A 122,841-nucleotide genomic window follows, 5' to 3' on the forward strand; every position below is an offset into this window, starting at 1 on the left:
TAATAAATAATAAAACATATTAAAAATAAAATAGAATTTAAAAAAAAGCACAAACACTGAAAGTCCACGACACAACATAACACAGTGGCACCAAGGTGAGGAAGGCACCATAGTCCAGCCAGCCTCCCCTCCGTTCTTCCCAGATGTTCACTTGTGGTCGAGGCCTTCCTAGCACCCGCAGTCGCCGCCCTGGGTGGCCCGATGTTCAGGCCCTCTCGCCGGGCTGGTGGAACGCCGACGCCGAACCCCGACGGTGAACATCCTCCTCCTCAGTGGCCCGGACCTCCTGATCAGCCGCCTCCCGCAGCTCCCGCGAGTACGCTTCTCCCGCGAGTCCGCAGCTCCCGCGAGTCCGCAGCTCCCGCGAGTCCGCAGCTCCCGCGAGTCCGCAGCTCCCGCGAGTCCGCAGCTCCCGCGAGTCCGCAGCTCCCGCGAGTCCGCAGCTCCCGAGCCGGGCAGAGTCGCAGGACCCCGCGCTGTCCATCAGCGCCGCCCGCGTAGGGAGCTCCGCAAACCGCAGCTCCAGGATGTCGGTGCCGCAGGTCCAGCACTCCGGGCTCCAGACGGCGATCCCCGGTAAGGCATCGCCAGCCCCGCGATGTTACAGCGCTGTCCCGCCGCTGCTGGAGCTCTGGTCGATCCCGGCAGGAAAGGCCGCGCCAATCCAGCAGGTAGGCCGCTGGGGGGGGGGGCGAGGACGCGACTCGAATAATAGTCGCGTCTTCACCAGGAAGCGGCTGAAGGACGGTATCCCCCGCACCGTACCCTCTTCCCCCACATCAAAACACAAAAAAACCACAAGAAAACACACTTTTACATAACTAAATAAACAAATAAACAAAAAGATACCGGACTGTAGGTGGAGGCTGCTGGCACCAGCACCACCGGAAGTACAACACAACACTGGATAGAAGGAATGGGTGATATTTTGGGTCGAGACCCTTCTTCAGACTGAGACTCGGGAGACACAGAGATAAGGAATGATGAGGTGTGAAAACGAGACATTGAAGGAGATATGGAATAAGGAAAATGTTGAATAGATCATTGTTAGCTAGGAGAAGGTGACAACGAAACATACAGAGATAAAATTTAATCGGGACAGTTAGACTGGTCGGCGAAGTAGGAAGGGAGAGAGAGAAAGCAAAGGTTACTTGTCGTTAGAGAAGTCAATATTCATACCGCTGCCCAAGTGAAATATGAGGTGCTGTTCCTCCAATTTTCACTGGGCCTCACTCTGACAGCGGAGGATGCCCAGGAAAGAAAGGTCAGTATGGGAATGAGAGGTGGAGTTAAAGTGTTTAGCAACCGGGAGATCAGGTAGATTTAGGCGGACTGAGCAGAGGTGTTCAGCGAAAAGACCGCCGAGCATGCGCTTGGCCTCGCCGATATTTAGGAGTCCACACCTGGAACAGCGGATACAGTAGATGAGGTTCGAGAAAGTGCAAGTGAACCTCTGCCTCACCCGAAAAGACTGTCGGGATCCTTGGATTGGAATCGAGAGAAGAGATATAGGGACATGTTTAGTTTTAGTTTAGTTTAGAGGTACCGTACGGAAACAGGCCCTTCCGCCCACAAGTCCACATCGACCAGAGATCCCCGAACATTAACACTATCCTACACACTTAGGGACAATTTATACCAAGCCAGTTCACCTACAAAGCTGTACATCTCTGGAGTGTGGGAGGAAACCAAACATCTTGGATAAAACCCACGCGGTCACGGGAAGAACATACAAAGTATGTACAGACAACACCCATGGTCAGGATCAGACCCTAGTCTCTGGCGCTGTAAGGCAGCAACTCTACCGCTGTGCCACAGTGCCGCCCTGTTACACGTGCAGGTTGCAGGTGCTGCATCGCCTGCAGTTGCAAACTTTGTCCATTCCCTCCACAGATGCTACCTGACCTGCTGAGTTCCTCCAGCGCTTTGTATTTTACACACAGTTTTAATTATAGAATGTAGAACAGTACAGCACAAGAACAGTCCCTTCAGCCCATAATGATTGTGCCAAACATGATGCCAAGATTAATTCTTATCTGCATGCACATTATTCAAATCCCTCCATTCGCTGAATATCCATACGCCATAATATCCTAAAGTCTCTTAAATATCACAATAGTATCTGCCTCAACCACCAGCCCCAGCTGCACGCTCCAGCCACTCACCATTCTTTGTGCAAACAAAAACTTGCCTGCACTCCTTTAAACTTTGCCCCTCACACCCTAAAGCTATGCCCTCTAGTATTTGCTTTTTCCATCCTAGTAAAAGGTTCTGACTGTCTATCCAATCTATGCCTCGCATAATTTTATATACTTCTATATCACGTCTCCATCGTTCTAAGGCAAGCCATCCAAGTCTGTCCAACCTCTCCCTGTAGCTAATACCTCCTAATCCAGATATCATTCTGGTGAACCTTCTCTGCACCCTTTAGTGAGTCTCCACATCCCTCCTGTTATGGGGCAACCAGAAGTTGTCTTACCTTGAGGTACAAAGATTCAGCAAGTTCTCCGTGCTCAATAAGCTGTACAGATCAATATCTTTAACATTTGTATCCACAATCCACATTTGCTTTCACAATCCACCAACCTATTTATTTTAAAGCTATGTTATTTTATTGGATAGTATTAGTTTATTGTCACATGTAGCAGGATACAGAGTGGAAACATCATTTGCTAACTTTTTGTAACTCATTCTTTTTTTAATATCTGATTTGTTTTTTGCTTCATAATTGGTCTGTTTACTGATTTACTTCTCTTTTACTTTCAGCTGATGCAGCAAGGTATTGAAGAGGAAACTAAAGAATTTCTGCAGAAATTCGGTCACCTGTTTTACGCTAAGGTTATCTGGGACATGTACACGGGGAATCTGACTCCACAATTGACAGCAGTCATGCAGCGATACCATCCGGCAGAGAGGGATTCATGCACTAGGTACCAGGGTTTGCAACTTGAGGCACAAATAAGAGCTAGAACTCTTATTCTAGGACATTATTCTTATTCCTTCAGTTAGCTAATCAGATCTCTGCTTTCTTTTCAAAGTATACTTTTGATGTTTTTTTGAAAATACGAGTCTTTTCATCTTTTCAGTTCATTATATTGTGGGAATGCAATGGAGAATTGAATCGAATGTCTCAATATAACTTTAACATTTTTACTTACATTAGTGCTGCTTCCTGTGCACAATTGCCATAGTTGCACTTATATGACTGAAATATGAATGTAAAGTTGGCTAAAGGAGTGTTGGACCGTGTAAATATATAGAATACTAGACCAAGTGCAGACCCGTTGGGTCTGCTCCCCTAACGCAGCCGTTCCCTACCTGTAGCCCCGACGGGAGATGTGGTCCTCCAACTCAAGCCATTCCCGAATATAAGATTCCAGCAGTCAGCAGTGCGGCTGTTTTTAAATGGCGTCTTTGAGGCGAGAGGCGAGCGCCAGCAGCTGTTATGGTCGCTGGCCAGCAGGAGGCGACAAAATGAGTGAGTGGGGGGGGGGGGGAGAGAAGGATTTTATTAAAAATGTGTACATAAAGACGACAAAATTTAATGAGGAGTGGATACTTGGAATGAAAAGTGAAATCTCTACCGAAATGGAAAAAATCTCGGCGTTTCTGGGTCTGGTGTTGGCGTAGCAACGAATCAAAGGCTGGCACCCACAAGTCAGGCAGAAACACACACACACACACAGCCAGCCAGCCAGCCACAGAGTTTTAATATTATATAGATAGATGTGACAATGATTGTTGCTCTTAAACTGTCACCATTAGGATTGTCTTGTGGCGAAGTGGTTCGGTATTGTGACAATAATTGTAGAATTTCCAGGAGGAAATCTGAAGAGCCCTCGAATATGCAATACACGAGTTTCTCATAGGTCGATACATTCTGGAGTGAATATGGAGGTTAACAGCAATAGGTAACAAAACAATGTTTACATTATAAAGCAAAGCAAAGGTTATGAGCAAGGGGTAGCAAAGAATCACGGCCATTAAGGATGAAGAAGTCAAAGGAGAAACTGACAACATGTTTGCTTTGGCAGGTGTGACTATGAACCTCGATTAATTTTGGTCAATCTGAGTTGCAGACTTGAACATGAAGAAAATAAATTATAAAGATAGTGCATGCAAAATTGAAGGCAGATCAAAAGAAATTATCGAGGTCATTTGTAAAATGTTGTATTGAAAATATCAATAGTTATATAAAGTGTAATAACTCTTTATTTCATACATTAAAAGGACGGAAATGATTTTTCTTTGGGCAGTTAAGATTGAAATAGAGGGAAGAGTGCTTTTTTTTGTGATCAATACCATATTGAATGCAAGAAGATAATTTTACTGAAGTTCTGTTAGATACTTGAGGCTTCTGATTTGTATTCAGTTTTGCATGCACTACCTTTTATTTATTTTCTTCATGTTTACATTTACACCTCATGTTTGCACTGATGTACAGAGGGAGATTAAGGTCGAAGTCCATAGATTCTTGAGAGTGGCAACACATGTGGATAGACTGGTAAAAAAAGCATGTGGTGAAGAAGGGTCTTAACCAGAAACATCACCTAGTCCTTTTCTCCAGACATGCTCTGTATGTGGTATGCTAGCCTTCATCAGTCTGGGCATTGAGTTTAAGAGTCAGGAGGTAATGTGGCAGCTTTATAAAACTTTGTTTGGACTACATTTGGAGTATTGCGTATAGTTTCCCCATTACAGGAAAGATGTGGAAGCTTTGGAGGTAGTGCAGAAGAGATATTAGCTATAAGAAAAAACTGGACAAACTTTGATTGTCCCCTGTAGAATATTGAAGTCTGAGGGGAAAACCGATAGAAGTATATAAAATAATGAGGGGTCATAGAAAGAGTAGGCAGAACCTTTTTCATAGGATGGATATGTAAAGACCTGAGGACATAGCATTGAGGTGAGAGGACCAAAGATTAAAGGAGAGGAGGTTGCAATTTTCTTTACGCAGAATAGTCGGTGAATGGAACATGCTGCAAGTGGTTGTGGTGGAGGATGCAGACATGATCATGGCTTTTATGAGGTTTTTAGTTAGGCACATGTTTGTGCAGGGAATGGAGGGATATGAATCACATGCAGTCAGAGGAGATTAATTTAATGGAAAGATGATCTGAATTGTATTTATTTTAATGTAAGGAGAATAAATTGTACAATAGTTGAGTATAGAGCCTGGATTAGTACATGGGATTGCATTATTTTAACCATTACAGAATTTTGGTGAGAGCAGAGCATATCAATATAACAGGGTACAAAACATAGAGCATAGTAAAGTACAGATAAGGGGCTATAGGCCAACGTTGTCTGTGCCAAACATAATGCTGAGGTAAAGTCATCTTATCTGCCTGCACATACCTCTCCTTTCCGTGCATACCTAGATGCTTCGAAAAGCCTCTTAAATACCACTTTTGTATTGCCTCCACCACCATATCCTTCCTGTAATGGCGACCAGAACTGCACACATTACGGAGGAACAGCACCTCATATTCCGCTTGGGGAGCCTGCATCTGGCGGGCATGAACATTGAATTCTCCCAATTTTGTTAATCCTTGCGGTCTCCTCCCCTTCCTTAGCCCTCGAGCTGTCTCCTCCCATCCCCCAGCCCTCGGGCACCTCCTCCTTTTTTCCCTTCCTTCTCCCTGCCACCCCCTATCAGTCTGAAGAAGGGTTTCGGCCCGAAACGTTATCTATTTCCTTCACTCCATAGATACTGCTGCACCCGCTGAGTTTCTCCAGCATTTTTTTGTGTACCGACATTACTCCAAATGCAGCCTAACCAAAGTCCTCTAAATGTGTAACGTGACTTCCTGAATTTTATTCACAATGCCCCAGCCGATGAAGGCAAACATACCATACGCCTTCCTTGCATCTTTAAGGGGGTATTGTATTTGGACCCTTTGGGTTAGGGTTATTATTGTCATGTGTACTGCAGTAAATTGAAAAGCTTTGTTTAGCCGGTTATACAAACAGATCACTTACAATTAAAACATAAAGTACGTGCAATAAGATAATGTAAGCGCCAACCAATTAAACCATACCCAAAGCCAAAGTAATATCCAAACTGCTTATACACACATGCTAAAGACAATAACTAATTCCAAATGCAATAATAAACTACCTACGTGTTAACAAGCACATAAAACCGATCATGTAGATGCAAGTATATAATTGGGGTTATCAAATGGGGATTTGTTTCATTGAGTTAGGCCCACGACACCTCAAAGGGGCTCAACAGTTAGTTCTGGCATCCCAAAACAACCCCCCTCAATACCTGCTCTCACCACCTATGCTACCAGTATCTATTAAAGGAAACTACAGACGATTAATTCACACAAACAAATGCTAAACACTCACATCTTGTCTTCCATGCATCCTAACCCATCATTAAACAGTCATATCAAACACAAATATCAACCTCGCATAAAACTAGGATACACTTACACAGAATACACTTACAAAAAAATACACATACTACATGTTATACATTTCTTGACTCTCCCCAACTTCACTATTTCTTTTCCTCATAATCAATCTCTTAATTTCTCTCGTCTAGATCTAACCACCTATAGAACCTGCAACTTCTATTTCTCAATAACTCCAAATCTGTTTGCACCATATTGATAAATAATCTCTCCCATTTTACCTAACGTTTTCCACTGTCACTTTCAAACTCTTTAACAACTTTACCAAATCTATATTAACTGTTTCCCATTTCTTCCTTTCACCTGCCATAGGCCATTTAGGTTTCTCTAGGTTTCAGCCCACCGCTCTTCTCCCTGACTCACCACCACCTACATCCCCCTCTACAATGCTTGTTCCCTCCTCCTTAGTGACAGGGATAATGATATCCCACAAACTGTTGTTTTCTACCCATCGCTGGACTTCACTCGACTGACTTCTCAAGAAATACTGCTCAATGCGATTTCCCTGCACTCCCTGTAACAAGCATTTCCTTCCCTGATGTATTCTGAGGCCCTTTGCAGTTGTTACTTTCTGCCAACCACAAGAACAGACCTGGAGCTTCTTTCCCTCTACCACTGAGCCCCTGTCCTTCATTAATCCTACTCAAAATCTTTTCCGCTCCGTGGTCTGTAACCGGGTAATCCACCTGTGTGCACCCAGCTCTCACACACTCCAGGGGTATTTTTCTATTATTTTTCGTAGCTTTTTAGAGGTGCAGCAAAACAGTTTACAATCTATGCCACTGCTGCAATGAGGTATATAACTGCCCCAGCGGGGTCTATTCCCTCCTGTCAGCTGTCTTTCAAGCTGTCACATGGACTTTCCCTAATTGTCAGCTACTCTATTCACAGCAGTCACTGATCTGGATCTTAAATTACAATTAAAACACAAAGTACGTGTGCTACAAAACCAGGTTAAGTAGTCAACCAAGAAAACCAAGCCCAAAGCCAAAGTAGTATCTAAACTGCTTATACTCACTGTGCTATACTGTACATAAATACAATGAAGTGAAACTGAAGTATAGTAGAAAAAAGCAAAGAGGAAGATACAAAGTACAGAATATAATTTGCAGCATTGTAGTGCATCTGTTCCATAGACAAAGTCTAATGTCCGCAATGGGGTTTATGTGAATTGGACAGCACCCTAGCTTATGGAAGGACCTGATAACAGGCAGAAGCCATTCCTGAGACTGATGATGTGTGCCTTCAAGCTTCTGCATGCAGAGTTGACCACTTTGATTCCAGATGGGAGCAGGAAGATAAAGAGTAGCAATGTTACAACATTTTGAGATTTAAAAAATCAAGTCTGCAATTTATCCCATCAGATAAAGTATAAAAAGAAGTTTAATTTGATACCTAATTCACTTTCATATCTTCAGTATTAAAAAAGTTATGGCCATTTTCATACTCGGAAATTAGCATCTTGTTCCCTATTGCTTTTCCATTAACACAAAAGCTGTGATCGAGGACAGTCAAAAGCCCATAACTTTCTTAAAAATATAGAGAACGGAATGAAATGTTCAGTTATTATAGATTGAAGCATTCTCAAACAAATATAAAACATCTTACTTGGATGACCTGAAATTAAACCATATAATTAGTTAATTACCTAATTGTAGTTAATTACAAAATTGACCGTTGTGACGGAAATAGTAATAAACACCCAGACAGCCTTGAAAATTCAAAAATGTGATACTCAAGATCAGAACTTTAATATTATTGTATTATATGCTGTAAATCCGTAACATATAGGTAAATAAATTACAATTTCTAGCAATAGACCAAGTCTTTATGGAGAAGATCAGTTGCTAGCTGGTACATTGGCATATCATAATCAGTAGCATCATCATACTCCTCAGATTGTAACAAATAAGCAACTCTGTACACCTTGTTTTTCCTCAACTTTTCAATTTTGCCATTGTAAACTACAAGTTTTTGCTCTTCAAACCACGCATGACATGCCTTTCTGCCCACTACTTTCCCATTAACAATGTCCTGTAGATTCAATTTCTAAAGAAAAGGATATTTTTTTAAAATAGCCTAAGTATCCAAATAACAAACTAATCCCATTCACACAAGAATTCACAATATAGCATGATTTTTAAATCTCAGTCATGAATTTATATGCCAGATGGAAGGAATTTAATGTTTAATTCCCATAAATTAATCTAGAAACATTCACTCAATATAATTACAAATTTTTTTTTTTTGCACAATACATGGGACTAAAACTGATATTTAGTCTAAAAATATTGACTATGGGTAGACAATAACACAAAATATAGACGATTTAGATGCTCTTATGACATGATTGTCCAAAAAAAAGAGCATTTAAACCATCTTGTGAGTGGGTTTTTCTGGAACGCGATCGATTGGAACATTGCATTTGCAGTGAATTTGAACCGCATATCGGCAGGAAAAACACTGTCGGTTTGTATGGGGCCCAAATCACATTTTCGCAAATGAAAATTAGATTAAAGCCATCCCGAGAAACAAGTTTATATGTAAAATATACGACTTACATTATGTTTTGTCCTCTTTGTACGATCCGTCCCGTTGTAGGCATTGAGGGCGTTAGAAATCGCTTTTTATTTTAATGTAATTATTGAATTGTCTCGCGATTAAATAAATTTAAAAATCGGGAACGGAAGTCCGAATGATTGTTCTTCAGCGGCTTAGCAGCCCGACAAAAGCCGCCTCCAATAACCAGGAGAAAACGGCATTTTAATCCCGCCCCCCCCCCCTCAAAGGCGCCAAAGTCGAGCACACGGCCATTGGCAGAACTGCAGCGCCGCTGAAGGTAAGTATTGTAACATCGCTATAAAGAGTGACCAGGCTAGGATGTCTCTGATTATAGAGTCATACAGTGTGGAAACAGGCCCTTTGGCCCAATTTGCCCACACCGATCAACATGTCTCATCTACACTAGACCCACCTGCCTGCACTTGGCCCATATCCCTCTAAACCTGTCCTATCCATGTACCTGTCTAAATGTAATTTAAACATTGCGATAGTATCTGCCTCAACTATCTCCTTCGTCAGCTCATTTCATACACCCACCACCCTTTGTGTGAAAAAGGTACCCCTCAGATTCCTATTAAATCTTTTCCCCCCTCATCTTAAACCTGTCCAAAAAACAACCTTCCACCTCACCCTCTGCTTCCTTCCATGAAGCCAATTTTCTATCCATTCAGCTCACTCATTGGATGCCAAGGGATCTATCCTTCCAGAGCAACCTCCTAATGTCCTTGAATTTTTTGAAGAGGTTACTATGGAAATTGATGAGGGTAAAGCAGTGGATGTTGTCTATATGGACTTCAGTAAGGCTTTTGACAATATTTCACATGGAAGGTTGGTTAAGAAGGTTCAATTGTTGGGTATTAATAGTGAAGTAGCAAGATGGATTGAACAGTGGCTGAATGGGAGATACCAGAGAGTAATGGTTTGTCAGGTTGGAGGCCGATGACTAGTGGGGTGCCTCGGGGATCTGTGTTGGGTCCACTGTTGTTTGTCATATACATCAATGATCTGGATGATGGTGTGGTAAATTGGATTAGTAAGTATGCAGATGATACTAAGATAGGTGGTGGTGTGGATAATTAAGTAGATTTTCAAAGTCTACAGAGAGATTTAGGCCATTAGGAAGAGTGGGCTGAAAGATGGCAGATGATAAGTGTGCTGATAAGTGTGAGGTGCTACATCTTGGAAGGACAAATCAAAATAGGACATACATGGTAAATGGTAGCGAATTGAGGAATGCAGTTGAACAGAGAGATCTAGGAATAACTGCATGGAAGATGGAATCTCATGTAGATAGGGTGGTAAAGAAAGCTTTTGGTGCGCTGGCCTATATAAATCAGAACATTAAGTATAGAAGTTGGGGTGTTAAAATTGTACAAGGCATTGGTGAGGTCAATTCTGGAATATGGTGTACAATTCTGGTCGCCAAATTATAGGAAAGATGTTAACAAAATAGAGAGAGTACAGAGGAGATTTACTAGAATGTTGCCTGGGTTTCAGCACCTAAGTTACAGAGAAAGGTTGAACAAGATAGGTCTTTATTCTTTGGAGCGCAGAAGGTTAAGGGGGGACTTGATAGAGGTCTTTAAAATTATGAGAGGGATAGACAGAGTTGACGTTGATAAACTTTTTCCATTGAGAGTAGGGAAGATTCAAACAGGAGAACATGACTTGAGAATAAGGGACAAAAGTTTAGGGGCAACATGAGGGGGAACTTCTTTACTCAGAGAGTTGTAGCTGTGTGGAATGAGCTTCCAGTGGAAGTGGTGGAGGCAGGTTCGTTTTTATCATTTAAAAATAAATTGGATAGGTATATGGACGGGAAAGGAATGGAGGGTTATGGTCTGAGTGCAGGTAGATGGGACTAGGTGAGAGTAAGTGTTCGGCACAGACTAGAAGGGCCGAGATGGCCTGTTTCCGTGCTGTAATTGTTAAATGGTTACTATGTGGAACCTTGGTGAATGCCTTTCAGAAATCCATATCTATATTACTAAAACTATGTTCTTGACCGGTTTTGGCTTTCTGTGCTGCGGTTTCCGAGAGTACGCCGCCATCTACGGCCGTCATTTTTGGCCACCTCGCTCAGAGTCCCCCTCCGCCGCATGTGTGCCGAGGATTTTTCCCGTTGATGAAAATTGACAGAGATATTAATGTTTTTACAATATTCCCCATTCTCTCTGCTGCCCCTGCTGGAGGGGAGGGGCGGGACTATAAAACCAGGAAGTGGTGTGCCTCAATCAGTCTCTGCAAGTGGTGTGCCTCAATCAGTCTCTGCAAGTGATGTGCCTCAATCAGAGCTTTGAATAACACTGACTAATGTCTACAGCACTGTGAGTACCCTTAATTTGGTTTGAAAATGAAAATATGGTTAGAGGTAAAAAAGCACTGCCTGCAAATGGTTGTTTGGGTTTGGGTTGAAGTAAAAAGGCACTCTCTCTCCCCCCCCTCCCTCTCCTCTCCCCCCCCCCCACCCCTCCTCCATCTCCTCTCCCCCCCCCCCTTCCCTCTCCTCTCCCCCCTCCTCCTCTCCTCTCCCCCCCCTCTCCTCTCTCCCCCTCTCCTCTCCCCTCCTCTCCTCCCCCCCTCTCCTCCCCCCCCTCTCCTCCCCCCCCTCTCCTCTCCCCCTCCATATCCTCTCCCCCCCTCTCCTCTCCCCCTCCCTCCTCTCCCCCTCCCTCCTCTCCCCCTCCCTCCTCTCCTCATCTCCTCTCCCCCCCTCTCCTCTCCCCCTCTCCTCTCTCCCCCTCTCCTCTCCCCCCTCTCCTCTCCCCCCTCTCCTCTCCCCCCTCTCCTCTCCCCCCTCTCCTCTCCCCCCCTCTCCTCCCCCCCTCTTCTCCTCCACTCCCCCGCTCTCCTCCAATCCCCCCTCTCCTCCTCCCCCCCTCTCCTCCTCCCTCCATCCCCTCCCCCACCGTCCCTCCCCTAAACCCCCCTCCCCTCCACACACCCCTAACCCTGCTCCCCACCTCTCCCCCGCCCCTCATCTCACCCCCCTCTCTCTCCCCCCTCTCGCTCCCCCCTCTCTCCTCCCCCCCCTCTCTCTCTCTCTCTCTCCCCCCTCCTCCCCTCCATTAGCGTGAGTGCGGGAGTGGGGGGTAGTTAGTGTGTGATGCTGCATGCCGCCTCCCCCCCCCCACAACCGCACGTTGGGGGAACAGACCCAACGGGTCTGCACTTGGTCTAGTATATGTCTATAGTCTTCATCAACCTTTTTAGTCATATCATCAAAAAACTCAGTTGTGAGACACAACTTCCCACGTACAAAACTATGCTGGCTAACCCTAATCAGCCTTGTTCATCTAAATGCTTATTAGGGATAGGACCTTGCCCATCTCCTGTGGCTCCATGCAGGCTTTGATTCATGACAGGTCCCATCTTTTTTCCTTTATGTACATAAAATCTCTTGGGATTGTCCTTAATGCCATCTGCCAGAACTATCTCTTGTCCCCTTATTGCACTTCTAATTTCCTTTTTTAGTTTGTTCCTTAGTTCCCAAAGCTCCTCAAGGGATATACTTGATCCCAGCTGCCTTTACTTGCCCCATTTCATCATCTTACCTATGGCTAATGCCTCTTTTTTTTTCGTTATCCATTATTCCTTATGTTTGCCTGCCTTTCCCCTCACTTTAACAGAGACGTGTCTGTCCTGAACTCTTGTGAACACCCTTTAAAAACATCTCACTTTTCAGATGTTCCTTTTCCTTCAAACTCCAATCAATTTGAGCGAGTTCCTGTATCTTACCCTCAAAGTTGGCCCTGTCCCAATTTAGCATTTTAACTTGTGGGCCTTAACTTGTATCCCTATCCATAACTATCTTACATAGAAACATAGAAAATGGGTGCAGGGCCATTTGGCCCTTCGAGCCTGTACCGCCATTCAATATGATCATGGCTGATCATCCAACTCAGTATCCTGTACCTGCCTTCTCTCCATACCCCCTGATCCCAGCCATCCCAGGAATCAGTCTGGTGAACCTTCTCTGTGCTCCCTCTATGGCAACAATGTTTTTCCTCAGATTAGGAGACCAAAACTGTACACAAAACTCCAGGTGTGGTCTCACCAAGGCCCTGTACAACTGCAGTAGAACCTCCCTGCTCCTATACTCAAATCCTTTTGCTATGAATGCTAACATACCATTCGCTTTCTTCACTACCTGCTGAACCTGCATGCCTACTTTCAATGACTGGTGTACCATGACCCCCAGGTCTCGTTGCATCTCCCCTTTTCCTAATCGGCCATCATTCAGGTAATAGTCTACTTTCCTGTTCTTGCCACCAAAGTGGATAACCTCACATTTATCCACATTATACTGCATCTGACATGCATTTGCCCACTCACCCAACCTATCCAAGTCACCTTGCAGCCTCCTAACATCTTCCTCACAGCTAACACTGCCCCCCAGCTTCGTGCCATCCGCAAACTTGGAGATGTTGCATTCAATTCCCTCGTCCAAATCGTTAATATATATTGTAAATAGCTGGGGTCCCAGCACTGAGCCTTGCGGTACCCCACTAGTCACTGCCTGCCATTGTGAAAAGGACCCGTTTACTCCTACTCTTTGCTTCCTGTTTGCCAGCCAGTTCTCTATCCACATCAATACTGAACCCCCAATACCGTGTGCTTTAAGTTCGCATACTAATCTCTTATGTGGGACCTTGTCGAAAGCCTTCTGAAAGTCCAGATATAACACATCCACTGATTCTCCCTTATCCACTCTACTAGTTACATCCTCGAAAAATTCTATAAGATTCGTCAGACATGATTTACCTTTCATAAATCCATGCTGACTTTGTCCAATGATTTCACCACTTTCCAAATGTGCTGCTATCCCATCTTTAATAACTGACTCTAGCATTTTCCCCACTACCGATGTTAGACTAACTGGTCTGTAATTCCCTGTTTTCTCTCTCCCTCCCTTTTTAAAAAGTGGGGTTACATTAGCTACCTTCCAATCCTCAGGAACTGCTCCAGAATCTAAAGAGTTTTGAAAAATTATCACTAATGCTTCCACTATTTCTGGGGCTACTTCCTTAAGTACTCTGGGAAGCAGCCTATCTGGCCCTGGGGATTTATCGGCTTTTAATCCATTCACCTAATAGAACAGTGGTTGCTTGTCCCAAGAGGCTCATCCACGATCCCCAACAAGGTGATCATCCCTTTCTTGATCCTCAGCTCCACCCACATAGCCTCACTAGACAAACCGTCCATAATGTCCCCTCTGATCACAGCTGTGACATCCTCCTTAACCAAAAACGCAACTTCCCCTCCATTTTACCCTCACCTCTGTCTCTCCTGAAGCACCTAAGTTCATCTGCCATACCCATCAGGCCTCTTGTATTAAAATGTGCAAATTAAACCAACAGTCCTTGCACACTCCCTGCCTTTCTCCTGCCTATTCTGTCCTCTATACTTTCTTTATTCACCCTCCATACCAACTTTCTAACCTTTCACCTATCTTGGTCCGGTATAAGATCCCACAGCCCCTGCCAATCTAGTTTAAACCCACCCGTGTAGCACCAGCGAACCTGCCTGCCGGTATATTGGTCACCCTCCAGTTAAGGTGCATCCCATACCTCTTGTATAGGTCACCTCTGCCCCAGAAGAGATTGCAGTGGTCTAGAAATCTGAATCCCTGCCCCATGCACCAACTACTCAGCCACACATTAATCTCCCCAATCTTCTTGGTTTTACCCTCACTAGCATGTGGCACAGGAAGTAATCCTGAGATCACTACCCTGGAGGTCCTGTTTCTCAACTCCCTATATTTAGGAATGTTACAAAATAGTAAGATTAAACGAGAACTTACCAGTTTGAAGTTTGATCTGTATTTTATGAGGAGTTACGATGAGGGATTACGTGAAGAGCCCGCTCAGCACGCATGCGCGACATACTTCAAAGCAGCGGTGTGGAATCACAGATAGACACAGTTATTGAAATAAACATAGTAAAGAAAAGGAGACATCAGTTATCAGTTTGACCCATATTATTGAGGGTGGGAGCGGAGGGCACGTAATCCCTCATCGTAACTCCTCATAAAATACAGATCAAACTTCAAACTGGTAAGTTCTCGTTTAATCTTACTATTTTACTTCGGAGTCACGTGAGTGACTACGTGAAGATTTTAAAGCTCTGTGATTTCAAACCGTGTAACAGTTATTACTTCACTCACTGCCGAAGTCCTTGAGGGAGGAAGTGTGTTATCGTAATCAACCAATGAATCTGTTTGTAGAAAAACACAATGGTATTTTTTAACAATAACAACAAAGAAATTAAATTGCTCCCCTGGGCTTAAATTAAATATTTGCAGTCTGTAAAAAAAATTCTGCAAATAAAGCAGGTTTTGTCAACGGCTTATTATAAAAAGTTCTGAACGTTCTTTCCCCCGACCATCCTGCTGTAGCCAGGATGTGGTCTATAGGCACGTCCATTCTTTTGACCGTCGACGTGGATGCTGCCCTGGTTGAGTGAGATTTGTACATGTTAGTGTTTATCCCAGCAGCTTTTAGCACCTGCTTGAGCCATCTCGAAATGGTTTGGCTCGTCACCCGACCATAAGGTTTTTTATGACTGACCCATAAGGCTTTTTCACTCCCTCGAATAATTTTGGTTGTGTCTATGTAGGTGGGTCATGGCACATAACCGTGGTTCTGGCGGGTAAGCCCGGAATTCCACGACTGGATTAGGTGTTCCGGGTCTGCTCTGTTTGATCAGTCCCTGGATAATGAAAGAGATCTGGTCTGGAGCTGTGATCATGTTGTCCAGTCGCAATAGGTGTAGTGACTGGACCCTCTGTGCAGATACAAGTGCCATCAACATGAGTGTTTTGAGCGTAGATTGTTCCAGGTTGAGGGATCTGGCTGGTGGCCATCCCCTGAGGTATGTCAGGACCACACTGTCATCCCATATGGTCCCATTGGTCTAGGGGGGTTAGAGTTGTAAATACCCTTCATTAGTTTGACCGCCAGCGGGTGGGACCCCATGGCCTGTTGTCCTGGAGCTTGTTTTAAATAGACAGACAGGGCACTTCTAGCTGTGTTGATGGCTCTGTAGCTGAGTCCTTCATCGTGGTGAAGGTTCGCCAGGAATTCCAGTACGTTAGTAACTGTAGCGGTTGAGTAGGTGGTCCCTGTATCCAAGCAGTATTTCTCCCACTTTTTGATGCTGGACAAGTACTGTTTTCTTGTGGATGTTCGGAGGGATGTCGTGGAGTAATGGGAACCATGGCTGTGTAGGCCAGTCGGGTACTATCAAAATACTTGAAGCAGAGTCCATTTGTATTTTGCGTAGTACACGGCTGATGAGGCAGAAGGGAGGAAATGCATAGAAGAAGAAATTTCCCCAATCCAGCGCGAACGCATCTACCGCTGCTGCCTCAGGGTCTGGTTCCCAAGCGACATACATAGGTACCTGGTGATTTAGCCTTGATGCAAATAAGTCGATATCTGGCGTGCCATATTGCTTAATAATCTTTGCAAACACTTTGGGGTTTAACATCCATTCGGTGTTGTCATTAAATTTGCGTGACCTGGTGTCTGCCACTGTATTTAGCTTACCTGGCAGGTAAGTTGCTGATAGCCAAATATGTCTTCCGACACACCATTGCCAAATTGTGTTGACCAATTTGTTGCATGATATCGATTTTATGCCGCCCATATGGTTAATGTAGGCCACCACCGTAGTATTGTCTATTTGTAACCGTACATTCAAGTGATGCATATTGGATGCATATGCTTTTAAACCATAAAAGGCACCCAACATCTCTAGATAGTTAATGCCCAGTGTAAGTAGTAATGATGACTCTAGGTTAGTCCATCTACCACCTGTGCTGGATATGGAGTTAGTCGCTCCCCAGCCTTGAGCACTGGCATCTGTTTGGATAACTAAAGTAGGGTTAATGATGATGATAGGGCTGAAACTATGCCAAACGTTTTCTGCCCACCACTGTAGTTCAGATATTGCTTCAGTGGGTAATTTCATGATACGATAATAATGACCTGCATGTCGTTTTAGTGCCTGTACCGTTGCTCTTTGTAAGTTTTGATAGTGCAAAGGTCCAAATTTTGTAGCCGGAAATGCTGCTACCATTTCCCCAATTACTCCTACTTGTCGAATAGTTGGTCGCTCGTTGACCATTAAATTGTTGCATGATTGTGCCAATTCAGTTGTTTTGTCTTTTGGCAAAGTTACAGACATGTGGGCTGAGTTAATTGTGAAGCCCAAGTAGTCCATGGTTGTGGATGGCTTCAACTTAGATTTATCTGGATGTAAGACAAATCCCAAGGTTTCGAACAACTGTTTGGTAGCTGACACAGCTGATATGCCAATTCCATGGTCTTGCCTACTATTAAGATATCATCAAGATATGCCATGACCATATGTTTTTGTCTTCTTAATATTGCCAGGGCTGGTTTTAGTATCTTGGTGAATAATCTTGGGGCTGATGTTAACTCATCGGGTAATGCTTTAAACTGCCATACTGCCCCATCCAGGTAAATTTCAGGTATCTGCGATGATCCTTGTGAATGGGGACTGAATAGTAAGCATCTTTGAGGTCAATGCTTGCCATGAAGTATCCTTCGGAAATCAGTTGTTTGGCAGTAACAAACGTTTCCATTTTGAAATGTACATACTTAACAAACATATTTAGTGAAGTTAAGTCAATGATGATGCGACACCCACCATCTTTTTTAGTTTTATTGAATATATTTGACACAAATTCCAAGGGTTCATGTTTTGTTTTTTCCCATGATACCCTTAGTGATTAGTCTCACCAGTTCAGCTTGTCCCTCTCGTTTCTCTTTAACTGAGAGGGAAAAGACCCTCTGGGGTGAATGTTTAACTGGTGGCAATTTTTCTAGTCTAAATTGTATTTTGTATCCACTAATGCTATTGAGTATATACTTGTCACTCGTGATAGACTCCCATGCTTCCTAAAACAGGTGTAAATTCCCCCCTGTTAGTATTGCGCCCCTACATTCTATATGCTGGTAGGAACCAGACCCACCTACCTCCATGGTTATGGGTGTTTCTTCTGTCTTCCCAGACCAGCGAGTCTTGCGCGTTGTCTGACGTGGCGGTGATGTTTGGGGGTGGCGCATTTTCCATGGGGTCCGCTCTGGGCCTTGGTCTAAAAACGACTTCAGGTGGTGATATGCGGACCCCGAGCTTTCACCAGTCCCATAGGGTAGACGTCGACTGGTGGACGCGATGGGGTGTTGCCGCTTGGGTATTGTTGTTTTGGGTTTGCTTGTCCCGGGGCCTGCCCTCATGAGACCGAAAGTTTTTTAGAGGCCTCTTCCATATCCTTTACTTTTTTCGTGAGGTCTTTGCCAAAGAGCAGTGTGTCTGGCTCAGTGGCTGGGGTTTTGCACAACCCCGCGAATTTTGGATTTAGGGCAGGTCTTATAATTTCTTTACGGAGGTTATTTATCTCGAGCTGCGTGTTGCACAACAGCGCGAGAGTTGGTTTGTGGTCATCTCCGTATTGTCCACAGAAAACGAGCAAATGATGTGATGGCTGACGTCAGGAGCCTGAGGATCCGCTGCAGTTTCAGCTCCTGGTTCCGAATATTTGTCCCGACGTGCCCCCAGATTTGGCTGTTGACAGCCGGCACTTTGAGAGACTCACAATTTTCTGGAGCTGTGTACAATTCTAAGGCCTCATTAACCACCTGCTCCTGTAGGGGCCTGTTGGAGAGGTGGTTAATGCTGGTCGCTAGTTTAGGCTCTAATGGCTTTCCTGCACGTGGGGCTGCCACGTAGCGGTCCACCACACCCAGCAGCTCTTCCTGGCCCTTGCATACTCCCGACTTCTTCAGCCAGCGTCCCCTCTTCCTGACCAGCCCAGTCCTGGTCGCCAAAGCTGCCCTCGGGTGAGGAGGAAGCGATGGCCAGTGCACAAGGCACTGTGGAGGGAGTGCCTGAACTCCCCCTGCGAGACTGCCCCTCACGCAGCGAGTCTCGCTGGAGCACCTGCTCCAGGAGCCGCTCCATGCGGCTCAGGTGGCTGTCTCTCCCCCGAACGGGTGGTGAGACGTTCCCGTCCGATGAGTCGGAAACCAACGGCCGGAAGCTCTTTCTGGTGGCTATACTCAGGCGCTAGCGGGACTGGGCTCGGCCCGGTGTCGGGGATTGCGGAGCGCCGGGTAAGCGGTCCTACCGCCTGCTGCCCCCCACAGATGGAACGCTCCTCCGTCGGAGTCGAGCGGGGGACAGATTTCTTAGAGAGCCTTTTCTTAATGCCTGAAAAGCAAATCAGAAGGCTCTCCTTGCAAAAGAAAAGCCGACCTCAGAGTAACTTACCTAACGGTCCATCTTTTAAACTGCAGCGGGAGCGCCTGACTCCCGCTGCGGCCACTGTTGCACTGCTGAACGCAATGCCGCGCATGCGTGCTGAGCGGGCTCTTCACGTAGTCACTCACGTGACTCCGAAGTAAAATTTTGAGATTAAAAAAATCAAGCCTGTAATTTATCCCATCAGATAAAGCATAAAATAAACCATATTATCATATAACCATATATTAATTACAGCACGGAAACAGGTCATCTCGGCCCTTCTAGTCCGTGCCGAACACTTATTCTCACCTAGTCCCATCTACCTGCACTCAGACCATAACCCTCCATTCCTTTCCCGTCCATATACCGATCCAATTTATTTTTAAATGATAAAATCGAACCTGCCTCCACCACTTCCACTGGAAGCTCATTCCACACAGCTCCCACTCTCTGAGTAAAGAAGTTCCCCCTCATGTTACCCCTAAACTTCTGTCCCTTAATTCTCAAATCATGTCTTCTTGTTTGAATCTTCCCCACTCTCAATGGAAAAAGCTTATCCACATCGACTCTGTCTATCCCTCGCATCATTTTAAAGACCTCTATCAAGTCCCCCCTTAACCATCTGCGCTCCACAGAATAAAGACCTAACTTGTTCAACCTTTCTCTGTACCTTAGTTGCTGAAACCTTTAATATTTACCTAATTCACATTCATATCTTCAGTATTAAAAAAGTTATGGTCATTTTCATACTAGGAAATTAGCATCTTGTTCCATATTGTTTTTCTATTGACTTAACTCAAAAGCTGTGATCGAGGACAAGGGCCGTTTTACACAGACATACATACAGATCGAAAATAGAGATCATGGATAGATAATTACACAATACGGATAATGATCATGGTGCCGATATCAGGGCCTAATTAACTTATTTCGCATCATCAGAAAATTAAATTACACCAAACACTAGATAAGATGTTACATAAACGTCCTACGTACCTTTTGTTTTGTCCTGAACATGCGATCTGTGATTTTGAAGGCCTTGAATTTGAGCCCCGACTTTGAAACCCAGCCATTCAATAGACCAGCAACGTGTAGAAAGAAAACGCGAACGGATGACAGAACGGGATTTCCTCTACGTCATAAGCTTGTTGTACGAGGAAATCCCTCCTCGACAACAATGAAAAACCTGCAGTTTACTCACCTCCCCCCCCCCCCCCCCCACAACCTCTCGAGTCCCGCGCACAGCCGTCGGCAGATCTGGAGCACCACTGATGGTAGGGATTGTAACAACGCTGGACCCTGGCACCAGGGAGGCAGCACAACCAGCCTAGAATCTCAACGGCTGCCACAGAATCTCCTGTCTGCACCCCTAACCTTCTTTAGAGCATGCACAATCATATAGCACGGAAACAGGCCTTCAGCCCAACTTGGCCATGTTGACCATGATGCCCAATCTACTCAAGTCTCACCTGTCCGCGATTGACCAGTACCCCTCTACACCATCCTGTGCATGTATCTGCCCTTTAAATATTGTTCACGTCCATGCCTCAACTACCACCTCTTGTTCCATATACCTCCCACGCAGAGGAGAGGGTGAAAGCTGCTTCTCAGTTTTCTATTAAACCTTTCCTTAAGCCTGTGTTCTCTGGTTCTTGATTCCCCTGCCCTGGTTAAAAGACTGAGCATTCACCCTATCTATTCATCTCATGATTTTATAAATCTCTACAAGATCAACCCTCAGCCTCCTGTGCTCCAAGGAATAAACTAGCCCCTAACTCTTAAATGCATCTATTGTACCTGCTTCCACCACCAACCCTGGCATCGCATTGCAGGCACCCAGATTTCTCACTGTAAAAACAAAAGTTGTCCTACACATCTCCTTTAACCGTTGCCCATCTCACAATAAAGCTATGCTGACAACATTCTGATAAACCTCATCTGCATTCTCTCCAAAACCTCCCCATCCTTCCTGTAGTGTGGCGACCAGAACTGCACACAATACCCCAAAGTCCTATTAAGCTGCAACATACTAACTTCCTGACTTGATACTCAATGCCCTAACCAAGGAAGGCAAACATACAAAACACCTTTTCTACCACTCTATCTACGTGTGTAGCCACCAAAGATCTTAGAGCAGAGCTATAAGATCTTTGGTAGCCACTGTTATGGAGCTATGGACTTGGAGAATTTCACTGTACCTTAATTGGTACGTGACAATAAACTGACCTTTGAATCTTTGACCACAGGACCCCTCTGTACCAAAGATCTTATAGCAGAGATATAAAATCTTTGCTCTGTACATCGATGCTGTTAATGGTTTTGCCATCAACTGTGTACTCTTCTCTTGTATTCGACCTCCCAAAGTTCAACACCTCATAATTGCTCAGATTAAACCCCATCTGCATTTCTCCACCCAATTCAACAGCTGATCTATATCCTGTTTATTTGACACTCTCCTTAAAGTTAGGTATCATCCAAACAATTTAGGAAACATCTGTAAATTTACAAACAATTCCATCTACATTCATGTCCAAGTCATTTACATATATCACAACAGAGACCCCAGCAATGATCCCTGTGGGACTCCACTGGTCACAGACCTCCAGCCAGAATAATACCCATTTATATATATATCACAGCAGAGGCCCTTGCATAGATCCCGTGAAGGCTCCACTGCTCACAGACCTCTAATCAGAATAATACCCTTCCATGACTAAGCTGGTTCTGAATTCAAATGACCATGCATTTTAATCTTCTGTATCAGCCTACCATGAGAGATTTTACAAAATTTCATGTAGATACCAGTCACAACCCTACCCCTATCAATCATCATCGCAACCTTCTCATAATCACTCAATCAGACCTTCTGCGTCATCAGCCAATTCAGTTCACGTAATATCAAGATGAGAGCATTGGATACAGCCGTGGTTGTGAATTTGTGGAATTCCCTGCCACAGAGCCAAATCACTGGATGGATTTAAGAGAGAGTTAGATAGAGCTCTAGGGGCTAGTGGAATCAAGGGATATGGGGAGAAGGCAGACATGGGTTATTGATAGGGGACGATCAGTCATGATCACAATGAATGGCGGTGCTGACTCAAAGGGCCGAATGGCCTCCTCCTGCACCTATTTTCTATGTTTCTAAGCAAGACCCTTCACAAAGCCATGCTGACTTAGGCCTATTTTATTGTGAACTTCTAAGTACTCAATAACCTCATCCTTTATAATGGATTCTAAATTCTTACCAACCGCCGAAGTCAGACTAACTGGCCTATAGTTCCCACTATTTTGCTTTGTGATGTTCTATGTTCAATGTTTTATGGTAGAAAGAGGGAAGGAGAAAGGAAGAGAGTGGCACGATAGCGCAGCGGTAAAGTTGCTATCTCACAGCTCCAGAGACCCGGGTTCAATCTCGACTACTGCTGTTTATCTTTACGGAGTTTGTACGTCCTCCCCGTGACCTGTGTGGGTTTTTCCCGATAACTCTTGTTTCCTCCCACACTCCAAAGACATACAGGTTTGTAGGTTTGGTAAAATTGTAAATTGTCCCTAGTGTGTGTAGAATAGTATTAATGTGCGGGGATCGCTGGTCGGAGCAGACTCAGTGGGCTGAAGGACCTGTTTTTGCCTTGTATCTCTGAACTAAACTAAGCTATTGAGGGAGGAAGAGAAGAAGGGGGGGAGGATAAGAGGGAGTGAGGAAAGGAGGGTGATATTAGATCAGATTTGTATGTTCCATGTAGAATGAATCAGCTCCGCCAGACGTCAGGGAGCCCTTTGATTTAGAGATTGATTAACATTCAGCAATGTTATCCTGACTCATATATCACACCCTCAGAGCAACAGCAGCCCAGAACTTTGTCCACTTCCCTTTCCTGTCCCCATGTTCACAAACTAGTTTCAATTAAACCTTTCGAAATTTCCATTAATTATGTTTGAGATCATCACCCCAGAGCACAAGGGTTAGATTATTTCGGTTCTTACCTTTTCCCACTGAAACTGTTGCATCTTTTATTAAAATAGTCACAAAATGCTGGAGTTTCTCTTCGGTGTAGACCATCATCTGCAGTTCCTCTCTACCTATATTTCACACATATATATATATATACAATGTATATGTACATAATACTATATATATATATATATATATATATATCTTGGTTTCTTGGTCCTCCAAAATATTCCAAATGGAATTTAAACTGGAGGTGGTACCTCATGGTGGTACCCCATCTCCCCCCTCCCCCACACCTCTCTCCCCTCCCCTCTCTCCTCCCCTCCCCCACCCCTCTCTCTTCCCCCTCTCCATCTCCCTCTCCTCCCCCTCCTCCTCCCACCCCTATCCCTCTCTCCCCCACCCCCCTTCCCTCTCTACCCCACCCCCTTCCCTCTCTCCCTCCGCCCCCTTCCCCCCTACCCCTCTGTCCCTCTTCCACCTCTTCCCCTCTCCCCCTACCCCTCCCTCCCACTCTCACCCCCTCCCTCCACACTCTTCCCCCTCCCTCCCCTATCCCATCTCCCTCCTCCCCTCCCTCCCCCATCCCTCCCCCCCTCCCCCACACCTCTCTCCCCCATCCCTCTCTCTTCCCGTACCCCACCCCTCCCCCTCTCCATCTCCCTCTCCTCACCCCTCTCCCTGCCTGCAGTCATACACAATAATAATAAATAACAAAACATACAATAAACACAAATTAACACCACCACAGTGAGTTCACCAAGCACCTCCTCACTGTGATGGAGGCAAAGGTCTTAGTCTCTGTCTCTTCCCTCCTTGTTCTCCCTCTGCGCTGAGGCGATCCAGGCCGAAGATGCCGCCCTCCAGTCCAGCAGACCTCCGAAGTGATGTCGCCGCCGCCTCAGCTCTGATTCGGGCCGCTGCCGAAAGCCGGAATGCCATCTCCGCTCCGAGTCGGGCCGCCACAGCCTCAGCTCCGAGTCGGGCCACTGCCGAAAGCTGGAACCTCGGCGAGTCGGGCCTCAGCTCCGAGTCCCGCTGCATCAGCTCCGAGTCGGGCCGCCGCCGGAACGCAGCCTCAGCTCCGAGTCCCGCTGCCTCAGCTCCGAGTCGGGCCGCCGCCGCCTCAGCCCCGAAGTCGGCCAGCCTCGCGTTGTAAGTCCTGGCTGGCTCTGCCTCCGGAGCCTCGAGGTCGGTCGCAGTTGGAGACCGCCAGCTGCGCCATTAGGCCTCAGCACAGATGGAGGCAGGGAAGGGGGATACGACAAGAAAAAGTCGCATTCCCTCGAAGGAAGAGACAAAAAAACATTTCACCCCCCCCCTCACATAACACAGCCTATATATATATATATATACATAATATGTGATATATATATATATTACATATGATATGATTATATGTGTGTGTGTGTGTATATACACATATATACACACACACAAACATGCATACATATACATATATATACACATACACACAAAATGCTGGAGTAACTCAGCATCAAGCAGCATCTCGAGAGAAAAAATGGGTGACGTTCCGTGTTGAGACCCTTCTTCAGAAAAGAGTCGGGAGAGGGAGACAGAGATATGGAAGTGTAAGGTGTGAAAACACAGATCAAAGCAGATGATGATAACAAAATGTAGGCAGCATCTGTGGAGAAAAGGAATGGGTGATGGTTTGGGTCGAGACCCTTCTTCAGACTGGTTAGGGATAAGGGAAACGAGAGATAAAGAACAATGAATGAAAGATCAAGGTGGGAAGCTCAGACGTGGTTGGTTGGAGTGTGGGTGGGGGTGGATGTGAGTGAAACAAATGGGACTGCTGGAGGGACAGGGGTTTCCTCTGATTGATGTGTCCAGACCCAGGGAGTGGTCATTCTGCCCCTCTGTTTCTCGAGGAGCTGTAAGTGTTTGGGTTCTCCTGGTGGCCGGGACAGGTCTCATTACCGTCTGAGAGCGATGGGGAAACTGCAAACCGCTGGAGGAACTCAGCCCAGTCAGGCAGCATCCATAGAGGTAAATGGGCAGGCGACGTTTCAGGTTGGGAACCTTCTTCAGGTTGATAGGCTTGGCGACACAGAGTAGGTCAGGCATCTAGTCTATGGCAGATTGACAGTGATCTTACTGAGCGCCAAAGCAGACCCGAGGAGAGAGAAACTCACCCTGTTCCAGTTCCTTATATGTGTTTATATGTAAAAGGTTGCCCCTCAGGTTCCTATTTAATCTTTCCCCTCTCACCTTAAACCTGCACCCACTGGTTCAGGTAAGATTAAACCCAGCCTATCCAATATCTATTTATAGGTAAAGTCCTCCAATCATGGAAACATCCTGGTGGGCCTCTTTGGCACTCTACTATAATCACATTCTTCCTGTAGTGTGACGACCTGAACACTACACAATACTCCAGTTACAGCCTGATGTATTTTCTTGTACATCAATACTCCCAAGGTAGAAACAAAGATCTGCAGCTGCTGGTTTATACCAATGATAGACACAAAGTGTTGAAGTAACTCAGCGGGTCAGGCAGTATCACTGGAGACAAAGGATAGGCGACATTTTGGGTTGGGACCTTCTTCAGACGGAGAACTTCAGTCAGTGTGAAGAAGGTTTCCGATCTGAAATGTCACCCATCCCTTGTCTCCAGAGATGCTGCCTGACCCGCTGAGTTACTCCAGCACTTTGTGTCTATCTTTGGCATAATCCTGAAGTCTCTGCCATTAATGGTATGGGGGGTTGCACGTAAGGTCATCGGGTCAAAGGGCATGATGCATGGAGCAGCTCAATCCTTCTGGAGTACAGTAATTCAATCCCTTCTGGAGTGATTCATCCCACCGACACAGACACCGGGGTGATTCATCCCCCGTCCTCCACCACCACACGGGATGATTCACCCCCCAGACCCCCGGACCCCGATCCACATACCGGGGTGATTCACCCCCCGGATCCCCACCACCACACGGGGTGATTCACCCCCGACCCCCACACGGGGGGACAGATGGCCCGGGGTCCAAGAGTGTGGAACCAGTCAGCGTGGAGTCCGGATGCTGGGGCATAAGTCGGGCCTGCTGCACTGGAAGCCATAGTAAGTGCTTACCTGACGTTCACCGCTTGTACTCCAGAAGGCGTTGCATGGCAATAGTACGGGTCATGGATCGTGACCTCGACTGCCGTGCAATCTCCCTATACATCCTATTAGTATTTGATATCTCAATATCCATTACCTTACACTCCCTGGATTGAATTCTATCTGATATTTGCTGACGATGCCAACATTGGAGGAGTTGCAGACCGTCAGAAGATACAGCTTCCGGATCAGCTGCAGAAAAGGGTGGTAAAATGGCAGGTGGAGTTTAACCCGAGCAAGTGTGTGGTGTGTTGCACTTTGGGAGTTTGAATGTAAATGGAATGTATACAGTTAATGGCAAGATCCTTAACGGCGCTGATGTGCAAAGGGATCTTGGAGTCACAGCTCACTGAAGGTGTCATAACAGAGGACAGGGTGGTGAAGGCGCCGTTTGGTTTGCTTGTCTTCCTTGCTAGGAGCATTGAAAATAAGTCAGAAAGTCATGCACCTCTATAGGACACATTTAGGCCACATTTGGAGTATTGCATGCAGTTCAGGTCACCCCATTACTGGAAAGATGTGGAGGATTTAGAGTGGATGCTTACCAGAATGCTGTCTGAATTAGAGGGTTTCAGGTACAGTAGAGGTTGGATAGACTTGGATTATTTTCTCTGGATGGTAGATGAACCTTTCTCGCAGGGTCGAAATGCCTAACACTAGAGGCCATAGCTATAAGGTGAGAGGGGAAAGTTGTAATGGAGATGAGCTGGGAAAGTTATTTTCTACAGAGAGTAGTGAGGGCCTGGAACACATTGCCAGGGGTAGTGGCGGAGGCAGATACGAGAATGGCGTTTAAGAGGCTTTTGGATAGGCGGCATAGAGGGATATGGATCATGTTCAGGCAGATGAGATTAGTTTAACTTGGTATCATGTTCAGCATTAACATTGTGGGGCGAGGGGCCTGTTCCTGTGCTGTTCAGTTCTATTGATTTATCCAACTTTTCAACTGATCTGTGTCTCTCTATATGTTTTCACAACCTTCTTCACTGATGATTCTGTGTTTCACACCTATTCTGCTTGATGATTATTCTGTGCTGTCAGCAAACTTGCTTATCAGTAATTATTGTAAATATATATACATATGTCTATATACAACGTGATCTCTGCAGTACACCGCTGGTTATAGATTTCCAATCAGAACAACAACCCTTTGCCTGCTACCTTCTGCCCCTTATCACCAAGCCTATTTTGCATCCAGTCTGTGAAGACACGTTGGATCCCATGTGCCTGTCAAACCGTCAGCAAACCAATGGATGATGTCAATAATAGTGCTATCAGTTGGTACTAACTCAACATTAACCTGTTTAGCAAAGCCCAGGACTACTTTGGTCCAGACATTACATAGAAACATAGAAAATAGGTGCAGGAGTAGGCCATTCGGCCCTTCGAGCCTGCACCGCCATTCAATATGATCATGGCTGATCATCCAACTCAGTATCCTGTACCTGCCTTCTCTCCATACCCCCTGATCCCTTTAGCCACCAGGGCCACATCTAACTCCCTCTTAAATATAGCCAATGAACTGGCCTCAATTACCTTCTGTGGCAGAGAATTCCAGAGATTCACCACTCTCTGTGTAAAAAATGTTTTCCTCATCTCGGTCCTAAAAGATTTCCCCCTTATCCTTAAACTGTGACCCCTTGTTCTGGACTTCCCCAGCATCGGGAACAATCTTCCTGCATCTAGCCTGTCCAACCCCTTAAGAATTTTGTAAGTTTCTATAACATTATCACAGCCTTCGTCCAAACATGGAATATCAATGTCTGCGCCAATGAGTGATCACCCATTTGCACTAGTTCTATGTTATTCCACTTTTTCAACCACACCTTACATACTACGGTAATTGCTAGCTGCCAACTTATCCCACAAACCAGCACATCTTTGGGATGTGGGAAGAAACCCATGCAGTCACAGCGAGCCATTCAAACTGCATATTTCACTTCGGAGTCATGTGAGTGACTACGTGACGAAGGCCGTCAACTCACATGCGCGTCAATACGTCCACGCATGGCGCCACGACTTGTTGACAGGTGCGTTGCTCCTGCCACCCGTAAGTTAAAAGACCCGCAGGTAAGTTCTAAAGCTTATTCTGGGGTCGTTTTGTCGTTCAAACTTGTTTGCAGGATCACTGCAAGTTCCTGAACGAAATGTATGGACAAAATGAAGACGAGAACCGGAGCGAGACCCGCTACAGAAGACGGGTAGCGGGGGACCGCCAACTTCACCACCCCAGTCGCTGACGCTAATACCAGCGACTGCAGACTTGGTGACTCTGCAGAGCACCGTGGCTACCCCAAGGGTGGGGAAAGCCAAGCAGAAGTCTGCAAGGCCTATAGACTCAGATGAGTCAGGCCAGGAGGGTGCATCTCCCACTACGGGTAGCGTCGGCGGACGCCTAGCCCGGATGGAACACTTCATGGAGAGGATGCTACACCATGACACACTCCTTAGATCGGAGTTATATCAGAGCGGGTCTCTGAGTGAGCCCGCGGCAACACCTGGTACAGGGTTGCTAGATGTCTCCCTCTCTGAGGAGGGGGGAGCATCCATAGTCAGTTGTGGGCTGGCTCAGAATTCGCCGGTATATCCGGTGAACATACAATGATGCACGGGCAAGAAACGGATATACTAGCCATAGCATCAAAATTTGCGATGCCACCGCAAATTGGGGAGCCGCTCGAAGAAGAGCTTGCGGCAAATACCAATTACTTGGCTTCGCACCAGCTCCAAGACAAAATAATGATGGACACAGCCAGGAGGCACCACACACCCATCAATTGTCCATCTTTAAATGTACCAGCTGTCAACAGCTCGATATGGAACCATCTGGGTGGAACCATCAGAAACCAGGAGGTAAAACTCCAAAAAATCCTGGGCCTACTGCCCTCAGGTATCACAGCCTTTGCAAGGACTGTGGATAAAGTTCCTTTATCGGAGAACTAACAAGATGCGCTATGCAACGCGCACTTCGAAATTAATTGTTATCGGAAAAATGCCATCAGGCCCAGCCTAATCCTAAATTTGCGGGATTGTGTAAATCAAGCAACGTACAGCAGCCTAACTACCTATTTGGGGAAAACCTACCCAAACAGGTTAAAGACCTCGATGACGAGACGAAAGCCTTGGGATTAATCCGGGCTTTACCAACCAGCAGAGCCACGGTCTTCCGGCGGCAACATCCCTACGCCTCTACCAGCAGCACTCATTTTTCTGAAGCTTGTAGCAGCATGAGGCCCGACCTCTATGAGCCAAAATCTTTTTTAGAGCATGGCCAAGGCCGGCCCTCCTCCAAGATGCGCACCTGGAACACCCCAGCAGTTCCACCTCCCAGAGCTCGGGGACGGAAATTCATGCCACAAAGCCACCGTTAACCATAAAGGTAGATGGATATGGGGTTTAGAACATAAGGGTGTGCATCACTCACAGGTTAGGGCAAATTATCACAAGGCTTTGGTATGTGAGCCAAAATTCAGTAATATAACTGAATCTTTCTTGGCACCACTCAAATCTGTTGTGCGGTATAGAATTTCAATATAGCCAATTCTGAAAAAAATCACATCTGCTGTGGTGACTAAAATAAGATGCATCACCAGTTCTTTTAGTAACCATATAACCATATAACAATTACAGCACGGAAACAGGCCATCTCGACCCTTCTAGTCCGTGCCGAACACGTATTCTCCCCTAGTCCCATACACTTGCGTTCAGACCATAACCCTCCATTCCTTTCCCGTCCATATAACTACACTCAGCACGTTATGAGTTAAGCACTTATTGCGGGAAGATGCATGTTCAGCTTAATTTAGGATTACCACATCGATGGTATGTTATCACTTGGGGAAATCTAGGCCATATTCTATATTGTTGGCTATTTTTTAAATTTCACTGGTATGACAGACACGATATGGTCTGTCTGTGGTGTTGTGTTGGACGCCGGGTTATGGTAATTCAGTAATGCACAGAATAAAATGTAAAATACATGTTCTATGAACATCATGAACACCGGATATCGCCTCGTCTGCGTGCAGACAAAATCATCAATTATCTAAGTACGTCACGTGTACAAGGCCCACATACAGTAGCGGTGGATGTATGCTCGCTACATTGGGCAAGGATGTGTTTTATGCTTTCCCTCATACCGCCTCAACTATCTATGCTCGCTAGATCAAGCGAGACCCTGTTGCTAGCCTCCTGGTGCTACCAGATTGGCCGACACAGCCATGGGCTATACTGGGAATGATCAGCCTTTTATGGCCATCCCTAAAGGCAGTAGTCTGCTTCCACCTTGTAAACATCCTCTCCATGACCAAATTAATTATTGATTTACAGAGTCTGAGAAGACCTTTTCTGGGGCTCGGATTGACTGAACGCACGTTGGATGTACTCACTGCATCCTGGAGAGACAGTACGAAGATACAATATATAACATATATAACATATAACAATTACAGCACGGAAACAGGCCATCTCGGCCCTACAAGTCCGTGCCGAACAACTTTTTTTCCCTTAGTCCCACCTGCCTGCACTCATACCATAACCCTCCATTCCCTTCTCATCCATATGCCTATCCAATTTATTTTTAAATGATACCAACGAACCTGCCTCCACCACTTCCACTGGAAGCTCATTCCACACCGCTACCACTCTGAGTAAAGAAGTTCCCCCTCATGTTACCCCTAAACTTCTGTCCCTTAATTCTGAAGTCATATTAGGAAATGGGAAAAGTACTGCTCACTATCCAATATATCTTATGACTCAGCACACATAACCGATGTGTTGGAGTTTCTCTCTAAATTGTTCTTTAAAGAAAAGTTGAGTTATAGTGCTATTAACTGTGCCAGAACTATCGGCATATTTGGGACCACGATCAGAACACCAATCTGTGGGGTCACACCCGCTAGTGTCTAGGTTCATGAAGGGCGTCTTCAACATGAAACCCCCTAGGCCCAGATATACGGAAATTTGGGATGTAGGCATAGTATTAACTCGGCTTCGCCGGTGGGCACCGGCAACATCCTTATCCCTAACCCAGCTCACGTATAAAGTAGTAATGCTCATGGCTCTGGTGTCAGCTCAGCGGGCCCAGTCATTACACAAGCTGCGACTGGATAGTATGGTCATGTCTGCCAACAGTATCACGTTTTATGTGTATGACCTAATTAAACAAAGCAGACTGGGTACTTCCGGCCTCAAGCTTCTTTTTGCAGCTTACCCCTCGGACATCCTGCTCTGTGTGGTAACACACCTACGACTATATATTAAGGTCACTAAGAGCCTCAGGGGTTCGGAACAAGCATTGTTTATTAGTTTTAAGAAACCTCATTGCAAGGTTTCGGTTCAGACCATTTCCAGGTGGCTGAAACAGGTGCTGACATACGCAGGAGTTGATACTGACTATTTTAAATCTCACTCCACCAGGGCAGCATCTACGACAGTAATGGACGTCCCGCTAGACCAGATCCAATATATCTTATATGGATGCAATATATCTTATATGACCGCAGGATGGTCAGGAGAACGCACTTTTCAGGCGTTCTATCATAGTCACCAGACGAAGGGTCTTTGCCGAGACCGTTTTAAGTTCTGTTTAGTAATTTCCCTGGATAAGAGAATCTGTTTTTATTATGATTTGTCCATTAAAAGCTTCAGCATGTTCTCAAAAATTGTCGTGTCTGAATGCATTTACCTCTTATCCTTGGTCAACCTATACAGTGCGTGGCTTGGACTTGAGTCCACGGCATGAAATCACAGAGCTTCAAAGTCTTCACGTAGTCACTCACGTGACTCCGAAGTGAAATAGTAAGATTAAACGAGAACTTACCAGTTTGAAGTTTGATCTTTATTTTATGAGGAGTTACGATGAGGGATTACGTGCCCTCCGCTCCCAAACCCTCATAAAAAATCACCTGGTATTTCTAGCCTCTCGTATCTTACTAGTTTTCAGTTCAACAACTGTAACCTGCTTTCACACCGCTGCTTTAAAGGTTGATGCGCATGCGGGTTGACGGCCTTCTTCACGTAATCCCTCATCGTAACTCCTCATAAAATAAAGATCAAACTTCAAACTGGTAAGTTCTCGTTTAATCTTACTATTGTCAGCACCTGAGACCAGGATCGAGTGCAGGTCTCTGGTGCTGTGAGGCTGCAGCTTACCAGCTGTGTCACTGGCACTCTTAAAAGTCCATAAAATCAAATATAGATTGTTGCAGACCCCCACTGCCCTGAAAATTCTGTGACGGATGTATCAGTCCCTGACAATATTGGCAGCAGTTAATACCTCACAGTTCTTGTTGAGACAAAGTCCTGGCTACATTTTTCTGTGTGGCAGTAGGATCATGCTAAATGAGTTAAACTTGCAACAGATTTGGCCACATAGCTGGATATCCATAAGACACAGCGGATCTGCAGCAGCTGAAATACCATTTTTATGAAGTTGCGACACTGGTGCACATGTGTGCTAAATAACAAAAACATCATTGAGTAGATAAAATTATCTGATCCCATAACCAACAGTTAATTTCAAATAGTTATTGCAGTTCTGCAGTGTCTAATACTGAATGGTGATGGCCTGGTTGAAGTTGAGAATATTTTAGCCCTCAATGATAGCTGAGCCCAAGGCTGAAGGATTTGCAACAATGTTTGGAAGTGTCAAGTGCCATCTGAACATTGTCCTTAATCAACACCATCATAGTCTTCAGCCAAGGTGATTCATTGCAAGATATCAAGACATGACTCAGAGAATTAGACACAGCTGATATGATCAGACAGTGCCACAGCACATTGTAGACTCAATTCAAGCAAGAACCAAAAGAGCTGAATTACTGGGATGAGAGCAATGATAATCAATGCAGCATTTGACTGTGGCTTCGCAAAGTCCTGGTAAAATAACTCAGTGGGCAGCAAGATAAAAGCATTCCAATGGCTGTTGGAGGTTAGTTACTGTATAGTCATAATATAGGATATTGTTGCAGGAGTTCCTCAGGGAAGCATCAAATTCAGTTGCTTCTTTGTTGGTTCTCCTTCCATCCAAAAGTCTAAACAGCATTGTTCCGTGTGATTGCACATTATTCAATTCTGTTCACAGTGAACAGTTCTTGCCAGCCTTTAGCACTCGCTGAGCAACATTAAATTATTAACAAATAAGACGTACTACAAAAGTATCAGGGAATAGTTATTACCAACTGAAGGGAGTTGCCACCCACCTTTGGTATTTATCTACATTAGCATAATCATATCAACATTGTGGGAGGCGCTTACTCAAATACTCAACTGGGACCAGTCACATAAATACAGAGACTCCAAGAGCAGGTCAGATGCTAAAGGGCCTGTCCCACTTACGTGTCCTTGGCACGCAAATTTCGCGACCTTGTGGTCGCATTGAGGCGCATGGGCATCGTATGGCCGCCCCGGGACTGGTCCCACTTAGAAGCGCGGAGGGGTATGTAGTTGTGCGTGACATCGCGCGGGGCTCCGAAATCTTTGTAGTGAACGAAATCTTTGCGCGCCAATGGCCTGTCGAGGACTGACGGCCAAAGTGGGACAGGCCCAAGACCCTGGTGCGACGCAACGTCTCACCTCCAACAGCAGCAGAAGCAGGCAAAGGATCGCCGAACGCCTGGGGCTCACAGCCGTTGCGGTGCTGATCCGCCTCCACTTCTACTCCCAGAGCGGGGCCAAGAAAATTGAAGATAGACACAAAATGCAGTCAGCAGGACTGGCAGCATCTCTGGAGAGAAGCAATGGGTGACATCTCGGGTCAAGACCCTTCTTTTCAGACTTTAGAGAGTCGCGACACAAAACGTCACCCATTGCTTCTCTCCAGAGATGCTGCCTGTCACCGCTGATTTACTTCAGCTTTGTGTCCATCTTCAAATCTTAAGGGCCAGTCCCAAGGACACGTAAGTGGGACTGGCCCTTAAGTATGCTGTGTTGATTGACTTACCTGAGACTGCATCTATAAGATAAGTTAGAATGCCGGCCTCTTGCTAAGGATGATTGCAGTTCCAACAGCAGGCTTGGCACCATTCGGGATTAAGCAGCCTAATTAATTGCTATCCCATCCACATTTCTATAAATTCCTTTCCTCATCCACCAGAACACACCAGCTGCAGGGTGTAACATCTAAAACAATGCAGTAGTTATTCATCTTGGCTACTCGGACAACACCTCTCAAACCAGTAACCTTTAACACAAAAAGGACCAGGCAGCAGATACATGGCATACAACCACCTACATTTTCCCTTTGTTGCATACTATTCTTATTTGGAAATGTGTTATCCTTCATCATTCCTGGTTTCAAACTTTGAAAATCCCTATCTAATGACTTTGTAGGATCATCTCCAGAATGACTACAGCAGTTCAAAAGAACCCGCCATCACCTTCTCAGGGACCTTTAGGCCTCTCATTTGTGTTTATTGTATGTTTTGTTTTTATTGGTTCTGTGTATGACTGCAGGCAACATAATTTCGTTCAGACCGAAAGGTCTGAATGACAATAAAGGAATCTAATTCTAATTCTAATTCTAATAAACAAGAAATGTTGGCCCAGCTAGCAGTGCCCACTTACCAAAATATAAAAAATAAATAAAAGTGAAGATTGAACAGGAGGTGTCATGTCAGGTGACAATAGAGAAAGTCAAAGGTACACAAAAAAGCTGGAGAAACTCAGCAGGTGCAGCAGCATCTATGGAGCGAAGGAAAAGGGCAACGTTTCGGGCCGAAACCCTTCTTCAGACTGATCGGGGGTGGGGGGGCGGGAAGAAGAAATGAAAAAGGAGGAACCCGAAGGCTGGGGGATGGGAGGAGACAGCAGGAGGACTGAGGAAGGGGAGGAGCCAGTAAGGACTAACAAAATTGGGAGAATTCAATGTTCATGCCCCCAGGATGCAGACTCCCCAAGCGGAATATGAGGTGCTGTTCCTCCAATTTCCGGTGTTGCTCGCTCTGGCCATGGAGGAGACCCAGGACAGAGAGGTCGGATACGGAGTGGGAGGGGGAGTTGAAGTGCTGAGCCACCGGGAGGTCAGGTTGGTTATTGTGGACTGAGCGGAGGTGTTCGGCAAAACGATCGCCCAATCTCCGCTTTGTCTCACCGATATAGATCTGCTGACATCTAGAGCAGCGGATGCAATAGATAAGGTTGGAGGAGATGCAGGTAAACCTCTGTCGCACCTGGAACGACTGCTTGGGTCCTTGAATTGAGTTGAGGGGGGAGGTAAAGGGACAAGTGTTGCATCTCTTGCGGTTGCAAGGGAAAGTGCCCGGGGAGGGGGTGGTACGGGAGGGAAGGGAAGAATTGACAAGGGAGTTATGGAGGGAGTGGTCTTTGCGGAAGGCAGACATGGCAGGAGATGGGAAGATGTGGCGAGTGGCGGGGTCACGTTGGAGGTGGCGAAACTGACGGAGGATTACTTGTATGTGACGGCTGGTGGGGTGAAAGGTGAGGACTAGGGGGACTCTGCCCTTGTTGCGAGTGGGGGGATGGGGAGAGAGAGCAGTGTTGCAGGGTATGGAAGAGACCCTGGTGCGAGCCTCATCTATGGTGGAGGAGGGGAACCCCCGTTCCCTGAAGAATGAGGACATTTCAGATGCCCTGGTGTGGAACGCCTCATCCTGGGAGCAGATGCGGCGTAGACGGAGGAATTGGGAGTAGGGGATAGAGTCCTTACAGGAAGCAGGGTGGGAAGAAGTGTAGTCCAGATAGCCATGGGAGTTAGTAGGTTTATATTGGATGTCGGTCAGAAGTCTATCACCTGCAATGGAGATAGTGAGGTCAAGGAATGGTAGGGAAGTGTTGGAAATGGTCCAGGTGTATTTGAGTGCCGGATGGAAGTTAGTGGTGAAGTGGATGAAGTCAGTCAGTTGTGTGCGGGTGCAGGAGGTGGCACCAAAGCAGTCGTCGATGTAGCGGAGGTAGAGGTCGGGGATGGTGCCCTGGTACATATTGAACAAGGATTGCTCGACGTACCCGACAAAGAGGCAGGCGTAGCTGTGGCCCATGCGTGTGCCCATAGCTACGCCTTGTATTTGGAGGAAATGGGAGGAGTCAAACGTGAAGTTATTGAGGGTAAGGACCAGCTCCGCTAGGCGAAAGAGAGTGTCAGTGGCCGGGTATAGGTTGCTTCTCTGGTCGAGGAAGAACCGGAGGGCTTTGAGACCATCCTGGTGGGGGATGGAGGTGTAGAGTGACTGGACGTCCATGGTGAAGATGAGGGGGTGAGGGCCTAGAGAATGGAATGCGCGGAGACGACGGAGAGTGTCTGAGGTGTCTTGAACATAGGTAGGGAGGGATTTAACCAAGGGGGATAGGATGGAGTCAAGGTATTTGGAAATTTGGAGTTCAGTGGGGCACGAACAGGCAGAGACAATGGGTCTACCGGGATAGTCAGGTTTGTGGATTTTGGGGAGAAGGTAAAATCAGGCCGTGCAGGGCTGGGGAACGATGAGGTTGGAGGCTCGGTCGGGTAGGGCGTGGGAGTTGATGAAGTCAATTTGTTATAAAAAGCACAGATAAATGCAGTACAGCAATAGGCCATTTGGCTCACAAAGTCATGCCAAACGTGAAGGAAAGCTAAATTAATCTCATCTGCCTATACATGATCCATATCCCTCTATTCCCTGCAGATCCATGTGCCCATATAAAAGCCTCTTAAACGCCACAATTGTATCCACCTCCACCACCCACCCCTGGCAATGTGTCCCAGGCACTCACCACATTCTGCAAAAAAACAACCACCACCCACCCCCCCTCCCCTCACATCTTTAAGGGTGGCAGATAGAATTCAGGGAATTATAGACCAGTTAGCCTGGGGTAGATGCTGGAGTCAATGATAAAAGATGAAATAGCGGCACATTTGGATAGCAGTAGCAGGATCGGTCTGTGCCAGCATGGATTTACTAAGGGGATATCATGCTTGACTAATCTTCTGGAAATGTTTGAGGATGTAACCAGGATAATGGACAAGGGAGAGCCAGTGGATGTAGTGTACTTGGACTTTCAGAAAGCATTTGATAAGGTCCCACATAGGAGATTAGTGGGCAAAATTAGAGCACATAGTATTGGGGTAGGGTGCTGACATGGATAGAAAATTGGTTGGCAGACAGGAAACAAAGGACAGGAATTAACGGGTCCCTTTCAGAATGGCAGGCAGTGGCTAGTGAGGTACCGCAAGGCTCAGTGCTGGGGCCGCAGCAATTTACAATATATATTAATGATTTGGATGAAGGGATTAAAAGTTACATTAGCAAATTTGCAGATGACACAAAGCTGGGTGGCAGTGTGAACTGTGAGGAGGATGCTATGAGGATGCAGGGTGACTTGGACAGGCTAGGTGAGTGGGCAGATGCATGGCAGATGCAGTTTAATGTGGATAAATGTGAGGTTATCCACTTTGGTGGCAAAAACAGGAAGGCAGATGATTATCTAAATGGTGTCAGGTTGGGAAAAGGGGAAGTACAACGGGATCTGGGGGTCCTTGTTCATCAGTCACTGAAAGTAAGCATGCAGGTGCAGCAGGCAGTGAAGAAAGCAAATGGCATGTTGGCCTTCATAACAATAGGAGTTGAGTATAGGAGCAAAGAGTGCAGCGTAGGTTCTGGAGGTTAATTCCCGGGATGGCGGGACTGTCATATGCTGAGAGAATGGAGCGACTGGGCTTGTACACTCCGGAATTTAAGATGAGAGGGAATCTTTTTGAAACATAAAAGATTATTAAGGGTTTTGACACGCTAGAGGCAGGAAACATGTTCCCAATGTTGGGGGATACCAGAACCAGGGGCCATACTTTAACAATATGGGGTAAGCCATTTAGAACGAGATTAGGAAAAACAATTTCACACAGAGAATTGTGAGTGTATGGAATTCTCTGCCTTAGAGGGCAGTGGAGGCTGGTTCTCTGGATGCTTTCAAGAGAGAGTTAAATAGAGCTATTAGGGGTAGCGGAGTTAAGGGGTATGGAGAGAAGGCAGGAATGGGGTACTGATGTGGATGATCAGCCACGATCACATTGAATGGCCGTGCTGGCTCGAAGGACCGAATGGCCTACTCCTGTACCTATTGTCTATAAACATTGCTTCTCTCACCCTTAAGCTATGCACACCAGCCTGACATTTCCACACTGGGGGGAAAAGGTTGACTGGTTATCCATCCATGCCTCGCATACATTTATGTACTTCTATAAGGTCTTCCCTTAGCCTCCTATGCTCCAGAAAATATGTCCAAACTCTTCTTACAGCTAATTCCCTCTAATCCAGTCAACAATCTGGTAATCCTCCTTTGTACTCTCTCCAAAGCCTCAACATCCTTTCTGCAATGGGGTGACCAGCACTGTATGCAATACACCTTAGCTTGCTGATAATAAACTGAAAAAAGCTTGTTCTTTTAGAGTATATATTCTGTTTGACTTTCAGAAGTTGTATTATAAAATATAATGAAGATTCCATGGCTGAGTGTATGAAACCTGGACTACATCTTAGACATGTAGGGGAAGAACTGAAGGTCGTACCAGGGGCAGCACACAGGGTGAGAACGTAATGTTTATATATTTCCTTGTGTATCTGGAACTTGCTATGTTTTGCATCTCCAGTTTGAACCATACCATTCCAGTATTGTTTTTACATTTTCCTTCCCCATCTTTGTCCTTCTATTTATATCTCCTTTAGGCCGATCACCTTCTTTCCCACCGTTTCACCCAGCCTTGCAACCACTTCTGTCATTCAATCTCCCTAGGTGTCCATAGGAACACAGGATTTCCATTGGTCTCTCCACCCTTCCCTCTTTGCTACAATTTCAAATGTGTTTGATCACCTACTTTATTCAGTCTGAGAAGAGGTTATAGGCCGAGAACATTGACACTACTCTGTCCACAGATGCTACATGTCATGCTAAATATTTACAGATGTTTTCAGCTTTTTTCTTCTAAATCACCCCTCCCATTATTCAGCTGGGTGGGACTCAAGGTTCCATTCCCACAATCTGGTCATAACCAGATAATCGACACAAAATTCTGGATTAGCTCAGTGGGACAGGTAGCATCTCTGGAGCGAAGTAATGGGTAACGTTTCTTCTTCAGTCTCGACCCGAAACTTCACCCATTCCCTCTTTCCAGTGGTGTGACTAATGGTGTGCCTCATGGTTTGGTACTGAGCCCATTCCTATTTGTCATCTATATCAATGATTTGGATAGGAACCCGAGGGGTAACTTTTTTACACAAAAGGTGGTGGGTGTATACAATGAGCACCTGGAGGAGGAAGTTGAGGCAAGTACTATCGCAACATTTAGGAAACATTTAGACAGGTACATGGATATGATAGGTTTAGTGGGATATGGGCCAAACACAGGCAGGTGGGACTAATGTAGATGAAACGTGTTGGTTGAGCAGGTTGGGCCCAAGGAACTTTTTTTCTCGCTGCATGACTATGTTTGGTGTGAACAGGTCGGTTTGGACTCAGTGGGGTTGCCTGTTTCCATGTGGTATCTTTCAATCAATTCAATCAACCTTTCCAGTAATATGTTTAAGAAAGAACTGCAGATGCTGGAAAAAATTGAAGTTAGACAAAAATGCTGGTGAAACTCAGCGGGTGAGGCAGCATCTATGGAGTGAAGGAATAGGTGACGTTTCGGGTCGAGACCCTTCAGTCTCGACCCGAAACATCACCTATTCCTTCGCTCCGTAGATGCTGCTGCACCCGCTGAATTTCTCCAGCATTTTTGTCTACTTTCCAGTAATATGAATCTCTTGTCTGCGCTGAAATTCTTATCCATATGCTCCTTATCTCATAACTGATCTCTTAACCTCTTTGTATTTTTTCTCAAAAGTTCTTCTGCCTGAAGCCTAATTGAGCAAGTCATCTTTATCCATCACTCTGCTTGCACTACCTACTTTAACCAAAAATAATTTAATCAATTATTAACAATAATATTTACAGTACAAAATAAAACAAAACATTTTGACATCAGTGGTGGGCAAATTAATGGAAAGGATAGAGATAATATATATAATCATCTGGATAAACAGGGTCTGATTAGGAACAGTCAACATGGATTTGTGCCTGGAAGGTCATGTTTGACTGATCTTCTTGAATTTTTTGAAGAGGTTACTAGGGAAATTGATGAGGGTAAAGCAGTGGATGTTGTCTATATGGACTTCAGTAAAGCCTTTGACAAGGTTCCACGTGGAAGGTTGGTTAAGAAGGTTCAATTATTGGGTAATTCACTATCAATAGTGGAGTAACAAGATGGATTCAACAGTGGCTGAATGGGAGATACCATGGTGGATAACTGTTTGTCAGGTTGGAGGCCAGTGACTAGTGGGGTGCCACAGGGATCTGTGTTGGGTCCACTGTTGTTTGCCATATACATCAATGATCTGGATGATGGTGTGGTAAATTGGATTAGTAAGTATGCAGATGATACTAAGATAGGTGGGGTTGTGGATAATGAAGTAGATTTTCAAAGTCTACAGAGAGATTTAGGCCATTTAGAAGAGTGGGCTGAAAGATGGCAGATGAAATTTAATGCTGATAAGTGTGAGGTGCTACATCTTGGCAGGACAAATCAAAATAGGACGTACATGGTAAATGGTAGCGAATTGAGGAATGCAGTTGAACAGAGGGATCTAGGAATAACTGTGCATAGTTCCCTGAAGGTGGAATCTCATGTAGATAGGGTGGTAAAGAAAGCTTTTGGTGTGGTGGCCTTTATAAATCAGAGCATTGAGTATAGAAGTTGGGATGTAATGTTAAAATTGTAGAGGGCATTCTGGAGTATGGTGTACAATTTTGGTCGCCAAATTATAGGAAAGATGTCAACAAAATAGAGAGAGTACAGAGGAGATTTGCTAGAATGTTGCCTGGGTTTCAGCACCTAAGTTACAGAGAAAGGTTGAACAAGTTAGGTCTTTATTCTCTGGAGCGCAGAAGGTTAAGAAGGGACTTGATAGAGGTCTTTAAAATGATGAAAGGGATAGACAGAGTTGACGTGGATAAGCTTTTTCCATTGAGAGTAGGGAAGCTTCAAACAAGAGGACATGATTTGAGAATTAGGGGACAAAAGTTTAGGGGTAACTTGAGGGGGAACCTCTTTACTCAGAGAGTGGTAGCTGTGTGGAATGAGCTTCCAGTGGAAGTGGTGGAGGCAGGTTCGATTTTATCATTTAAAAATAAATTGGATAGGTATATGGACGGGAAAGGAATGGAGGGTTGTGGTCTGAGTGCAGGTAGATGGGACTAGGTCAGAGTAAGTGTTCAGCATGGACTAGAAGGGCCGTTTCCGTGCTGTAATTGTTATATGGTTAAAACCCACCACCATAATACGTCAAAAAAATATACTAAATAAATTCCTATGCAACGATATCACCATCCTTATTGAGGATGATGCACTACCTTCGTTGGCTGATGGTCTAGTAACAGCTCAGCACCAAGTGTCAGAAAGCTATACAATGCATAAAATAAGCCCTTGGGTACACCTGAAAGTGCCTCGACATATTATTGTCCAAATTATTTTCTGAAAATATTAATAATTATGAAAATCCAGTCGGAGCTGCATTTGTAATAATTTTGTTGTTTGCTAGCGCTAATCTACTAGTTTACTTCATGTTTGTTCTTGCTGCAGCTTGAGCTTGGCTTGTCTCCAGCGCTTTACATTCAGAGAGAGGATAATACAAGATATGCAACTCGTGCAGAGACTCTGCAAGTTCAGATAACTTGTCAGGGTATGAATGACAACATAGGTGAGCAACAAAGTACGTGCAGTGAAAATAGCTCATTAAGAATAATTGAAATAGTTATTAAACAATCTCTGACTGAAATTCAGAAGGACCCCAATGTGATAATAACTTTTGCCTCATTCAGCTGGAAACTCACTTTCTGTACAGTTGTAACATTTTTTTACATTGGAAAAATGGCACATCTGAGATGAATGGATGATGTGAATTTCCAAATCAGACCTTTTAATGTATTTTCTGGAGATGAGATGTTGTCAGAGGTCATGCTCCTGCCACTGAATCAGAAGGTTATGGGAAACATGCCATGATTTAAACTGACAATATTTAGGGAAGGTCACCTATTCATGTTCTCCAGACCTGCTGCTGAGTTACTCTAGCACTTGGTGTATTTTTTTGGTAAATCAGCATCTGCAGTTCCTTGCATCCCAATATTTAGCTGTGCTGCTTTTGGATGAAATAACAAACTGTTAACATGGAACACAGAACTGTACAGCAGCAGAACTGGGCCCTGGCCCCACAATGTCTGTGCTGCACATGTTAAACTGTTCTCATCTGCCAGTACATGATCCATATCCCTTTATTCCTTGCACTTCCATGTACCTATCCAAACGCCACAATCGTATTTGTCTCCACCACCATCTTTGGCAATGCAATCCAGGCCCTCACTACTTTTGTGTAAAAATAACTTACCCTGACCATCTCCATTACATTTCCCCATCTCACTTTATCACTATGCCCCTCCAGTATTGAACATTTCAACACTGGGAAAAGGGCTCTGACTGTCTATCCTATCTATGCCTCATAATTTCACATACTACTATCAAGTCTCCCCTCTACCTTTGCAGAGAAAATAATCCCAGTATTTCCAACCTTGCTGAATCTGAACCAATATGTATCTGAAACCCTCTAATCCAGCCAGCATTCTGGTAAACCTCCGCTGCACCCTCTTCAAAGCCACATGTAATGAGGTGACCAGACTGCACACAATGCTCCAAATGTGGCCTATGCTAAATCCGATAGTGCTGCATCATAACTTCCTAGCCTAATCGAAGCCCCTAGCAATGAAGGCAATCATACCATATGCCTTCTTTACCACCCTATTTACTTGTGCTGCCACCTTAAGTGAGCTATGAACTTAGACTCCAAGATCCCTCTGCACATCATCGTTGTTAAGGGTCATGCTATTAATGTATACGCTCTCCTTACATTCAGCCTCCCAAAGTGCAACACATCACACCTGTTCAGGTTAAACCCAATCTGCCATTTCTCTTTCCATTTCTACAGTTGATCTGTATCATCTGACAGCATTTCTCACTATCTGCCACTCCTCCAGTGTTAGTATCACCAGCAAACCTACTCACCCAATTAGCTATTTATGTCCAGGTAATTTAACTATCTATCATATCTTATCTTATCTTATCTTATCTTATCTTATCTTATCTTATCTTATCATCTTATCATCTTATCATCTTTCTATCTTTCTTTCTTTCTTTCTTTCTTTCTTTCTTTCTGTCTTTCTGTCTTTCTGTCTGTCTGTCTGTCTGTCTGTCTGTCTGTCTGTCTGTCTGTCTGTCTGTCTGTCTGTCTGTCTGTCTGTCTGTCTGTCTATCTCAAAAGTGTGTGTGTGTGTGTGTCCGCCTGACTTGTGGCTGCCAGCCTTTGATTCGTTGCTACGCCAACACCAGACGCAGAATCGCCGAGATTTTTTCAATTTCGGTAGAGATTTCACTTTTCATTCTAAGTATCCACTCCTGATTAAATTTTGTCGTGTTTATGTACACATTTTTAATAAAATCCTTCTACCCCCGCCCGCCCCCAAATTTCAAAAGAAAACAGCTTCTCACCCATAACGTTCCATCGTGTGATGTCACAATGCCCAATGCTCACAGATGTCCAATCGGAATGGATCCATTTGCATATGCCTTTGCACCAGCCCCAGACCCTCCCCCCACCCCCGCAGCCTGTGTCGAAGCGCGTCATCACGTGTGTGGGAATAGAGAAAGAGGATTGGGGGTGATAGGGAATGGGGAACAGGTGGACTGTCCCTACCCCTCCCCCTTCCACTCTCCCTCCCCACTATTTCCCCTCTCTCCCCCCACCCCTCTCCCCCTCCCTCCACACTCTTCCCCCTCCCTCCCCTACCCCATCTCCATCCTCCCTCCTCCCCCTCCCCCACCTCTCTCCCCCTCCCCCATCCCTATCTCCCCCTCCCCATCCCTCTCTCCGCCTCTCCCATCCCTCTCTCCTCCCCTTTTCCATCTCCCTCTCCTCACCCCTCTACCTCTCCTCCTCCCACCCCATCCCTCTCTCCCCCACCCCCCTTCCCTCTATCCATCCCTCCCCACCCCCTTTCCTCTCTCCCCCACCCCCTTCCCCCTCCCCACTCTTCCCCCTCCATCCACACTCTTCCCCCTCCATCCACACTCTTCCCCCTCTACCCCCTACCCCATCTCCCTCCTCGCCTCCCTCCCCTCGCCCCCACACCTCTCTACCCCTCCCCTCGCTCCTCCCCTCCCCACCCCTCTCATCCTCCCCTTCTTCCATCTCCGCTCTCCTCACCCCTCTCCCTCTCTCCCCCTCCTCATTCCACCCCATCTCTCCCTCCCCCACCCCCTGCCCTCTCTACCCCACCCCTTCCCTCTTTCCCCCGCCCCCTTCCCCCTACCCCTCTTCCACCACTCCCCCTACCACTCCCTCCCCACTTCCACCTCTCCCCCTTACCCCACCCCTCTCTGTCCCTCACTCCCCCTCCATTCCCTCTCCCCCCACCCCTTCCCCTACCCCTCTGTCCCTCTACCACCACCCCCCCCACCCCTCTCCCCCTCCCCACTCTTCCACTTCTCTCCCCCCTCCCACTCTCCCTCCCCACTCTTTCCCCTCTCTCCCCCCCTCCCTCCACAATCTTCCCCCTCCCTCCCCTACCCCATCTCCCTCCCTCCACCATCCCTCCCCCCATCCCCCAAACCTCTCTACCCCTCCCCCATCGCTCTCTCCTCCCTCCCACACCCCTCTCCTCCCCCTCTCCTCACCCCTCCTCCTCCCACCCACATCCCTCTCGCCCCTACCCCATCACCCTCCTCCCCTCCCTCCCCCTCCCCCTCCTCCCACCCCATCCCTCTCTCTCCCACCCTCCTTCCCTCTCCCCCCTTCCCAGCCGCACCCTCACCCCCCTTCCGTCCCTCACCCCCTTCCCTCTCTCCCCAACCCCCTTCCCCCTCCCCACTCTTCCCCCTCCATCCACACTCTTCCCCCTCTACCCCCTACCCCATCTCCCTCCTTGCCTCCCTCCCCTCTCCCCCACACCTCTCTCGCCCTCCCCTCTCTCCTCCCCTCCCCCACCCCTCTCTCCTCCCCCTCTCCATCTCCATCTCCCTCTCCTCTCCTCACCCCTCTCCCTCTCCTCCCCCTCCTCCTCCCACCCCATCCCTCCCTCCCCCACCCCCTTCCCTCTCAACCCCACCCCCTTCCTTCTCTCCCCCCGCCCCCTTCCCCCTACCCCTCTGTCCCTCTTCAGCTTAAGGAGAGAGGGGAAATCCTTTAGGACCGAGATGAGAAAAACATTTTTCACACACAGAGTGGTGAATCTCTGGAATTCTCTGCCACAGAAGGTAATTGAGGCCAGTTCATTGGCTATATTTAAGAGGGAGTTAGATGTGGCCCTTGTGGCTAAAGGGATCAGGGGGTATGGAGAGAAGGCAGGTACAGGATACTGAGTTGGATGATCAGCCATGATCATATTGAATGGCGGTGCAGGCTCGAAGGGCCGAATGGCCTACTCCTGCACCTAATTTCTATGTTTCTATGTTTCCCTCTCCCTCTCCTCCCCCTCCCCTCCTCCTCCCACCCCATCCCTCTCTCCCCCACCCCCTCCATCTCTCCCCCCGCCCCCTGTCCCACTTCCACCACCCCCATACCCTCACCCCCTCCCTCCACACTCTTTCCCCCCTCCCCCCACCCTCTCTCACCCCCTCCCGCACCCCTCTCTCCTCCTCCCTTTCCCCCCTCTCTCCCTCTCTCCTCACCCCTCTCCCTCCTCCCCTCCCACCCCTCTCCACCCACCTCTCCCCCGTACCCATCTCTGCCTCTTCCACCACTCCCCCTACCCCTCTGCCCCTCTTCCGCACTCTTACCCTCCCCCCTCCCTCACCACTATTTCCCCTCTCACCCCCCTACCCCTCTCCCCCTCCCATCGCACTCTTCCCCCGCCCCCTACCACTCTCCCCCTCCCACCACACTCTTCCCCCTCTTCCTCCTCCTTCCCCCTCTCCCTCCTCCTTCCCCTCCCTCCTCCCCTCTCCTCCCTCTCTCCCCTTCCCCCACCCCTCTCTCCCCCTCCCCCACCCCTCTCTCATCCCCTCCCCACCCCACTCTCCTCCTCTCCTTCCTCCCTCTCTCCCCCCTCTCCATCTCCATCTCTCCTCTCCCCTCTCCCTCCTCCCCTCCCACACCCTCTCTCCCCCCTCTCCCACCCCTCTTCACCCCCATCTCCCCCCCACTCCCTTCCCCTCTCTCTTGCACCACTCCCCGCTACCCCCTCCCACCCCCCCTACCCCTCTCACCCCCTTCCTGCCCTCCCCACTCCCCTCCCCATATCCCCCTCCCTCTCCTCTACCCCGCTCTCCTCTCCCTCCCAAATCTCTCCCGATCCTCCTCCCATTCTCCTCTCTTTTTTAATTAAAATTGTTGACCAATCTGACCTTTTTTTTTAAATCTGACCACTGTCCAGCTGTTGACGTTACAATAACAGGAATTTTTTTACATCTTCTGGTAGAAATTTTCTTTATGATTTCAAAAATAAAGACTGCCCAGCTGCTGACCAGATTTGGGGGAAAAAAAGGGAGTGCCCATTTCTCCAGGCCCAGGGGGAAGCGGGAGCAACTGACTCTGAACCCAGTCCTGGCAGCGGCCATGACCTGACACCAGGCGCCGCACCGGCCGGGTCCACGCCACACACCCCCTCCCCCCGCCACGGGCCCAAGCCTGCGACCAGCGATCCTCCGCACACTATCCAACACACGCTAGGGACAATTTATACAAACCAGGTGCGCCTTTGTAGTGCGGGAGGAAAACCTAACCCTAACTCGAGGTTGATAGGCTTGGTATAAGTATAAATTGACCCTAGCTTGTGTGGGACAGTATGCGGGGGATCGCTGGTCGGTGCGGACTCAGTGATCCGAAGGGCACTGTATCTCTGAACTAAATGGAGTAAATGTGGTGCTTGAGGAGTATAAAGAATGTAATCTGTAAACAGGGATCTGTGCTGGGTCCACTGTTGTTTGTCATATACATCAATGATCTGGATGATGGTGTGGGAAATTGGATTAGTAAGTATGCAGATGATACTAAGATAGGTGGTGTTGTGGATAATGAAGTAGATTTTCAAAGTCTACAGAGAGATTTAGGCCATTTGGAAGAGTGGGCTGAAAGATGGCAGATGGAGTTTAATGCTGATAAGTGTGGTAAATGGTAGCGAATTGAGGAATGCAGTTGAACAGAGGGATCTAGGAATAACTGTGCATAGTTCCCTGAAGGTGGAATCTCATGTAGATAGGGTGGTAAAGAAAGCTTTTGGTGTGCTGGCCTTTATAAATCAGAGCATTGAGTATAGAAGTTGGGATGTAATGTTAAAATTGTACAAGGCATTGGTGAGGCCAATTCTGGAGTATGGTGTACAATTTTGATTGCCAAATTATAGGAAATATGTCAACAAAATAGAGCGAGTACAGAGGAGATTTATTAGAATGTTGCCTGGGTTTCAGCAACTAAGTTACAGGGAAAGGTTGAACAAGTTAGGTCTTTATTCTTTGGAGCGCAGAAGGTTAAGGGGGGACTTGATAGAGGTCTTTAAAATGATGAGAGGGATAGACAGAGTTGATGTGGATAAGCTTTTTCCATTGAGAGTAGGGAAGATTCAAACAAGAGGACATGATTTGAGAATTAAAGGACAGAAGTTTAGGCGTAACATGAGGGGGAACTTCTTTACTCAGAGTGGTAGCTGTGTGGAATGAGCTTCCAGTGGAAGTGGTGGAGGCAGGTTCGATTTTATCATTTAAAAATAAATTGGATAGGTATATGGACGGGAAAGGAATGGAGGGTTATGGTCTGAGTGCAGGTAGATGGGACTATATCCCAAAGTCTGCATTTATCCCATAGTCAATGTTACTAAAACAGATGATGAGGTCTTTGTGCAGTACTATTAGTGGGATATAGCTGTCACAGGCTGGGTCCACAAATGGGGGGTGGCGGGGGGGGGGGGGGGGGGGGGGGGTGGAGAATGGGTGAAGGGAGGGAGAGCGGGGAAGGGGATGTGAGGGGAGGGGAGGGAGCAGAGCTCAAAATTAACGGTTGCCAATAGCCACCTAAAGTCCCGCCGGGTAACCTAAAATATTCTGACTAAATGGCATAAAGTATTCACAACAAATGCAAATTGTCCAGGACAAATTAGGGCCAGCAACAAATGACCTCAGGCGGGATGCTGCCCTTATAGGCCAAATGCTGGTTGACAATGTGTCTGATAGTTTTAGCATTGGTGAATTTAGGCAGACGTATCAACAAGATGTGCACAGCAAGAAATATTCTAAGACAGTAATGAAATGAACTGCTTAATTTGATTTAGTAGTATTAGTTCATAAAATCTACATTAAAAATAAAAATCTGATTAGAATGCCCATGAAGTTAATCAGATACTCATAAACCGATCTGTTCTTAGGGGAAGGAAACTAGTCTGCATCTATTTTGGACTGTGTGTGACTTCAGACATACAACATTGGTGCCTTATAAGTTATGATCTTGAGAATGAATGAACAAATGAATGGAATCTGCTATTTCACATAAAATATTTAACAGAACAATGCCTCCATTCAAATGAATAAAAGTTCAATTGAAGTTCAGTTGATATCAGCTGGCATTTACTGATAATGCATCAAAGATTATTAAAAATGAAAGCTTTTCTTTAAGATTTCTCACTGAATGGTATATTGTGAGCAAAAAGTAGAAATATCTTATTTTGCTCATGCTTGTTTTTCTGTCTTGCAGGCAATTTAGAACTGCTTTATGATGAGCTATTTTCGAGTGAGCAGAAGCATGAAGGAAACATTGTTAGTAAATTCATGGATCATAGGAGTCTCATTTACTTTCCCCCTTTGGGGTTACTTGTCTTAATTCAGGCCAGTGATATTGCACTTGGATGTATTGCCTCCTATAACATCAAAAATGATGATTCTTAAATAAGTGTTAAAAGAAAAAGAGCAGTGAGCAGAAATGCGGGATTAGAATGAGCATAATCAAAAGGGTCATAGGAAAGATATATCTCTCATATATAGATGGAGAGAGGTTTGTAGGATGTTTCTAAGAGTAAAACCAGGTGAATTAAATACAGTAAACCCTCATTTTAACAGACCTCTTTATAACAGATTTTGGTTATAGCGGACTGACCTACCATGCTACCCCTGGCTCACGCCGTCTCCCCTGTCACTTGCAGCCCTGGCTGCCTCCAGATGGCGCCACTTCGCCAGCTGACCCCTACACCCCCGGCCTCGCACCACTTCTACGCCGGACTTTCTGCTGCTACCGTAGGCCCACATAGCTTCCAGGCCGCTCCTGCACTGCCACAGCTACCAGCCGCCCGAGGGTCACTACCATTGACTTTGCTGATCCTTGCCTCTCCCCCGGCTGCCAGCAGCTGAATTCCAGACACAGTTCCGGACCGAGAGTCTGAAGAAGAGTCTCAACCTGAAACGTCACTTATCCATGTTGTCCAGAGATGCTGCCAGACCTGCTGAGTTACTCCAGCACTTTGTGTCCTTTTGTGTATTAACCAGCAACTGGAGTTGTTTGTTTCTACAACATCCAATGACATTCCTTACCTGGTTATAGCAGACAATCGACAGTGATGGACGCCATCTTCCCCCCCATGGTCCATTCTAACAAGGGGTTACTTGAGTGATTGGAGGGGCAGAGTGTTAGAATAGGCGTAGTGAGAATTCAAAGAGCTATTGTGGAGCAATATTTGAAAATGAATTATGAGATTAATGAGGATGTTGCTGGGACTAGGGGGTGAACAGGCTGGGACTGATTTTTCTGGAGCGCAGGAGGCCGATGGGTGAGAATATAGAGATCTATAATATCATGAGGGTCATGGATAAAATGGATTGTCTCAGTCTTTTTCCAAGGGTGTAGTCAAACACTAATAGTTTTAAGATAGGAAATAAAAGATAGGAACCCGAAAGACATGTTTGCACACGGTGGGTCTTGAATATGAGGAACATGCTGCAAAGGAAGTGGTAAAGGCAGGTACATTTATAATGTTTGAAAGTCATTTGGAGACGTTCATGAGTAGGAAAGTTTTAGCGGGATACGGGCCAAATGTAGGCCATCCATCTTGATCAGTATGGATGAGTTTGACCATAGAGCCTGTTTCTATACTATATAGCACCATGACTATATTAAATATGATTTTGATCCAGTTATGATGAAATGTGAATGATTTCAAAGCCCGAATCGTGTGTAACTACCTGGCATAGAGTCATATGGCATGGAACTGGCTCTTTGACCCAAGATAGTCCCATTTGCCTGTACCTGTTCCATATCCCTCTGATCCTTTCCTATATATGTGGTAAGGGGTGTGCTGATGAGACTGCTGTGCTTATTCCTCTGGTTGGTTTTAGCGAGCTAGGAGATTAATCTTTTGCTGCAGGATAACCAGCTCTTAGTATATCTGATGCAAGAGGCTGATGCTGAAATTTTAGAAAAAAGGGGGAGCAGCTGGACGAACTAAGTGGTTAGTCAGCCTCTGTGGAGGGAAATGGACAGTTTTGAGGTGGAGAAGCATCTAAATGAAGGGCCTCAACTCCAAACATCGACTGTCCATTTGCTTCTACAGATGTTGCATGACCCGCTGAATTCTTCTCCTGGCGAGGATCTGCTCTCCTTAGTATGGCAGGTTCAGTTACATTACTGGTGAAATGTAATACCCCTCCCCCAGCATGTTGGGGGTGAGGGATTCAGCTAGTAAATAGATTCTCATATGGACAATGGTCGTCACTTAGCACTTACCCAATGTGAATGTTAATTGATACTTATCAACCCATACCTGATGTAAATCAGATTATGTTGCACTTGCTTAACAATAGACAATAGGTGCAGGAGTAGGCCATTGGGCTCTTCGAGCCAGCACTGTCATTCACTGTGATCATGGCTGATCACCCACAATCAGTATGTTTAAGAAGGAACTGCAAATGCTGGAAAATTGAAGGTAGACAAAAATGATGGAGAAACTCAGTGAGTGAGGCAACATCTATGGAGCGAAGGAAATAGGCAACGTTTCGGTCAAAACCCTTCTTCAGACTGATGTGAGGGTGGTGGTGGGGGGGGGGGGTGGGGGTGGGCGAGAAGAAGAAAGGAAGATGAGGAGCCAGTGGGCTGAGGGAGAGCTGCGAAGGTGAGAAGAAAGTAGGGACTATCTGAAATTAGAAAAGTCAATGTTCATACCTCTGGGGTGCAGACTGCCTGTACAGGGCGGAATATGAGGTGCGGCTCCTCCAATTTACGGTGGTCCTCACTCTGACCATGGAGGAGGCCCAGGACAAAAAGGTCGGATTCGGAATGGGAGGGGGAGTTGAAGTGATGAGCCACCAGGAGATCAGGTTGGTTATTGCGAACCGAGCGGAGGTGTTAAGCGAAGCGATCGCCAAACCTACGCTTGGGCTCACAGATGTAGAGCAGCTGAGATCTAGAGCAGCGGATGCAATAGATGAGGTTGGAGGAGGTGCAGGTGAACCTCTGCCGCATCTGGAAAGATTGCTTGGGTCCTTGAATGGAGTCAAGGGGGGAGGTAGAGGGAGAAGTATAGCATTTCTTGCGGTTGCAAGGGAAAGTACCCGGAGAGAGGGTGGTATGGGGGAGAAGGGCCAAATTGACTAGGGAGTTACATAGAAACATAGAAATTAGGTGCAGGAGTAGGCCATTCGGCCCTTCGAGCCTGCACCGCCATTCAATATGATCATGGCTGATCATCCAACTCAGTATCCCGTACCTGCCTTCTCTCCATACCCTCTGATCCCCTTAGCCACAAGGGCCACATCTAACTCCCTCTTAAATATAGCCAATGAACTGGCCTCGACTACCCTCTGTGGCAGAGAGTTCCAGAGATTCACCACTCTGTGTGAAAAAAGTTCTTCTCATCTCGGTTTTAAAGGATTTCCCCCTTATCCTTAAGCTGTGACCACTTGTCCTGGACTTCCCCAACATCGGCCACCATTTAGATAATAGTCTGCTTTCCTGTTTTTGCCACCAAAATGGATAACCTCACATTTATCCACATTATACTGCATCTGCCAAACATTTGCCCACTCACCCAGCCTATCCAAGTCACCTTGCAGTCTCCTGGCATCCTCCTCACAGCTAACACTGCCCCCCAGCTTAGTGTCATCCGCAAACTTGGAGATATTGCCTTCAATTCCCTCATCCAGATCATTAATATATATTGTAAATAGCTGGGGTCCCAGCACTGAGCCTTGCGGTACCCCACTAGTCACTGCCTGCCATTGTGAAAAGGACCCGTTTACTCCTACTCTTTGCTTCCTGTTTGCCAGCCAGTTCTCTATCCACATCAAATCCACATTACGGCGGAAAGCAGACAGGAGAGGAGGTGGGAAGATGTGGCAAATGGTGGGATCAAGTTGTAGGTGGCAAAAATGTACGAGGATTATTTGTTATATTTTACGGCTGGTGGGGTGGAAGGTGAGGACAAGGGGGATTCTGCCCTTGATACGAGTGGGGGGGTGGGGAGTGAGAGCAGAGTCACGGGGTATTGTAGAGACCCTGGTGAGAGCCTCATCTATAGTAGGGGAGGGGAACCCCCGTTCCCTGAAGAATGATTACATTTCCGATGCCCTGGTGTGGAACACCTCATCCTGGGTGCAGATGCGGAGTAGACGGAGGAATTGGGAGTAGGGGATGGAGTCCTTACAGGAAGCAGGGTGGGAAGACTACTGACCGACATCCACTATAAGCCCACTGACTCCCATGGCTATCTGGGCTACGCTTCTTCCCACCCTGCTTCCTGGAAGGACTCCATCCCCTACTTACTCTCCTTATTCTTAAACTGTGGTACCTGGTTCTGGACTCCACCAACATCGGGAACATGTTTCCTGCCTCTAGCGTGTCCAATCCCTTAATAATCCTATATGTTTCAATAAGATCAATTATCTGAATATTGGCCGATTAGGAAAAGGGCTGATGCAATGAGACCTGGGTGTCATGGTAGACCAGTCATTGAAAGTAGGCATGCAGGTGCAGCAGGCAGTGAAGAAAGTGAATGGTATGTTAGCATTCATAGCAAAAGGATTTGAGTATAGGAGCAGGGAGGTTCTACTGCAGTTGTACAGGGTCTTGGTGAGACCACACCTGGAGTATTGCGTACAGTTTTGGTCTCCTAATCTGAGGAAAGACATTCTTGCCATAGAGGGAGTACAGAGAAGGTTCACCAGACTGATTCCTGGGATGTCAGGACTTTCATATGAAGAAAGACTGGATAGACTCGGCTTGTACTTGCTAGAATTTAGAAGATTAAGGGGGGATCTTATAGAAACTTACAAAATTCTTAAGGGGTTGGACAGGCTAGATGCAGGAAGATTGTTCCCGATGTTAGGGAAGTCCAGAACAAGGGGTCACAGTTTAAGGATAAGGGGGAAATCTTTTAGGACCGAGATGAGAAAAACATTTTTCACACAGAGAGTGGTGAATCTCTGGAATTCTCTGCCACAGAAGGTAGTTGAGGCCAGTTAATTTGTTATATTTAAGAGGGAGTTAGATGTGGCCCTTGTGGCTAAAGGCAGGTACAGGAGAGAAGGCAGGTACAGGATACTGAGTTGGATGATCAGCCATGATCATATTGAATGGCGGTGCAGGCTCGAAGGGCCGAATGGCCTACTCCTGCACCTATTTTCTATGTCTATGTTTCTATGTTGAAAGCATCCAGAGAACCAGCCTCTATTGCCCTCTGAGGCAGCGAATTCCACACACTCAGAACTCTCTGTGTGAAAACATAGAAGATGTACAGATGATCAATAGTTAGCTAAAGGGCCTCTTTCCATGTGGTATCTCTAAATGAAACTAACCAAAGCCATCTTCTCATCGCTTTGTTTCATTCTCACACCAACCAGTCTGTCCTCAACCTCTCCCACTGCCAGGGTGAGGCCAGATGCAAACTAGAGAAATACGACCTATGGCCACGACAGTAGCACAGAATTTCCCCGCCCTATCCTTTTCCCTCTCCTCGTCGACCCAGGTCCGCTCATACAGCCCCTTCTTTCCACTATGCCCCCAGCCAACTCCTTGCTCTCTTGTTCCCATCTGCCACCTTGTATTTTGACTCCTCCCACTTTATCCAAATCAAAGGTGTAGCCATGGGCACTCTCATGGGCCCAAGCTGCCTTTTTGTCAGGTACACCAAACAGTCCTTATTCCAGAGGTACACTGGTCCTATCCTTCAACTCTTTCTCCGCAACATTGACAAATGCATTTGTCCAGACTCATGGACTTTATTAATTTCACCCCTAACTTTCACCCTGCCTTCAAATTCACTTGACTATCTCAGACACCTTTTTCCCCTTTCACAATTTCTCCGTCTCCATCACAGGAGACAGACTATCGACGGACACCTATTACAGACCTACTGACTCCCGCAGCTATCTGGACTACACTTCTTCCCACCCTGGCTGTTGCAAAGATGCTATTCCCTACTCACAGTTCCTCCATCTGTGCCGCATCTGCTTCCAAGATGATGTGTTCCATACCAGGAATACCGAGATGTCCGCATTCTTCAGGGAACGTAGGTACCCCCTTCTTTGATGATGAGGTCCTCACACGTGTCTCCGCTGTGTCCCATAGTTCTACTCTTGCTCCACCTCCCCGCAGATGCAACATGGACAGAATCCCCCTGGTTCTCACCTTTTACCCTGCCAGCCTCCGCATCCAACACATTATCCTCCAACATTTCCGTCACCTCCTAAGGAATCCCACCACCAATCACTTCTTCCCATCTCCATCCCTTGCCGCCTTCTACAGAGACTGCTCCCTCCGTAACTCCTCAGTTAACTCATCCCTTCCCAACCAAACCACTGCCTCCCCAGGTACTTTTCCCTGCAACCGCAGGAGATGCAACTTGTGTTCTTACATTTACTCCCTCGACTCCATCTCGGGACGCCGACAGTCCTTCCAGGTTAGACAGAGATTCACATGTACCTCCTCTAACCTCAACTACTGCATCTTGGATAGGTTGGGTAAGTGGGCAGATGCAGTATACTGTGGATAAATGTGAGGTTATCCACCTTTGTGGCAAGAACAAGAAGGCAGATTATTATCTGAATGGAGTCAGATTAGGAAAAGGAGAGGTGCAACGAGACCTGGGTGTGCTTGTACACCAGCCACTGAAAGTAAGCATGCAGGTGCAGCAAGCAGTGAAGAAAGCTAATGGCATGTTAGCCTTCATTGCGAAAGGATTTGAGTTTAGGAGCAAGGAGGTCCTACTGCAGTTGTACAGGGCCCTGGTGAGACTACACCTGGAGTATTGTGTGCAGTTTTGGCCTCCTAACTTGAGGAAAGACATTCTTGCAATTGAGGGAGTGCAGCGTAAGTTCACCAGGTTAATTCGCTGGATGGTGGGACTGACATATGTGAAAGCATGGTTCGAAAAGGCTTGTATTGACTGGAATTCCACCAGGGGCCACAGTTTCAGAATACGAGGTAAGCCATTTAGAACGGAGATGAGGAAACGCTTTTTCACACAGAGAGTTGCGAGTCTGTGGAATTCTCTGCCTCAGAGGGCGGTGGAGGATGGTTCTCTGGATACGTTCAAGAGAGAGCTAGATAGGACTTAAAGATAGCGGAGTCGGGGGCTATAATAATAATAATAATAAATTTTATTTATGGGCGCCTTTCAAGAGTCTCAAGGACACCTTACAAAAATTGAGCATGTAGAGGAAAAACATGTAAGGGGAATGAAATAAATAGTAGAGACATGACTAGTACACAAAGTAAAGACAGAATTCAATACAAAACACAGTATGAGGCAATTAATGCACAGATGAAAAGGGACGGGGACGTGGGGCTAAGGATAGGCAGAGGTGAAGAGATGGGTCTTGAGGCGGGACTGGAAGATGGTGAGGGACACGGAATTGCGGATCAGTTGGGGGAGGGAGTTCCAGAGCCTGGGAGCTGCCCTGGAGAAGGCTCTGTCCCCAAAACTGCGGAGGTTGGACTTGTGGATGGAGAGGAGACCGCCTGATGTGGATCTGAGGGACCGTGAGGGTTGGTAGGGGGAGAGGAGGTCAGTGAGATATGGGGGGGCCAGATGGTGGAGGGCTTTGTAGGTGACCAGGATTTTGTAGGTGATCCGGTGGGAGATGGGAAGCCAGTGAAGTTTTTTGAGGACTGGAGTGATGTGATGCCAGGATTTGGTGTGGGTGATGAGTCGGGCGGCTGCGTTCTGGACCAGTTGGAGTCGGTTGATGTAGGTGGAGCTGATGCCAAGGAGAAGTGAGTTGCAATAGTCCAGTCGGGAGGAGATGAAGGCATGGATGAGTCTTTCAGCAGCAGGCGGTGTGAGAGAGGGTCTGAGTTTGGCGATGTTGCGGAGTGACTGGTGTACTATGACACCCAGGTCTCGTTGCATCTCCCCTTTTCCTAATCGGCGACCATTCAGATAAAGTCTACTTTCCTGTTTTTGCCACCAAAGTGGATAACCTCACATTTATCCAGAAACAGGCCCACCAGCACCTCCTGTGGCAGCAACTTAAGAGAAATCAAGCACAGCATAAGAGAACATAACTCAGATCTCTTTTAGAAACATAGAAAATAGGTGCAGGATTAGGCCATTCGGCCCTTCGAGCCTGCACCGCCATTCAATATGATCATGGCTGATCATCCAACTCAGTATCCTGCACCTGCCTTCTCTCCATACCCCCTGATCCCTTTAGCCACAAGGGCCACATCTAACTCCCTCTTAAATATAGCCAATGAACTGGCCTCAACTACCTTCTGTGGCAGAGAATTCCAGAGATTCACCACTCTCTGTGTGAAAAATGTTTTTCTCATCTCGGTCCTAAAAGATTTCCCCCTTATCCTTAAACTGTGACCCCTTGTTCTGGACTTCCCCAACATCGGGAACAATCTTCCTGCATCTAGCCTGTCCAACCCCTTAAGAATGTTGTAAGTTTCTATAAGATCCCCCCTCAATCTTCTAAATTCTAGCGAGTACAAGCCAAGTCTATCCAGTCTTTCTTCATATGAAAGTCCTGACATCCCAGGAATCAGTCTGGTGAACCTTCTCTGTACTCCCTCTATGGCAAGAATGTCTTTCCTCAGATTAGGAGACCAAAACTGTACGCAATACTCCAGGTGTGGTCTCACCAAGACCCTGTACAACTGCAGTAGAACCTCCCTGCTCCTATACTCAAATCCTTTTGCTATGAATGCTAATATACCATTCGCTTTCTTCACTGCCTGCTGCACCTGCATGCCTACTTTCAATGACTGGTGTACTATGACACCCAGGTCTCGTTGCATCTCCTTTTCCTAATCGGCGACCATTCAGATAAAGTCTACTTTCCTGTTTTTGCCACCAAAGTGGATAACCTCACATTTATCCACATTATACTGCATCTGCCATGCATTTGCCCACTCACCCAACCTATCCAAGTCTCCTTGCAGCTTCCTAGCATTCTCCTCACAGCTAACACTGCCCCCAGCTTCGTGTCTTCTGCAAACTTGGAGATGTTGCATTCAATTCCCTCGTCCAAATCATTAATATATATTGTAAATAGCTGGGGTCCCAGCATTGAGCCTCTCAGTTTTATAACCTCTCTCTCTCACTTTGAACCTATATCGTCTTATTTTGATAGCTACTATGGGGAGAAAATGATTTTGACTAACTACCCTATTTATGTTTCATAATTCTACATGCTTTCATCAGGCCACAGCTCATTTTGCTTTGCACTATGGAAAACAAGCCCGGCCTATCTAATCTGTCCCTTATTTAAAATCCTCTAAACCAGGAAACTTCTTGAATCTTTGTACTCTCTCCCACACAATCATGTTCAGATTGAGTTGTATAGCATGGAAACAGGCCTTTTGGCCCAACTCGTCTATGCCGACCAATGTGCCCTATCTATGCCAGCCCCATTTGCCTGCGTTTGGCCCTTATCCCTGTAAACCTATCCTGCACACAATACTGCAGCCAGAGGAAAGTTCTTTTGATTCTTATTTACTTTATTTTGACTGCAGTATTTTCTGTTTTAATCCACTGGAGAACATTTGGTCACAAATATGGATATGAGCAGCACGGTGGCGCAGTGGTATTGTTGCTGCCTTACAGCACCGGAGACCCAGGTTTGATCCTGACTATGGGTACTTGTATGTACATTCTCTCTGACCTGCGTGGATTTTTTCCAGGAAGCTCTGGTTTCCTCCTACATTCCAAAGACGTACAGGTTTGTAGGCTGATTGGGTTGATATAAATGTAAATTGGCCCCAGTGTGTGTGTAGGATAGTGTTAGTGTGCAGGGTTCGGTGGGCCGAAGGGCCTGTTTCTGCACTGTATCTCCAAATTAAACTAAAGCTGAGTCTGGTACTGTCACCTAGATTCTAAATCTAAGTCAGCCAGTGAATGCCCTCAAACAATAAAACTTTGATGCTTATGTTTAAATTTGATATTGTGTTGTGTTACAAGACAAAAACATATAGGTGCATATGCATAGATTGTGCAATAAATTGTGAAGTACAGAGCAAGTGTGATGCTTTTTGTTCGCTGCAGTCAAAATTGCTCATCCCCTGACTTTTAGTAGAAAATGATTGGATGTGGATTTTGAAAGTTGGCAGTATGATTAGCCTGGGATTTTTTTGGAAATCTACCTGAAATGATCACTACCTCAAACCAGATTAGTTTGTCATATTGATGATGGTGCAATGAAATTCTTTGTTGACGTGAAGCGCAGAGTAATCAATATACGCTGATGATACGTACAATTACAAATTTAACAATTAATGTAAAACAGCAGAAATGTGCGAAGATTATAGAAGTAGTGCAAACATTAATCTAGACTGCCTAATAGTTTTCTTGCTGAGCTGCTAAACATATACAGAATAATGCTGAGGTTATGTCATGACATTTAATTGACTGAAATGCTATTAGGTTTGAAATCTAATAATTTTGGTAACAGTTGAAGTGGAGATTGTAAAATAACTTCACTCCTCAATAAGAGCATTGTCCTGTTACTATTTGGACAGAATAATCTATTGTTGAATGTTTCAAGAGCTACCTGATAATTTAATTCTTTCATTTTGATTAACAGTGCATTCGATGGAATATGACACAGTCAGAGTTGGCAGCACAAGCAGCTGATGAGCAGTAAGTGTTATGTCCTTTTTAACAGGACTTGTTTCTTGTGGTATCCACATCTGTGAGATTTGGCGGCAAATTTTAATTGATTGGCAGAGTTGTGGTAAGGAACCATTTTTGTTTCAACTATAGAGAAGATAGAAGGCACAGATCCCTGCGGAACTCCACTGGTCACAGACCTCCAGCCTGAATATCATCCTTCCATCACAATGCTCTGTCTTCAATCAGTTAGTCAGTTCTGGAATCTGGTATTCTGAATCCACGTAACCAAGTCACTGTACATCTTAATCGTCTAGATCAGTCTAACAAATGCCGAACTAAAATCCATGTAGACAACATCCACCACACTACCCTCATCGATCACCTACACCACCTCCTCAAAAAACTGGATAAAGTTAGTAAGATACGATCTGCCGTATACAAAGCCATGATGAATGTCACTAATTAATCCATTCTCATCCAAGTGGGAGTAAATCCTATTCTGAAAAATCCTCTCAAATAGCTTCCCTACCACAGATGTGAGGCTCACTGGCCTATATTTCCTTGGATTTTCTCTAGTTCCCTTCTTAAATAACAGAACAACATTAGCTCCTCTCCAGACCTCCAGGACCTCGTCCATACCTGAGAAAGATGCAACGATCTTTATCAAGGTTCCCGCAATCTCTCTTGCCTCTCTCAATAATGTGATATATAAATCTCATCAGGTCCTAGGGATTTACCCACGTTAATGCTCTTCAAGAGCCCAAGCACCTTCACATTCTTAAGGGCCTGTCCCACTTACGCGTCTTTGGCTCGCAAATTTCGCGACCTCGTGGTCGCTTGAGGCGTACGGGCACCGTATGGCTAGGCGGGGCCGGTCCCACTTAGAAGCGCGGAGGGGTATGGAGCTGTGCGGGGCCAGTTCCGACATCGCGAGGGGCTCCGAAATTCTTGCAATGAACGAAATCTTCGCGCGCCAACGGCCTGTCGCGGAACTGACGGCCAAAGTGGGACAGGCCCAAGACCCTGGCGCAACGCAACGTCTCACCTCCAACAGCAGCAGAAGCAGGCAAACGATCGCCGAACTCGGCCTGGGGCTCACAGCCGTTGCGGTCCGGATCCGCCCCCACTTCTGCTTCCAGAGCGGGGACAAGAAAATTGAACATAGACACAAAATACTGGAGTACCTCAGCGGGACCTGCAGCATCACTGGAGAGAAGAAATGGGTGACGTTTCGGGTCAAGACCCTTTTCAGACTGAAGAAGAGTCTCGACACGAAACATCACCCATTGCTTCTCTCCAGAGATGCTGCCGGTCACCGCTGAGTTACTCCAGCTTTGTGTCCATCTTCAAATGACGTCACGCGCTCCAGACAATTGGGCGTACGCATGTAATCACGCCCGACCTTCGCTCGATCGTCTCGGCTCAACGCGACCACGAGGTCGCGTAATTTGCCAAGGACACATAAGTGGGACAGGCCCTTTAATCTCAAACTGCCCTTGCACATCAGTATTCTCCACACTAATCTCACTGGCTTCCATGTCCTCCTTGGTGAAGACTGATGCAGAGTACTCGTTGAGTACCACAATTACTTCCCCAGACTCCAAGCATAAATTCCATGCTTTATTCTGAAGTGGTCCTTGCTTACTCTCCTGTTTTTAATGTAGGTATAAAAAGCTTTGGAGTTTTCCTTAATCCAACTCGGTAAAGCCATTTTGAGGCACCTTTTGGCCCTTCTAATCACCTGATTGAGTTATTTCCTCCTTCTCTATATTCCACAAAGGTCCTGTCAGATTCCATCCTCAGAAATCTTGTATGTGCTTCCTATTTCTTTGTGACCAGGTTTACGTTTTTGGTTATCCAAGGTTCCCTCACTTTGCATCTTTGTCCCTCCTTACATGCTGGTTCTTAACTTCGATCAACTAGCTTTTAAACGACTCTGTGTGAGATGTGGTCTTAGCCATTAACAACTACTTCAAGAATGCCAAGACAATACTGGGACAATCCTGAGTCCCAGTATAACCATTCAGACACACGCAGAATACTGTAACTGGCTGCAAAGCGAAGTCAGGCAATATCACTGGTGATTCTGCAGCTCTACCTGATGAACTTAATAGATTCTATGCTCGCTTTGACTAGAAGGACAAAGGGGCGATAACATCCGTCCCATCAGACTCAAGTGTGCCTCTTCCCAGGGTCACTGTTGCAGAGGTTAGATCAGCCTATCTGAGAGTGAAAGGTCTGAATGACAAATAAAGGATTCAATTCAATTAAAAAAAAAAACCATGGAAAGCAACTGGCCCAGACAGAGTCCCTGGCCACATCCTTAGGAACTGCACAGAACAACTAGCGGCAGTATTCACGGACATCTTTAATCCCTCCTTACACCGTTCTGAGGTACCCGCCTGCTTCATGAAGACCACCATCATCGTGGTGCCAAAGAAAAACAAGATCTCATTTCTCAACGACTACCATCCAGTGGCTTTGACATCCACCATCATGAAGTGCTTTGAGAGGCTGTTTATGGAACAAATTAAATCCAGTTCACCAAGCAAAATTGACCAATTGCAATTTGCCTATCGCCACAACATGGCTAATGCCATCTCTGGCCCTACATTTATCCCTGCAACACCTGGATAAATGAGTCACCTACATCAGACTTATTTTCATAGACTACAGCTGCTTGTAGCAAATCTATGCCATCCAAACCCAACTCCTGGAACTTGGAGTCAGCACTGCAATTGGGTCCTCGACTTCCTGACCAACACCCAACAATCAGTGAGGATAGGAGACAAATCATCTTCTATGATAATCCTCAACACTGGTGCTCCACTAGACGAGACGGAGTAGAGAGGAGATTGAGAAACTCGTAACCTGATGTCAAGACAACAGCCTTTCTTAATGTCACATAGACAGTGGTCGACTTCAGGAAGCAAAGCGGTACACATACCCCAGTATATATTGACAGCGCTGAAGCAGGGATGGTTGAAAGTTGGAGTAAATATCATCAGCAACTTGTCCTGGACTAACTATATCGAAGCAATGGCCAGGAAATTACACCAATGCCTTACTTCCTGAGTAAGTATGGCATGTCCTCAACATCTCTCACCAACTTCTACAGAAGTGCTGTGGAAAGCATTTTAACGGGATGCATCACAGCAGGGTTTGGGGACAGCTCCATCCAAGAATGCAATAAATTGTAGCCCAGGCCATCAAGCAAACTAACCACCCTTCCTGTGACTCCATCTACACCATACTGCCTCGGCAAGGCCACCAGCAATATCAGGAATGAGTCTCACCCCTCAGGCATCTTTAATTGGACTTTACAGTACTTTATCTTGCACTAAATGATATTCCCTCTATCCTGTACACTGTGGATGGCTTGCTTGTAATCACATAATCTTTCCGCTGACTGGATAGCTTGCAACAAAAAGCTTTTAATTGTACCTCGGTATACGTGACCATAAACCAAATTAAACAATAAACTATATCCAGTGTACCCTCCCGAGCTCTGCCTAATAAAGTAGATTGCCTTGCTCCAATTTAGCACTTTCCCACAAAGTCTACCTATATCCCTATTTAGAACAATTTTCAAAGCTTATGGAGTTGTGATTAATATACCCAATAATGCTCTTCTACTGAAACACCAGTTAACTGGCCAAGCTCATTTCTCAAGACAAGCACCAGTGTTCCCTTCTTGGGTTGGACTATCTGAGGTTGGACCAAAGAACCCTCTTGAGATACACCTCACTAATTCTGCACTGTCTAAACCTTTAGCAATGAGCAAGTCCTAGTCAATATTGGTAAAGTTAAAGTCGCCCACTAAGACAATCCTGTTGCTTTGGCACAATCTTGGTAATCTGTCTACATATCTGTTCCTCTATTTCCTGCTTGCTATTGGAGGACCTATAAATACAATCTCATTAGAGAGTGCTTGCATCATTCTTATTTTCAAGCTCCACCCATTTCGCCTGTGTGAACGAACCCGCCAGTGTGTCCTCTCTGGGAACCACCATGACAATCTCCCTGATAGGTAGAGCAACTCCTCACCTCTTATGTCTCCCCCTCGATCAGGTCTAAAACATAGAAACCCTGGAACATTTGGCTGGCAGTTGTGTCCATCTCACAACCATGTTTCACAATGGCGACATCATAATCGCAAGCATGATCCTAAGTTCACCTTCATTTGTCTTACCTTTGAGACTTACTGGTCCTAACTTCTACCTTCCCATCACCTTCCAACTTCTGTCCTACAACTGGCTCCCCACCCCACTCCTTTTAGTTTAAACTCCCAAGTTTATTCCAGTATCAAATGCATAGCCGAATGAAATTTAACCAATAGTTATATAATCTCTTCGGAAATATGCATTATAAATTGCAATCTTAATTTGGAGTTATTTATTTATTTGTGAGGTTGCAAGTGACATCGACCTGTGAAAGCACTGACCAAGTGATCGGCATGTGATATTATTTCATATACTAATGCAAATGTCTCAATCTTAAGACACCTGTAGTGATCAATAGAAGAAATGTGTGTATTTCTTATTTGGACAATGCCAGATCCTGTATTGGAAATTGTAATGTTTTTCTCCCTTTCTCTAGACATGAAAACCATTCGGCCCCGTCCATTTTGTTTCATTCTCAGATAAAGAACATATGTCTTCTGGGTTTTCTGCTCGTCTTTACAATGATGCTTGTGGTATTTTCCATTTTTTTCTCTCTTTTTCACTGGTCTTGTCAGAAATACTCTATTGCGGAATGCACAGACAGCAGCTTATGGTCATTATTGAAAGCTTTACTGTGCCCTCAAATCAGAGTAAGATATGCAGCTCCTCCACCTGTTTGACACACTAATCATTGTAATTTTCAAAATAAACAGCACTTTTAAATTTTAAACAGTTGCAACCAAATTTATTGTTTGTAATTCATGTAATCTTTATTTCTCAGCTCTTCTCAGTTTATTTCTCAGTTCTTCTGTAACAGTACAATAATAGATTCCTAGATCTATTAACAATCCATCTATCTCTAAAGACAAGCAAATAACATCAGCCCTAATTTGCCTTTCTAGTTCTTCATCCCATGAACTTTCATTGTGCTTAGGGAGAGAGAACACCAGTTGGTCAATTTTCTGATTTTAACCACTGATGGAAGAGGAGAATTTGTAATATCTCTTCACATAGGGAAAGTAGTTTGTGTTCCTGGCCTTTCTGTTTTATCGTTTGAAAACAGTTTGAAATGTTTCTGACAGTTAATGAAATACAACATATCGAAGTGTGCAAACTCATATTTTTCCTTGTAATAAAAATGTAATTTAAAAAACACAGGAAGAGCTCAGAAGCACAGTATAGCAGCATTTTGAATTGAGACCGTACATCAAGACTAAGAGGGAAGGGGAAATATTAGAATGCGAGGGAGGTGACTAAGGCTGCTAGGTAATGTGTAGCCAGAATAGAGCAAACACGATGGGCAGATAGACTCCACCTTACCATCATCCAGGGACCTAAACAACCCATCGAGGTGAGACAGAGCAACTCTTCCAGCCTGGTCTACTGCATTCCATGCCCACAGTGTGATCGCTTCTCCTGTGGTCAAACCAAGCAGAGACGAAGCAAGGGAAAACATTTATGAGGATTGGGGAGCTTTGTAAAGTAGTGGTTGTGTTCGAGCACCTAAGTGGATCAGAGAAGAAAGGAGGCATAGGCTACCTGAAATTGGAAAATTCAATGTTCATGCTATTGAGCTGTAGACTATCCAGGCAAATACAAGGTGCTGTTCCTCTAACTTGCATTTGACCTCACCCTGGCAATGGAGGTGGCTGAGGAGAGACAGGCCAGTGACCTGCCTTCTCCCCATAACCCTCGACACCTGTACTAATCAATAATCTATCTATCTCTGCCTTTAAAATATCCATTGACAGCCTCCACAGCCTTCTATGACAAAGAATTCCAGATTCACCACCCTCTGATTAAACAGTAGAATCACTTCATCTTATATTATGGAAACATACTAGAAATACTAGCTAGACAGACAGTGTCACGAGAGATGGTTAATCTCGCAGTCTCCAAAAATTCCACCAACTCTGAATATATCCAATACCTCGCAATTTCCCCAAATGCAAAATCCAGAATCTTTGTTTTATTTTGTCTTACTAACCATCTGTATATGCCTAATCACCAAAATTGAATCCATTTTTGATTGACAAAAAAATCAAGAATTACAGGCTACACTTTATTTAAAATATAACAATGAATTAAAACAGCAAAGTGAATTACATTTTTAGAAAAAGTCACAAATTTATCAATTTCCAGTCCAACTTTTTTTTTGTACAAAGTTCACCACAGTATGAATGTTGGCAGGCTTTCACACCCATGGTATCCCTCTAAATTACCGAATGCATTAAATATCACAACATTGACTGCAGAAGTCACTCATCTGAACAGTCAATGGTGACTTACACCTGGTCAGGCTGCAGCCGCTAAGAGAGCTACCCATTTTGCAGTACCGTCTTTTAAATGTAGTTGTAAGCAGAGACCCTCTTCTAGCAATGCTGAATACAGGATATCTTGTATTCAGACAGTTTCGCAGTTCTGCAAACTACACTGCTGAAGCAAACATCGCCAGCTGGGCAAATTGAAGTGCCGCAAGAATAACTAATTCAAAACTGATTAGCTATGAACCATTTAAAATCTGATATAAAGCACGTTTGTTCTTGGCAAATTTGGGGAGCCAATTACACTACTGTGAAAGCAATTTAACTGCTGAGCTTCCGCTTAAGCAGTTTACTGAAGGAAATGTGAACTAACGGTGGATGAATTCACAATTTCAAAATCGTCCATTGGCACTTGTAATCTATTTGTTCAAGTGCAAAACAAAATAAGACATTCAAATACATTAAGTACATGCGATCCCTGGGTTCCTGAGAACTGTTGGTAACCCAAACATTTTGTAAGTCAAACACTGAATGTATGAGAGGATCACAGACACAGCCGAGATGGAGGAGCAAGCAGCTGTAGGAAGAGCTACAAGCCAGCCTCACTGACTGAATGGGTCTGCTCAGCGATCCCAGCTCTGCTCGACACAGCCTTCAATTGTTGGGACTTAGGGTTGGAAGAGAAGTGGCCCGTTCCCAACCAGCAGAAGATACCTCACAGATCTTTGAACAGTCGGCACAGTGGTTCAAAACACTCAATCGCACTGAAAATAACACCTCTGCCTCCGCACTTAATCAATTCTAAATCACAAGACAGTCAGAACCTTATTAACAGGATGGAAATGTCAGAGGGCATGGCTTTACAGTGAGGGGAAAATTTTAAAGGCAATGTGCAGGGCAATTCCCCACCACAAAGGGTGGTGGGTGCCTGGAACACGCTATCAAGAATGATGGTGGAGGCAGATATAAGTGGCATTTAAAAGGCTCTTAGATAATATAAGCACATGGATATGCAGTGAATGAAGGGATATGAATTATGTGTAGACAGGTGAGATTGGCATCATGTTCGGCAGTCATCATGTCCTGGACAGGGTGGGAGATTGCAACCTTCACGTGGTCCGCCCAGTTTCGACGAATGCAATCAACCTGAAGTGCACAATCAAGTAAGATCAAATAGAACAAGTTGTCCTACAACTTTAGGCTGTGCAAGAAGAAGATCATGTCCTGGACGGGCCTATTCCTGTGTCGTACCGTTCAGAGTTGCCTCACAGGCCCAATTCTGATGCTCTGTGAAGTAGTTGTCTAGAAATTGTTTCAAGATTTTTCAAACATCTTTTGTCAGGTGGAAAATTCATAAGTCAGGGCTTTTGCAATCCAAGGATTGTCAGTATATCAAATATGAATAAATTCGCCAAACTGTTCTGGACCTACCAAGTTTTGCAAGGTCTTGCAGAGTTATTACAGTTCATCTTTACCCACATTCTCAGAGATTTAATGCCTTCCAAATAACTTTGTATCAGTCATGATCAACATTGGCCTTCAAAGTGCTGCTACATCCAGTACATACAAAAGTAACTTGAAGTTCAGCTGTACATCAGTTTATGTCTAAACCTAAACCTGACTTTGAAACAAAGGCTGTACTGTAGGAAAGGAAATGTTCTGCTACACAGAGAAGTTGAATAGACTTTGATTGTTTTTTCTGGTGGTTTTGGGGGAAATTATGAGCAGAGACAGAACCTTTTACCCCCAGATAGAAATGTCCAATACTAGAGGGCATAGCTATTTGGTGAGAAGGGAAAAGTTTAATGCAAATGTGCAGGGCAGGTTTTGACTGAGGTTAGTAGGGGCCTGGAACACATTGCCAGGAGTGGTGGTGGAGGTAGATAGGATAGTGGCATTTAAGAGGCTTTTAGATAGGCAAATAGAGGCATATGGATCATGTACAGGCAGATGAGATCTGGCTTCATGTTCAGCAAAACATTGTGGGTGAAGGGCCCATTCCCGTGCTGTACTGTTCTATGTTCTAATACATGTAGTGACTGGCACAGGTCGTCTGCTGTCAAATAAATGGTGATTCTGCTGTCATGTTTGTATCACATAGATCAGTAAATTAGTTGAGACACGTTTACTTTGTTGAAACAACTTCATACATCCTGAATTATACATGGTATTGAGGAGATTGCCACAGATTAGTGCAGTACTTACACAATACATAACAGTAGTTCTCCAAAATTGACACCTTTCACAGTAGTCTGATGGAGTGTGTCAATTAACTATGGAACTATTAGCCAACAATAACTGCATTTGTACAGGATGCAAATTAAATGTTTAAAAAATCAAAGATAAACATTTGGGTTCAGCAAAGTAGTGAATTAATGAACTATTGTTTAAGAAGGAACTGCAGATGCTGGAAAATCGAAGGTAGACAAAAATGCTGGAGAAACTCAGCGGGTGAGGCAGCATCAATGGAGCGAAGGAAATAGGCAATGTTTCGGGCCGAAACCCTTCTTCAGTCTGCCGAATTAATGAACTAGTTTCTTTCATAAATACTCAACATCTAAGCTGTACTTATGAAAACAGGGTTCATGTTCAAATCTTCACCTTTTAGTCAATGCAAAAAGTATCATGCCAGACAAGTCCTGTGACGTTAGGTGTTTCGCAGGGAGCAAGATTATAAAGGCTTATAAGCTTGGAAGGCAGGAAGGTAAGTGAATGGCTGTGTAATCTTCTGCCATTAATGTTTTTTGCCATTACCTGATGGCAAGAAACATCCACTCCAACATTACAAAACAGACACACCTCCCTCTCTCTCTCTCTCTCTCTCTTCCCTCCCTCCCTTCCTCATTTCCCTTTATTGATCTGCAGACCAGTTAGGAAGTCATCCGGTATTACTCAACTTGCATGGTGGAGAAAGTTTAAAAATCTGCATTTGGAAAAGGGGAAACATTTTCTGTACAAATGTTGAGCTTTTCAAGAGCATTGAAATCCAGTTAACTGCTGATCTCTTCACAGGTGTTCATCGATGCCTGACATCCCCACTACACCGTCTAGCCTATAAATTCTTCCAATCACATTTCAATAGCTGTATGATTGTACGTGGTCTGCACTGGGAAACTGCAGTTTTAATGCATTGCTGCGACCCTGAATGTTTGAAGCTGTGAAAACTGCAGTCTACTTTTGCTTCCTCTGGTTGTTCGGTTTCAGGTGAAAAGAGCTCGGTGGAGGTTGGAAGTCGAGGGTAAGGTTAGACAATGACGATTGTTAAGGAGAGAGATCTTTCAATTTTTTGTTCACTTATGATACACAATCCTTGCAGTTTAGGGTCACAGGTCCAAGTTATTTTAAAGAATTATGCACCTTTTCTTCGAGTTCTTTTTCTTCCTTTTACCATTTTTGCTGATCTTCTCTTTGTATTTACGAATTTCACGCACTAGTGTGTAGAATGCATCTTCCACACCCTGAAATTAGAAGAAAGAATTAGAACGATGAAAAGTACAGCAAGTGAACAGTCCTTTGGCCCACAACATCTGTGCTGAACATAATGCCAAGAACAACTAATCTCATCGGTCTACAAATTGTCTAAAAGTGGTTAAGAGGCTTTTGGATAGACACACCTCGGCCCAACTTGCCCACACCGACCAACATGTCCCAGCTATATTAGTCCCACCTGCCCGCATTTGGTTCATATCTCTCCAAACCTGTCCTATCCATGTACCTGTCTAACTGTTTAAATGTTGGGATAGTCCCTGCCTCAACTACCTCCTCTGGCAGCTTGTTCCATACACCCGCTACCCTTTATACGGAAAAAGTACCACTCAGATTCCTATTAAAACATTTCCCCCCATTCACCTTAAACCTATGTCCTCGATTCACTTGGGGAGAACCCGGCGGTGATAGTGGAGGCAAGCAAAGAATTCCACTGTGACTTGTCACATGTGACAATAAAGTATTCAATTCAATAGACCAAACGCAGGCAGGTGGGACTAATGTAGCTGGGACATGTTGGCCAGTGTGGGCAAGTGGCCTGTTTCCACACTATATCACTCTATGACACTCAATGATCCACACCCCTCCATCCCAGCTCATCCATGCGTCTGTCCAAAAGCCTCAAACAATTTTAGGCGTGACTGAGGAAAAAATAAATTGTGGTTTCATTCTCAGTCTCTATAAATGTGCACAGTGTGAATGCTCAGCTCACACCAGCAATGGCTTGCATTTTTTAAGTTGAAAATCCATTTCAAGTACACAACTCTATAATCCTACTGAGGTTCGTAAGTTCTCCTCATTGAAGCTGCTGCTTCTGTGACTGACAAACCAGTGACTCATTAGTTCTGACAGTGATAGAAGGAATGGGTAACATTTTGAATCTGATGAAGGGGCCCGACCTGAAACATCACCCATTCCTTCTATCCAGAGATGCTGCCCGTCCCGCTGAGTTACCCCAGCATTTTGTGTCTATCTTTGTTGCGGTGAAAAGTCTACTTCTGCTCCTACGACTTGTGACAAGTTATGTTGCAGCTGTTAGCCGTTGGTTAGGCTGCAATCAGTGTACAGTTCTGCCACTACAGGAAGACATTGGAGAAGGTTTAGAAGAGGTTTACCAGAATGCTGCCTGGATTGGACAAACTTGCCCATCCATAACTACTCTTTCAACTGACTCTAAAAAAAAAACAGGAAACAAACATCAATTTACTTAAAAATCAAAGCCCATATACAATGAATAGTAAAAACAGCCACTTCTAACAGTAAGAGCACAGTAAACATCTCCAGTTATGATCAGTCTGAAGAAGGGTTTCGGCCCAAAACGTTGCCTATTTCCTTCGCTCCATATATGCTGCTGCACCCGCTGAGTTTCTCCAGCACTTTTGTGTATCTCCAGTTATGATGAGTGGTCAGGTTACGCATCAATAATAATGCCATTTCCCATCATCTTGTCCATATCCTATATGCCAAGGTCATTTAAGTAAAGCTTATACAGATACGTTCCATGTTGTGAGAGCTCCTGCTCCACCACCTTTGCCGGTTCCAGATTGCAATCACCTCAGTATAAAAGAGAAACAGCTCTTCAGCTGCCTTCTAACCCCATTATTTAGTTTAGTTTAGAGTTAGTGTGTACTTCCGGTGGCGCTGGTGCCAGCAGCCTCCACCTCCACCTCTTTTTGTTTTTTTGTTTATTTAGTTATGTTAAAGTGTGTTTTTTTTGGTGTTTTTATGTGGGGGAAGAGGGTACGGTGCGGGGGATACCGTCCTTCAGCCGCTTCCTGGTGAGGACGCGACTATTATTCGAGTCGCGTCCTCGCCCCCCCCCCCCAGCGGCCTACCTACTGGTTTGGCGCGGCCTTTCCTGCCAGGATCGACCAGAGCTCCAGCAGCGGCGGGACAGCGCTGAAACATCGCGGGGCTGGTGATGCCTTACCGGGGGTCGCCGTCTGGAGCCCGGAGTGCTGGACCTGCTGCACCGACATCATGGAGCTGCGGTTTGCGGAGCTCCCTACGCGGGCGGCGCTGATGGACAGCGCGGAGTCCTGCGACTCTGCCCGGCTCGGCCTGTGGACTCGGGAGCTGCGGACTCCGGCTGATCTGGAGGTCCGGGCCGCTGAGGAGGAGGATGTTCACCGTCGGGGATCAGCGTCGGTGTTCCATCGGCCCGGCGAGAGGGCCTGGGCATCGGGCCACCCAGGGTGGCGAATGCGGGTGCTCGGAAGGCCCCGACCACGGATGAACATCTGGGAAGAACGGAGGGGAGGCTGGCTGGACTATGGTGCCTTCCTCACCTTGGTGCCATTTATGTTATGTTGTGTCGTGGACTTTCTGTGTTTGTGCTTTTTTTTAATTCAATTTTATTTTTAATATGTTTTATTATTTATTATTTATTTATTTTTATGATACTGCCTGTAAGGGAAATTCATTTCGTTGTCTCTAATTGAGACAATGACAATAAATTGAATTCAATACAATACAATAGTGTGGAACAGGCCCTTGGCCCACAGACTCCACGTCGACCAGCGATCCCCATACACTAGCATTTTTTACCGAAGCCAATTAACCTACAAATCTGTATGCTGTAAGTGTGGGGGGAAAGGAGCACCCGGGAAAAAAACATGCTGTCAATGGGGAAAGCGTACAGACAGCAACCATAGTCAGAATTGAACCCAGGTGTCTGTGGTGCAAGGCAGCAACTTTACCGCTACTCCACCGTGCAGCCCCTATTCCTCACCTTCAACCTGTGACCTCGGGTTCTTGACACCTCCATGTTGGGGGACAGGTTTCTCATGACGAACACTATCTAGGCCCCAAAATATACACCATCAGATTTTTACATTTTCCCCCTCAACTTAAACGTGAGCTAATCTCCTGCCTTGGGAAAAGATGCCATCATATCTTTTATGATTTTTCAAACCTCTGAACGATATTCCCCAGCCTCCGACACTGGTGAGAATAAAACCCAGGCTACCCTTGTATCCACTGCCCTCCATTCCAGGCAACGGTCTTGACTAGAAACATCACCCATTCCTTCTCTCCAGAGACGCTGCCTATCCCGCTGAGTTACTCCAGCTTTGTGTCTGTCTAACATCCTGATGAATCTACCCTCTCTGATACTACCACATTCTTCCTATAGTGTGGCAACCAAAACTCTACACAATACTCCAGAGTCATACAGCGTGGAAACAGGTCCCTTGGCCCAACTTGCCCACATGTACCATCTACACTAGTCCCACCTGCCTCTGTTGGCCCATGTCCCTCTAAACCTGTAAATATATTCCAAATACAGGTGAAGTTTTATACAGTAGTAACATGATGTTCTGGCTCCATCCACAGCGCCTCCCATTTTCGGGGAGGCACATAACTACATAGAATTTGCATAGTGGTGTGGAGAAGAAACTTTGCCCTCCTTAGGTTAGCCATGTTCAGCATTACATGGTAGGAGCACTGAAATGGCAGCTGTCCAGCTGGCTGCTGCTGCCCACACTACACCCCTCCACAAGGCGGTCAATAATACACGGCAGGATGAGGGGGGGGGTTAACGGCGGTGAAAGTACAGCCACTGTTGTTTGGGCTCACTATTCATTCTGAAAACAGCTGGCTAATGACAACCAGATAGGAAATACCCGATACAAGATTCCCTAAATCCCCATACCTCCTCCCTCGACTCGACAGTCGAGGTTCACTTGCACCTTCTCCAACCTCATCTACTGTAGCCGCTGTTCCAGATGTGGACTCCTATATATCGATGAGACCAAGCGCAGGCTCTGCGATTGTTGCGCTGAACACCTCCGCACAGTCCACCTAAACATACCTGACCTCCCGATTGCCAAACACTAACTCCCCCTCCCATTCACACACTGACCTTTCTGCCCTGGGCCTCCTCCATTGTCAGAGTGAGGCCCAGCGTAAATTGGTGGAACAGCACCTCATATCACTTGGGCAGATTACCTCCCAGTGATATATTGAGTTCTCTAACGACAAGTAACCCTTGCTTTCCCTCTCTATCACTCCCCCACTCTAGTTCTCCGACCAGTCTAACTATCCTCCTGATTACATTTTATCTTTCCATGCCTCATTGTCACTGCCCCCTTGGAAATAATGATCTATTCTATATTTTCCTTGAACTTCGTCCCCTTTTGAACTTTCGTTATTACACCTTACCCTTCCTTATCTCTGTATCTCCATCTCTGCTGACAGTCTGAAGAAGGGTCTTGACCAGAAACATCATCCATTCCTTCGATCCAGAAATGCTTCCTGTGCCACTGCATTTTGTGTCGATCCCAAGCTTAATAGAGCGGCACAGTGGCGCAGTGGTAGAGTTGCTGCCTTACAGCGAATGCAGCGCCGGAGACCCGGGTTCGATCCTGACTACAGGTACTGTTTGTACGGAGTTTGTACATTCTCCCCGTGGGTTTTAACCATATAACAATTACAGCACAGAAACAGGCCATCTCGGCCTTTCTAGTCTGTGCCGAACACTTACTCTCACTTAGTCCCATCTACCTGCACTCAGACCATAACCCTCCATTCCTTTCCCATCCATATAACTATCCAATTTATTTTTAAATGATAAAATCGAACCTGCCTCCACCACTTTCACTGGAAGCTCATTCCACACAGCTACCACTCTGAGTAAAGAAGTTCCCCCTCATGTTACCCCTAAACTTTTCTCCCTTAATTCTCAAATCATGTCCTCTTGTTTGAATCTTCCCTACTCTCAATGGAAAAAGCTTATCCACGTCAACTCTGTCTATCCCTCTAATAATTTTAAAGACCTCTATCAAGTCCCCCCTTAACCTTCTGCGCTTCAAAGAATAAAGACCTAACTCGTTCAACCTTTCTCTGCAACTTAGGTGCTGAAACCCAGGCAACATTCTAGTAAATCTCCTCTGTACTCTTCTCTATTTTGTTGACATCTTTCCTAAAATTTGGCAGCCAAAATTGTACACCATACTCCAGAATTGACCTCACCAATGCCTTGTACAATTTTAACATTACATCCCAACTTCTATACTCAATGCTCTGATTTATAAAGGCCACCACACCAAAAGCTTTCTTTACCACCCTATCTACATGAGATTCCACCTTCAGGGAACTATGCACAGTTATTCCTAGATCCCCCTGTTCAACTGCATTCCTCAATTCGCTACCATTTACCATGTACGTCCTATTTTGATTTGTCCTGCCAAGATGCAGCACCTCACACTTATCAACATTAAACTCCATCTGCCATCTTTCAGCCCACTCTTCCAAATGGCATAAATCTCTCTGTAGACTTTGGAAATCTACTTCATTATCCACACCACCACCTATCTTAGTATCATCTGCATACTTACTAATCCAATTTACGACACCTTCATCCAGATCATTGATGTACATGACAAACAACAGTGGACCCAACACAGATCCCTGAGGCACCAAGGAATGAACTATCTGAGCCCCTGTGCAGACAGAGCCTGCATCTCACAAATACAGGCAAGCCTGAGGCACCCCACTAGTCACCGGCCTCCAACCTGACAAACAGTTATCCACCATTACTCTCTGGTATCTCCCATTCAGCCACTGTTGAATCCATCTTGCTACTCCACTATTAATACCCAACAATTGAACCTTCTTAACCAACCTTCCATGTGGAACCTTGTCAAAGGCCTTAAGGGCCTGTCCCACGGGCATGCGACCAGCGCGACCTAAAGGGCCGGTCGCACCAGCATGCGGCAAGCACGACCTAACCAGAAGCGGGAGCCGCGCGGAGGTCGAGTGAGTGACATGAAGTGCGAGCGAAGTCCGCAGGAAGTTCGCACGTGACGTACGGTGTTGAATTGGCTGCAGGCCGGCAGGCCAATGCCGCGCGGAATTTTTAAACACGGTCAGTTTTTTGGAGCCCCGTGCGATGTCGGGACCAGTTCCACACAACTCCATACGGCTCCGGCGATCGAAGTGGTACCGGCCCCGCGAGGCCGTACGGCTCAAGCGACCACGTTAGGTCGCGCTTGCCGCATGTAGGCGCATGCTGGTGGGACTGGCCCTTTAGGTCGCGCTTGCCGGATGCAGGTCGCATGCCCGTGGGACAGGCCCTTTACTGAAGTCCATATAGACAACATCCACTGCTTTACCCTCATCAATTTCCCTAGTAACCTCTTCAAAAAATTCAAGAAGAGTAGTCAAACATGACCTTCCAGGCACAAATCCATGTTGACTGTTCCTAATCAGACCCTGTTTAGATTAGATTAAACTTTATTAATCCCCTTATTCAGGGGAAATTCTGATGTCCTTGCAGCACACTAATAAAAATACAACATAGCATTCAAAAAGAAGTTCAACACAAAAACATCCCCCCACAGTGATTCCCACTGTGGGGGAAGGCACAAAGTCCAGTCCCCATCCTCTTGTCCACCCAAAGTCGGGCCTAATTGAGGCCTCCACAGTCGCCACCACGGCGCCCGATGTTCTCGCCGGGTGATGGTGCTCCGGCGTCGGGAGAACCCCCAGCGGCTTGGGGTGCCCGGAACGGCCGCCTTCCCACCAGAGACCACGGCTTCCAAGCCAACAGACCGCGCCGGACGGAGCTCCGCACACTGGCGATCTCAGCAAGAGATCCCAGGCTCCGGGATGTAAAGTTCAGCGTCGCAGCTTGCCGCTCCACAGAACCGCGGCTCCACGATGTTCTCATCTGCGGTCCCAGCATACTGGAGTCCCAGCGCGGCGACCCAGGAAAGGCATCGCCCACTCCGCAATAGCGCTCCAGCGCTGCGCCGCCGCCAAAGCCGATGTTCTGCGCCGCCGCCAAAGCCGTTGTTCTGGCCAGGTCCCCTCAGGGAAACGTCGCTCCAGGACCCGCTGGTAGGCCGCAAGGACAGGTCGAAGACGCTGCTCGGAGGAAGGCAACCCCTCCGACCAGGTAGGGACTCGAAAAGCAGTTTCCCCCTTCCCCCCCACCACCCCCCACACATAAAAAGATTAGGCCCCCTGACTACACACTCAACGTACTAAAAATAATAAAAAAGAAGGGAAAAAAAACGGACAGCTGCAGGACAGGCAGCCGTTCAGGACAGCGCCTCCTCCAGATGCTTAATTTGCCCACCACTGACATCAAACTAACAGGTCTATAATTGCTAGGTTTACTCTTAGAACCCTTTTTAAACAATGGAACAACATGCGCAGTACGCCAATCGTCCGGCACCATTCCCGTTTCTAATGACATTTGGTTTGCTCCGAGGTCTTTGGTTTCACAATAGACAACAGGTGCAGGAGTAGGTCATTCGGCCCTTCAAGCTAGCACCACCATTCAATGTCATCATGGCTGATCATCCACAATCAGTACCCTGTTCCTGCCTTCTCCCCATATCCCCCGACTCTGCTATCTTTAAGAACTCTATCTAACTGTCTCTTGACAGCATCCAGAGAACCAGCCTCCACCGCCTTCTGAGGCAGAGAATTCCACAGATTCAGAACTCTGTATGAAAAGGTTTTTCCTCGTCTCATTCTAAATGGCTGACCCCTTAAACTTAAACTGTGGCCCCTGGTTCTGGACTCCCCCAACATCGGGAACATGTTTCCTGCCTCTAGCGTGTCCAAACCCTGAATAATTTTATATGTATCAATGAGATTCCCTCTCATCCATCTAAACTCCAGAGTGTACAAGCCCAGCTGCTCCATTCTCTCAGCATATAACAGTCCCGCCATCCCGGGAATTAACCTTGTGAACCTACGCTGCACTCCCTCAATAGTAAGAAAGTCATTCCTCAAATTTGGAGACCATAACTGCACACAATACTCCAGGTACTCAGTCACGGACAAAGGTCAGCGATTGATCCAGAGCCCCACGGCCCCCACTGCCTCTGTGGCAATCGCAGCAGCTTGGAATCACTGCCACCATTTTACAAATGCAAGCTCAAGCTCTCCCCCACTCCCCCCACCCTCCCGTTTTCCCCCCTGCACACGATACTCAACTCCTCTTGTTATGAAGGCCAACATGCCATTCGCTTTCTTCACTGCCTGCTGTACCTACAAAGCTCCCACACTCCAAAGGTTTGGTAAATGTAAAAAAATTGTCCTTAGGGTGTGTAGGATAGTGTTAATGTGCAGGGATCGCTGGTCAGTGCGGACTCGATGGGCCGAAGGTCCTGTTTCCGCGCTGTATCTCTAAACTAAAAGTGACATCTTGCTCACCAACAGACAATATTAACCCATTCCCAAATAAATTCTGGAACCAAAGCACAGGACAAGACAGAAACATTTTCCTTACCTCACTAACAAACACTAAATCCTGCACTCTGCCTTCCTATCGATCCGTGCTTCCACAGCTCAAGAAAATGTCCATAAATAGAATCACCAATTTCCTGGAATTTGTCAAAAATGCTTCCTGTGTGCTATTTGTTGTTTTTCTTTCGCGTTAACACAAAGAAAGCAAAACAGATCTATGTAACTACACCGTAGCTGCCTGCTTCTTCACTCGTAGTGTTACAAGGAAGCTTTCGCTGCCTCAAACAGCTTTCGTTGTCTTCGTTTTTTCAACCTGTTCTCATGTGTCTCAGTCTCTGCTCTCTCCCTCCCTCTCCCTTTTTTTCTCCCTCCCTCCCATTCCCTCCTTCCCTCCCTCGCTCCTCCCTCGGCCCCTTGAGCCCACCCACCATTCTGTAAGATCAAGGCCAATCCCAATGTAACTGCAATCCCACAGCCCACTGGTAACTTTTCACCACTAGGCTTATCCAGAATTCTACTATTATCTGAATGGTGGCCGATTAGGATAAGGGGAGCTGCAACGAGACCTGGGTGTCATGGTACACCAGTCATTAAAAGTAGGCATGCAAGTGCAGCAGGCAGTGAAGAAAGCGAATGGTATGTTAGCATCCATAGCAAAAGGATTTGAGTATAGGAGCAGGGAGGTTCTACTGCAGTTGTACAGGGTCTTGGTGAGACCACACCTGGAGAATTGTGTACAGTTTTGGTCTCTTAATCTGAGGAAAGACATTCTTGCCATAGAGGGAGTACAGAGAAGGTTCACCAGACTGATTCCTGGGATGGCAGGACTTTCATATGAAGAAAGACTGGATAGACTCGGCTTGTACTCGCTAGAATTTAGAAGATTGAGGGGGGGGGATCTTATAGAAACTTACAAAATTCGTAAGGGGTTGGACAGGCTAGATGCAGGAAGATTGTTCCCGATGTTGGGGAAGTCCAGAACAAGGGGGTCACAGTTTAAGGATAAGGGGGAAATCTTTTAGGACCAAGATGAGGAAAACATTTTTCACACAGAGAGTGGTGAATCTCTGAAATTCTCTGCCACAGAAGGTAGTTGAGGCCAGGTCATTGGCTATATTTAAGAGGGAGTTAGAAGTGGCCCTTGTGGCTAAAGGGATCAGGGGGTATGGAGAGAAGGCAGGTACGGGATACTGAGTTGGATGATCAGCCATGATCATATTGAAGGGCCGAATGGCCTACTCCTGCACCTATTTTCTATGTTTCTATGTTTCTACCACTGCCTGAAAAATAAACAGCACAACTTCCACAGAGAAAGAGAATTCCAAAGATTCATTGTTATAAGAGAATTTTCCCACAGTCTGTGACCCATAGCACTGTAGTAAATGGCGCTATGTTTAGAACCCATAGCGCTGCAGCCGACAGCTCTTTGTTCAAATTACCACGCATTACACTGACAGCACTCTGTTTAAACCTTTGAGCGCCAAACCGGTGGTGCTGTGTGTATTACTTTTACATCCCTTTTACACGCCAGATGCGGAAATTTCCCGAAATTATTCAATTTCCCTAAAATTACCCGAAGACAACCAGAATTTGCTGAATTTCAGGTAATTTCCTTCCAAGTGGAAAGACTGATCGATCGTCTGCTCAAGCCACAAAAGGTTGCTTCATTACCTGTCTTGTTTTGGCAGAAGTTTCTATGAAAGGGATTCCATAACCCTTTGCCAGTTCCTGTGCTTGCTTCGTGTCCACAGTGCGTGATGGAAGGTCACACTTATTTCCAACTAAAACCATGGGAACGTCATCAGAGTCTTTCACTCGATTAATCTGTTCTCTGAAAAGAAAACATAAACATAAAAACATTATCTATTGGTTACAAGAGTCAGAAAGACAATGCAGCTTTATAAGGATTTGGTTATGCCTCATTTGGAATATTGCCTAGTCCTGGTTGCCCCAATACAGGAAAGATGTGTAGGCTTTGAAAAGGTTACAAAAGAGGTTGGTTAGAATGCTGCCTGGATTAGTACGTATTACCTACACTGAAAGATCACAGACTTGAATTATTTTCTCCGCAACGCCAGAGGTTGAGGGGAGATATATAAAATGAGAGGCATAGACAGGGCAGACAGTCAGAACCTTTCTCCCCTAGGATGAATATATTAAAGACAAGAGGGGATAGCTTTAAGGTGAGAGGGGCAAAGAATAAAGGAGATGTGCGGGGCAAGATTTTTTTAAATGCACAGCGAGAAGTGGCTAGATTGCATTGTCAGCAATGGTTATGGAGGCAGATATAATAGTGGAGTTTGGGGCCTTTTACATGGGCACATAGATATAGAGGAATGGAGGAATATGGAACAAGTTCTTTCGTTTTTGGTTCAGAGATGCAGCACGAAAACAAGCCCTTCGGCCCACCAAGTCCACGCCGACCAACGATCCCCGCACTCTTATACTATCCTAAACACTAGGAACAATTTACAATTTTACCAAGCAAATTAACCTATGAACCTGCGCATGTTTGGAGTGCAGGAGGAAACGAGATCCTGGAGAATACCCACTCGATCACACAGAGAGAACGCAGAAACTCCACACTGACAGCACCCGCAGTTAGGATTGAACACGGGTCTCTGGCGCCCTATAAAATGTAAATTATTTTCCGCATCTTGTTCCACTTTGTCAGCAGCTGTGTAGACAGCGTGGAGAGTGCATTGGGAGGACACGCCTGGTCTAAAGTCCAGGTACAGTAGTCCCAGGCTGCTGGCAACAAAGAGGTTTAAAGTAATGACCAAGTGGGGATCTGTAGGTTATATCCTTGATCAAAGGTTGGGCAATAAACATTGCAACCTGTCAGTTAAACTGTCAGTCGTGCAGTCCTTCCAAAACCTAGAAACAGCTACAGCAGCTGCTTACACAACATAGTACAACACAGGACTAGGCCCTTCGGCCCACAATATCTGTGCCCATCATGATGCCTACTTGAACTAATCTCATCTCTGCAGGAGACCCGTATTCCTCCAGTCTCCGTATATCCAAGTGTCGTAAATGCTATCATATCTGGCAACACATTCCAGGCACCCACCACTATCAAACTTGGCTTATAGGAAGGAACTGCAGATGCTGGTTTAAACCGCAGATAGACACAAAAAGCTGGAGCAACTCAGTGGGACAAGCAGCATCTCTGAAGAGAAGGGATGGGTGACATTTTGGGTCTTGGCCTGAAAAGTCACCCATCCCTTCTCTCCAGAGATGCTGCCTGTCCTGCTGAGTTATTATCTAACTTTGCTATCAACTTAAAGCTAGGTCACAAATCTTCAACATGGTTCCAGTGGATGGTCAAAATGCTATGACCTCCTGCAGGAACCATAGCCCATTACAGGAAAGGTTTTAGAGAGAGTGCAGAGAATGCTGCCTGGATTGCAGGGTTTCCGACACAGGGAGGATGCACAAACATTATTTTTCTCTGGAAAGTCTGAGGTTGAGAGTAGAAGTTTATAAAATCTTGAGAAGAATAGATAGTGGACACAGAATCTTTTTTCCACAGGGTGGAAATGTCCAAGACTAGAGTGCATAGCGATAAGCCAAGTGGGAATGTATAATGGAGAAGGTACACAAAAATGCTGGAGAAACTCAGCGGGTGCAGCAGCATCTATGGAGCGAAGGAAATAGGTGACGTTTCGGGCCGAAACCCTTCTTCAGACTGATGGGGGGTGGGGGGGGAGAAGGAAGGAAAAAGGGAGGAGGAGGAGCCCGAGGGCGGGGGTATGGGAGGAGACAGCTCGAGGGTTAAGGAAGGGGAGGAGACAGCAAGGGTTTGCAAAATTGGGAGAATTCAATGTTCATGCCATCCGGACGCAAGCAACCCAGGCGGAATATGAGGTGCTGTTCCTCCAATTTCCGGTGTTGCTCACTCTGGCAATGGAGGAGACCCAGGACAGAGAGGTCGGATTGGGAATGGGAGGGGGAGTTGAAGTGCTGAGCCACCGGGAGTTCAGGTAGGTTATTGCGGACTGAGCGGAGGTGTTCGGCGAAACGATCGCCCAACCTCCGCTTGGTCTCACCGATGTAAATCAGCTGACATCTAGAGCAGCGGATGCAGTAGATGAGGTTGGAGGAGATACAAGTGAACCTTTGTCGCACCTGGAACGACTGCTTGGGTCCTTGAATGGAGTCGAGGGGGGAAGGTGAAGGGACAGGTGTTGCATTTCTTACGGTTGCAACGGAAAGTTCCCGGGGAGGGGGTGGTACGGGATGGGAGGGAAGAATTGACAAGGGAGTTGCGGAGGGAGCGGTCTTTGCGGAAGGCAGACATGGGGGGAGATGGGAAGATGTGGCAAGTGGTGGGGTCACATTGGATGTGGCGGAAATGGCGGAGGATTATTTGTTGTATTTGCCGGCTGGTGGGGTGAAAGGTGAGGACTAGGGGGACTCTGCCCTTGTTGCGAGTGCGGGGATGGGGAGAGAGAGCAGTGTTGCGGGGTATGGAAGAGACCCTGGTGCGAGCCTCATCTATGGTGGAGGAGGGGAATCCCCATTCCCTGAAGAGCGAGGACATTTCCGACGCCCTGGTGTGGAACGTCTCATCCTGGGAACAGATGCGGCGGAGGAATTGGGAGGAGGGGATGGAGTCTTTACAGGGGGCAGGGTGGGAAGACGTGTAGTCCAAATAGCCATGTGAGTCAGTGGGTTTGTAGTGTATGTCGGTCAGAGGTCTGTCCCCTGCGATGGAGATGGTGAGGTCAAGGAATGGTAGGGAAGTGTCGGAAATGGTCCAGGTGTATTGGAGTGCCGGATGGAAGCTGGTGGTGAAGTGGATGAAGTCAGTCAGTTGTGTGTGGGTGCAGGAGGTGGCCCCAAAGCAGTCGTCAAAGCAGACATCCTTCCTATAATTAGGCGACCAAAATTGTACACCATACTCCAGAATTGGCCTCACCAATGCCTTGTACAATTTTAACATTACATCCCAACTATTATATTCAATGCTCTGATTTATAAAGGCCAGCACACCAAAAGCTTTCTTTACCACCCTATCTACATGAGATTCCACCTTCAGGGAACTGTGCAGTTATTCCTAGATCCCATCCTTGAAAAATTCTATAAGATTTGTCAGACATGATTTACCTTTCATAAATCCATGCTGACTTTGTCCAATGATTTCACCACTTTCCAAATGTGCTGCTATCCCATCTTTAATAACTGACTCTAGCATTTTCCCCACTACCGATGTTAGACTAACTGGTCTGTAATTCCCCATTTTCTCGCTCCCTCCCTTTTTAAAATGTGGGGTTACATTAGCTACCCTCCAATCCTCAGGACCTGCTCCAGAATCTAAAGAGTTTTGAAAAATTATCACTAATGCATCCACTATTTCTGTGGCTACTTCCTTAAGCACTCTGGGATGCAGCCTATCTGGACCTGGGGATTTATCGGCCTTTAATCCATTCAATTTACCTAACACCACTTCCTGACTAACCTGGATTTCACTCAGTTCCTCCATCTCATTTGACCCCCTGTCTCCTGCTATTTCCAGCAGATTATTTATGTCTGCCTTAGTGAAGACAGAACCAAAGTGGTTATTTAATTGGTCTGCCATGTCCTTGTTCCCCATGATCAATTCACCTGTTTCTGACTGCAAGGGACCTACATTTGTTTTAACTAATCTTTTTCTCTTCACATATCTATAAAAGCTAATGCAGTCAGTTTTTATGTTCCCTGCCAGGTTTCTTTCATAATCTGTTTTCCCTTTCCTAATTAAGCCCTTTGTCCTCCTCTGCTGGACTCTGAATTTCTCCCAGTCCTCTGGTAGGCTGCTTTTTCTGGCTAATTTGTATGCTTCATCTTTTGTTTTGATACTATCCCTGATTTCCCTTGTTATCCACGGATGCACTACCTTCCCTGATTTATTCTTTTGCCAAACTGGGATGAACAATTGTTGTAGTTCATCCATGCAGTCTTTAAATGCCTTCCATTGCATATCCACCGTCAACCCTTTAAGAATCAATTGCCAGTCAATCTTGGCCAATTGCCAGTTTATCTTGGCCAATTGGAGTTCCACAGGAGTGCTGGGACCTCTACTGTTTACTGTGATATAGATTTATAAATTACTTGGATGAAAGTTTGCAGATGACACCAAGATTGCTGGGGTCACGGACATTGAGGAAGGCTTTCAAGGTATACAGCGGAATATGGATCAGCTACAGAAATGGGCGGGAAATTGTCATCCGAGCAAGTGTAAAGTATTAGACTTTGGGAGATCAAATGCATGGGGAAAATATACAATTAATGGCATGGCTCAACACCATTGATGTACAGAGGAATCTTGAGGTCAGAGTCCATAACTCCCTGGAAGTGGCAAACCACAAGTAGATAAGAGTGGTTAACAAAAAAGCATATGATATGTTTGGTTTTTATAGGTCTGGGCACTGAGTACAAGAGTCAGGAAGTTATGATGCAGCTTTATAGGACTTGTCACACTGCATTTGGAATATTGTGTGGAGTTCAATGAGAGGTTGGGCCATGACTCAGTAATGGAACTTTGTCGGCTGTAGGTGGCTGCTATGTGTATACATTGTGTATACAAGCAAGGAATCTCACTGTGACAATAAAGTATTCCTATCCCTATCGTTAAGTTGGAAAGAGCAGAGAATTTTAGCGAGGATGTTGACAGCACTTGATGGCCTGAGCAACAGGGAGTGGTTGGACAGGCGAGGACTTTATTCCTTGGAGCACAGAAGACTGAGGGTTGATCTTATAGAGGTGTGTCAAATCACGAGGGGAAATAATATTTTGCAGGGGTCAGCATTTGGTCCACAACATTTCACATTAATGATCTGAATGAGTAGGAAAGAACTGCAGATGCTGGTATAAATCAAAGATAGACACAAAATGCTGGAGTAACTCAGCCGGCAGGCAGCATCTCTGGAGAGAAGAAATGGGTGAGGTTTCTGATTACTTCACCATTTTGTGTCTATTAATGATCTGGAGGATGGAATTGAAGACTTTGTGGTCAGGTTTGTGGATAATACGAAGAAAGCAGGAGGGGCAGGTAGTGTTGAGAAAGCAGGGAGACTGCAGAAGGACTCAGAAGAGTGGGCAAAGAAGTGGCCAATTAAATACAGTGCAAAGTATGCAGTGATGCATTTTGGTAGTTGGAATAAAGGCCTGGACTATCTTCTAAATGGTGAGACGATTCAGAAATCGGAAGTACCAAGGGACTTGATAGTGCTGGTTCAGGATTCCCAAAAGGGTAAACTGCAGGTTAAGTTTGTAGCAAGCAAGGCAAATGCAATGTTAGCATACATTTTGAGGGGACTGGGATATGAAAACAGGGGTATAATGCTGCGGCTTTATAAGCCACTGGTCTGACCACATTTGGAATTTGTGAGCAGTTCTGGGCACCACATCTGAGGAAGGCCTGAAGAAGGGTCTGGAGCCGAATCGTCACCCATTCCTTCACTCCAGAGATGCTGCCAGTCCCGCTGGTTTACTCCAGCATTTTATGTCTATCTGAGGAAGGACATGCTGGCGTTGGGGAGGGTCCAGAGGATGTTTATGAGAATGATGCTGGGGATGATCAGATTAACATACGAGGAGCATTTGATGTCGCTGGACCTGTACTCGTTGGAGTTTAGGACGAGAGAGGAACTTACCTTACACTGAAAAGCCTGGACTGAGTGGATGTGGAGATGTTGTTTCCACTAGTGGGAGAGTCTATGGCAAGAGGACGTAGACTCAGAATAAAGGAAGCACCTTTAGGAAGGAAATGAGGAAGAATTTCATTTGCCAAAGATTGGTGGATGTGTGGAATTCATTGCCACGGACAGTTTGGGAGATTGGCATTTTTAATTGGGCAGGAGAATAGGGTTAGAAGGAAAGATAGTTCAGCCATGGTGGAATGGCAGAGTAGACTTGATGGGCCGAATGGCCTAATTCTGCTTCTGTGTCTTATGGTTGAGAATGTAAACATGTTCAGAACCTTCAGGCAAACATCCTCATTTGTGCAGATACAAACCTGTACAGGTGGACATCCTCGAAGGACTTGATGTTGTTGATTGCAAAGACGCAGAGGAAGCCTTCCCCAGTGCGCATGTACTGGTCTCTCATCGCACTGTACTCCTCCTGACCTGCTGTGTCCAGAATATCCAGCAAACACGTCTCCCCATCAATCACCACCTGCTTCCTGTACGAATCCTACACAACGGAAGAGAAGAAGTCCGTGATCAAATCAGGATTACATTCTCACCTTCTTTTGCCTCATGGTCATTTAGTTCCCTCATGCAAATACAACTTTAACCTGATCAGTGCCACCCCAGAGTATACTCGGGTCATGACCAATAGTGAAAAAACTTGGCACTGAAACAGTTAATGAAAATTACTGCCAGGATGGCATGGTTGCATGGTGGCGCAGCGGTAGAGCTGCTGCCTTACAGCGCCAGAGACCCAGGTTCGATCCTGACTACAGGTGCCAACTGTACGGAGTTTGTACGTTTTCCCCGTGACCACATGGGTTTTCTCCAAGTGCTCCAGTTTCCCCCCACATTCCAAAGAAGTGCAGGTTTGTAAGTTAATTGGCTTTGGTAAAATTGTAAATTATCCCTAGTGTGTAGGATAGTGCTAGTGTACGGGGTGATCGCTGGTCGGACCATACTCGGAGGGCCGAAGGGCCCGTTTCCATGCTGTATCTCTAAAGTCTAAAAAATAAAGTCTAAAGAAATGGATCGTTGCAGGTGTGAGAAGTGGTCCGAATGCCACTGAGCATGTGCCGATTTCACAAACTTTCCTCCTGGTTTACCAACCCCAGGAAAAACAGAGGGAGTATTGTGGAACAGGACGATGCTTGGTGTGCTGGTCCTACCACCCTTGGAGCTGGCACTGCAGGTAGATAATGTCATTGGGAAAGCATGTGGGATATGGCCTTCACTCGTTAGGGCACTAATTCCAAGAGCTGAGAGGTTATGCTCCAACTTTATAAAACGTTGGCCAGATCTGTCGCAATACTGCAGGCCACTGTGGTCATCACTATGCAGGGAGGATGTGGTGGCTCTAGAGAGGGTGCAGAGGAGATTCACCAGCATGTGCCTGGGACAGAGAGCTTCAGTTAATAGGAAAGACTGGAGCAGCTGGGTCTGTTTTACCTGGCATAGAGGGGACAGGACTGCAGTGTATAAAATTATGAGGGCAATATAGATTGGGTGGTCTGCAGGAATCCTTACCCCCACAGCAACGGTGAAGAAAACTAGCGCCTGGGGTAAAAGATTCAGATCCAAGGGGGACCCAGCTTCACCCAGAGAGGGGCGAGTACCAAGGACACAGCACTGGAGAGAGTGGTGGAAGCAGTCACTGACAACTGGACCAGCACCTGAATCACCCAGGTGGACAGGACAAGGTTACAGCCAAAGTGCTGGGAGATTGGATTAACCTGGATGGGTGCCTATGTGTCAGACAGGAAGCAATGGGCCAAATGGCCTGCTTGCAAGTACGTGACTATCTGTGAGAAAGCAGTTACAAAGTCAAACAGTGAGGGCCAGTGCCACAGAGCCTGCGTACAGGACCAAGCATTCCTCACCACCACCTTACAGGATCCCATCTCATCCTGATCCCAGCAAGGATCCCCTGGTCATGGAGTGCGCAGCAAGCACTTACCAGACACAGTTATGGGATGACAGCACTGCTTCACAAGTTCCAGGAGCAGAATGAGGCCATTCTGTCCATCAAGTCTACTCCGCCATTCAATCATGGCTGATCTATCTTTCCCCCTCAACCCCATTCTCCTGCCTTCGCCCAATAACCCCTCTAGATTTAAGATCGGGGGAGAGGGGGTTATTTACGTTCACTGGAACGCAGGGAAACAAAAGATCTCAGAAGCCTATCGAATTGCAGCAGGTCAAGGTATACCAGGTGAAGGGAAGCTCCCCAAGGCTGAGGCTACGGGGTAAACCTGCAGAACAAAGGCAAGGAGAGTCAAATATCACAGAAACAAGCCCTTCAGCCCAACTCATCCATGTTGACCAAGATGCCCATCCACACGAGTCCCATTTGCCTGCATTTGTGCCAGTCCAACCAAGCCCAACCATAGATTACTTGTTCACATTAGTTCTGTTACCTCATTTCCTCATCCACTCCCTACACACTAGGGGCAATTAACCTACAAACATCAACATCTTTGGGATGTGGGAGGAAACCCATACGGTCACAGGGAGAACATGCAAACCCCACACCGACAGCACCAAAGGTCAGGATCGAACCTGGGTCTCTGGTGCTACGAGGCAGCAGCTCTACCCCCTGCGCCTCCCGCTACTGCCTCGACCACTTCCCACACTGAATCTGTGGACCGTCCATTATACAGAAGGAAGTGGAGGAGGAGGTGGATATGTGATGCTGTGGAGTTTAGGGCTTGGGTAGGAGATGTAGATGTGTAGGCAGAATCGTGTCGAATGCAGTGTGGCCTCATCACTCATCACCTGCACCTCCTTTCCCAATTGCATTTTATCTTTTAGATTCCAGTTTCCAAAGCAGCATCTTATTTTGTTGAAGATAGACACAAAATGCTGGAGTAACCTTGTGGGCAGCAGGGTGGCGCAGCGGTAGAGTTGCTGCCTCACAGCGCCAGGGACCCGGGTACGCTCCTGACTACGGGGCTGTCAGTACAGAGTTTGTACGTTCTCCCTGTGACCTGCGTGCGTTTTCTCCGGGAAGCTCCGGTTTTCTCCCACAGTGTGCGTGTGTGGGGATCGCTGATCAGCTTGGACTCAGTGGGATGAAGGGCCTGTTTCCACGCTGTATCTCTAAACTAAACATAGAAAATAGGTGCAGGAGTAGGCCATTCAGCCCTTCGAGCCTGCACCACCATTCAATATGATCATGGCTGATCATCCAACTCAGTATCCTGTACCTGCCTTCTCTCCATACCCCCTGATCCCCTTAGCCACAAGGGCGACATCCAACTTAAATATAGCCAATGAACTGGCCTCAACTACCTTCTGTGGCAGAGAATTCCAGAGATTCACCACTCTGTGTGAACATTTCTTTTCTCATCTCGGTCCTAAAAGACTTCCCCTTTATCCTTAAACTGTGACCCCTAGTTCTGTACTTCCCCAACATCGGGAACAATCTTCCTGCATCTAGCCTGTCCAACCCCTTAAGAATTTTGTAAGTTTCTATAAGATCCCCCCTCAATCTTCTAAAACGGACCCTGAAGGGTCTCGACCCGAAATGTCACCTATTCCTTCTCTCCAGAGATGCTGCCTGTCCCACTGAGTAACTCCAGCATTTTGTGTCTACCTTCGGTGTAAACCAGCACCTGCACGTTATTCTCCTGGTCTGGCTGGGACTTACCTCGATGGTAGGGTCGTACTCATCCACAAAGTGGTTCTGGATGAGTTGGATGGTGAGGGCACTCTTGCCCACGCCACCAGCGCCCACCACCACCAGCTTGTACTCGGTCATCCTTCACTGCCGCACACCCTGGAACAACAGGCAGCAACAGCATTAGTAAAGCACCACAAACACACACCTCCACATTCACGGACAGCTTCTCCCCTGCTGTTTTCAGGCAACTGAATCATCTTACCACAACCAGAGAGCAGTGCTGAACTACTGTCTACCTCATTGGTGACCCTCGCAGTATCCTTGCAGAGAAGAGCAAGGTGACGTGCCTCAATGACTATCGACCAGTGGCACTAACGTCTGTGGTGATGAAGAGCGTTGGGAGGTTGATCATGGCCCAAATCAACTCATACCTCGACAAAGACCCACTGCAGTTCACTTACCGCCACAACAAATCAACGGTGGATGCGATCCCGCTGGCTCTCCACTCCGCTCTGGATCACTTGGACAACAAAAACTCATATGACAGGCTGTTATTCATTGATTACAGCTCTGAATTTAATACCATCGTCCCCTCCAAGCTGGTTACCAAACTCGCAGAACTGGGTCTCTGCGCATCCCTCTGCAATTGGATTCTCGACTTCCTCATTCACAGACCAGTCTGTTCGTATTGGTAGAAATGTGTCATCCTCGATAACATTCTGCACTGGAGCACCTCAAGGCTGCATGCTCAGCCCCCTGCTGTACTCACTATACTCATGACTGTGTAGCCGGACACAGTGCGAACTCCATCATCGAGTTCGCCAATGACAACACTGTTGTGGGACGAGTCAGAGTATAGAAGAGAGATCGACCGACTGACCAAATGGTGCCAGCACAATAACCTGGGTCCAAACACCAGCAAAACCAAGGAACTGACTGTGGACTTCGGAAGGGGTAGGATGGGGACCCACAGTCCCGTTTATATCAACGGGTCAATGGTGGAAAGGGTCAAGAGCTTCAAATTCCTGGGCGTGCATATTTCCGAAGATCTCTCCTGGTCCCAGAACACTGATGCAATTATAAAGAAAGCACATCAGCGTCTCTACTTCCTGAGAAGATTACGGAGAGTCGGTATGTCAAGGAGGACTCTCTCAAACTTCTACAGGTGCACAGTAGAGAGCATGCTGACCGGTTGCATCGTGGCTTGGTTCGGCAACCTGAGCGTCCAGGAGCAGAAAAGGCAGCAAAAAGTAGTAACCACTGCCCAGTCCATTATCAGCTCCGACCTCCCTACCATCGAGGGGATTTATCGCAGTCGCTGCCTCAAAAAGGCTGGCAGCATCATCAAGGACCCACACCATCCTGGCCACACACTCATCTCCTCGCTACCTTCAGGTAGAAGGTACAGGAGCCTGAAGACTGCAACACCCAGGTTCAGGAACAACTGCTTCCCCACAGCCATCAGACTATTAAACACAACTTCAAACAAACTCTGAACTATAACAGCACCTTATCTGCTTACTGATGTGTGTGTGTGTGTGTGTGTGTGTGTGTGTGTGTGTGTGTGTGTGTGTGTGTGTGTGTGTGTGTGTGTGTGTGTGTGTGTGTGTATATATATATTCTATGGTATACGGACACACTGATCTGATGTGTATTCATGACTACAATATCCCGTTGTGCTGCAGCAAAGCAAGAATTGCATTGCTCTATCTGGGACACATGACAATAAACTCTCTTGACTTGACTCCCTTATCATGTAAATGGCTTGATTGTAATCATGTATTGTCTTTCTGCTGACTGGTTAGCACAAAAAGCTTTTTACTGTACACGTGACAATAAACTAAACCGAATAAACCCTCACCAACCTTCACCTAAAACCTTAATCTACACTTGCCTTTAGGTCTCATGTTCAACAGGCCATTAATATGAGAGCCCGTGCAACACACACTGGTGCTCACAGCCATCAGGCAGGAGAAACAGACCCAACTAATCTGATAAAATTGGAGAACAGTACAGCACAGGATCAGGCCCTTCGGCCCACATTTGCTGTGCTGCAGATGACATCGTTAAACAAATCCTTCTGCCTGCACGTGATCCAGATCCCTCCATTCCCTGCATATACACATGGCTATCTCAAAGTCTCTTAAATGGCCAGGTCATAGAGTGAAACAGTCTGGAAATAGACCTTTCGGCCCAATTTCCACACACTAGCTAACATATCCCAGCCACACGAGTCCCACCTGCCTGCGTTTGGTCCATATCCCTCCAAACCTGTGCAGTCCATGTACTTGTCTAACTGTTTCCTAAACGTTGGGATAGCCCCTGCCTCAACTGCCTCCTCTAGCAGCTTGTTCCATACACCCACCACCCCTTGTGTGAAAATGTTACATCACTAGCCGCGACCATTGACTCTGCTGACCCCCACCCCTCCCCCGGCCACCAGCAGGCCCAGGGCCATCAACTCACCTCGGAAGAGGTACTGGAAGAGAGAAGGTGGGAGACAGTGAGAAAGGGAGGGAGGCATGGAATGCCAACGTCCCCGGGTGTTGTACCTCTTGTGAACAGGTTCACCCACTTAGAAGCTGTCGGGACAGAAGACGTGTTTACACTGAGCGGCGGACTGGCTTGCGATGCGAATAGGGCTGTTGAGCCAGAACCAAAAAGGCCTAAGGCAGGCAACGCCATTGTAGTGGGAGACTCCATTGTGAGAGGTACGGACAGGGGTTTCTGCGGCAACAGACGGGATGCGAGGATGGTGTGCTGCCTTCCTGGTGCCAGGATCCAGGATGTCACGGACAGAGTGTAGAAAATCCTCAAGGGCGAAGGTGAACATCCGGAAGTGGTAGTGCATGTCGGCACAAACGATGTCGGAAAGAAGGGGATGAATATTCTGCAGCGTGACTTTAGAGAGCTCGGAAAAATGCTGAAAAGCAGGACCTCCAGGGTTGTTATCTCCGGTTTGCTTCCAGTTCCTCGTGCTGGCGAGAGCAGGAACAGGGAGATACGGGACCTGAACGTGTGGCTGAGGAACTGGTGCACGGGGCAGGGATTTAGATTCTTAGATCACTGGGATCTGTTTTGGGGTAAGGGGGAACTGTACAAAAGGGACGGATTGCATCTTAACAGGTGTGGGACCAGCATTCTGGCAGGCAGGTTTGCCACTGCTACACGGGTGGTTTTAAACTGAATAAGGGGGGTGGGGTGTCGAATGGGATAGTGGAGGATGGAGTTAAAGGGAAAGGGTTTCTTAAATGTGTGAGCGTAGAGACAGAGGGGTGTAAAATGAGGGTAGAAGCAATAGGTAGCAAGGTGAAAAGTAAAAGTGGCAGGCAGACAAAACCAGGGCAAAAATCAAACAGGGCCACTTTTCAACATAATTGTATAAGGGGTAAGAGTGTTGTAAAAACAAGCCTGAAGGCTTTGTGTCTCAATGCAAGGAGCATTCGTAATAAGGTGGATGAGTTGAATGTGCAGATAGCTATTAATGACTATGATATAGTTGGGATCACGGAGACATGGCTCCAGGGTGACCAAGGCTGGGAGCTGAACATCCAGGGATATTCAATATTCAGGAGGGATAGAGAGAAAGGAAAAGGAGGTGGGGTAGCGTTGCTGATTAGAGAGGAGGTTAACGCAATGGAAAGGAAGGACATTAGTTTGGAGGATGTGGAATCGGTATGGGTAGAGCTGCGAAACACTAAGGGGCAGAAAACAGTGGTGGGTGTTGTGTACAGGCCACCTAACAGTAGTAGTGAAGTTGGAGATGGTACCAAACAGGAAATTAGAAATGCGTGCGACAAAGGCAAAACCGTTATAATGGGTGACTTCAATCTACATATAGATTGGGTGAATCAAATTGGCAGGGGTGCTGAGGAAGAGGATTTCTTGGAATGTATGCGGGATAGTTATCTAAATCAACATGTAGAGGAACCAACGAGAGAGCAGGCTATTCTAGATTGGGTATTGAGTAATGAGGAAGGGTTAGTTAGCAGTCTTGTTGTACGTGCCCCCTTGGGCAAGAGTGACCATAATATAGTTGAGTTCTTCATTAGGATGGAGAGTGACATTGTTAATTCAGAAACAATGGTTCTGAACTTAAAGAAAGGTAACTTTGAGGGTATGAGACGTGAATTGGCCAAGATTGACTGGCAATTAATTCTAAAAGGGTTGACGGTGGATATGCAATGGAAGACATCTAAAGACTGCATGGATGAACTACAAAAATTGTTCATCCCAGTTTGGCAAAAGAATAAATCAGGGAAGGTAGTGCATCCGTGGATAACAAGGGAAATCAGGGATAGTATCAAAGCGAAGGATGATGCGTACAAATTAGCCAGAAAAAGCAGCATACCGGAGGACTGGGAGAAATTCAGAGACCAGCAGAGGAGGACAAAGGGCTTAATTAGGAAAGGAAAAATAGATTATGAAAGAAAACTGGCTGGGAACATAAAAACTGACTGCAAAAGTTTTTATAGATATGTGAAAAGAAAGAGATTAGTTAAAACAAATGTAGGTCCCTTGCAGTCAGAAACAGGTGAGTTGATCATGGGGAACAAGGATATGGCGGACCAATTGAATAACTACTTTGGTTCCGTCTTCACTAAGGAAGACATAAATAATCTGCCGGAAATAGCAGGGGACCGCGGGTCAAATGAGTTGGAGGAATTGAGTGAAATCCAGGTTAGCCGGGAAGTGGTGTTGGGTAAATTGAATGGATTAAAGGCCGATAAATCCCCAGGGCCAGATAGGCTGCATCCCAGAGTACTTAAGGAAGTAGCTCCAGAAATAGTGGATGCATTAGTAATAATCTTTCAAAACTCTTTAGATTCTGGAGTAGTTCCTGAGGATTGGCGGGTAGCAAACGTAACCCCACTTTTTAAGAAGGGAGGGAGAGAGAAGACGGGGAATTACAGACCAGTTAGTCTAACATCGGTAGTGGGGAAACTGCTAGAGTCAGTTATTAAAGATGGGATAGCAGCACATTTGGAAAGTGGTGAAATCATTGGACAAAGTCAGCATGGATTTACCAAAGGTAAATCATGTCTGACGAATCTTATAGAATTTTTCGAGGATGTAACTAGTAGCGTGGATAGGGGAGAACCAGTGGATGTGGTGTATCTGGACTTCCAGAAGGCTTTCGACAAGGTCCCACATAAGAGATTAGTATACAAACTTAAAGCACACGGCATTGGGGGTTCAGTATTGATGTGGATAGAGAACTGGCTGGCAAACAGGAAGCAAAGAGTAGGCGTAAACGGGTCCTTTTCACAATGGCAGGCAGTGACTAGTGGGGTACCGCAAGGCTCAGTGCTGGGACCCCAGCTATTTACAATATATATTAATGATCTGGTTGAGGGAATTGAAGGCAATATCTCCAAGTTTGCGGATGACACTAAGCTGGGGGGCAGTGTTAGCTGTGAGGAGGATGCTAGGAGACTGCAAGGTGACTTGGATAGGCTGGGTGAGTGGGCAAATGTTTGGCAGATGCAGTATAATGTGGATAAATGTGAGGTTATCCATTTTGGTGGCAAAAACAGGAAAGCAGACTATTATCTAAATGGTGGCCGACTAGGAAAAGGGGAGATGCAGCGAGACCTAGGGTGTCATGGTACACCAGTCATTGAAAGTGGGCATGCAGGTGCAGCAGGCAGTGAAGAAAGCGAATGGTATGTTAGCTTTCATAGCAAAAGGATTTGAGTATAGGAGCAGGGAGGTTCTACTGCAGTTGTACAGGGTCTTGGTGAGACCACACCTGGAGTATTGCGTACAGTTTTGGTCTCCAAATCTGAGGAAGGACATTATTGCCATAGAGGGAGTGCAGAGAAGGTTCACCAGACTGATTCCTGGGATGTCAGGACTGTTTTATGAAGAAAGACTGGATAGACTTGGTTTATACTCTCTAGAATTTAGGAGATTGAGAGGGGATCTTATAGAAATTTATAAAATTCTTAAGGGGTTGGACAGGCTAGATGCAGGAAGATTGCTCCCGATGTTGGGGAAGTCCAGGACAAGGGGTCACAGCTTAAAGATTAGGGGGAAATCCTTTAAAACCGAGATGAGAAGACTTTTTTCACACAGAGAGTGGTGAATCTCTGGAACTCTCTGCCACAGAGGGTAGTCGAGGCCAGTTCATTGGCTATATTTAAGAGGGAGTTAGATGTGGCCCTTGTGGCTAAGGGGATCAGAGGGTATGGAGAGAAGGCAGGTACGGGCTACTGAGTTGGATGATCAGCCATGATCATATTGAATGGCGGTGCAGGCTCGAAGGGCCGAATGGCCTACTCCTGCACCTAATTTCTATGTTTCTATGACTCCAGGCCCAGTTCCAGATTGAGTGTGAAGCAGGATCTCACCTGAAATGTCCCCAATCCATGTTTTCCAAAGCTGCTGCCTGACCTGCTGAGTTACTCCAGCGCCTCATGCCTTTTTTCGTAAACCAGCATCTACAGTTCCTCGTCTCCTCTCTCTTAAATGGCATTATTGTATCAGCTTCCACCACCACCCAACAACACATTCCAGCACCCACCACACTGTACATCTGTACACTGCCCTGCACATCTCCACTCACCCAGCTGGCAGTGGTAGTTGCTGCCTTAGACCAGAGTCTAGTTTAAAGATACAGCACTGAAACAGGCCCTTCGGCCCAGAGTCTGCGCCGACCAGCGATCCACGCACACCAGCACTATCCTACACACACTAGGGACAATTTACATTAATACCAAGCCAATTAACCCACAAACGTTCACGTCGCTGGAGTGTGGGAGGAAACAGGAGCACCCGGAGAAAACCCACGCAGGTCACAGTGAGAACGTACATACTCCATACAGACTGCACCCGTAGTCAGGATCGAACCCAGGCCTCTGGCACTGTGAGGCAGCAACTCTACCGCTGTGCCACTGTGCTGCAAAGTTGTTCCAGCAGTTTATTTTACACATCGAATCTTGTTTGTGACTACTAACGAGTGAGCAGATCTCTGACATACAGCAACAGGCCCTTCAGCCCAACCCCTCCATGCCAACCAAGGCATCTGCCCAAAAGGCATTCCCATTTGTTTGCATGTCTCCTATATCCTGCTAAACCTATCCCTTCCATGGATGTGTCTAACGTCATAAATATTGCAATCATATCCCCTTCTATCACTTCCCCTGGCAGCTCGATGCATTCCACCACCCTCTGTGAAAAATCTGCCTGCCTTTTTGTGGAAGGCAGAAACGGAACTGGGGCAGTGAAGGATCGGAGTTTATCTCCTTCGCACATTACATGCCAGCTTGCTTTTGACCACAAAGATGTACATAAGATAAACACAAAGTGCTGCAGTACCTCAGGCATCATCTCTGGAGAATGGGTAACGTTTGGGGTCGAGACTCTTCTTCAGACATATATGTGCATGTATGTATGTATATCTTTGTGATCAAAAGCAAGCTGTGAAATTCTGAGTTTTCAGAACCAAGGAGAACCGACCAGTAATGTTAAATATCCGCTGAACTTCACAGCTGTGTATCTCTGGCTTATTAAAAGTTGGCTGGCTTCTTAAAAGTGTCTCCTTCTCCCCTCCAGGCACATGCAGTCAGGGTAGGCATTGCAAAACCCGACTATAATAATAAAATGGTCATTATTAAATATAAATAGTAAAGGCACGGGAGAATAATGCCTACATAAGAGATCAATCTCAGATCCAGATTCCAGTGACTGATCTACCCCCACCCCACCCCCCCCACCCCCCGTGAAAATTGCACTACGGCTACTGTATATACATATATATATTTACTGCTCCATTATTCTGTGTTCCCACTTCTGCGTGAGATACTAACTGCATTTTGTTGTCTCTGTACTTGTACACTGCACAATGACAATAAAGTTTGAATCAGAATCTGATATCTGCCATGGAAAAGTAACTAAGCTCAGACAGCATGTTTGGCTCACAGGCACAGAGCTCACATCAAATGCCACTAATAGACAAGTACAAGCCCACGACTCTCTTTAATCATCTATCGTCAGTGTTGTGCTCACTGCTGTCGTAGATCCCAGTAACGTCTTGAAGACAACGACCTAATGTCCCAGCATGAGGCAAGGTGCAAGCCTGTACATGTACACCCCCCCCCCCCCATCTGCCCACACATGGCCAGCTTCCCTACACTCCCTGTCTGTCCATGTCCATCTCAATGCTGTCCTATCTGCTTTCACCACTTCGCCTGGTGTCACTTTCCAGCATGCAAAAGAAAACACCTGGCAAATTTCATTTATACAACCCCTCCCCCCCCCTCACCCTATGCTCTCTGGCATTTCCATCCTGATCTCTAAAGATTATTTTTTTACCAGTATATTTAAGTGCAAACCTTGCATATTACCTATTCCAATAAAATAACTATTTTTATCTGCATGCGACCTTAATAATAATAATAATAATGGATGGGATTTATATAGCGCCTTTCTAATACTCAAGGCGCTTTACATCGCATTATTCATTCACTCCTCAGTCACACTCGGTGGTGGTGAGCTACTTCTGTAGCCACAGCTGCCCTGGGGCAGACTGACGGAAGCGTGGCTGCCAATCTGCGCCTACGGCCCCTCCGACCACCACCAATCACTCACACACATTAAACTATACGGCTGCACAGCACCGCAACCCTGCTACAGGTACACACGCGTCATTAATGCGACATAATTAATGCAGCCGCATGGGCAGGTCACCCGTGCATGGTGAGGTGGCGTGTGGTGAACGCATTCTTGCCCAGCGGTAACCGGTAACGCCGTAACGGCACGGACATTACACACAAACACACTCACACACACTCACTCACACTCACATACACTCACTCACACACACATACACATTCACTCACACACACACTCACTCACACACACACACACACACTCTCACACTCACTCACACACTCACTCACACACACTCTCACACACTCTCACACACACACTCTCACACACACACTCACTCACACACTCACTCACACACTCTCACTCACACACTCTCACTCACACTCACACACACACTCACACACACACTCTCACACTCACACACACACACACACACTCACACACTATCTCACAGAATCACACACACAGACACAGACACAGGGTGACGCTGGGTGACGTTGGCCTGGGCTCAGGGTGCCGTCAGCTGCAGCACCCGCTGCACCATCTCGCCGATGCCGTCGTACACGTGGTGAATCTTCGTCTCACACATGAAGGCCGCAGTCGTCACGATCTTGTTCTCAGCATCAACGTGGGCTTGGTGTACGTCGGTGATGCGGTGCCGGGCCCCCATGGCCGTGATGGCAGCGGCTGTGCCAGCGTACGGCCAGCACCCCCCCCCCCCTCGTCGCCCACCATCACCTCCACCTTCCCCAGCACCCGGGCAGCCAGCACTGGAGCGATGCAGCACAGCCCAATGGGTTTCTGCGCCTTGTGGAACTCGGTGAGGACTCGCTGCACCTCCGGTATCACCAGGCAGTCCTGGCCTTGTGTGGCAAAGGTGGAGCTGCTCTCCGCTGTTGGCTCCCCCTTCACGTGGTCAATGACGTGCATCTGCGAGACATCAGGTGCGTAGACCTGGTAGTCCGCTCCCCGCCGACTCAGGTGCACCAGGATCGCCGATGCCTCGTGGATTTCGGTGCCATCGTAGACCCCACAGCCCGACAGCACCACCGCCACCCGGGCAGCGGGCGGCCCACGGAGAGGAGGCGCCGGAGCCGCAGCGACGCGGAGACAGAGACGGAGAGCGGCCTCAACAACATGGCGGCGGCAGCTGAGCTTAACATTACTACCAGGGACGGGAGTGGAGGGGGGGGGGGGGGGGGGGGAAGAGAAAAGGGGAGGCAGGAGCAAGAAAAGCAGACAAGGATGAGAGTTTTAGATAGAGACTAGACGCAGAGTCTCCACGGTCCCCAATACCGTAACCCCACTGTGAGTTAGGACGCAGTGAAATGTTCCCAGGTTGGTGCAGTGTGTGAGTTGGAGGGGATGTGGCAGAGGGTGGTGTTGTACCTCGTCTGTGACCCTACTGCCCCGGTTGGGTCGTGCTTGCAAGCTCTGAATGGGCTGCTGGGGTAACCTGGGCTAATGGGGCAGTGACCAGGGTAATCCAACAGCTGCCATGCTAGTGAAGCTGCCAGTGGATCCAGGCGACTGCAGGGTTCCACAACACTGGGACAGGACGGCTTTGGAGAGTCAGGAGGAGGCGTTTGGTCACATGTCCGTTCTCAGGTAGGTGGTGATTATGAGGTTTGGCCAGTTTGTGGTCAGCGGTGAGCTGCCCGAGACACTGATTAGTTTAGTGTAGAGATATAGCACGGAAACAGGCCCTTCGGCCCATTGAGCCCGCACTGACCAGCGATCCCCAAACACCAACACACTAGGGACAATGTACATTTTTGCCAAGCCAATTAACCCTCAAACCTGCACGTCTTTGGAGTGTGGGAAGAAACCGTAGATCATGGAGAAAGCCCATGCGGTCATAAGGAGAACATACAAACTCTGCATAGACAGCATCCGTAGTCAGGATCGAACCCGGGTCTCTGGCGCTGTGAGGCAGCAACTCTACCACTGCGCCACCCTGCTGCCCTTGGAGGATTTTGGCCACGATAATCAGATACAGTGACTGCATCTCAGGAGCGTTAGACACAGTGTGGCCCAGTGCAGTTCTGCACACAGGCTGAGTGAAGCCTGGCGGGGAGGATGTGCTGGACAAGCATGCGGCGGGCAAGGATGCATGCTGTCGCAGGGGTTACTTGCTGCTGCAACATTCTCCACTGAAAGTAAACAACTGCAGCTGCTAGAAAACGGAAATAACATCTAGAAATGCAGGAAACACCCAGCTGTTCAGGCAGCATCTGTGGGAAGAGAAACTGCAAGGTTTTGAGTCTGGTGTTTGACCTGAAGCTTGGATAGTTGCTCTCCCACAGATGTGGCAAGAATACCCCCCCCCCCCCCACTTGCTGTGTGCAGTTGTGGATCAGATCACTTAGAATCACAGTGGAACCACGTGGAAACAGGCCCTTCAGCCCAACTTGCCCACACCAGCCAACGTGTCCCAGCGACACTGGTCCCACCTGCCTGTGTTTCGTCCATATCCCTCCAAACCTGGGATTTCCATGTACCAAACCCCTCCTTCCTATCTGACTTCACTGAACTCCTCACACTTGCCTCATCCCTCTCCCCACGTCTGCTGCTACTTGGTGACTTAAATATTCACATGGACTCCCCCACCTGCAAGCTCGCATCTGAATTCGCCTTTTTACTTGACAACTTCTCTCTCACTCAGCACGTCACCTTTCCCACCCATGACAAAGGTCACATCCTTGACCTGGTCTGCTCCACAAATCAACCGGTACTCGACCTCCATCCTTGCCTCTTCCCCCTCTCTGATCATAAGCTTATACGGTTCACCATCCCTTCTCCAACACCTCGCCCCCGCTTCCTCCGAGAAATCACCTTCCGTAATCTAAAATCCATTGATCCCCACCATCTCTCTGACCTGCTCTCCACCACTCTCCCCCTGGACTCAACCCATATCTCACCTGATGATCTCACAAACCATCTCAACTCCACCTTGTCTACCTCCCTTAACACTATGGCCCCCCTCAAAACAAGAACCGTAACTTTCAACACATCTTCACCCTGGTACACACCTGCACTTCGTAAACTGAAACTGACAGGTCGCCGACTTGAACGACTCACAAAGAAATCATCTCTCACAGTCCACCTTGAAGCTTACAAACTCCACCTCACTGACTACAAAGATGCCCTCATTGCTGCAAAATCTGCCTACCTCTCCTCCATATTCACCGATCCCTGCCTAAACCACAGAACCCTCTTCTCCACAGTGGGCAACCTCCTCAAGCCTCGAGCCAACACTCGCCCTACCTCTACTCCGGTTCTCTGCAACTCATTCCTCCACTTTTTCGCTGATAAAATCAGCACCATCTATCAATCTTTATCCCCTGTACCCGACTCCCCAGCATCTACTCCACCACCTACCAAGGCCCCTCCTTTCAACATCTCCACTGACCTCCTTACCCCTCCTCCACACTGCTTCCTCTCCCAGTTTGACCTGGTCACCCCTACTGAAATCTCAAAACTCATCAGCTCTTCCAAACCCACTACCTGCTCCCTCGACCCTCTCCCCACTCCCCTGCTGAAGTCCTGCCTCCCCATTCTCTGCCCCTACCTCACTAATCTCTTCAACTCCTCATTGTCCCAAGGAATTGTCCCCTCTGCTTTCAAAACTGCTGCTGTCACACCAATCTTAAAGAAACCTGGTCTTGATCCCTCCTCTCTCATTAACTACCGCCCAATCTCAAACCTCCCCTTTCTTTCAAAAACCCTGGAGCGTATCGTTGCGTCGCAACTTAATTCCCACCTCCTTGCGTATAACCTACTTGAACCCCTCCAATCTGGCTTTCGCCCCCTCCATAGCACAGAAACTGCTCTCCTCAAAGTCCTCAACGACCTCCTCACCTCTGCTGACACTGGTTCCCTCAACATCCTCATCCACCTCGACCTGAGCGCAGCCTTCGATACAGTGAACCATAACATCCTGCTCACCAGACTCAAAGACCTCGGCATTGAAGGCTCTGCACTCAGCTGGCTCCGTTCCTACCTTTCCAACAGATCCCACTTCATCTCTCTCCACAACCACACCTCTGCTACAGCCACAGTCACTCAAGGCATTCCCCAAGGCTCCGTACTCGGCCCCCTCCTCTTCATCATCTACATCCTCCCCCTTGGTCAGATACTCCGCCACTTCAACCTGGACTTCCACTGTTACGCTGATGACACCCAGATCTACCTCGGCACCAAATCCCCCCACAATCCCCCCCCCTCTCCCATATCAACTCCTGTTTGTCAGCTATAAAAACATGGATGCAACATAATTTCCTCAAACTCAACAGCGATAAGACAGAATTGCTCCTCATAGGCTCCAAAGCCACTCTCAGCAAAATCAATAACCCCACTCTCACCATCGACGGCACCACTGTCTCCCCATCTCCCCAGGCCCGCAACCTTGGCGTGATCTTTGATTGCACCCTCTCCCTTGAGCCTCACATCCGCCATGTCATTAAAACCTCCTTCTTTCATCTCCGCAACATCGCCAAACTCAGACCCTCTCTCACACCTCCCGCTGCTGAAAGACTCATCCATGCCTTCATCTCCTCCCGACTGGACTACTGCAACTCACTTCTCCTTGGCATCAGCTCCACCTACATCAACCGACTCCAACTGGTCCAGAACGCAGCCGCCCGACTCATTACACACAACAAATCCTGGCATCACATCACTCCAGTCCTTCACTGGCTTCCCATCTCCCACTGGATCAACTACAAAATCCTGATCCTCACCTACAAAGCCCTCCACCATCTGGCCCCCCCATATCTCACTGACCCCCTCTCCCCCTACCAACCCCCACAATCCACATCAGCCGGTCTCCTCTCCATCCACAAGTCCAACCTCCGCAGTTTTGGGGACAGAGCCTTCTCCAGGGCAGCTCCCAGGCTCTGGAACTCCCTCCCCCAACTGATCCGCAATTCTGTGTCCCTCACCATCTTCCAGTCCCGCCTCAAGACCCATCTCTTCACCTCTGCCTATCCTTAGCCCCACGTCCCCCTCCCTTTTCATCTGTGCATTAATTGCCTCATATTGTGTTTTGTATTGAATTCTGTCTTTACTTTGTGTACTAGTCATGTCTCTACTATTTATTTCATTCCCCTTACATGTTTTTCCTCTACCTGCTAAATTTTTGTAAGGTGTCCTTGAGACTCTTGAAAGGCGCCCATAAATAAAATTTATTATTATTATTATTACCTGTTTTAAGGGCATGTCCCACTATATGAGTTTACCCAAGAGCTCTCCCAAGTAAAAAATAAATAAATCAAACATATGGTAAGTACGTAGGGGGTGAGTCGGAGCTTGGGACGTTTCTTAGCAGCTCGTAACGCTAACGGCAGGTACTCGGGAAACGTGGTAAGCTCATGAGATTTTTTCAACATGTTAAAAAAATGTCCACGAGAGCCCGAGTACCTACGAGCGGCTATTATTGTAATTCTCCGAGTACGAATCAGGGGAAACTCGGGAGAACTTGTACAGTGGGACAGGCCCTTAACTGATTCTTAAACATTGGGAAAGTCCGTGCTTCGCTTACCTCCTCTGACAGCTTGTTCCATACACCTACTACCCTTACCCCTCCGAATCCTATTCAATCTTTTCTCCTTCACCTTAAACCTATGTCCTCGATTCCCCTACCCAGGGCAAGGGACTGTGCATCTACCCGATCTATTCCTCTCATGATTTTATACACCTCTACAAGACCACCCCTCATCCTCCTGCACTCCATGGAATAGCATCCCAGCCTGCTCAACCTCTCCCTGTAGCTCACACCCTCCTACCCCTGGCAACATCCTTGTAAATCTTCCCTGTACCCTTGGGCTGCAGATGGGACTGACCATGGTATGGTCATCAGTAGTAGCCCACACCATCTGTGCTGAACATGATGCCAAGACCAACTCTTATCTGTCTGTACGTGATCCATATCCCTCCATTCCCTGCACGTCCATTTCTATCAAAAACATCTTAACCCCACTATAGTATTTTCCTCACCCACCACCCTCGGCATCCCCTCGGTTTAGGTAAATAAAAACATGCCCTGCACATCTCCTGTAAACAATGCCCGTTCACCTTTAGGCTACTTAGTCATACATTGGGGAAACAGGCCTAGCTTGCTCACACAGCCCAACATGTCCCATCTACACTAGTCCCACCTGTGTGCATTTGACCCATATCCTTCTAAAGCTGTCCTATCCATGTATCTGTCTAATTGCTTCTTAAACGTTGAGCTAGGCCCTGCTTCAACTACCTCCTCGGACAGCTCATTCCATACCCCCACCACCCCTTGGGTGAAAAAGATAGCCCTCAGATTCCTATTAAATCTTTTCCCTTTCACCTTAAACCTATGTCCTCTGGTCCTCGATTCCCCTACTCTGGACAAGACTCCATGCATCTACCCGATCTATTCCTCTCATAATTGTATACACCTCTATATGATCACCTCATCCTCCTGCACTCCAAGGAATAGAGTCCTAGCTTGCTCAACCTCGGCCTATATCTCAGGCCCTCGAGTTCTGACAACATCCGCGTAAATCTTCTCTGCACCCATTCCAGTTGAATCTTCTGTTATAACCTTATATATTCGGTATAAAGCAGCGTCTGCAGTTCTTTTCCACACAATGAAGAAATGGAGAGCGATGACAGAGCATAAACTGGGAGCTCCGTCTGGTCCCCAAGAAACTGTCTAGTCTGCCCAGGAGGTAGTCTTCAATAGGAAGCCTGGCTTCATTTCACCATCCTTGTCTTCGGACCAACCCAGTCCTCAGCCATGCATCCGTGCCAAGCATTCCCGATCGCACTTTGGCTTGATCACAGATGTCACCAGGTACCTCCCTGACCAAGGACAAGCTGGTCCTGGTACCACCATAAATCCACTAAATGGCAGCACGGTGGCACAGCAGTAGAGCTGCGGCCTTACAGCGTTTGCAACGCCTGAGACAGGGGTTCGATGCCAACTACGGGAGATGTCTGTGTGGAGTTTGTATGTTCTCCCCGTGACCGCGTGAGTTTTCTCCGAGACCTTCCTCCCACACTCCAATGATGTACAGGTTTGTAGGTTAATTGGCTTGGCACAAGTGTAAATCCTCAGGCCTCAGTGTGTGTAGATGGTGTTAGTGTGCAGGGATCGCTGGTCGGTGCAGACTCAGTGGGCCGAAGGGTCTGTTTCTGCGCTGTCTCACTAAATTTTTACAGGCATCGCAAAACCCAGCCCGACCCACCAACTAACCCAAACTCTCAGAACCAATTGCTGAATGTAGTTGCCACACACCAAGCACTGAAACCTCACCTTACACAGGCACAATCCCACCGCTGAACCAATCCCACCACGGTGTTCAACAAAACCCTCCACGGGTCAGGCAGCATCTACAGAGACAAATACATTAAATGTTACAAAGCAACAACTTCTCAGCACATGGGAAAAAGGGTGTAAATGAGTCCAAGGCTGGGGGGCCTGTTGCTGGGTGGGTGTAGGAGGTGGACAGTGTGGTGGGAGATGTGGGGCGAGAAAGGACAGACACAGGGCAGGAGTAGAAATAATACATTCCGAGACTGTGGCGCGACTCACGTCGCAGCGGCCTCTGCAGTCCGTCTGTCTTTTTGTTATTTTTTGTCCCGTTTTAATGTAGTTTTTATTTTTTTGATGGTGTATGTGTGTGTGTGTGTGGGGGGGGGCGGAAACCTTTAAAATCTTTCCCCTGCACGGAGAACCCGACCTTTCCCTGTCGGGTCTCCGTTGTCGTTGGGGCTGCAAAGTGGAGCGGCCTCCAGCAGGAACGTCACGGAGCTGCGGAGCTACTCACCATCATAGAGCTGGCCGAGTCCGGAGCGGGAGGAGCGGTGGTGGCGCGCTGCTGCGACCCGACCCTCGGAGATTCGGAGGCTTACCGCAGGTCTGGGGGACGGTGATATCGGGAGCCCCCGGGTCCCTGCTGGGAGACCGCTTTTCGGGGCTTCCGCAACGGCGACTTCTCCCGCCCGAGTAGCGGGGTCGAGGATGACCTGGAGCGGGGCCTTACATCATCGCCCGGCGTGGCTTCAACGGCTGCGGGACTTTGCCAGCGCCCGCCCGGGGCTCCAACAACAAGACCCGGAGCGCAGCCTTGCATCACCCGGCGCGGCGTTAATGGCCGTGGGACAATTGTCATCGCCCGCCGGGGGCTCTGACTTTGACTCTGACATCGGGAGGGGAATGGGGAGTGCAGGGGAGAGATAAGTTTTTTTTTGCCTTCCATCACAGCGAGGAGGAGATGCGCTGTGATGGATGTCTGTGTAAATTGTGTTGTGTCTTGGGTCTTTTTTTTTCTTGTGTGTATGACTGCAGAAACAACATTTCACTTGAGCCTCTATGAGCTTCAAGTGACAAATAAATTGTATTGTGTAATGTGGGTCCACTCTCAGTCTGAAGGGTCTCGACCCGAAACGTCACCCCTTCCTTCTCTCCAGAAATGCCGAAGGGCTGTTGAGTGTTTACCCCTCTGACCGTCCCCGAACACCCGGCTCTGCCCTGGACTCCGGCCCCCTCCTGTCGCCAATCCCCATGCTGGAAGTTGCTGCTCGGCCCAGCTCCCTCTCCCCCTCGGGCCCTCTTTCCACCATTGCTCCCCACACTCCCTACCCCGGGGCCGCTCCCCACCCGCCCCCTACCCCGGGGCCGCTCCCCACCCGCCCCCTACCCCGGGGCCGCTCCCCACACCCCCTACCCCGGGGCCGCTCCCCACACCCCCTACCCCGGGGCCGCTCCCCACCACCCCCTACCCCGGGGCCGCTCCCCACCCCCACCCCACCCGCCCCCTACCCCGGGGCCGCTCCCCACCCCCCCTACCCCGGCGCCCTCCCCACACCCCCTACCCCGGGGCCGCTCCCCACCCCCACCCCACACCCCCTACCCCGGGGCCCTCCCCACACCACCTACCCCGGGGCCGCTCCCCACCCGCCCCCTACCCCGGGGCCCTCCCCACAACCCCCTACCCCGGGGCCCTATCCCGGGGCCGCTCCCCACCCCGGGGCCCTCCCCACACCCCCTACCCCGGGGCCGCTCCCCACCCGCCCCCTACCCCGGGGCCCTCCCCACACCACCTACCCCGGGGCCGCTCCCCACCACCCCCTACCCCGGGGCCCTCCCCACACCCCCTACCCCGGGGCCGCTCCCCACCCCCACCCCACCCGCCGACCTACAGCTCAGGTTAAAGAGCCCATGTATGAAGGCGCCCCGTCCCCTGTCCTCACCCCGGCCATATCCCTCTGTCCCCCGCTCTGCGCCTTCCCCTTCCTCCAGGCCCCGGGCGGGTGTGGCCGCTCCGCCAGCGGTGTCCGGTTACCAGGAGACTCCCACCCCAAGGCCCGGCTCCCTCGGCCTCCCGGATGCCGCCGGTGCCGGTACCGGTACCGCCCCGCTGGGCCCACTCCCTCCCGGTCACCGCCGTGAGGGGGGACGGACGGACACCGGGTATCATCCCCTGCTCGGCCGCAGGGCGGGGACGGAGCGCGGGATCCACCGCAGTGAGGCCGTGTCGGGTCGGTGCCGCGGCCGCAGTAAAGGGAGGTGAGGCCGGGACCCACCGCAGTGAGGCCGCGTCGAGTCGGGGCCGGGGCGGGGCCGCTGCAGTGAGGCCGGGCCGGGCTGTTACAGGATCGGTGCCGCTGCCGCCGTGGGGACGGGTCGGTGTCGGGGACTCACCGCAGTTCGGTCTGTCCGGGGTGGGTGGGTGATGATGCCGCTGCTTCAGTGAGGCGGGGCTGGGCCGTTACAGCGCTGCCGCTGCTGCTGCTTCAGTGAGGCTGGGCTGGGCGGGGCCGGGCATCTGCCGCTGCGGGAGCCGCCTTTAGCGGGAGTACGGTAGTGGGCGGGACCTCGCTGGCGCAATCCCCGCTGCCAATAGCGGGCGGCCCCGCCCTGACGGACAGTTCCCGCAGCCAATGGCTGGACCGTACCCAGCCAGCAGCGTCACCATGGCTCAACATGGACACCAGAGCGGGACTGCAACCAGAAGCAAAGCTCCTACAGTCCGCTATGGGATGTTTGACCACACGTACAGGCATCTGGACCGGCAGAAGTCAGGACAAGATAGCTGTTGGTATCAATGGTCAGAGACTCGCGGTATGTTGGCCTTCATCAGCCTGGGCCTTGAGCATGGAATGTTATATTACAGTTAAAGCTGGTGAGGCCACAAAATTGGAGCATTGTGTTCAATTTTGCTCACCCTGCTATAGGAAAGATATAAAGCTGGAAAGAGTGCAGAGAAGATTTACGAGTATGTTAATGTAAACCAATTGGACAATTTCAGTGGGGGAGGGGAAGGGGGAGAATTTAAAGGCTAGCCGTTGGATTGTTTGCAATATCCAAATTAGCTAATTGAGCAACTAATAATAATAAATCAAGGCTTTGTGGAGTTGAAAAAGCTACTTTCTTAACTACTAAACCAGGTTCGCTTCTTAATAAACAGACACCACACAAACTGTTTGGTAGACCAGATCAAAACTTTACTTAACATCGGCCGATGGAAGGAGGGAGGATTCCAGTCAAGTGACCATTACAGACACTTGACTGTCCTCCGTTCACCTCACTGAACAACAGAATTACATTGCCTTAAATAGGGTTTTTTTTGTCCCCTTAGCACATTTCAGACATTAGTCATGGTCAGAGGTACAGGGAAAGGTTTCCACAGAGTGCATCACATCAAAGGCCTTTTGTTTACATGTTACAAGATAACATTGGCCATTTGGTTTACGACATTTTATCTTTCCACTTCCCTGTTCCTCTCTCGTCCTTCATAAACATTGGCTATTTGGATAAGGCCATTTTATCTTCACAGAGATCACCCTAGCTCTGTCATTTGGTCCTTCATAAACATAGGCCATTTGGTTTATGGCATCTTACTTCACAGATATGACTAGCTGTTTCTCTCTTCCTTTCTCGCCTCCTCCCCCATAACATTGGCCATTTGGTTTATGGCATCTTACTTCAAAGATGTGACTAGCTCTTTCTCTCTGCTTGTCCCTTGGGAGACAATGTTATGGTGTTTATTATCCCACACACCCGAAACCTGAGGCAAGCCTAATTTGAGACTAAATATAAGCTGTAAGCTAGCCCAGAAACCTATTTTAATATCTTCTTATATTTTTAACTAAAATTCAGCTTCATCAGAGTGGCCTAGGATCTTCAACAGTTCTCTGGCACTGTTCCTACCTGCTTCAAGCATGTGGTGGTCCAGCGCCTCCTTGCCTAGCAACTACAGACCTATTTCAAAACTGCCTTTCCTTTCAAAAGTCCTTGAAAAGGTAATTTTAAGTCAACTTCTGCCTTACCTTCACCAAAATACCATCTTGGAAATTTTCCAATCAGGTTTTAGGGCCCACCACAGCACAGAGTCTGCCTTGTTGAAGGTACATAATGACCTACTTCTCACCGTTGACTCCGGCGACTGTGCAATCCTGCTCCTTCTCGACCTCAGCGCAGCATTTGATACTGTCGACCACACCATCCTAATTGACCGTCTCCGGTACGGGGTTGGTATTGATGGCACTGCCCTCAGCTGGTTCATCTCCTACCTCAAAGGTAGGAGTTTCTCTACTAACATAGGCAACTCTTTCTCCTCCCCAGCTAGCCTCTGCTGCGGGGTTCCACACGGCTCCATCGGCCCCATTCTCTTCTCCCTGTATATGCTCCCCTTAGGCCAAGTCATTCAAAGGCACGGCATTTCCTTCCACTGCTATGCAGACGATACACAACTCTATCTCCCCCTGAAGCCCAAAAACCGATCAAATCTACTTAATCTTATCCACTGCCTCGAGGATATAAAGTGTTGGATGGTCCAGAACTTCCTCCAGCTAAACGAGAGTAAGTCTGAGGTCATCCTTCTCGACCCCTCGGACTCAATCAAAACGATAGCAGGCAGCCTTGGAAGCCTTACCCCATTACTCAAACCTCACATGATATTTGACTCAGTTGAAATTTGACAAACAAGTCAATGCCGTGGTAAAAGCTAGCTTCTTCCAGCTTCAGACGATAGCTAAAATAAAACAATTAGATAGATAGATAGATCCTTTATTTGTCATTCAGACCTAACGGTCTGAACGAAATTTCGTTACCTGCAGTCATACATACAATAATACAATAATAAACAACAGAACAGACAATAAACACAAATTAACATCCACTACCGTGAGTCCACCAAGCACCTCCTCACTGTGATGGAGGCAAAAATCTTAGGGCTGCAGTCTCTTCCCTCCTCTTCTCCCTCTGCGCTGAGGCGATACCCCACCGGGCGATGGTAAATCAGTCCTGCGGCTCACCGAGCTCCGCGAACGGGCCGGTTCAAACACCGCGGCCCGGGGTGGTCGAAGCTGCCGCCCTCCAGTCCAGCGGACACAGCTGTTGATGACGTCGTCCACTGGCCCGCGGCCGAACCTCGGACTCAGGCCGCCGCCGCCAGAACGGCGTCTCAACCACCGGAGCACCGTTCCAGTTCCGAGCCGGGTCACCCTCACATGAGTGTCTCAGCCCCGCACCAGGCCGCCCCCATGGGAGCGCTGTTGCCCTCGAGCTGGACCGCACCGACGGGAGCGCCGTTACTCTCAAGACGGGCCGCCCCCACGGGAGCGCCGTTACCCTCAAGCTGGGCCGCCCTGACGGGAGCGTCTCAGCCCCGTGCCAGGCCGCCCTCACGGGAGCGCCGTTCCAGCCCCGAGCCGGGCCGCCCTCGCAGGAGCGTCACAGCCCCTCACGGGAGTGCCGTTCCAGCCCCGAGCTGGGCCGCCCTCACGGGAGCGAGCCCAGGGCGAGTCCTGACAGGCTGCCTCCGGAGCCTCGAGGTCGCCAGCTCCGCCACTAGGCTTCAGCGCAGACGGAGGCAGAGAAGGGGGATACGACAAAAAAGTTGCATTCCCCCGAAGGGAGAGACAGCAAGCCCTGTTTCAACCCCCCCCCACATAAACACAACCTAAAACCAAAAACTTAGCTAAACAAAATGAAAAAAACAACACAAAAAAGTAAAAACAAACGGACTGCAGGCGAGCCGCAGCCGTTCACCAGCGCCGCCACTTCACTTCCAAACAATTCCTCCACTTTGATGACCTCGAAAAGTTTATCTCCTCACGCCTAGATTACTGCAACTCCCTTTACACTGGCATCAGCCAATCTTCCCTGTCCCGCCTGCAACTGGTCCAAAACGCCACAGCGAGTCTCTTGACGGGCACCCGAAAAAAGGACCACATCACCCCGATTCTGGCCTCTCTCCACTGGCTCCCTGTGCGGTTCCGAATAAATTTCAAGATCCTTCGTTATGTCTACAAAGCCCTTAATGGGCTTGCCCCCACCTTCATCAAAAGTCTGCTTACCCACCACACCACCTCCAGGTCCCTCGGATCGGCCGACTTGGGGTTACTGACCATCCCGCAGGCTAGGCAAAAGCTGAAGGGCGACCGCGCCTTTGCAGTTGCAGCTCCTAGACTGTGGAACAGCATCCCTCTTCCCATCAGAACTCCCCCCCCCCCCCCCCCCCCCCCATCGGCTCTTTTAAGTCGAGACTTAAAACTCATCTTTACTCTCAAGCCTTTCTTGACGTCCTCTGAGGGAGGGCTACATATGAAGAAAGACTGGATAGACTCGGCTTGTACTCGCTAGAATTTTGAAGATTGAGGGAGGATCTTATAGAAACTTACAAAATTCTTAAGGGGTTGGACAGGCTAGATGCAGGAAGATTGTTCCCGATGTTGGGGAAGTCCAGAACAAGGGGTCACATTTTTATTTATTTTTTAATATTTTTATTAGAAGCAAACATATTATGGTAAAGTATAGTTACATATTATAGTAAAAAAAAAATTCATATACATCACTCATACATTATTAAAAAATTTCAATTGTCCATTAATTCTGCTTCTGGTGTTTTTTTATGTAGAAAGAGAGAGAAAGAGAAAACAATAATTACAAATATCAAAAAAGAGAAAAGGTGGAATGAGTTACTTATAATACATCATTGGAGATAAATTCGTAGATTATAAAGTATAACTTTTCATCTAATCCTGAGTTCAAGCTTCAGTTGGATTTTTGTGCCGGGCCAATCTATCCCTTCAAATAGTTCACATGAATGGAGCCCATATTTTAACAAAAAGTTCTTGTTTGTTCATTAAGACAAGTCTAATGCTTTCTAGATGTAGGGTCGCCGACATTTCCACAATCCACATTTAAATTGTGGGGGTTATAGGGCCTTTACAAAATTTTAATATTAATTTTTTCCAAGTTATTATACTGTAGTCGAGGAAGTTTCTTTGGCTTGATGTGAGTGTTGAACTTTGTTCTGATATCCCAAGTATTATTAATTTTGAGTCTGGATCCAATTTAGTATTAACAACTTCAGAAATTATTCCAAAAATATCAGTCCAGAAATTTTTAATTTTTGTACAATTTGCAAAAGTATGTGTTAAATTGGCCTCTAGATGCAGAAATTTATCACAAATAGGTGAAATATGTGGGAAGATTCTATTTAGTTTTATTTTGGAGTAATGTAATCTGTGTTAGACTTTAAATGGGTATTAAAGCATGTCTGGCATTTAACGAGCATTGATGTATGTGTTGTAAACTTTCGTCCCACATATCTTTCGTTATAGGATGACCTAATTAATTTTCCCATGTGGGTCTATATAGTTCCATCGGTGGTAACTCGTTGTTTAAAAGGGTGTTATAAATATAAGCTATTAATTTGACAGTATTAGGATGCTTATTCAAACATTCATCAAGAATTTCTGATTCCCTAGTCCTATAAACTTGTGTATTAGATTTAACATAATCTCTAATTTGTAAATATCTGAAGAAATTATTTGAGTGCAGTCCATAATTCTGTTGTAACTCTTGAAATGAAAGAAAAATGCCTTTCCTATAAAGATGTCCAATCTTTTTAATTCCATAATTTTTCCATTGTGTGAAACCTTTATCCAATGGGAGGCAGGAAGCAGAAAAGGGAAGCACTCGGACACAAGAGGAGAAAGAAAAAAAAGGAAATAAACAGAGAATAAGAGGTGGGGGGTTTCTTAAATGTGCATATTTTAATGCTAGGAGCATTGTAAGAAAGGTGGATGAGCTTAGAGTCTGGATAGACACCTGGAAGTATGATGTTGTGGCGATCAGTGAAACATGGTTGCAGGAGGGCTGTGATTGGAATCTAAATATTCCAGGATTTCGTTGCTTCAGGTGTGATAGAATTGGAGGGGCAAGAGGTGGAGGTGTTGCATTGCTAGTCAGGGAAGATATTACAGCAGTGCTTTGGCAGGATAGATTGGAGGGCTCATCTAGGGAGGCTATTTGTGTGGAACTGAGAAGTGGGAAAGGTGTAGCAACACTTATAGGGGTGTATTATAGACCGCCAAATGGGGATCGAGAATTGGAAGAGCAAATATGTAAGGAGATAGCAGATATTAGTAGTAAGCACAAGGAAGTGATTGTGGGAGATTTCAACTTTCCACACATAGACTGGGAAACACATTCTGTAAATGGGCTGGATGGTTTGGAGTTTGTAAAATGTGTGCAGGATAGTTTTTTGCAGCAATACATAGAGGTACCTACTAGAGGAGGGGCAGTGTTGGACTTCCTGTTAGGAAATGAGACGGGACAGGTGGCGGAGGTATGCGTTGGGGAGCACTTCGGGTCCAGTGATCACAATACCATTAGTTTCAATATAATTATGGAGAGGGTCAGAACTGGACCTAGGGTTGAGATTTTTGATTGGAGAAAGGCTAACTTTGATGAGATGCGAAATGATTTAATAGGAGTGAACTGGGACATTTTGTTTTATGGGAAGGATGTAGAAGAGAAATGGAGGACATTTAAAGGGGAAATTTTAAGAGTACAGAATCTTTATGTTCCTGTTCGGTTGAAAGGAAACAGTAAACATTGGAAAGAGCCCTGGTTTTCAAGGGAAATTGGACATCTTGTTCGGAAAAAGAGGGAGATCTACAATAATTATAGGCAGCATGAAGTAAATGAGGTGCTTGAGGAGTATAAGGAATGTAAAAAGAATCTTAAGAAAGAAATTAGAAAAGCTAAAGGAAGATATGAGGTTGCTTTGGCAAGTAAGGTGAAAGTAAATCCAAAGGGTTTCTACAGCTATATTAATAGCAAAAGGATAACGAGGGATAAAATTGGTCCATTGGAGAGACAGAGTGGACAGCTATCTGCAGAGCCAAAAGAGATGGGGGAGATATTGAACAATTTCTTTTCTTCGGTATTCACCAAGGAGAAGGATATTGAATTATGTGAGGTAAGGGAAACTAGTAGAGTAGCTATGGGTACTATGAGTTTCAAAGTAAAAGAAGTACTGACACTTTTGAAAAATATAAAAGTGGATAAGTCTCCAGGCCCTGACAGGATATTCCCTAGGACATTGAGGGAAGTTAGTGTAGAAATAGCCGGGGCTATGACAGAAATATTTCAAATGTCATTAGAAACGGGAATAGTCCCCGAGGATTGGCGTACTGCGCATGTTGTTCCATTGTTTAAAAAGGGTTCTAAGAGTAAACCTAGCAATTATAGACCTGTTAGTTTGACTTCAGTGGTGGGAAAATTAATAGAAAAGATACTTAGAGATAATCACAGAGGGTAGTCGAGGCCAGTTCATTGGCTATATTTAAGAGGGAGTTAGATGTGGCCCTTGTGGCTAAGGGGATCAGAGGGTATGGAGAGAAGGCAGGTACGGGATACTGAGTTGGATGATCAGCCATGATCATATTGAATGGCGGTGCAGGCTCGAAGGGCCGAATGGCCTACTCCTGCACCTAATTTCTATGTTTCTATGTTTCTAATATATATAAGCATCTGGATAAACAGGGTCTGATTAGGAACAGTCAACATGGATTTGTGCCTGGAAGGTCATGTTTGACTAATCTTCTTGAATTTTTTGAAGAGGTTACTAGGGAAATTGACGAGGGTAAAGCAGTGGATGTTGTCTATATGGACTTTAGTAATTCCTCATGGAAGGTTGGTTAAGAAGGTTCAACTGTTGGGTATAAATGCAGGAGTAGCAAGATGGATTCAACAGTGGCTGAATGGGAGAAGCCAGAGGGTAATGGTGGATGGCTGTTTGTCGGGTTGGAGGCAGGTGACTAGTGGGGTGCCTCAGGGATCTGTGTTGGGTCCTTTGTTGTTTGTCATGTACATCAATGATCTGGATGAAGGTGTGGTAAATTGGATTAGTAAGTATGCAGATGATACCAAGATAGTTGGTGTTGTGGATAATGAAGAGGATTTCCAAAGTCTACAGAGTGATTTAAGCCATTTGGAAGAATGGGCTGAAAGATGGCAGATGGAGTTTAATGCTGATAAATGTGAGGTGCTACACCTTGGCGGGACAAATCAAAATAGGACGTACATGGTAAATGGTAGGGAATTGAAGAATACAGTTGAACAGAGGGATCTGGGAATAACCGTGCATAGTTCCTTGAAGGTGGAATCTCATATAGATAGGGTGGTAAAGAAAGCTTTTGGTATGCTAGCCTTTATAAATCAGAGCATTGAGTATAGAAGCTGGGATGTATTGTAAAAATTGTACAAGGCATTGGTGAGACCAAATCTGGAGTATGGTGTACAATTTTGGTCGCCCAATTACAGGAAGGATGTCAACAAAATAGAGGGAGTACAGAGGAGATTTACTAGAATGTTGCCTGGGTTTCAACAACTAAGTCACAGAGAAAGGTTGAATAAGTTAGGTCTATAATCTCTGGAGCGCAGAAGGTTAAGGGGGGACTTGATAGAGGTCTTTAAAATGATGAGAGGGATAGACAGAGTTGATGTGGACAAGCTTTTCCCTTTGAGAATAGGGAAGATTCAAACAAGAGGACATGACTTCAGAATTAAGGGACAGAAGTTTAGGGGTAACATGAGGGGGAACCTCTATACTCAGAGTGGTAGCGGTGTGGAATGAGCTTCCAGTGGAAGTGGTGGAGGCAGGTTCGTTGGTATCATTTAAAAATAAATTGGATAGGCATATGGATGAGAAGGGAATGGAGGGTTATGGTATGAGTGCAGGCAGGTGGGACTAAGGGAAAAACGTTGTTCGGCACGGACTTGTAGGGCCGAGATGGCCTGTTTCCGTGCTGTAATTGTTATATGGTTATATGGTTAATATGGATGGCTTGAATAAAGGATTATTTACAATGGGAATTCATAGTGGTATATTATTCAATTTTAAAGCTGTGTTTAATTGTTTCCAAATTCGTATTCCACTATGTATTATAGGGGTTTCCTTGTAGGTTTTTTTGTGCAGTTTTGTGGGAGCAAATATAATCGAACCAATTTCAAAAGGTAAACAGTCTTCCTTTTCCATCCTTAACCAATCTGGTTGCTGATCCATTTCTTCCAGCCAGAAATTCATTTTTTAATATGGGCTGTCCAGAAATACCCTAACTACCTGTGTCGCCATTTTCTGTGAACTATGAACTTGTACCCTAAAATCTCACTGAACATCAACACTGCTGGGCTCCCTGTTATCTACTCTGTATACAGTATCCCGTTCGATTTTGACGTCTTAAAATGCACATATTTAGAGGAAGCAGGCCCTTTGGCCCAACTATGCCATGCTGACCAAAATGCCCTATCCAAGCTAGCCCCTATTGTCTGGATTATATTCCATCTGCCTCTGCTCCATCCAACTTTCCAATTGATCTATGTCCCTCGGTACTTTGCTATCTACTGCTCCACCAATCTTTGTGTCGTCAGCAGACATCTACAGTGCACACGCTCATCGTCGAACATACAAGGAGAATGTTTCCCTGGTGAAGGAATAAGAACTACTATCTCAACACAAGGCTAGTCCGTATTGGACTGACGTTGGAAGGAGAATCTTCTTCACTTTTTACAAGTCTCTCATCTGAAGGGCTGGGTCATCAACTGCATCCAAAAGCCATCAACAGAGTCGTGGACATTAGGGATGCGAGGATGGGGCAGAAGATCAGCCATGATTGGGTTGAATGGAGAGGCTAGCTTGAGGGGCCAAATGGCCTACATGTATGACTCGTGTTTGTTTAGTGCCTGGGAAATGTGATTTTTTTTTCCCCGTACAAACCGGCAGTGTATTTGCTGCCTATATGGGGGACTAAATCACCGCAACCGCAACGTTCCAATTGATCGCATTAAAGGAAAAACCCACTCGCAAGCTGGCCATTAATTTACAGGTATTAAACATTAAATTCCTTCCATTTGGCCTATAAACCCATGACAATGAGATTTAAAAATAATGTTATATTGTGAATTCTTGTGTGAATGTTATTTGGACACTTAGGCTATTTAAAAATGTTAATCTATTCTTAAGAAATTGATAGATGTTTAGATCTAGTAATTGAATTTTGTAATTAGCTACAATTAGGTAACAAACTAATTATATGCTTTAATTTCAAGTCATATAAGTAAGATTGTTTCATATTTGTTTCAGAATGCTTCAATCTATAATAACTGAAAAATTCTTTCAGTTCTCTTAATTTTTAAGAAAGTTATGGGCTTTTGACTGTTCTCAATCACAGCTTTTGTGTTAAGTCAATGAAAAAGCAATAGGAACAAGATGCTAATTTCAGAGTATGAAAATGGCCATAACCTTTTTAATACTGAAGATATGAAAGTGAATTAGGTGTCAAATTAAACTTCTTTTTATGCTTTATCTGATGGGATAAATTACAGACTTGATTTTTAAAATCTCAAAATTTTGTAACATTGCTACCAAAGATTATAGAGGAGGAATTGATTGCTACTGCCTGTCCCGCTGAGTTACTCCAGCTTTTTGTGTCTATCTTTTGTTTAGATCCATATTTGTTTCTGGCATTTCTAATCACCATGGAGCTGAGAACACGGCCGGAGAGGATATCGAATAGTGGACGTTGGATGAGCAGCGTTGACGAAGGCAAGGGCAAGAGACACCAGTTGCCCCCAGCAGAGGAACAAGGGCTACTGAGTCCCACCAACACTTTACTTCTGAAGTGCCACGTTAACTATTCTGGAGTTAGAACATAGAACAAGTACACACAGGAACAGGCCTATCGGCCCACAATGTCGGTGCTGCATGTAATGCAAAGTTAAATAATCTCTGCTTGCACGTGAAGTATATCTCTCCATTGTCTGCCTATCCTGCCTCTTAAACACCACTCTTGTGTCTGCCTCCACCACCACCACACTGGCAGGGCGTCCCATTAGATCCATAGATCTTTGTTGAGCAACATGGTTGAATGACGTTCCAGACAGGAACAATGAGCTTGGAATTTGACACTTTGCCCGCTTGCCCAATCCCCCCTCACCCAAGCACATCATCGACAGCAGTTAAGGGAGAGCAATTTGCCCAAGTTGTCAGAACAACAAAAAGCAGTATCCGGAATTTTGGGACCAGATTCATTGCCCTTCATTTGGGATTGTGTTATCTGATCCTCAGTGCCTGACAGTGTTGGATAATATTTCACTGGTTGCATTATCCAGTGGGGATGTTGCACGGAGGTGGCTGTGTCCACAGGAGAAACAGGATCAGAGAGCCTTGTTCCCCAAGTAGTGAAGTGTGGTGCTGCCTCTTAGGAATCGAGTGCCCCACTCTCCCTACGTCGCACCTGTAACAAGGCCACTGATCACAGGGGAAAGCATGGACGAGTTGGGCCGAAGGGCCCGTTTCCCTGCTGTATGTCTAAATCTATATTACTAAAAGTAAGATCTTGACCGCTTTTGACTCACTGCGATGTGATTTCCGAGAGAACTACGCCACTTACAGCCGTCATTTTTGGCCACCTCGTTCAGAGCCCCCCTCCGCCGGACTGGACTGGAGGATTTTTCCAATCGATGAAAAGTCAGAGAGATATTAATGTTTTAAAAGATTTTGCCATTCTCTCTGCTGCCCCTGCTGGTGGGAGGGGGAGGGACTATAAAACCCGGAAGTGGTGTGCCTCACAGTCTCTGCAAGATGGAGGAAGTGAGAGTCACGTCTCTCTGAGCTCTGAATAACAATTAACACATGTCTACTCAACTGTGAGTGCCAGTGATATGGTTTGAAAATGAAAAAATGGTTGCTTTGAAATGCTGCACTTCAAAAAAAAAATGGCTGTTGTTGGTTGTGGTAACTGCTTTGAAAGGCTGTACGGCAAAAAAAAAATGTCTTGTTGGTGGAAACTTGACAACTTCCTGTTTGCACTGAAGATTGATTTTAGATAAAGCGCTACCACTTACAGCTGTGATTTTTGTCTTTCTTACTCAGTTCCTCGCCACTCATCAGGTGCAGAGGATTCTTCCCATCAATGAAAAATAAATGTGTAATTAGTGTTTAAAAACTGTTGAGAATCTCTCTCCTGTCAATCACGCCATGAAGGCTGCGCCCCTTCCAGATGGAGATGCCAGAGAGTAATGGTGGATGGCTGTTTGTCAGGTTGGAGGCCGGTGACTAGTGGGGTGCCTCAGGGATCTGTGTTGGGTCCACTGTTGTTTGTCATGTACATCAATGATCTGGATGATGGAGTAGTAAATTGGATTAGTAAGATGATACTAAGATAAGTGGTGTTGTGGATAATGAAGTAGATTTCCAAAGTCTACAGAGAGATTAGGCCATTTGGAAGAATGGGCTGAAAAATGGCAGATGGAGTTTAATGCTGATAAGTGTGAGGTGCATTCATAGCAAAAGGATTTGAGTATAGGAGCAGGGAGGTTCTACTGCAGTTGTACAGGGTCTTGGTGAGACCACACCTGGAGTATTGCGTACAGTTTTGGTCTCCTAATCTGAGGAAAGACATTCTAGCCATAGAGGGAGTACAGAGAAGGTTCACCAGACTGATTCCTGGGATGTCAGGACTTTCATATGAAGAAAGACTGGATAGACTCAGTTTGTACTCGCTAGAATTTAGAAGATTGAGGGGGGATCTTATAGAAACGTACAAAATTCTTAAAGGGGTTGGACCGGCTAGATGCAGGAAGATTGTTCCCGATGTTGGGGAAGTCCAGAACAAGGGGTCACAGTTTAAGGATAAGGGGGAAATCTTTTAGGACCGAGATGAGGAAAACATTTTTCACACAGAGAGTGGTGAATCTGTGGAATTCTCTGCCAGTTCATTGGCTATATTTAAGAGGGAGTTAGATGTGGCCCTTTTGGCTAAAGGGATCAGGGGGTATGGAGAGAAGGCAGGTACAGGATACTGAGTTGGATAATAATAATAATAATAATACATTTTATTTGCGGGCGCCTTTCAAAGTCTCAAGGACACCTTACAGAAAATTAACAAGAGAGAAAAAACATATAGTCGGAGTAAAATAAATAATAAGGACATCACCAATACACAAATTAAAGACAGAATTCGCTCCAAAGACAAAAAATCAAAAACACAATGTGATCAGCCATGATCATATTGAATGGCGGTGCAGGCTCGAAGGGCCGAATGGCCTACTCCTGCACCTATTTTCTATGTTTCTATGTAATTTCAAGGGGAGCTGAAGACAGCTGAAATTCTGCTTTGCACTGTGTACTGCGCATGCGCAGCAGCCTAGTTTCTTGGAGGGTTTTTCAAACATGGATTGCCATTATCTTAAGAGTATCTTAAGAAACAAAGAGAGACGAATGGAGTTTGTGTACAAATAATGTGGTAAATAGATTTATTTGAACTATATGTTTTTAAATACCGTAATTCCTGGCAATGAAGACGCTATTTTTTACCCTAAAATATGGCACGAAAATGTACCTGCATCTTGGAGGGTGAAGGTTCGGTTGTTAGCCAAAAAAGATAGACTTGGCTATCCCTCAGTACAGCAACATCAAGAACGATGTTGCTGCACTGAAGAATAGCCAAGTCTATCCCTCATTGCTAACAGCTGATGGGAAGCGGCTGTAAAAGGACAGTGCTGCTGGGGTGGGGGGAAGAGTTCCTTTCACAGTGTGTGGGGAGTCTGGCCAGGGATAAAGTTGAGGGAGGGCAGGAGCGTTAAGAAGGAGGGGGTCGGGGATCATGCCAGCAACCAGCTCGAGCGGGTCAGCAGGCGATGGATAACAGTACAGCGAGCGGTAGAGCTTACTTCATGTGTCAGTGCGAGTAACCTCAATTGTTCCCTTGTTCGCGCTGACACAGCAGTAGTAAGCTCCACTGCCCGCTGTCCTGTTATCCATCGCCCGCTGACCCGCTCCGCCCTATGATCTTTGCGCTTGAGCTGGTCCCTTCACTGTTCAGATGGAGAGCACTGCCAGAGGTGAGCGGGCCGGCAGAAAGCACTGAGGTCCCGGCAGCCGCTCGAAGCCAGCCAAGCAACTTAGTTCCCCAACCACAATGCGGTGGGTCCGCGCCCGGAGCACCGTGGCAGCAGTGAGTGAGTGGGTTACTGGCATGATCCCTGACCCCTTCCTTCTCAACGCTCCTGCCCTCCCCGCAACTTCACCCCTGGCCAGACTCCCCACACGTTGTGAAAGGAACTCTCCCCCCCAATTGGTCCCTTGAACTAGTATTGTCATTCAATAAGATGACAACTGATTCAACTTGTCCCGGTGTGCTCCCGTTTTCCCCACCATCTCTCCACCTGCCATCACCCTCCACCCCCCTCCCATTCAGTATGAAGGAGATTTGGAAGCTTTGGGCAAATTGAATTGTTACTTTCTTTATTTTAATTTTTAATTTTTACAGAGAGAACCATCTGCGCGAGCGCGGTTTAAGATTTTTTAAAAAGCCGACTGACTGCCTACCCTGAGTAATTACTCACGGCACGTGTCTGTTTGGATCCGTCTTCACTAAGGAAGAGACAAACAATCTCCTGATGGTACACAAAATTGCTGGGGAAACTCAGCGGGTGCAGCAGCATCTATGGAGCGAAGGAAATAGGCGACGTTTCGGGCCGAAACCCTTCTTCAGACTGATGGGGGGTGGGGAAAGAAAGAAGGAAAAGGGAGGAGGAGGAGGAGCCCGAGGGCGGGCGGATGGGAGGGTGGGAGGAGACAGCTAGAGGGTGAAGGAAGGGGAGGAGACAGCACAGGCTAGCCAAATTGGGGGAATTCAATGTTGATGCCATAAGGGCGCAAGGACCCCAGACGGAATATGAGGTGCTGTTCCTCCAATTTCCGCTGTTGCTCACTCTGGCAATGGAGGAGACCCAGGACAGAGAGGTCGGATTGGGAATGGGAGGGGGAGTTGAAGTGCTGAGCCACCGGGAGGTCAGGTAGGTTATTGCGGACTGAGCGGAGGTGTTCGGCGAAACGGTCGCCCAACCTACGCTTGGTCTCACCGATGTAAATCAGCTGACATCTAGAGCAGCGGATGCAGTAGATGAGGTTGGAGGAGATACAGGTGAACCTTTGTCGCACCTGGAACGACTGCTTGGGACCTTGAATGGAGTCGAGGGGGGAGGTGAAGGGACAGGTGTTGCATTTCTTGCGGTTGCAACGGAAAGTGCCCGGGGAGGGGGTGGTGCGGGAGGGAAGGGAAGAATTGACGAGGGAGTTGCGGAGGGAGCGGTCTTTGCGGAAGGCAGACATGGGGGGAGATGGGAAGATGTGGCGAGTGGTGGGGTCACGTTGGAGGTGGCGGAAATGGCGGAGGATTATGTGTTGTATTTGCCGGCTGGTGGGGTGAAAGGTGAGGACCAGAGGGACTCTGCCCTTGTTGCGTGTGCGGGGATGGGGAGAGAGCAGTGTTACGGGGTATGGATGAGACCCTGGTGTGAGCCTCATCTATGGTGGCGGAGGGGAATCCCCGTTCCCTGAAGAACGAGGACATTTCCGATGCCCTGGTATGAAATGTCTCATCCTGGGAACAGATGCGGCGTAGGCGGAGGAATTGGGAATAGGGGATGGAGTCTTTACAGGGGGCAGGGTGGGAAGACGTGTAGTCCAGATAGCCATGTGAGTCAGTGGGTTTGTAATGTATGTCGGTCAGGAGTCTGTCCCCTGCGATGGAGATGGTGAGGTCAAGGAATGGTAGGGAAGTGTCGGAAATCGTCCAGGTGTATTGGAGTGCCGGATGGAAGTTGGTGGTGAAGTGGATGAAGTCAGTCAGTTGTGTGTAGGTGCAGGAGGTGGCACCAAAGCAGTCGTCAATGTAGTACTGATGTACTACTGGCCAGAGGATCTAGGGTAACGGATGAACTGAAGAAAATTCACATCAGGCAGGCAATGGTGTTGAATGGGACTGAAGGCTGATAAATCTCCAGTGCCTGATGGTCTACATCCCAAGGTACTTAAGGAAGTGGCTCTAGAAATTCAATTCAGATTCAGATTCAATTTTAATTGTCATTGTCAGTGTACAGTACAGAGACAACGAAATGCATTTAGCATCTCCCTGGAAGAACGACATAGCAAATGAGTTGAATAAATAATAATAAGTGTCCGGGGTGGGTGATTGGCAGTCACCGAGGTACGTTGTTGGGATGCATTGTTGATCAATTTACAATGTTCTATAGATT

The 122,841-nt window shown here is 46.8% G+C and overlaps 1 protein-coding gene and 1 pseudogene across 3 annotated transcripts; both read right to left on the bottom strand.

Moving 5' to 3' along the window:
* Positions 1-65,645: 65,645 nt before the first annotated feature.
* LOC116966848 (GTPase HRas-like) lies at positions 65,646-107,298 on the bottom strand. Of its 3 annotated transcripts, XR_004410075.1 has the most exons (7): positions 107,143-107,271; positions 104,752-104,828; positions 88,875-89,003; positions 85,552-85,730; positions 79,221-79,380; positions 67,416-69,319; positions 67,338-67,370 (listed from the first exon to the last, which is right to left on the bottom strand). XR_004410075.1 is itself a non-coding variant. In XM_033013188.1 (6 exons), exons 3-6 carry the CDS (start codon positions 88,983-88,985, stop codon positions 69,203-69,205), a joined length of 567 nt encoding a protein of 188 aa, XP_032869079.1. In that variant the 5' UTR covers positions 88,986-89,003; positions 104,752-104,828; positions 107,143-107,298; the 3' UTR covers positions 65,646-69,202. The 3 variants fall into 3 exon arrangements, 2 of the variants coding, with proteins under 2 accessions (XP_032869079.1, XP_032869080.1); XM_033013188.1 differs by having other exon boundaries at positions 65,646-69,319; positions 107,143-107,298; XM_033013189.1 differs by lacking the exons at positions 67,338-67,370; positions 107,143-107,271 and adding an exon at positions 107,025-107,119 and having other exon boundaries at positions 67,555-69,319.
* On the bottom strand, positions 90,556-106,061 carry LOC116966821 (annotated as a pseudogene).
* Positions 107,299-122,841: the final 15,543 nt, after the last annotated feature.

The sequence above is a fragment of the Amblyraja radiata genome, chromosome 38 (genome assembly GCF_010909765.2).
Source record: "Amblyraja radiata isolate CabotCenter1 chromosome 38, sAmbRad1.1.pri, whole genome shotgun sequence".
Classification (NCBI taxonomy): domain Eukaryota; kingdom Metazoa; phylum Chordata; class Chondrichthyes; order Rajiformes; family Rajidae; genus Amblyraja; species Amblyraja radiata.

Coding starts and splice junctions, on each gene's coding strand:
- LOC116966848 (XM_033013188.1), bottom strand. CDS start 88,985: ATGACCGAGTACAAGCTGGTGGTGGTGGGCGCTGGTGGCGTGGGCAAG. Junction 79,381..85,551: donor GAGGATGTCCACCTGTACAG/GTTTGTATCTGC, acceptor TTTTCTTTTCAG/AGAACAGATTAATCGAGTGA. Junction 69,320..79,220: donor CTTCTGCCAAAACAAGACAG/GTAATGAAGCAA, acceptor TTCTAATTTCAG/GGTGTGGAAGATGCATTCTA.